Source organism: Balaenoptera acutorostrata, chromosome 7, assembly GCF_949987535.1.
Source record: "Balaenoptera acutorostrata chromosome 7, mBalAcu1.1, whole genome shotgun sequence".
Classification (NCBI taxonomy): domain Eukaryota; kingdom Metazoa; phylum Chordata; class Mammalia; order Artiodactyla; family Balaenopteridae; genus Balaenoptera; species Balaenoptera acutorostrata.
The window spans coordinates 12,489,966-12,631,169 of record NC_080070.1 but is presented as its reverse complement, the minus strand read 5'-3'; the positions used below and the strand labels follow the sequence as shown (position 1 = coordinate 12,631,169).

Here is a 141,204-nt window from a genome sequence, read left to right as displayed (position 1 = left end):
GCTGGAATGTAAGCTCAGTCTTTGTGGAAGGCCATTTGGCAACATTTATTAAAAATGCACATAACATGTTACTCAACAATTCACTTCAAAGAAACAATTCCATAGAAATATATGTACATGTAGGCAGAAAATTCTGTCAGGATTTATGTGATAGCATTGTTTATAAATGGCAAAATATAGGAAATATATAAATACCCATCAGTATAGTAATGGACAAATAAATATCTATAACATACTATGCTATGCAGCAGTATTGTTGAATAAAATAGAGCAATATGTGGTACGGAGGAAATATTCCCAAGATATGCTGTTAAGTAAAAAAAGAAAGCTGCCAAATAATATGTATAAAGCAATATGACTTATAGCAAAACACATTCACAATCCCATGTGCAAAGCAGTTTATTTGTATACACACACACACATACATCTACATGTTCATTCATCCAACCAGCTGTAACTGGGTACCTACTAGACATTCGCGTGTAGCTTATTTTGATAAGGGATTCAAATTGTATAGAGAGAAAAAGGGCTGGAAAAATGCACACTGGATTGATAATAATGGTTATTTGTGGGAAATAAAGCAGGAGAGGGAAGTGTCAAGAAAGCCTTTGATCGTCAGTGTTGTATTTTTGAGGTAGATGTATTTGCGTGATGTGTATTGAGTACAACTGAATGAGCCCAACTCTCACTAAACTTTTGAGCAGGTAACTAAGTGAATTACAGTCATTAGGCTCAAACTCCATCTTTTTTTTTTCTTCAGTTCATAGTAAATAACCCATTGAGAGCAACATCAAAAAAGGTGCCTGAGTTGTTCAGATTGACAGGAAGTCTGGATGCCCAGTGAGGGATAAATATGTGAAAGTCAGAGAAGGAATGGCGTGAGTGAATGATCCAGGAGAGGGAGAGGAATACGTAGAACATTGGAAATGCTGACAGAAAACATGTTGAGAAAGAACTGTCTGGTAAGATGAAAGCACTCAGTGTTTGGCCCAAGTGGTGTGAGAGCTAAGCTCTTGGAGGGGTCACTCAGTAGATAGACTGTGCTCATTAATGAATGCCAGAACATGAATCAGTTACTGAATCATCTTTGGATGTGCAAATGGGTCAGCAGAGGTTGCTAAGCTATAGATTTCAGGAGGGCTCTGGACATAAAAGGGAAAGACTTAAAATAATGAGGAGCAGAGGAAGGGTGGTAGAAACGGCCCAAAGTAAGGTCAGTCCCACCCACCCCCTACCTCTTATAATGCTGGTTTGGGGGAACTCTCAATGGGAGAGAAAAGTACGAGGAACAGTGTTGAAAGAGGAGGACGCGATAGGGCAAAGCTGTGAATCTAGAAAAACGTTAAGGGAAAAAAACAGTATGTGCAACAGAGCAGACATCAACTGCATAATATGAACACGTTGCGGACGAGATTGGGTGCTACCAACGGGATGGCTAATAAGAACAAAGTCAAAGCAGCCAAGGAGAAAGGGTGGTGCCCTGAGCTCTGGGTGTGGTTCACTGGGATGTGGAGACAGTTGGGGAAGGGGGCGAAAAGCAGAGCCGTTCAGGGAAAGTCATAATGAGGACCAGGGTGTCTAGTTGCTGTCACTCCCGGAGCAAGGTGTCTCAAAGCAGGAAAATCAAGTTCAAGAGGGGAGAGGCCAATGACCACACACACACACTTTCTTTCAGACACACACCCTAAGATTCCAAATGCAATACTTGTAATGAGTCATATCAATAGCAACAATTATTTGACCGGTCAGGTATGTTTATTTTTGATGACATTACAAAGAGCAGCGAGGTTGTGAGAAAACTTCATTGAGATCTCCCTTTAAAATCTTGCTGTGTTAAAAGGTATGTACTAGATTATAACTGTGTTATCTTTTACTGAGGGAAGTTGAGACAAGCAGTTTGGAAAAGTTTCAGGAAAGTAAAGAGTCACTTTAAAAAGTGTCTTATAAAAATAACAGTAAAATTCATGTGCCAGTTGAAAATAAATGATAAAGAAGTTCCCCAAACAAGTTTTAAAAATTAGTGGACTAAAGAGATACAAGGAATGGGCAATTTCTTTTTTCTAACAGACAACGTATTTTGAGATTTGCTGTGTCCAGGTGCAATCAAGTTGTTTTCACATCTTATCACCCTTAAGGTAAAGCTCCACCATCCTGACAGGTGGTTGGGATTTGTCCCAGTTAACAAATGAGGGCACTGAGGCTCGGAGAGACTAAGTCACGTGCCCCAGCTCACATCACACCAGCGACACCTGGGATCAACCTAGTGCTGACCGACTGCAAAGCTCCTGTGTTTTGTTGTCGGCACTACATTACTCCTCAGCGTAGAGTGAGGGCAGCAGATTCATGTCGCTGCTGTGCAGAGAGATATGCATTTCTCCCTAATATCTATCAGTGCTTACTCTTCCTTGGGTGCTGTTCATAGTGTTGAAACGTTTAACAGCTTGATCCTGACAAAGACCCTGTGCTGCAGCTATCAGCCGCCTCTCTGCAGATAAGCCCAGGCACAGGTGCGTTAGACGATTCTGCCCACGGTCACAAGATTAGCAAGTAGTTGAGACAAGAGACCCAGCCAGGCAGGCTGTCTCCCGAAGCTCGTCGTGGTGGTGAGGAGCCATGGCAATGTGAGTGATTGATTTTGCTTCCCCCGTGGAGAGAGAAACAAGAAAACGCTAGCATGGGAGGCAAGAGATGAACTTTTTTAGTTTTCCTCTTCACAAGAGTGTTGAGACAAAAGAACCACAGAATTGGGTTTTCTGTGAACATACACATTTCAGATATTTGAAAGACAATGGGGATTTCACAGAAACTGAGAATTTCAGGATTCCCAGGTGATTCTGCGAAACAAGGGCCTCTAAGCAAAGCCAAATATGCTCACCGGAAAAGTTGTGACGGGATCAGGGAATATGAGAAAGAAAAGATTTCCAAGGTAAGTTTAATCAAAGTACAAAAATAATAATAATGATAATTGTTACAAACATTATTGAGTGTATACTATGTGCCAGACGTTGTTGTAGATAACAGGCGCCCCCTAGGCTGGATGGCAAGCAGATACCCTCAGAACTTCCTCCAGAACATGGAATCAACAGCCAGTGGATGAAAGATTAGATTAGATGACCTTATATCTTTGCAAAGGCAGTTCATTAAAAAAATGTTATTAAGTAAATACACGCCTACTCTTTGAATGATTGTAGAGTCTATGATTGTAGAAATAAAACAAGATTCTAAGAACATAGCAAGAGAAACAAATTGCTTGAAGAGCTGGTTATAATAAAACAAGACAAGCAAACACACATATACGCATATATACACACACAGAAAAATCTAGATAGAATATATCCACTATGTGCTTATGTAGAATTTAGGAAAAAACATACAGTGAAGGTTACACCAAGGAGAAAAAACAAAATTTCTAGGAACATTGTCTGAGGACTACCAGCTGATTTAATGAAGCATAAGATGCAGCCAGAAGTCAGTAGCAGATCTACTCAGGGCTCAGAAAGGGCCTAGGGGTATGCACTTTGATAAAGAACCTTCCTCCACTTTTTTTTTTTTCTTCTTAAGCTAGAAGTCTCCTAAAAATGTCATTACTTCATTTGATCACAGTGGTAAAAAACAATGGGCATAGTATCTGAGTATGTCTGTGAAGCCTTACTCATTAAGATATCTGTCTGTATTGGAAGTATATTTAATTGTAATACTTCTCTACCCATAAAGACATAAATATGACATTTGACATGACCCAATGCTTGATGGAAGCAAAGTGAACATTTAGAGTAACCTAGGCATTCCTGCATTGCTAGGGTGTGGTCTTTGGAGAAGTAAAGCTCCATCCTTCCCTAAGGATTTTGAAAAGTAAGAAGTTAAGGTGAGGTGTGGTCCTGCTAATGGATGAATAAAGCAATCAGTAAGATATTAGTGATAGGGTCTCCCTCCTCCAGTTCTCCTCCAAACCATCCCTCAGGTCCTTGGTGAAATAGCTGAGGCAAGCTCTACAGTAGAAGGCTGTGTCACCACATGGAAAACACACACACGCACACCCAAGAGAGAGAGTTGGCTTCTGCATGTTTCGTAAAAGCCCTAGGTGTGGCCACTATCTCTAGATTTAATGAAGCTATAATTATGAAAGAAAAAAAAAAAACAATAATAAGAAGAAGCCCCGATTGTGGTATTGAGGTTTGTCGAGGTCAGGTGAACTCCTGTATTTCTTCCTAACAATGTCCCAAGTCCAAGGAAAGTAAAGGATAAAAAGATAAAGATTAAAGAAATAAGCTGGTACTGTACAACTGGTCTAGACTGCAAATTTTTCAATGTAATGAAAAACCAAAGAAGAAGGAATTAAAAATATTTATAGGGCTTCCCTGGTGGCGCAGTGGTTGAGAATCTGCCTGCCAATGCAGGGGACGCGGGTTCCAGCCCTGGTCTGGGAAGATCCCACATGCCGCGGAGCAACTAGGCCCGTGAACCACAGATACTGAGCCTGCGCGTCTGGAGCCTGTGCTCCGCAACAGGAGAGGCCGTGACAGTGAGAGGCCCGCGCACCGCGATGAAGAGTGGCCCCCACTCGCCGCAATTAGAGAAAGCCCTCGCACAGAAACGAAGACCCAACGCAGCCAAAAATAAATAAATAAATAAGTAAATAAAAAATAAAGGAATTCCAAAAAAAAAAAAAAAAACTTCAGAAAAAAATATTTGTAATGTGCATATGGCGTATTACTTGCATATGGCATATATCTAACATTTATATATGTTACATATTTAACATTATGATAATGTTAGAATCTGTTATAGAGACAAGAAAACAAATAAAGAGGGTAAAGAAACTAAGTGTAGAGGCAAGTATCTTGTGAGACATTGGCAGCATTCGTAAGATATGCTAAATATAGATAAATAAGTCAGTAACCTCTGAGACGCATATGACTAGATAAAATGCAGCCTGAATGTGCCAAACAAAGATAGAAAAGGATGGGGAATAAGCGAAAAGGAGGAGGGGGAGGAAGGAGGAAGGGAGGGAGAGAGAGGGAGGGAAGAAGCGAGGAAGGAAGGGAGGAAGGAAGGGAAGAAAGAAGGATGGAGCTGGCATAAGTGATATTGACCACATCAGCAGAGGGCGGAGACCAAGGCCTTGGGAGCAGTTTCCAACTAAAGGCAGGGCAGCAAACACAGGCAAATAGGTGAAGGAGGTCTGGGAAGGATGAGTGATTATGAGACTCTCATTAAAGGAGTGGCCCTGGTCAACAGGGCTTAGAAGAGGGAGGGCACTTGGCTCTTAACAGAGGAAATTATTACACAGCATTAACTATTGTCTCTAGACTAAATAAATAATTACTATCATTTTCAAACTCGAATTATATTTATGTAAAAATGAAATCATCTCTTTTGTTGATCACACTGGGAACTGTCGGTCTAGGTGAATATTTTCAGTCCACCCATGGGTCCATAGATTCATTAATTCCCACAATGAGAGGCCCTCATAATTCCTTAAAGTCAACCCATTACACTTATGAATGAAAATAATGAGTTCTAAAGTTGCTAAATAATTTTCCTCACTTGACACTCATAGCTTGGTAGTGTTAGAGCCAGGATTTGAACCTACGTGCTCACGGAATAAGAAAATTGGACTTGAGAACCTAATATGAGGGATAGTTGGAACAGGAGCGGGTTAGAGTGAGGAAAAAACAACACTCCTCTTTGGAAAGAAGCATTGGATACAAAGAAGCATGAGGGGAATCACAAAATGTCCAAGAAGCACAGGCAGAGGGACCAGTTGGTCAATGGCAGAAGACAACTTCAACGAAGCCCAGATTTCCGCAATTTTATGAGACTAAGGTTTAACCCCCTTAAAAAAACATTATGTAGATGGAGGAAGGCAAGTAATGAGGTAGGGACATCTTCAGGTAATTTGCTGTGCTGACCACCAAAAGTTTTCTCTGTAGTGCCACACACCTTAGTCAAGCCATCACGGCCCAAGCTGCAGTCCTCAGCTTCCCAGGCTCATACACTTGTACCATCGTAGAAAAGGTGGATCATCTTCTCAGTCTATTTGGTTCGAAGAAAAGGTTGCTCTATAAATTGGAATGCCAATTTATATATTTAAAATTCAGTAATGAAAAATGTAATTGTCACAGATTCTGAGGAGATACTATTAAGCCCGCACATCCTTTTCTTTGGGAGAAGGCATATAAGAAGGCAAATGATGAAAAGACAACCCTCAGAATGGGAGAAAACATTTGCAAATGAAGCAACTGACAAAGGATTAATCTCCAAAAGTTATAAGCAGCTCATGCAGCTCAATATCAAAAAAACAAACAACCCAATCCAAAAATGGGCAGAAGACCTAAATAGACATTTCTCCAAAGAAGATATACAGATTGCCAACAAACACATGAAAGGATGCTCAACGTCACTAATCATTAGAGAAATGCAAATCAAAACTACAATGAGGTATCACCTCACACCGGTCAGAATGGCCATCATCAAAAAATCTACAAACAATAAATGCTGGAGAGGTGGTGGAGAAACTGGAACCCTCTTGCACTGTTGGTGGGAATGTAAATTGATAGAGCCACTATGGAGAACAGTATGGAGGTTCCTTAAAAAGCTAAAAATAGAACTACCATATGACCCAGCAATCCCACTACTGGGCATATACCCTGTGAAAACCATAATTCAAAAAGAGTCATGTACCACAATGTCATTGCAGCTCTATTGACAATAGCCAGGACATGGAAGCAACCTAAGTGTCCATCGACAGATGAATGGATAAAGAAGATGTGGCACCTATATACAATGGAATATTACTCAGCCATAAAAAGGAACGAAATTGAGTTATCTGTAGTGAGGTGGATGGACCTAGAGTCCGTCATACAGAGTGAAGTAAATCAGAAAGAGGAAAACAAATACCGTATGCTAACACATATATATGGAATCTAAAAAAAAGAAAAGAAAAAATGGCTCTGAAGAACCTAGGGGCAGGACAGGAATAAAGACGCAGACGTAGAGAATGGACTTGAGGACGGGGGACGGGGAGGGGTGGGCTGGGACGAAGTGAGAGAGTAGCACTGACATATATACACTACCAAATGTAAAGTAGATAGCTAGTGAGAAGCAGCCACATAGCACAGGGAGATCAGCTCTGTGCTTTGTGTCCACCTAGAGGGGTGGGATAGGGAGGATGGGAGGGAGAGGCAAGAGGGAAGAGATATGGGGATATATGTATATGTATAGCTGATTCACTTTGTTATAAAGCAGAAACTAACACACCACTGTAAAGCAATTATACTCCAATAAAGATGTTAAAAATAAAAATAAAATAAAAGAAGGCAAATGATCATTGGACGGTCACTTGGTGAGTACAGGTGGCTCAAGTTGTTTATTATATCACAGTGGGTTAACCTGATGCATCTACTTGAGCAATAGGAATCCTCCTGCATTAATGACCACAAATTCATTTCTGTGTGCATTCATCTATTCCGCCAGCATGCACCTTGATATTATCTACTCATGTCACAACGACATCCTCCTAGCTATCCCCCAAGTCCACAGAAACTCCCCTAAAACCCTGCAGTCATATTAAACATGGGATACCCTCCACTGGGAAGAGGAAGCTAATCAGTGTGTGGTGGTAGAGTCTTTTTTATCAATTTTTTGTTATTGAAGTATTGTTGATTTACAACGTTGTGTTAATTTCTTCTGTACAGCAAAGTAATTCCGTTATACATATATATGTATATATATATATATATATATTATTTCTTTAATATTCTTTTCCATTATGGTTTATCATAAGATATTGAATATAGTTCTCTGTGATACACAGTAGGACCTTGTTGTTTATCCATTCTATACATAAAAGTTTACGTCTGCTAACCCCAGTCTCCCACTCCATCCCTCCCCAACCCCCTCCCCCTTGGCTATGAGGTAGAGTCTTAATAGATGAGTACTTAGGTCACTTACTCCCTCTCCTAATTAAGCCCAATACTCCTACATAATTATATCACTATTTATATAAAGTCTCTATTAATTACTTTTGTACCTCTAAACAATATTCACACATCCTTTCACCTTTATTCTTTAATCCTTTAAAAATGCATTGCTAACTTTATAATATGATGATATTGGTGTCCTAAATCTTTCCTTTGTTTCTTTTTTTTTTAAATTTTTATTTATTTTTATTTTATTTATTTATTTATTTATGGCTGTGTTGGGTCTTCGTTTCTGTGCAAGGGCTTTCTCTAACTGTGGCAAGTGGGGGCCACTCTTCATCGCGGTGCGCGGGCCTCTCACTATCACGGCCTCTCCTGTTGCGGAGCACAGGCTCCAGACGTGCAGGCTCAGTAATTGTGGCTCACGGGCCTAGTTGCTCCGCGGCATGTGGGATCTTCCCAGACCAGGGCTCGAACCCATGTCCCCTGCATTGGCAGGCAGATTCTCAACCACTGCACCACCAGGGAAGCCCTCCTTTGTTTCTTTGACCTCCTTCCATGCACTAAATTTATCATCTATAATTTTACTTCTACATTGTCGAAGTTGATATCACTTATATTTCACTTTGGAGCATGATCAAGTATGTTGTGCTGTGTCTATAAGTTGACTCTGAAAGTTGAAAATTAAAGTGGTATTTATATTATTATGACTTCATAAATAATTGTTTACTGCAAAGTCATACAGGTATAATTACAATTACTCTCTCATATAATTTTATTGATTTCCCTGGAGTTAAAATTCTGTTTTCCTTAAAGTAGTTGACCTTATTATCTCCTTTATTTTTCCATGTTCTCTACAAAGTAAAATATTCTATTATGGAAAAAAACTGCTAATTGTCCCCTAATATCTGTTCTCTACTTCTTCTACTCTCATAAACCACAATTAAGTTTAGTTGAGTACATAAAAATTTGGAATACAAAATTTTTTTTCCAGATTTGCTCATAGCGAGGTGTAGTCAAGTGACTTAGCTCTGGCCATGTTACGTAAGGTCCAGTGTTGTGTGCAGCTTTCACTAAAAGTCCTGAAAGGAAGTCAATATGTCCATTCTTTCCCCCTTCCTCTATTCTGCTTCTTGGTACCTCAGTGGGATGTCTTTCACTCAATCTTGGGCTATTAGTACTCTAGGAAGTACAAAGCAGAAAGTCATTCTGAGTCCTAGATCACCATACAGCTTCTACAACTGCCCTGAACTACTTACAGTCATGCTTTTATGTGAAAGAGAAAATTCTATCTTGCCCAAAATCACCTCAAAACCTTTTTACCAGCTCTAGACTGCCTCACTCTGGGCTCCTTTTATGCAAATTTTTTAAAACTGGGTTTTTTTAAAGCCATGATTATTTAACATCTCTTACCAGCAGAAGAATGCATAACCTGATTGATATAAACTCAGACAGGACATCCTTGTTTTAGACACTTGCCTCGCTCACTGACTTCATAAGACAACACATGGCCCGTGCTCAGAGTTGATTTCAGGGCACAGATGTAGGACACAAAGCAGGACACAAGGACTGCTTGAGTGGGTCTAGTGACAATTATTCATAATCAAATGTATTATAGAGCTGAACGTTGATGTAAAACAATGGCTGCTTTTAACAGATGAGGGTGTACTCCAGGACAGGAAGAACAGAGGGAGAAGAAAAGAGGAAGAAGAAAACAAGGCTCCTAATATAAAATATTCTGTGTAACCAGCATTTCATCCCAAAGATCCTAAATCTATAGAAAAAGTCAAGGCAGAGGCACCTCTGGACAATCGTTTCACTTGTTCAACCCAGGTTCTCTTTGTCCTATAATTTCTGGACCTAACTTTCTAATAATTGTAATATTCACCTTTCCATATTCACGGTTATCCCTTTAAATACCCACAATGTTTATTAAGCTAGGTCTTTCTTCTTTATTTTTTTCAAAGCTCTGTCCCTTCCTTCCTGCCAAGTTGTTATCAAAACCCCCAGAGCTCTTGAGTGAACCAGAAATGTGTCCTCTCTGTACCTGGGTTGTATTCATATAAAGACTCAGTGGAAATGGGGCTGAGCAGAAAATCACTTAGCCACAGGGGTGGTGTACAGGGAGCAGATGATGACAGTCATGTGGATAAATTGCTCACACACGGATGTTCCAATAAGTCTGTAATTAAAAGGAAATCTGAATGCTTGGGCCAGGGGAAATAAATTCCCCAAGGCCAATCCTCTGTTGGTCTCCTTGATCATCTTCAGTGATGGGTCAATCAGACCACCTGCCCAAAGCTGTCCACGTGATGTGCTTGTTTTCCCTGTGTCCTAGCTAGGGCCTGGGGATTTAGATTACCCTTGCATTCAAGAGGTCTGGATTAGAAGGAGAGAGAACAATAATACTTAACATATAAATACTCCATGTATACTGTGTAGGGGAGGAAATCTTTTCCCTTCTTCTATTCTCGGTTCTTTGGCTGGTCCAGCAATTAAACTGGCATTAGACAGATTAACAGGAGAAAGAAAAATAAATTTCATACATACAGGAACCCCAAAGATAAGAGGCTCTAAGACAGTAAGGCAACTGAGGTTTATATGCCATCCTGAGCAAAGGTGAAGGGGGTAGGGGTTTTGGGACTTCAAAGGGGAGGGATACAATTCACAGGAAGATGGGAAGAGCAGATGTCTGCCATGCCCTGCAGCTAAGTCTTTCTGATATAAAAAGTTATCTCTGGTATTAGCTCTCTTCCTGGTAGAGGCCCTCTATCTAAATTCTTTTAGGCATCAAAGGGGGGTGTCAAACAAACAAACCAAAACACCTCTTCCTGAGTCTGTTAGGCCTTGATTGTCATCAGCTCAAAACAATCCACATGGCAAAGTGGCATATTTGGGGGTCACATTATCCACTCCCCCTCAGTGACTTCTGTGTATTTTTCCATATATTATCTCATTTAATCCTCATAATGATTTTGAGAGGCAGACAGCTGATTCTTTTATTTTCTTAATAATTCATTATTTTTTAAACAAAATTTACTGCATATTTAGATTATGATAGGCATGTATGAAGTATATGTTTAATCTTTACAAGACTCTAATACCTAGACCATATCTTACAGTTGAGGAAATGAAGGTACCCAGTTAGTAAGTGCTAGCGGTAAAAATAAATTGGCAAATTTTTTTTTCAATGATAATACCTACTGCTGATGGGCTTATGAGACAGTATGGTATTTCAGTGGAGCAATTTGGTGTACATACATAAAGCCATCAAAAAGCAAAAGATCTTTGGGTCAGTGAGTCCACGTCAAGGAATTTGATCTAAGAAAATCATCAGACATTTAACATCCCAGGTATAAGAATGTCAATTGCAGGGTCGTTTATAATTGTCAAAAATAATACTGAAATAAGTTAAATATTCAACCAGAGAAAGTTATTTGGGACTTCAAAGGGGAGGGATACAATTCACAGGAAGTATCCCTGTATACTATAACCCTGTACAGAAGTATTCTATAAAATGGAATATTTTTCACATATCATAACTTGTTTTAGGAGACTATTTAATGATACAGAAAATAGTTATATAAGCATGGAAAAATCATTTATTGCTAAGTGAAAAACATAGAGCTTTTAGTTCAAGATGACAGTTTGAAGAAAATCATTTATCTCCCTTCGGTCCAAAAAAAAAAAGGCAACAAACTATTGAAATATAAGTTTTGGTAAAGAGCATAAAAGTGAAGAAATTAATATGATTGCTGAACACTGGAAGGAAAATACTAGCAAAGCAAGATTTTATGAGTTTCTGAAAGATCAAAGATGGCTACGGCCAAACTGATATATAAATGAGAGTGAGGAGAGACACAGCTCAGCACGGGTAAAGGAGAAAGCATCAGCTGAGGCAGGGCCACTGCAGCTGTGGACAGAGTTCCTCAAGTCCACAGGGATGTAGTCAGAGCGTGAGAAAGAACTTAATGCAAGACGATTGGTTTAAGAACTATATGTTCAACGGCTGCTGAGTCAGAGCCTCCTTTCTGACCTCCGCACGTATGAATGTGTTTAAGGAAAATGTCTATAACGTGAAGCTGGAAAAATACCTTTCAGAGGAATTAAACTGTCAACCTAAGAGGGGCAATGGCTTCTAGAAGAGGTTGCCAGCTTGCTTACCTTAAAGCCTGGCAGTCCACACACCACACCTGCACAGAGCGTGTGCAGTCTTCTCATGCAGGGGAGAGGCCACACTATCAGAGGAAATGTAGTCAGTTACAGGTAATTTATGTTTATTTCATGAACATGATTGGACAACTGAGTATCAGTAGACATTTGGTTTTTCAAGAAAAACAGCTGTGGCAAAGACAATGCTACAGATTTATCAAACCAGTTTATTAACCTCTTGGGAGTCCAGGAAAATTACATTTCCCAGACCCCTTGCATCTAGATGCAGCCAGACAACTAGTTCTGAATATTGGAGTGTGAGTAGAAACATATGCCATTTCCAGGCTTGGCCCCAAACACCAAATCTCCCACATGTGATCTTCCACCTCACCTGTTGTGACAGCAGTGAGAAGCTTTGGTTAGCCATGTCCTGGATCTCAGGGTGACCACTCATAGAATAGCTGTACAGGTGAGCCACCTGACCAGAAAGATACACACTGGCCTTTAGGTGAAGAGAAAACTAAACAAAACAAACAAAGAACCCACAACTTCTGCAGGGTTAAAGCACGAAGAATTGGGGGATTGTTATAACAGGTATTATTAATTACTCTTCCTTATGTAGTAACATAAAGGAAAAAACCAAATAAAATGGAATATTGACTCCAGAGGAAACAGAGAGAGTTCAGGCTGTTGACACAAATAATCAATAAACAATCTATAATAAGAATAGAAGAGAGTTTTATTCAGTCTAAACTGAGGACTATAGTCTGGGAAACAGCCTCTCAGTAGCTTTGAGGGGACGGTTCCAAAGAGGTAGGAGAAGAGCCAGTATATACATGAATTCTTTCATCTGGGAAATACCCATAGTCAAGCATACATCTCTGTGAAAGATTACTGATGATCACAAAGATCTCAAGTTAATGATTTTAGTGTTTTTCTTTGTATGGGAAGATGCAAGAATCTGAGGTCACTGAGATTCTTCCTTAGATATGCATCTTAACTTTGTAGGAGCCAGAGCCTGTAAATCCAAAGCATAGAATGCTTCATTCTGTTTTTCCCAGCCTGAATTCCCCTCAAGGCACACTGTTGTGGGTGACTGCAGTGAATTGAAACTTAATGCTTTGTATAACTGGATGAGCGACACTCTTTCTTTTAATGGTTAAAGCAGATGTACAATGTATGTTTGACAGGCCATAAGACAGGCTGTTTTAGTTAACATGATGTTCAAGCCAAATTATGTATAAGCCAGAATGACTTCCGCATACCTTAATATGTGAAAATTTCTTCCATCAAGGGCAAAGACAGGGACCTTAACTGAATTCTAAGTCTCTTTTTTCTTTTCAGAAAAGTTTGAGGATATATTGTATTCACTGATTAACAAAAGGATAAAATGAAAAAATCAACGAGAGAGTCACTGGAAGTAAAAAACTATTACTTAAATGAAAATTTCAGGAGAAAAGGTGCAAAAAAGTAGGCCCCCCCCAAAAAAAACAAACACATAAAAAAGATGAGAAGCATGTGGGGAAAAGTTTAGCAATAATGGGTACATGTTTTTGACATATATTCATAAAGTTGTCCCTATGTTAACTTGAGTGAATGATCCCTATGACCAAAGGGAAGTCTGGGAGCTGTTGCATAACAGTGTGAAGCCGGACGATGTCTAGAACCCAGAGCATCCCCTGGGATGCCGTGTAGTGTTCTTCTGTCCAGTATTCCTAGATAATGAAAACTGCAGCATCCCAGCGAAGCCAGGACCCCACAGGCTCAGATCCTCTGGGAATGAAGGTGTGATTCATCCAACCAAAAGAGAACTCTGTCTTGCTAAGATGCTGGTGGAGGATAAAGGGAAAATGGAATTTGGTGCAGGGTGGGGTGCGTATAAGAAGGGTGCAGTGACTGTTCATTTAGACTTCATGACCAGCTATGGAAGCAAGGACCGAGGCAGCCATGTTTTGGGTTATTCAGTGCTTTCTTTTCCTCCCTTCCCTGCGACATACACAAAATGGGAAGAACTCTGGAACAGTGGCTCACATGTTAGTTTCCAAGTATGTCCCACTCAAACCACTGTTCTATCTGCTAAAAGTCAGATAGCTGCCTTCTCTGATCCTTGGACTGTTGAATCTGCATCAACAATCTCTGATTTCATAAACCACCAGAGGATATCAGCTAGGTAACATTCATAGCTGTAACAAGCAAACTTTAAATTTCATAATGGCGCAACCATGGTAGAAGTTTATTTCTTGCTCATTAAAGTCCTAAATGGGTATTCCTGGGTGATGGCAATCACCTCTCGAAGGAATATTTCAGAGACCATGGAGTTGTTATTTTTCTCATCTGCCTTTAAAAATGTGATTGCCAAGATCCTTCTACTCATTTATATCAAGTCAGTAAAAAGAAAAGAGATCATAGATGAAGTACATCTGCCTATTAAGCTTCTTGACCAGGTGACACAGGTTACATCTAGTTGCAAATGTTGAGGCGGAACTCATCACCCGACTCCTCCTCCCTGAATTCTCTCCCTTCAGCGTTACCGTGTCTTTTTTATTTCCCAAGATCCTCCTCCTTCTATCTCAGAGTGCACATGAAACTCTTCAAGTGGCCCGCCAGGCAAAGCTATATGGTGATTTTTACATTTTAAAAAAAGGAACACAGGTACTAACAGCCTATGACCATGATCTAAAGAACGGTAACGCCAGGGTCTTTGCATCCTTTTCTTAAAGATACATGCCCTTATCCGCCAATAGTTTCTTCAGGGATCTGGTTTGCTTACAATTTTGCTTCATTAGTAGATTAGAAAGAAAGTTATCCTTTAACATTTTAAATAAGATAAAAATAATCGTTGGGACTTCCCTGGCGGTCCAGTGGTTAAGACTCCGTGCTTCCAATGCAGGGGTTGCTGGTTCAATCCCTGGTCAGGGAACTAAGATCCCACGTGCCCATGGTGTGGCCAAAAAAATTTTTTTTTTAAATCCTTAATGGATTTTCCCATAAGACTCCTGGGAAACAAACATAAGGGTCCTGCCCGAGGTAGGGTAACATTTATGACCATGATATACCCTCCTTTTGGTAGAATAGGAGGCTGCGGAGATCCAGCTGTGAGGCTACCACCAACACCTCTGTTGGCATTACCCACCCCATCCTCACTGATGAAGCCAGAGACAGGAAGTAGTGTTGCTGACAGCTGCACCTTTGACCAGTACATTTTATTGAGAAGAAAGCATGATTTCCTTTGACAGCTCTTTTTTTTTCCTTTCGTATCCTGAAATTTCCATCTAATTGCTCTGTAAAAAAATAATTAAATACAAACCCCTAAACACTCACCCCTTTATTATGTAAAGCAATTCAGCCCTGCCCATGTCTCTATACTCAAATTTACATGTGCAGATAATAGCCAAAAAAAAAAAAAAAGGGACAGCAGTGACAGCCCACCTGATTTAAGCCCTGGATATAGGGGGCAGCTTGGGAGCAACCTGCTGTATTTGAGCATGCGTGTTGCAATTGCTCTTGCCCCAAAGAGCTTACCAATACTTTTCCTCCAAACACGGCACAACAAAACAGCTTTCCCCAAGGAGAATTTCCAAACCAGCTGCTAAGAGGAAAAAAACCCCAAACATTCTCTGTCATGTTATACTAACTTCTACTGCTTGAATGTTGTTCTCCGCCAACCAGTTTCTTAGCAGCCTTTTTTGGAAACTATTCAATGGCATTTAACAGATGGAAAAACCCTAGATCACAGAGAAAGACACACATCAGAAGCATACACAAACTTATCAGAGTCCCAACAAAAACAGTCTTAATCATTTATTTACAAAGACATGAACTTGTTTCTATTTGGAAAAATAGACTAAGCGACACAACTGGGGAATACACTTATTAATAACAAAGCAGATTAGGAAGGAATAGGCACATAGTAAAATAACTTGAATATAGATAACGTGAACTAGAGAAATTTCCCATTGTAAGTAGCACTGAATCTACCAGCCTCACCACCATTATCATTACTACTAAAAAAAGAAAACGCATTTGACTAGGAGAATTGGTTTTTAAATATGCTTACAGAATAAATTTTGTCAATATTCTGCCAGGTATTCAGAATCTAAATCATTCACCAAAGAAGCTATTCTAAAATCTTAAACTTTCTAGTCAAATGAGAAAAGAAAAGTAAAAACAGGAGCAAACCTCACTTTTTTGTTGTTCATCCCTTGAACTATTAATAATTGCAAGAAAATTTATTGCCAATTATTAGGCATATAAGTTCATCATATTTCCCACTCTGTTAATTTATTTGAAGCCTGTTACAAGACATGTAGATTCTCAGAGGAAACTTTGTTTACTTACCACGATTATCAGTCTTTAGGTGAATCACCTAAAATCAGAATGTGTTGCCCTGTCCCTTCCGAATCACTTAATCCCTACCAAATTCCGATTAAAGAAAATGATAGCTCTTGGAGACCATTAGGAATAATTATCCCTTCTACAATCTATAATTTGATCATGGATAATTATGTGATGTAACAATAGAATAATTAGACTTCTTTCTCTCTCTGCATTTGTGTGTGGCATAGTCATGCCACATTTGCTAAATTATATTTTTAAATGACCTATTAAAATTAGTCAGCTCTATAAATGTCATGGCTAGGAAAGGTTTAGATAATTGCGATGCATGTGGTACTCAAGACTGTATTTTAGTTTCCTTCCTTAATACTGGAAAAATTAATTCAATAAAAACTCTTATACCAAATTAGTTCAATGGGCTAGACACTGCTGGGAGATAAGTTAGCAAACCTGACATGGAAATCCTTATGCATCACACGGTCCTGGAGAAGAGAAAGACATTCCTTAAAAACTACACAAATAAATACATATTTACAAAGTAGGATAAAAGTGATGAAAGAAAAAGCATAGTCTTCTGTGAGTATAATAGGATTTCAGAAGTTTTCCCTGAAACAGCCATCTGTGAGCTGAGATTCTTTTATTGTTATAAAATATACATAACTTCACATTTATCATTTTAACCACAATTCAGTGGCATTAAATACATTCACCATGCTGTGTAACCATCAGCACTATCTATATCCAAAATTTTTCATCTTCCCCAACAAAACTCTGTACCTATTAAGCAATAATTCTTCCTCCCTCCCTCCCAGTCCCTGCTAGCCTCTATTCTATTTTCTGTCTCTGTGGATTTGCCGCTTCTAGATACCTCATAAAACTGGAATTGTACAATATTTGTCCTTCTATATCTGGCTTATTTCCCTAAGCATAATATTTTCAAGGTCCATCCTGGTAGCATATGTCACAGTGTCATTTCCTTTTCTGGTTGAATAATATTTCATCATATGTATATACTACCTTTTGTTTATCTGTTCATCTGTTCACTTGGATTGTTCCTACCTTTTGGCTATTGTGAATAATGCTGCTATGAACATCTGTTCTAGTTCCTGATTTCAATCCTTTTGCGTATATACATAGGAGTGAAATTGCTGGGTCGTGTGGTAGTTCTACGAGTAACTTTTTAGAAAACCTCCAAACTGTTTTCCATAGCTGCTGCTTCATTTTACATTCCCACCAGCAGTACACAAGAAGTCCAATTTCTCCACATCCTCACCAACACATATTTTCCATTTTTAAAATTATAGCCATCATAGTAAATATTAAGTGGTATCTCATGATTTTGATTTGCATTTCCCTAATGATGAATGATGTTGAGTATCTTTTCATGTGCTTATTGGACATTGGTATATCTTCCTTGGATAAATGTCTATTCAAGTCCTTTGCCCATTTTTGAATTGGGCTGTTGGGTTTTTTTTTGTTGTTGAGTTTTAGGAGTCCTTTATATATTCTGGATATTAAATGCATACCAGATATTTAATTTACAAATATTTTCTTCCATTCTTTACATTATCATTTTGGTTTCTTGATATTATCCCTTGATATACAAAAGTTCTTAATTTTGATGAAGTCCAATTTATCTTTGTGTGTGTGTGCCTGGCTTTTGGTGTCATGTCTATGAAATCGTTGCCAAATCCAAAGTCACAAAGATTTTCCCCAATGTTTTCTTCTAAGAGTTTTATAGTTTTAGCTCTTAAGTTTAGTTCTTTGATTCACTTTAATTTTCATATATAATGTAAGGTAAGGGTCCAACTTCAGTCTTTGGCCAGTTTTCCCAGTGCCATTTGTTGAATAGATTGTCCTTTCCTCTTTCAAGGATCTTAGCACTCCTCAAAAATCAATTGACCATATATGTGAGGGTTTATTCTGGACTTTCAGCTGAGATTTTTAAGAATAAATAGGAGTTACCTAGATGACAAAAGACAGAAAAATCTCTCTAAGTAGAACGATTAGTTTGAGCAACAGTAAGTATTGCCTTTCTTTTCAAGGAATGTAGCATTGATATCTCATTTTTCTATTCCTCTTACACATACTGCATTAAAGTAATCTGGTTTTCTAACATCTCTTCGGGGGGATACTTTGAGTTATTTACTTTACTCTGGGGGAGTCTCCAGCAGGATAGTACAGGGTAGCACTAAATCTACTCTCCTTCTTCATCTTGTAACCAAAGTGATATATAAATATGCCACTTTTTTTTCTTCTAGTATCCAACAGGTAGTGGTGATTCAGAAAAGCACAACTCAGAAGACAAAACATTAATTCTCATAAAAAGTACAGAACAAAATTATAAGGAGAAAGAACCTAATTATCTAATAATTAGTAAAGCCCACCTTGCCCATAATAAAATTAGCAATTACATTATTATCAACAGCAGTGTTAGAAAAGCTCCTTCTAGGCAATTAAAAAATTTGTTGGAGGGAAGAAAGGGGAAGTTGGTGTTGTTGTAGGGATTTAATGAGCATTAACATGGGAAATTTCTGTAATTTCCACTAGTTTTATTTAACATTCTACATTATCTGTCAAATGTCTCTACTTCATTAATCTATTTTGAATGAAATGAATGAATATAATCCAGTTAAGAAATGTACTCTATTTTCCAACATGGAAATAAACAATTTAATGTTTTCATTTAAAGTGATTAAAGTCTTTAAGCCTATATTTTTGTTGAATTTGAATGTGACTATCCCATGATTTTTTTAAATCATCTCCCCCTTTCACACTGCATCCTGTTGGGTTTATAATAAATAAAAAGTGAGCTCAGTTCTAAGCTTTATCCTTTTTCATGATTGCTGCTTTAGCTACACAAATACTCAGATGAAGCTTTTGAAATTATTGCTTGTAAGAGCCTAATCAATTTTGCAAACAAATTAGCATCTTTTCGCATCTCTCCTTGGGTTGTGAAGGTGCAGGGAAAGAGAGGGGTAGAAGAAGAGGAGAGGTGGGCAATGGGAAGGATAGCAATGTTCTCCTTCCCTGTGTGTGTGTGTGTGTGTGTGTGTGTGAGTGAGTGTATTTAAACTCCATTGTTTAAATATTTCAAAATTATATATTTAATTTTAACAGTATTATTTTGTACTGTTACTGATGGTTCCATTTTTATTTGAGAAATTAAAGGGTCAAGTGCCCCCCCAATATCATCTCATTTATGTAAATATTTCCAGAAATGCAAAAGACAGCAATTCATTATTTAAGTATATTACAAAATGTGAAAGAGACTTTTTGTTACTTGCTACCTGAAGAAATTTCACAACATACTTATTCCACTGACTTACCATGGAAGTTGTTCTAGAATATTATGCTTATTAGGACAGTGTACTTGGTTTGACATCTGTCACTTTAATTATGTTTTCCACATTTTAATGCTTCCTTGTTATCTTTTGTATATTTTGCTTTTGCATTAATGAACTATATCCATTTACTTTTATCTTTTATCTATGGTTTGTAAGGTTAACACCCTATTTTAAAGATAATCTTACGTGATTATCTTAAAACATTAAAAGTCTTTTTACCTAATTATGCCAACAGTAAGGATTGACTTCCTTTGATGATGTCAAGGAAGTTAACACTGACGACATCCCCACCTTTGCTATTTCCCTTTCATACTTTGGATTATACTAATCTGGAGTTTAAAATTTCCTTTCAAAAAAACTTTCTTTTATACTTACATTGAATATTTTACTTTTGTTCCCATAATTACTCTCAATTACTTAATGTTCCTCTTTTTATTGCTTAGTGATTTGCAGGTTTGTATTTTGTTTTGTATTTTATTTATCCTACAACTTTAGTTTCAGTGATTATAACCACTTTTTCTCAATCACAGCTTTCATAATGAAGAATGAAATTGCTTATTCATCTCTTAATTGTTCAGAGTACATTTGCAGTGTGTCTTGCTGGAAAACAGACTTGAGTAGTAAATGTTCCAAGAATTTGCAGATCCAAGAATGACCTTTTCTTGCCTCTTGAAAAGAATAGGTCCTGAGCTGGGAATATAATATTTAAGTCTATATTCAATAGAAAAGTATGAAGCTGCAGGTAACAAAAATCACCATTACAGGTTTTTGGTTCTTTTTTCATGTAACAAGCAGTATATGTGGTTGCTGGTTTTGGCTCAGCTGCCAATATGGCTGCTGCAGCTCCGGCCACCATGTCTGTGGTACCAGAATAATGGTCCCCAAAGATATCCACATCCTAATCCTTGAAATCTATTATGTGAGTGCACATGGCAGTGGGGAATTAAGATTACATATAGAATTAAGGTTGCTAATTACCTGACCTGGAGATGGAGAGAATTATCCTGGATTATCTGGGTGGATCCAATATAATCACACAAGCGATTATAAGTAGAAAAGGGAGAGAGAAGAGAGTCAGTGAGAAGAACTCAGCCCAACATTGCTGGCTTTAAAGATAGAGAAATTCATGAGTTAAGGAATGCAGTGGCCTCTGGACATTGCACTAGAGACGTCAAGGAAACAGTGCCTCCAGAGGGAACACAGACCTGCTTACATCTTGATTTTTTTTTTCTTTTTTTTTTAGCCCAGCTACACCTATTTCAGACTTCTGACCTCCAGAACTGTAAAATAATACCTTTGTGTTGTTTTTAGCTTCTAAGTTTTTTGCGGCATTTGGTAGGAAACCAGTACAATGTCCAAGGGATGATTTCAAAGCAAGACAGACGAGAAAGGGCCACGTCAGCCAAATCTGTGCCCTTTTATCAGAAATCCAAAAGCTTTCTCAGTGTTTCCTTCTCATGAAGCAGAATTAGGTTTGGGTATCCACTCCTAACTGTAAGAAAGACTAGGAGGGCAATTATTTAAGCTTCTCAGCCTCAACATTTCAGGTAGCTAACGAGAAGAGTTGGGAATGGCTTTTTAGAAGCTGATCAATAGTGTTTTATCCTTTTCTTCTGAGCACTCTGAAGGTATTATTCTACAGCTATGGACCTTCTCATTAATCAATGCCCCAGAAAAGAAATATGAACACATCTTGACTTTGACTCTTGTTAAAAATGAACTCTGTGTGTGTGTATAAATTTATAAGGTACTCACTGGAAAACTTTTACCAGAATATATCTTGGTATTGATTTTTGCCTATCAGTTTTGCTAAATTGTCAGTTTCATGAGTTTTTTTCAAGTTAATTCAACTATGTAATAAATATTCATTAAGTACTTAGCATGTGGACTTCCCTGGCAGTGCAGTGGTTAAGAATCTGCCTGCCAGTGCAGGGGACACGGGTTCGAGCCCTGGTCTGGGAAGATCCCACATGTTGCGGAGCAGCTAAACCCGTGTGCCACAACTACTGAGCCTGTGCTCTACAGCCTAAGAGCCACAACGAATGAGCCCACGTGCTATAACTACTGAAGCCTGCACACCTAGAGCCCATGCTCCACAACAAGCAAAGCCACCGCAATGAGAAGCCCGCACACCGCAATGAAGAGTAGTCCCCGCTCGCCACAACCAGAGAAAAGCCCGCGCACAGCAACAAAGACCCAATGCAGCCAAAAATAAAATAAATGAATTTATTTTTTAAAAAAAGTACTTAGCCTGTGCCAGATACTGAAATAAATTTCGTTAATTTTTTATTTTTCTTCTCTTGTGTTTTTAATCTGTCTTCTCATTCTGGTATTACTGTCATTTTAAGGTTAGAATCCCCTTTTGTATTTTTCAGATGTTTTATCTTCTCCGTTAGTTAAAAAATAATCTATTTATGTCTCACATGGAATGTCTTCCCAGGTTCATGTTATATTTCACTGGTTTGTTTTTCCTGGAGTCTTAAGTCAATTTTTTTCTTTCTGCATGACTGAGATTTTATTTTGGCTATTGTGCTTTTCTTTTTTTTTTTCACACTCCCTTTTCATCCCAACCTTTAAAAATAGTTTCCGTATCTGCTTTTAACTCACTAAGAATATAAAGTGAAAACCTTTTCTTTAAACTCTTACATCATTACTCCTTTTTCACTTTGCCTCAGATTTTTAAAAGATCTCAAGTTTTGTTGTTGTTCACTAATCATTAATACCGACTTGCTCCTTTTGTTACTGGTGCTTAAAGGTCTGATGGGATAGACTCCAGAATCCCATATGAACGGAGAGAGAGAACTATTGTCTAAGACAAGGGAACATCCAGCAGCCTGAGAACTAGGAAATGCTCCAGCCACCTCTAGAGCTAGTGGCAGATCTTGCAGCAATGCAGGTTACCCTTCCTATTTTGGGGGGTGGGGGTGGGGATGTGGATATTTTCAGAGAACACGGTCTGGGACCAGAGCTAGAGGACAAGACTGCATGTGACTGGAAGAGCAGACCATGGGATCACCTGGTCCGTGTTGTAGATCATCGCACCCTGTCTGGATCCAAAGGGAGAAGACACAGCATAGACAAGGGAAGGGGCAGAGTGGTGTGGCACACTTGTCAACCCTGTCCCGCACATGGGGATTGCCCAAACTCTTACTAAAATCTGGAATGTTTTCAACTCTTCTGGTTTATATGAGTGACTGCAGAGGATTTTTCTTCTGAGATGGTGTCATAGCTATTCTAGTAAAAGGAGGCGCCTAGCATTCCCTTCACTCCATTAACTTCCTAGGAATCATCTTTGAACTTTAAAAATACGTATTAAGGATGCTGGCCTGGAGGGGTGGGCTGCAAGGATGTCTGATGAAAACCCTCCGTCTTCACAGATTGCAGGAAAAGTAGGTAATTGTGATCATCTCAGCTCATTTGCGGTGGAGGCTGCTGGTTGCTTGTCTAACATTCTTTCCCTTCTCCTCTCTCACTAACAGACCTTTAATTTTATTTGGTGCACCTGTATTCCCTGGCCAATAATATACAAGGAGAAGTCACTGGGTAAAGCCCCCAGGAAGGAGCTTTAAAGAGTCTTAACTCAGCTGAAACTATGCCCTTTATTCTGTGCCCATCTTCTATTTCTTGACTGAAACTAATAGACCTTATAATTGGAACTCTGGCTGATGGGCCGACAACCTGAGAACAAGGCCTCACCCTAAAGACGGAGGGGCAGAAACCTAAGTCTTGTTGACCTGGGGCCGCCATAGCAACCCTGAATTCCTCGATTTGTCCCTTACATGCAGCTGACATCAATCTCTAACTGATTAAACATCCTATCAGGAGAGAAGAGCCTTTCTCTTTCTCTCTGTGCACTAATACCTGTGAATGTCTTTATATTATCGTTCGGTTAAAGTAATGCAAAAGTGTAAGACTCCGATGGGTAAACTTTGAAGATCACTCACATCCAATGAGCATTCAGGTTATCTGTCACCACTGGTGTACAAATCAGTTGCAAACTAGGTTTGTCTTTCAAACAAACCAGTCCTGTAGGTTTACTCTAGAAGTTTCTAAACAAACAAACAAACAAAATTGTATAAATTGGGCGTTTGACACTTTTATAGGCCAAAATGTTTGGAGACCAGACTCCAGCTTTTGGGAAGACTGCCCCTAGAGGCCACGGAGCCTGGAGACAGTTCAGGGACATGCCAGGGACCCTGTGAGCTTGTGCATCTGGAGCTATAACTCATGTCTTGGAATAAGAGGTCTGGGGGCTCAGCAAGTTGCTTTATTGCTTTTTACTAGAATTCTTATCACTGATATTACTTATAAAGCTCTTTGTTTATAATAACATCAGCTTGCATTAGCCACTCTAAAGGGAAATAAAAAAGAAGAAAATTGCACATCCTTGGGGAGTGACAGATGTTGGAGAAAAACCCAAGAAGGAGGCAAAAACAGAAAAACAAAACCAGAACCAGTCAAAAAGCCATCTCAAATCACCTGGAGTTTTCTACTCAGGATCTTCTTTTGGCTCCAAATTTACATTGTAGATGGTTGTGTCCAACATAATGACTTCTGTGAGCCACAGACTTTATTAGGTCCTGCCCTTCAGCACAGAGCAAATTTAAATACCATGATTTTTTATTCACTTATTCTAAAACACTTCTAAGCACCTAATGTGTGCCAGGCACTGAACACATTTTAGAAAGGATTTATGTCCAACTTTAAGAAGGTATTTATTACTTTGTTTTTTAATAGCTGCAGATGGCAGCATCACTTAACAATGCATTCTGTGCTATCCACCTGCTTTTAAAATTTAGTTTGATAACACACAGGAGATTATGATACAGGGCAAATTGTCATCACAAATTTAAACCTCTTTGCCTCCAGGGTGCAAGGGAGCTTTCTTTGAAGACCGGATGTCTCTCAAATATTAACAAAAGAAAAAGAACTAATTACATAAGCCTCAAACAACAAAAACTTAATTTCATATTATAGGCACCTAATGGGCGGTATAAAAAATGAGCTATGTCAGACAATAGAAAGGAATAGAGATATTTTTTGCTACAATGTCAATATATGATGAATTGCAAATTACTATTAGAACTTCTGGGTTTTATAAAGTTACTTCTATGTTTTGGTTTGATTGATACTTTTATTTTTAACATAATTTAATCATATGCTTTTTAAAAAAGTTCCCAATATACCCATAGCTTTCTGACAATCAAATTATTACTATATCTAGGATCATGAGTTATATAATATTGCATATAAAGCCAGGTTTCTCCACAAAAGTCTTTCAAGGTCTTGGGGAGAACTGATTTGGAAATGAAGGCAATTCTCTACCACTGAGTTTCAGAGCAAAGAGAAGAAACAGATAAACTCACCAATGTGAGTGGACTTATCATTTGGATGTCCAAATGCAGAATCCCTCAACAGCATTAGGCTTATTAATTGACTCAGGTATTGAGAGTAAACAAGCCCCTTGCCCGGGGTCTAATTCAGTCGCCTTTGTCTTTCTTTATATCACTCATTCAGCCAATTCATTAAAGCCTGTGTTTCTCCCAGGTGCCTAATGAGTTTCATTGTTCTGCTTATTGCGCTTGTGGGCTCATAGACCTCCTTCACAATTTTCCTGGATTTCTGAATGCTCCTTAAGTACCAGTTTTGACCAGCCCATTTGCAGCTAGTGCTTTAATAAAGGTGTCGTGAATAAATGAAGAACGTAGGAGAATGATGTGGGACAGGGTAACATGGGGAGCTGGGGGTGGGGGAATAAGCCAGCAGATATCCCCCTGATACCGTGTTCTTTGAAAGAGCCAGCAGGTGGTAGCAACACTTCGCAGCAAGGCCTCAGCTCAGGGCTGTTAGGACCGGAACAATAGAACCCCAATCCTGTCCCGGGTTTGAGAGGAAGCTACGGGTGGGCAGAAACCTTTTTTCCTCGCGGCGCCCCCTCCGTTCCTCAACCCTTCCAGGCACCCGCTGCGAGTACTTTCCACCGTCTCTCATCCGTGTGGAGACTTTCTCTCTGGGGAGCGGGCGAGGGAAGAGGCACCCAGAGGTGCAGCGACTTGCCCGGCAGTGTAAGCTCCTGGCACCGACCTCGGGACTTCCCCCCTCTGAGACCCAGGCTTCCCTGCCCTTCGGAGAGGATGGAGGGCGGGCGGGTGGAGTCAGAAGCCCCAACGCCGGGCAAGATCCAGGGTCCCCAACGCGGAGAAGAGCTGAAGCCTAGATCAGAGCCCCTTTCGTACCCTGACTGCCTATCCACCCCCAGCCCACCTCCGCACCCTCTAAATTCTCAGTTTGTCTTTCCCTCCACCCCCTTCTCCTTCTTTCTCTTTTTCTCAGCTCACGCCCACCTTAGTTCAAATCTGAGTGGGAACTAAAACAGCGGGTTTAGTTCCTGGAGTTGAAGCAGAAAAGCAGGGGAGGCGACGGGGCGCAGGTGTCCCTGCCCTGCCCTGGGCACCAGTGGCGCAGCTCTGCGAGCGCCGGAGCCCGCCCCCGCCCCGGGGGCTTTAAACAGAGCTCCCGGCCGCCCGCCTCCCCCAGCCCGGCCCGCGCGCCATCCTCCGCGTCCACGTCCCCTGGCCCGGCGCACGGGCAGGCCCCGGGCGAGCCCCGCGCACTCGCCGCCGAGGCCGAGAGGGCGGGCTGGGCTCCCCGGAAGAGGGGAGAGCGAGGGCGGCCGAAGGGGCCGGAGAGGGGGCGGGCCGGGCGGGGAGGGACGCGGAGGGGGCGGGCTGGGCTGCGCTCGCTCCAGCCGCCGCTCGGGAGCAGAGCAGCGGGCGGCGGGACCCGCGACCCAGCGCGGCGCCGGCGAGCGCGACGCGGGCCCCTCAAGATCCCCGGCGCCCCGCCTCCGGAGCAGCCCCGGCCGCCGCCGCGCGGACCCGCGCCGCGGAGAAGGTTGGTCCCTGCACCCGAGCGGAGAGGCGGGCGGCCCCGGTGAGCGCCCGGAGCCCCGGCTCCAGCGCGGGGCCTCGGGGGAGCGCAGACCTGCTGAGCCTGCGGCCGGCGCGAAGGTGAGCCCGGGGGTCGCAGGCGGCGTGGGGGGCCGGGGGCCTGCGTGCCTGGGGACAGGAATTCGGGTTTGCAGAAGTAAAGGGGCCCTCCAGACAGGGCCTCTGCAGATCCGGGGGTCCTCGCGGGGGAGTGCTGAGTCTCCGTCCCCAAAGCGAGAGCGGGGTTCGGGAGGGGTGCGGACCCGGCCAGCCTGGCTCCCACCCCACCCCCGCCTGTGACGAGCCGTCAGTGACACCCCGATGGGCCTGCTGCTGCGACCCCCCACGGTGTTTCCAGAGACACTCGGTTGGCTCTGATATAGGGGTTCCTGATCTAGGGGTCCTGGAAGAGGCCGGGCTCCCAGCCTGCTGAAGAGGATTGACCACCCCTCTGACTCCAGTGGCACGTCTCCAATCCCGGCGGAGCTGGGAGGAGCAAGGAGGCTGATCGCACACCTGCCCCCAGCTCCCCACAGCCTATCCTGCTCCCGCAGCCCCATGACCACCCATAAGCCCTGGAGTGGAGGGAACGCTTGGTTCCTGCTCCCCAGCCCTGACCTCCAAATCACAACCAAAGTCTACTGCTTGCTGCTGCCCCGGCTCCACCCCCTCGCTTTACATCTGGGTGCGTGGCCCTGCCTGCCCGACACCCCGACCCACCAGTCTTGGCTGTCTGGCACCCTCTCTCCTCCCATCCCTGGGGGAGCTGGCAGGGGCCCAGCGTAGCCGATGTTGTAATGTCCCTGGCAGTACCCAGGGAGAGAAGTGGCTGGGCCTGTTCCCAGTCAGTTAACCCCGGGCCCTGTGCCCGCCCCGGGAACTTGACTCAGGCTCTAGAAGGAGAGATGCTCGTTTAGTGGGAAAGGAGCTGTGGGAAGCTGGCAGTCCAGGGAAACTGCCCAAGTGACTGGGGCTCTGAGACTTGCCAGGTGCTGCTGTTCAGAGGGGCCGCTTGGCTCTTTGAGGGCAATGCACATTTTTTATCGCAGGAAGATTAGGGTGCAGGCTCCTATGTATGTACCTGCCTAGTGACCTGGGGAAGAGGACTCCTTTAGAGTCTGTCGGTTCCTTCAGGGGGCAAGAAGATGGCAGGCAAGGGCCGCTCTGTCATCAGAATGCCAGGGAGCAACAGGCAGTGATGGGCTGAGCGGTGGAAGGACAGGACCATCCCTCCTCCGGGCAGGGCCAGATGCTCTCCCAGCGGATCACCATCTCCAGAGCTGGGCCCTTGGCCTTGTGTCCCCACCAGGTGGAATGGGGATGCTGGGGTTTGGAGGGCTTTGAGCCTGAGGTTTCCCTTTCTCTACTTCCCTGTGTACCTTCCTCTCCCAGCCCAGGTGTTTCCACAGGAACAACTCCCAGGGCAGAGAGAGGTTGACAGCCCAACTAGGGGTGGAGTAGGGAGAGACCCAGGGTGAGGGGGAAGGGCTCATGGGCATATGCCAGCAACGTGAGGACCACTTGGGATCTGCAGGGATGGGCCTGCTGCCACACACACACACACAGACGCACACACCCAGCGCATACTCTCCTGCTCCACACCCATCTCACCTTATAGAAACTCTCCCTTACACACTCTCACACTTGCTCTCACGGGCACCGGTCCTGGCACTCATGGGCTTTCTTCCACAATCTTCCACTTACTCATCTCTCCTGTATATGCACCAACTGCCCCAACACCCTCCCTTATGCCCTTTACCAGGGCCCCGCATGTCCCCCCATCATGCACAGCCAGAGTGGCTCATTCTAAGTGGCTGTCTGGCTAGACCCAGACACTGCCTGCATCTTAAAAGCCTCCCCCAGCTCCACAGCCAGCCGGGGAGTGGGAGGCACATTTGTCTGCCTCTGTGTGCTCTGGGGGACATTCTCCGGGGCTGGAGGCCCCCGGGGACATAGCACTGTCCTCTGCTAGGACAGTGTGCTAGCCAGTGTGTCCTAGCCAATCCACACATTGGCTTCTCCAGCCAGGGCAGCAGGGGCTAGAAGCACCGGAGGAAAGCTACCTCCTCACTGTCTGCTCTGGATGCCTCCTTAAAGGCCGCTGGGATCCTTTTCAGGGCGGGTGGCCAGATCTCAAGGAGACCTACTGAGACCAAGGTAGAGATTAAGGGGTAGAGGCTGCAGCATTCAGCTGAGCAAGGATTATACTGGAATTTCCTGGGCGTTTAACAGCTGCAGAACAGGACAGACGACAGGGCCTGTGGTGCTGACCCCTCCCACGCTGACCCTGCGGCTAACAGGTGTGAGGACCAGCTCAGCAACCAGAGCAGACGCACCAGCCACTTAAAGCCATTGGCCTCTTTGCCCTTGGGACCTTCCCTCGCCCTGCTGGCCCCTGCAGGCTGCTCTGCTTCCCTGTCGGGGCTCACTTTGCGGTGATGCCCCGTGTGCATTCCGAGTGTATAGCCCTCTCTGTCCCCCTCTTTCTCTTTGAAGTTGCAGGCCTTTGCTTACAGGATGCTTGACATCCTGTAAGAAAAGCATGGCATAATCAGTGGGGCAATTTGAACTTCTTGGGAGATAAGCTTAAAGACTATCCAGGGATAGAAGTTATTTTGCTTTTATTGTTGACATTATTTCGCTCATTCATTCCCAGGTCCTACTGCCTCTCCCTCTCTGCTTTCTTCTTATAGATGAAAATTTCTAGATGTTTGGAAACTTAGAGGGCACAGGGCAGGGAGGATAAATTGTAAACATGTTATACTAGTCTAAGTTTTATAAATATTTTTCTTTTCTGTTTAGATTCTATGAGATTTTGTTTTAATTATAAAAATAAGATATGCTCATTGTAACAAGAAAAACAATTCAAGTATCTATAAGAGACCGTTAATAACTGCTTCCCCATGCTCCTACAGTAACCAATTTTACTGGCCCAATATATCTTTTGCCATACCTTTCCTCCAAGCTCACTGGGCTTAGATTATTTAATTTTTAAAAATTTGCTTTGTGGATCGAGGTGCATAAATTATATTTAACTCAGCTTGGTTTGTTCATAAATTATCATATTTAGCATTTTAATTTGAGCACAGTAAACTTCTTAAATTCTTACAGATTTACTCATTTATTTTTAAATCTTTCATTTTTATACATAACAGAGCTCATAAGCTATGATTTAGAAGCTAAGATTCTACACATCTTTAATCTTTGCCATTTTGTGAAAACAAAATACAATCCTGATGCCTATGAAACTGTTATGTTTTTGTAAACTAAAGAAATGTAGCAAGCTTGTGGCTCTCCTGTCCCTACTGTATCAAAAAGATATAAAATGGTATAACCAGAAGAGGAGCTGAGAAAAAAAAAAATCTGGTCATAGAATGCAATTTTTATCACAAGAAACTTTGTCTAATCAGTCTCATTTTCTGAGCTATCATTTTACAACCCCATTTCTGCTGCTCCTGGTGTTTTATATTTTTAAAACCAATATACATCTGAAATGTGAATGTTTTCCTGATGGAGATCAGTTTTCTGCTTTTTCAGGGGTTAGAGGATTTCTAAACCGTGACCGATTCATGAGCTGGAGGAGATAGAGGAATCTCAAGCAGGCCACAGGGAAGAGGGTGAGGGGCCTGGCCTTACAGAGGCCTGTCTCCCTCTGTGTGGCAGCAGGGATGTGATTGGCTGCTCCCAGGGCGCACTCCTGGACCAAATGCGGAAAGATGTCCTCATCCTCGGCCAGTGAAGGCACCTTTGAAAATCAAGTTCTAAGTCCTGCTTGTTTTGTATTCTAGGCATGTGATGGAGCTGCGTGTTCTTGTCACTTATATTTCCGCCTTTGAATCTTGTTTCAAAAGAATCTGCAGTGGCAGGAATTAGTTGACAGCAATTTCTTCCGTGTCTTAATAAAGTTCCCTCTATCCTTATTTTTATCCTTACCATAGAGGTACACTCCGTTTCTTTTTATACATTAAAAAATAAAAGACTTGGATTTATCTGCTTTGTTTGATACGTAAGAACTGACCTAACTTCCTAGTCTCACTCAGCAACAATTTTTTTCTGAGGAAACTTATTTATAACCTTCAGTCTTCTGGATCCGAATCTAAAAGAGGTCCTCATCAAACAGCAAAAGTACACTTCTGGGTACTTGAAGGTCCTCAATCATTTCTTTTTAATGAATGTCTTTGTTCTTCGTAAAATTTCAGAAAATTCCTTGTGGCAGTCTACATGTGATGTCTCCACTTTATTCTTTTCTTCCTGATTCCTCTTGACAACAGAAACTGAATGGATTTAGCGTGTTTTATAATTGCTTCTGCTTTTTTCTGGATCTTCTGGAGAGAGGCCAGCTTCATGTTGTCATCAAGATGCACACTAAGGCTATGCGCACACGCCCTATTATAGCCACAAGCCACCGTGTTACTTGTATTGTGGGTCATCAAAGCAAATGCTTGGCCATTCATCTTCTAGACTGTTCCATACTGCACAGCGGATATGATCTGCAGGGCATCCTTTTCTCTCATGTTTTGCTGTCTCTCAAAAAAAATTCACTGGGATATTCCAAAGTGTTCATTATTCCTTCTCCATGATTATTTGTCTAGTTATAAGTTTAAGAAGACATGGTACTTATAGTTTCTTCTTTGTACAGATTCCAGAATCCATCCATGTTCTAACTGAAAGAGGCTATTTTAAAGGCTATCTGCTGGGCAAATGGTGTAATAGCCTTCATTGTTTAAAGACGTTTTGCTGGCATTTTCAGTTCTTGATAACAGCCTTCCTAAAGACTCTGTGACCATTTCTCAGAGAAATGGTTTAGGACCTTCAAGTACCCAGAAGTGTACTTTTGCTGTTTGATGAGGACCTTTTTTCGATTCGGATCCAGAAGACTGAAGGTTATAAATAAGTTTCTTCAGACAGTGGTCTGCTCTGGTGTGTCAAGCATGCCTTCAAATTAAGTCATTGAGAGTTGGGGTGGGGTGTATATCTACAGCATGAATTACTTTAGGATAGTTTCTAAACAGCCGTTGATGATGGGACAGTGCTTTTTACTTTACCATCTCTCGGTTCTTCTTGAAACATTTATTTCATATGTGAACGATTCTAGTAGCATTTGGGACAGTATTTGCAAAGAACCTCTGTTTCTTAGGAATAATTTGCCCTATGGAAATGCTTCTTTTTCCCCCCAGCTTTACTGAGATACAATTGACATATAATATTGTGTAAGTTTAAGATATACAGCGTGAAGATTTGGAAATGCTCCTTACTTGCCTCCATAGGCTATAAATTGAACTCTCTGTTTCTCATATAGGGGTCTAGAGGCATGAAAGGTACATTTCAGTGGCTACGTGGCAGACATCCACTACATGGCAGCCCATGCAGATGCAGAAATGGTGTCTTTTCATGAAAACCACCTGGAGATAACACTGACGGCTTCAGCTTACAGCATAGCCAGCATTAACTGAAAAAATCAGATTAACAGAAATCAAATCATGATTCTCATATTTATCAAAATTAAATATAGTTTAATAGCTTAGTTTCAGCTTCATCGTGAAATGTGTAATTTTTAGGTTCCAACTTCCAATTGACTTTTTTTTTTTTTTACTCTCAAACTCGTGTCTTTTGAGAAACATGCCTCTTGTTTTCTTCTCAACAGAAATAAATGACCTCTAGTGTCCATGCAACTCACAGACTTTTGAGACTCAGTCACAAGGAGAGATGTAGCTCGCCACTAACCTTAGACCAACCAGCAAAGAAAGGTCTGAGCCTCCCGGTCTTCACCGTGACCCTGGAGGCAGCCAGGGCTCCTGGGCACGTGCTTGTGAGCTGCAGCGCTGTGCTTCTTAAGGCTCGGGAATGTTTTACATAAAAGCGTGAAATCATTTTGAGGGCATGAACGCGATTTTGATTCGTTTTATTAAACAGTTATTATTTATGGATTTGAATGAAATTTTAATGATTTCATTGAAAAATAATATGTATGCAAGATTTTTAAAATATAAAAATTTAAGGGGATATAGTGAGAGTAAGTGTCTCTTGCACTAGCCCCCATCCTCTCCCTCTCCCCTTCTTCCCAGGTTTTGTCTACCTTTCTTAAAGATCCTTACGTGCATATGTATATGTAGGTCCTTCTTAAGTTACCGATCAGTCGGGAGCATATTGTATATGGCTCTGCAATGGACTATGTACTTTCACTTGGAAATTATTTTCATATCAGTACATAAACACTAGCCCTTATTCCTTCTGAAGTTCGTGCCATAATTTTTTAACCATCTTCCTATTGATGAACAGTAACTTTACAGTCTTTTCCCTTACAAGCAATGCTGCAAGAAATATTCTTGTTCGAACATCTGTGCAAAAGGATCCAAGTATACGATACCTGAAGGACAGATTCTTAGAAGTGAAGCTGCTAGATAGACATCGCCAACTGTCCTTCTAAGAGGATACACCAACTTGAGCCCGTATGCACAATGAATGCAAGAGAGCCTATTTCTCATACCTTCCCCACCCAGGCATTGTTAATCTCGTAGAACAAAATGGCATTTCACTGTTGTTCCAACATGCCTCCCTTTCATTGTGAGCAAACTAGGGAGCATCTTTTCATATACACTTGTGGAGAGAGGACCTTGGTTCATAAAATGTAGGTATGCCACACCTACATAGCTCTGTCCCTTCTCTGTCCTGGCTCCTTTATCAGATGGAATCTTCCCGCCTATGTTCTTTTCTGTGTCTGCTCTCACACCCTCCCTCCCGTGATACCCCCCAAGCTCTCCTTCTTCGGTCCCTTTTGCTTCACTGCCTCTCAGAAATGTCTAGAGTATCCGAGTCTGATGGGGGTTGGGAGGTGTTGGGCAGGGGGAACCGTGTGCCCCCAGGGAAGGAGTAGCTTCTAACTCGCCTGCTTTTAATGAGAAGAATCTTCTGATTTTCTATGCAGGGTGGCCGTAGGAGGAAGGGAGGAGAGTAAATGAAGAGAAAGAACTTGAATAGCTCCTTCCAGAAGCAAAGGGGTAAGACTGGCCCAGAACTACCCGGTGCTCTAAAGGGGAGGGCCATGAGAAACAGATGCTCAGAGATGGGTCACCTGTGGAGTGTAGTGGGTGACCGGGCACATGGTCCTCCAAGATGGTGGACCTGACACAGGTCAGGAGAGAGTCAGCCTCCTGCTGGCCCTCACCCATGGTTGGTGCTGGGGCACTTTGCGAGCTACAGGGGGAGACCCAGGGCCAACTCTGAAGCAATGCTGTTCCCTCCCACCGGCCTCCTCTGGTCCTTTGTGTCTCCCTAGGAAGCCAGCTTGGCTGCAGACCCCAGTCTTAGGAAGCAGCAGCCCCACCTGGGAGCAGGGTGGTGGCCAGAGCAATGGTGGGAGCCCTGAAGATGCCTCATGGCCGCTGAACGGGCTGCCCCGGCAGGGAGCAGGGTGGCGGGCATGGTGTGTGGCCTGTGGGTCCTGGTGCTGGTGTCCTCAGTCCTGGCTCTGGAAGGTAAGAGGGGGGGGAGACGGGAGAACCCCCCACCTGCCAGGGGAGAGCCAGCACTGATGGGAAGTGGGAAAGATTCAGAAAAGGCAGGAAAGGGTGAAGACATCTAAAGGGGGAAAGGAAGGGGGAAGGTTTCAGAGAAAGGCTCCCGACAGGCAGCTGTGCTCTTGTTAGTCAATTCAAGGAACCGGGGAGGGAAATTCTCTTTTTCCTAATGGGAATGGGGTGGGGTGAAACCTGCTGGCTGAAGGCCTGCTAACTGCGTGCCCCTTCTTATCGCTGGGCAGAGGTATTGCTGGACACCACTGGAGAGACATCTGAGATTGGCTGGCTCACCTACCCACCAGGTGGGGTGAGTGCCACGCTTTCATTCTGAACCCAACGCCACCCCCCCCCCCACCACCCCCCACCCCCACACCCCCGCTAGCGTGTTGAGTTTGTGGAGGAAACCCTGAGCAGAGATGGATGGGACAAGATGCCTGACCTCCAGAGGAGCAGGACTTCTGGGTATCCTCAGCTGCTTTGCATGTCATTAATGCTAAGTTTCACCGGGAGGGATATGCCCCCGCCTCCCTGCACCTTTCCAGCCCCGAGCAGCTAATGCCCTCTGTGGTCCTCCCTGCAGTGGGACGAAGTGAGTGTTCTGGATGACCAGCGACGCCTGACTCGGACCTTCGAGGCATGCCACGTGGCCGGGGCCCTTCCCGGCCCCGGGCAGGACAACTGGCTGCAGACACACTTTGTGGAGCGGCGAGGGGCGCAGAGGGCGCACATCCGGCTGCACTTCTCCGTGCGGGCCTGCTCCAGCCTGGGCGTGGTGGGGGGCACCTGCCGAGAGACCTTCACGCTTTACTACCGCCAGGCCGAGGAGCCTGACAGCTCCGACAGCACCTCCTCCTGGCACCTCAAACGCTGGACCAAGGTGGACACGATCGCGGCGGATGAGAGTTTCCCCGCCTCCTCAGCGTGGGCGGTGGGCCCGCGCGGGGCGGGGCAGCGGGCGGGGCTGCAGCTGAACGTCAAGGAGCGGAGCTTCGGGCCCTTGACCCAGCGCGGCTTCTACGTGGCCTTCCAGGACACCGGGGCCTGCCTGGCCCTCGTGGCGGTCAAGCTCTTCTTCTACGCCTGCCCCTCCGTGCTCCGCGCCTTCGCCACCTTTCCTGAGACGCAGGCCAGTGGGGCCGGGGGGGCCTCCCTGGTGGCGGCCGTGGGCACCTGTGTGGAGCACGCAGAGCCCGAGGAGGATGGAGGAGGGGGCCAGGCAGGAGGCAGCCCTCCCAGGCTGCACTGTAACGGGGAGGGCAAATGGATGGTAGCCGTTGGGAGCTGCCGCTGCCAGCCCGGGCACGAGCCTGCTCGCGGAGACAAGGCCTGCCAAGGTGAGACCCCGCTCCCTTGCACTCGCCCCCCACCTTTGGGATCCTCTCCTGAACGAGCCCACACTTTATTTTGTCCCCAGAAGGTCAGGAATAAGTTATTTTAGTGAAAGGACCCCTGTTTTCTCCAGATTTATTTCTTAAAGCGCACAACCTTGCTCTCAGCCACTCATCTGAAACTTTTAGAACTTTCTGGAGACTTCCACAGCGATTGCTGGGGATCCTAGGGCTGCAGGCCTGAGAATGGATGGAAATGAAAGGAGTTAAACTCCTAGGCTGGCTTGGGATGGGGTCCTTTGTCCGCATTTGCCATGTAGCTGGGGATGGTTCACCCCAGGGCCAGGTGACCAGGAGGCAGGTAGAAGGCCGTGCATGCAGCTGTAAAGAATGATTCTGCGGCACAGGCAGGCTAGGCAGTCGAGCCCGGCAGCTACATGTGGTGCTTGCTCTGCTGTAGCCCCTACCACACTTCACTTTTTCCATCAATGGAAATGTAATTCTGCCCCGGCAAAATGGCAGAAGTAATCTCTGGCTGAGGGAGGGAAAGAGGGGAGAGAGGGGTGAGGAGGAGATGGATCTCGGAAGGCTGGCTGTGTGCAGGTGTGGGGGGCTCAGGAGGGGATGGACGGGGTGGGCCTGAGGCCTCTACCCTCCTCTGCCCCTCAGCCTGCCCCAGGGGGTCCTACAAGGCCTCGGCTGGGAATGCCCCCTGCTCACCGTGCCCTGCCCGCAGCCTCGCCCCTGACCCTGCGGCCCCCGTGTGTGCCTGCCTGGAGGGCTTCTACCGGGCCAGCTCCGACCCCCCAGAGGCCCCCTGCACTGGTGAGTCGCCCCCCCCCCCCCGCCCCCGCTCCCGCCCCGGCCCCAGGGATGGGCGTGGGATGGGAGTGGGACCAGGGGAGGGAGAGCCTGGAGGGCAACACGGTGCAGCTGGTTTGCATTTGCACTGACTTCTTTCTCCTGTGTCCTTGCTTTCCTTCCCCGCCTCTTTCCCCGACCCCATCTCCACCTGGCCCACCTCCTTCCTCTCTCGCCCCACCTATCTTCTCCGCTTTCCCCTGCTTTCTGTCTCCTCCCTCTGGGCCGTCCTCCCTCCCCTGCCTCCTTCCCTCCCCAATCACCCCCGCCCCACGACTCCCGCCTTCGCGGTGCTTCCCTGCCCTGCACACGCCCTCCCCAGCTCCCCCATCGGCCCCTCAGGAGCTGTGGTTTGAGGTGCAGGGCTCTGTGCTCATGCTGCACTGGCGCCTGCCCCAGGAGCTGGGGGGACGCGGGGACCTGCTCTTCAACGTCGTGTGCAAGGAGTGTGGAGCGGGAGGCAAGGGCCCTTGTCGCCGCTGCAGGGATGAGGTGCATTTCGACCCCCGCCAGAGGGGCCTGACTGAGAGCCGCGTGCTCGTTGGGGGGCTCCGGGCACACGTGCCCTACATCTTGGAGGTGCAGGCCGTCAATGGGGTGTCGGAGCTCAGCCCCGACCCTCCCCAGGCTGCAGCCGTCAATGTCAGCACCAGCCACACAGGTGAGCCTTGCCCTCCCCTAAGCTGCCAGTCACCGCCTTAGAGCCCACTCCCGCTCTCCCGCCCCTGGGCACCGCCGCTAACCCCGCACTCCAGTTCCCTCCGCAGTCCCTGCTGTGCACCAGGTGAGCCGGGCCTCCAGCAGCATCACTGTGTCCTGGCCACAGCCCGACCAGGCCAACGGGGACATCCTGGATTATCAGCTCCGCTACTATGACCAGGTGGGGAGCAGAGGGGCGCCCGGCAGGGACGCTGGGAGCTGCAAGTGCTCCGCAGTGGGGCTAGGGGTGGGGAGACAGGAGACGTGCCTCGGGGCCCTGCCCCAGCGGGGTGTGAGGAGCGGGGGCGGGAGCAGGGGGGCGAGGGGCCCTCGCAGCTGGCAGGGAGTGAGCAGCTGTCACCCCCAGGCAGAAGATGAATCCCACTCCTTCACCCTGACCAGCGAGACCAACACGGCCACCGTGACCCAGCTGAGCCCCGGCCACATCTATGGCTTCCAGGTGCGGGCACGGACAGCCGCAGGCCACGGCCCGTACGGGGGCAAGGTCTACTTCCAGACGCTGCCTCAAGGTGAGAGGAGGCCTGGACAGGGCGGGGGCGGCCCAAGGGATCGTGAGGAGGGGTCCAGAAACCATTCAGGCCTCGAACCTTCACCCCAAACCCTCCAGGCTGGGAGATTGGCTGTCCACCGACCTTCGGGTCTGTGGGGGGAGGGGGTGTGGGTAGGTGGGTGCTTGCGGGGCGGTGTGTGAGGTCTGCACTGGCGTGTGAGATCTCCCACACCTGTGACTGTGGGTGGCTGGTTCTCCAGGTGAGCTGTCTGCCCAGCTTCCCGAGAGACTCTCCTTGGTGGTTGGGTCCATCCTGGGGGCGCTGGCCTTCCTTCTGCTGGCGGCCATCACCGTGCTGGCTCTCGTCTTCCAGAGGTGAGTCTCTCCCCGCCGTGGCCCAGCACCATACTCTCCAAAGCACGATCCCAAACCCTGATGGCCCCTAGGTTCCCTGCAGAAGCACCCACGAGTGTCCACCACCACCACCACCCAGCCCCTGCCCTTGGGGCGCGGCTCCTTCCAGCCACTGATCCCTGGCAGGACCTTGGCTTTCGCGGGCAGACTGGGGGGGAAATGGGAGAGGGAGTGTGACCGCAGGACTCTGGTTTGTCCCCCAGGAAGCGGCGTGGAACTGGCTACGTGGAGCAGCTGCAGCAGTACAGCAGCCCAGGTGTGGGTGTGGCCGGGATGGGAGGGGCCGGGGGCCGGGAGGGCACCAGGCAAGGCTGGGCCCCCCAGGGTCGAGGGCAGCTCCTTGGCACCGAGAGAGCGTGCCTGGGGTGCGTGGGCCGCCCGCCTGCACACCTCCTCATAATGGACCCCGTGTGCCTGCAGGGCTAGGGGTGAAGTACTACATCGATCCCTCCACCTACGAGGACCCCTGCCAGGCCATCCGAGAATTCGCCCGGGAGGTCGATCCCACGTACATGAAGATCGAGGAGGTCATTGGAGCAGGTATGGCAGAGGCAGAGGGAGGGTACGGAAGGGGTCCCAGCAGGGTCCCTCCTAAACAGGGCAGGACACTGAGTCCTTCCTGGAGACCCCCCCAGCGTACGCCTGCTCTCCCAGGCTCCTTCGGGGAGGTGCGCCGGGGCCGCCTGCAGCCCCGGGGACGGCGGGAGCAGGCCGTGGCCATCCAGGCCCTGTGGAGCGGAGGCGCCGAGAGCCTGCAGACGGCCTTTCTAGGCCAGGCCGCAGTGCTGGGCCAGTTTCAGCACCCCAACATCCTGCGGCTGGAGGGCGTGGTCACCAAGAGCCGGCCCCTCATGGTGGTGACGGAGCTCATGGAGCTGGGCCCCCTGGACAGCTTCCTGCGGGTCAGTCAGGCTGGTGGCAAGGTGTGGGGGTCGGCTCGGGCCGGGAAGGTGGGCACTTCTCAACTGTCCCGGAGACAGAGCCCTGTCTGTGCCTTCGCTCCCTGCTGCCCCACCTCCAGGGTCTCTGTCCTTCACTCCCAGGCCGTTGGCTGATCCCCAGGTCCCTTTGCCTTTTGGCACCAGTGTCTCTGCGTGATGTGCCGAGGTCCCCCGCCCCTTGGCTGACCTCTGCCCCCATCCCTCAGCAGCGGGAGGGCCAGTTCAGCAGCCTGCAGCTGGTGGCCATGCAGCGGGGCGTGGCCGCCGCCATGCACCACCTGTCCAGCTTCGCCTTCGTCCACCGCGCACTCGCTGCCCACAGTGTGCTGGTGAACAGCCACCTAGTGTGCAAAGTGGCTCGTCTTGGCCACAGTCCTCAGGTGAGAGCACAGCCTTGGGGCCCCGCATCCCTCAGCGGGTGCCGGAGGCTGAGCTGGAACCTGGGGCAGTGGATGCCTCAGGTGGTGTATCTTAGTGTCTGAAGGGGCAGAGCTCACCTGTGTGATGGAGGGGTTTCAGGGACTGAGGACACTGGGGAAGAAAGGGGACTGGGAGGGTGGGAGTCCTAGAACCACCTCCTGCCCTTCCCTAATGCTGACTCGTGTCAGAGCCGCTGGGTACAAATCGTGAACACGCCACCCTCAAGCTCTGTGACTTTGCACAGGTTTGTACTTCTCGATGCCTCAGCCTTTGCCTCTGCAAAATGGAGATAATGGCATCTACGCTACAGGGTCGTTATGGATTAAACGAGAGGCTTGATGTAAAACCCTTGAGGTACATCTGAGCACATAGTAGTCGATCAATAACTAGGACCACTGCTCTGATTATTGCTGTTGTTACTTTCAACCCCACCCCTCAGGGCCCAAGTTGTATGCTTCGCTGGGCAGCCCCAGAGGTCATTGCACACGGGAAACATACAACATCCAGTGACGTCTGGAGCTTTGGGATAGTGATGTGGGAAGTGATGAGTTACGGAGAACGGCCCTACTGGGACATGCGTGACCAGGAGGTGAGCTCTTGACCTAGATACTGCCAATTCCCCACCGCTGTCCCTCGAGCCTTCACAGACACACATTCTAAGCCCTCCATTCATGGGTCTCATTTTCCATATCTTTTAAGTTCCTGTCCAACCTCATGGTTACCTGACAATACATTCCTTTCCACTAGCAATAGCCTCCAAGCACCACGTGCTTCTTCTAACCCCCAGGTACTAAATGCAATAGAGCAGGAGTTCCGGCTGCCCCCACCTCCAGGCTGTCCGCCTGGATTACACCTGCTTATGCTGGACACTTGGCAGAAGGATCGTACCCAGCGACCTCACTTTGACCAGCTGGTGGCTGCGTTTGACAAGATGATCCGCAAGCCAGACACTCTGCAGGGAGCAGAGCACTCCGGCGGGAGCCCCAGGGACAGGTCTGGAGCTTGGGGCTAAAGCCTGGGAAAGCCAGGGAGGGATAAGGCAAACCAAAAAGAAAACTGAGGCGAAGGGGACTAGGATGAAGAGGGGACCGTGACCTGCCTGCCCCTCCCACTCAGACCCTCCCAGGCCCTTCTGAACCCCGCGGCCCTGGACTTTCCCTCTCTGCACTCCCCTCAGGCCTGGCTCTCGGCCATCGGCCTGGAGTGCTACCAGGACAGCTTCTCCCAGTCCGGCCTCCACACCTTCAGTGACGTGGCTCAGCTCAGCCTGGAGTAAGCAGGGCGAGGTGGGAGAGGGGAGCCCAGGCCCCAGGGCAGGGGTCGCGCCTGGGATCTTGGAGATACTGGCCCCGATTTAATCCACTCCTTCCCCAACAGAGACCTGCCAACCCTGGGCATCACCCTGGCCGGCCACCAGAAGAAGCTGCTGCACCACATCCAGCTCCTGAAGCAGCACCTGAGGCCGCTGGGCTCCGTGGAGGTCTGAGCCCCCGGCAGAAAGCTATGAACTGACAGTGCCCGTGACCCAGTCCTGGACGCAGGTCCAAGGAGGACATGGGAGATGTGAGCCCGTCTCCACCCTGGCCTCCATGAGAGGCACCTGCCCGCCATACTAAACCCGACCCTGGGGACGCCTCACTCCCTGGTCCTCTGCCCCTCCACCGCCCTCCCCCACATTAAAGGGAAAGAAGGGATTTTGCAAGTTGGAGGTGTGGTGAGGCCTCGGTCTGCAAGGAAGGGGTGGGAAGGCCTTGGAGCAGAGAGGCAGGGCCGGGAAGACCACACTGCAGAGAAGGATGCGCAAGGAGAGCAGGAAGGACTTTATTGGAAGGTAGGAGGTGTCTTCCCCCCGAGGCGGTACCCATCCCCTCATTACACCTTTCCCCAGCCTCCTCCGCTGTCTGCAGCTGTGACACCGGGGTGGAGACCGGTGCCCGAGGCAGCAAGCCTTTCTTAAAGTGCTTTGCTCAGACACTGCAGCCGCCAGGGTGGGTGAAGCTGGGTCCTTCTTCGCGCTGGGCCCTGTGCTTACCGTGAGGCGTGGGCCTGCTCCTTGGTTTCCCTTTACTGTGTTCTACCCTCTGGACCTGGCCGATGAGAGGTCTAGGCTTTGTTTCTTGATGCTGCCGGGCACCAGGGTGGGCGGAGGCACTCAGATCTGGTACTCCCAACCCTCCCCGTCCTCCAGAGCCCTGTTCACCGTCCCCCTCCGCTCTCTCCTCCGGGTCGCTTCCCACAGCCTCCCCCAATTCATGCTGCTGCGGGAAGTACTTCGAGACACCGAGGGGTCAGGAAGGGACAGGTGGGGGCCGAAGGGGCCGCCCAGCCACCGTCCTTCCATGTCATCTTCGGAGCCTGGGTTGCAGAAGGCCTGCGCGTAGCGCCGGACGCGCTGCCGGTTGAGATCCCGTCTGTCTTCCACCCTGGGGGGAAGGAGGAATTGATGGAAAGGCTGACCCTGGACCAGCCCTTGTCTCCTGGCCCCGCCCAACCCTACTGCTGGTGCCCTTTTCCCTTGTCCGCAGCCCGAGTGGGCACAGGGAGTGCCAGGCCTCGGGAAGCAGCACAGAGCCGAGTCCAGCAGCTCTGGGGATACTTTCAGGGCCCAGGAACCTAGCAGGCCCCCTTCTCCCAGCGAGGCCTGAAGCCCAGGGAGCACACAGGCCTGCACAGGGCCCCTGGGGGCAGGAGGTTGAGCAGAGGGGCGCCAGCCCCCGCTGTCACTCACCGCAGGAACCAACGGTCCCCCAGCCCGAACTTGCGCCCGCAGATCCCGGAGCGAGGCCACAGGCAGCGAGGCAGCTTCTTTTCCAGCATCACTGTGGTGGCCACGACCTGCGTGTGGGGACAGAAGAGGATGAAATCAGAGGCTGGGTGCGGACCAGGAGAGGAGAGGACGCCAGGCAGAGGGACAACAGTTGAGCAACATCTGGGAAACTCATGGTTTCCCAGAGGTGACAACACCCCTGAGCAGCTGGGGAGGGCAGCGTCAGCTTTGTCAGCCCTCTTCTGCGGGAGACAGTGGATGGGCCTTGAGCCCTACAGCACTTCACGCGTGACCTGACATCCAGGCCAGGCTGGTCCTGCAGCGGGTGGGGAGACCTTGCCCCAAGGAGACAGGAAGGAGGGCAGAGCAAAGAGAAAGGGTCCGCAGGGCTACAGAATATTTTGACCCTACAGATGTAAAGGCCACTTAGAAACACAGACGTCCTGCAGAGAAATCTCATATCAATACATTCGCAGGGAAGAAAATATTTTCATCAGCAAACCCTGTTTAGCCAGATTAGGGTTTTTTTTTTTTAACTCCATTTTCTACACAACACAGATGCCATCCAATTTGAGGGATTTCCATTTATTTTGCTGAAATTATTTTTGTTGAGATGATAAATTATTTTGTATTTTTAAATGATGATTTGATCCAATTCGTTCTTTTGTCCCCATCACAATTATCTGACTGAAGATAGTTTCTACTATATAGGGAGTTTGTGTTGCATTATTTTTAACAGGTCCAATTTTTCTGGGTCAAATTTTGAAGACAAATATTGCCAGAAAGATGTGATACTCCAGCTTTTTTATTCAGTAACAAAATTTACTGAATGCTGTGGTAGCCACTACTAAGCGTCATTTCTTGTTGATTATTCTAGAAAAGACAGATTTGACTTTTTGAGAAAACAGGAATTCTTTTCAGCTATTCCAGTACTGCTCAGTTGTATTGCTAATCCAGTTCTGTACACTTTGCATAACCTTTTGTACTGTGCGCTAACCGTCCAAACCTATGGTAGGGACAAAAATATCCGGCCTCTTGAGTTTGGCCCCGCCCTTGGCAGGAAGGGAATGACTTGCACGAACCCTCCCCGCCACCAGGGGGCTAACCTGGGCCCTCCAGAGCTCATCCCGCTCGTGGGCTACGCGCCAGTGCGTGTCACCCATCATAGCGATGAGGAGGTTGAGCATGAGCAGAGCGGCGATGACGGCAAAGGCAGCATAGGTGACGCTGTACATGAAGGGCAGGTCCACGCTGTAGTTGGCAGGGCCATCGATGATGGTGAGGAACAGCTCCAAGGTGCTGAACAGCGCCATGGGGTAATTGTAGAAATGGCCCAGCTCGTTAGGGTCCTCTGTCTGGAAGATGATAAAGAAGGCTGCTCCGCCCCAGGGGGTGAGAGTTAGTTACATGTGAATAAACCATAGCCAGCTCCTTGCTGCCCATTTCAGTGCTGTTTTCCTTCCTCTCCAATGTCACCAGTCCAGCCCTGCCTCACTCTGCGCTTTGGGTTCTTTCATTCCCTTAGTTTCCATATGGCTCACCCTCCTGATCCCAAGAGCCACCGCCCCCTAACACTCCCGAGGGACAGCCCGTCCTTAGATCCTACGGCCTCCTCTTACCTCTGCCTACCTTCCCACCTTCCCCCCCCCCCACCCCCGCCAAGTTTATCCAGAGGTACTCTGTGCTGTCTAGTTTCCTCCAGCCCAGGGCCCCCATCTCAGACGATGTACCTGAGGCAAAGCCCAGGATGACCACAGCCATCAGCCAGCAGAATCTCATCAGATCGCCAAAAATCATCTAGACGGAGGGGAGGGAAGGGAGGACAGCTCCACATCAATCGCCTGAGCAAATGCCCCTTCCAGCCTCTAAGAGGTCTAACCCTGAGAAGTCTAACAGCTCCACCCACCCCTCTCGCATAGGGTTGGCAAGCTGGCCTGCTGGCCACATCTACTTGGTCAGTTTCGGTTGGCCCTTGAACAAGAATTTTACATGTTTAAAGGATTGAAAAAAAATTTAAAAGGAGGAAGAGAAAAAAAGGAGAAGAAAATCAAACAGACTATATGTGGCTCTCCAAGCCTGAGACCTCTGTTATCTGGCCCTTTACAGAAATGTTTGCAGCCCCTGCTCTAGGACCTTTCTCTAGAAAGCTTGGGAGGTGGCACGGACCTTCTGGATCATGACGGTGAAGGGACCCAGCATCTGGAATCCTTGCACAAAGTACATGACGTTGCACCAGCCCAGCACCAGGGCGAAGGACATGGGCACCACCTCCCCGTTGGTGTTGGTGAGCCTCATCACCATGGTCACCAGCACCATGCAGGCATAGGTCATGCTGGTGGGAGAGCAGGGAGGGGGTGATGAGAGGGAGACTGGGATGATCCTGGGGATCCAAGAGCAAGGGGGTGATGGCAATGGTGCCCACACACTCAGGTTCAACCTCCGTAAGCTCGACACACAGGGTCACACACACATCAGAGAGGGGCCTCTGGATCTGGGGTTCTCCAGAGGTCAGGGATCCGGGGAGTAAAACTGGAGCCTTGGTGAGGAAAGGGACGGGGGTGAGAGGAAGGAGGCTTACAAGAGGACGTGGAACGGTCCTCCAAGGATGGTCTGTCCAAAGAAGCGAGTGACCCCCACGCGGAAGATGTCTGGAATCTGGAGAGAGGCCAGGAAGACACAAAGGCCCTGTAGACTGAGGCTCGGGCTGGGTCCCCGCGGCAGACAGCCTCACCCCCAGATCCCGACCACGCCACACCTCTATGAGCAGAATGATCACAGCTCCAAAGACGGACACCAGCTCCCCCACCAGTCGGAGGTGATCCTCGGGGGTCACATAGGCCTCCTGAGGGGAGAGACATGGTCAGAGGACTCGGGGCTTCCCTGCCTGCCCCTGGGTACAAGTCAGCGTCCCTTGTCTAGGGTCACAAACCAGTCAGATTCTTTTTAACCTGTTAAGTTTGGCGCTCTCAAACTCTGCTCTTAGAGCATCGGTGTGTTTCTGTGTGCATGTATTTTGAATTTGTGCCTGTGTATTTGAGACTTAAGTGAGGGAGAAATGCGGGTGGTAAGACGGGAACGTGATACACGTCTAAGAAAGGGCAGCGAGCTGGATCCCGCCTGAAGCTCTGCTGCTCCTAGGGTGTCACCTGAAGTAGCTTCTGCTGTAGGAGGGTGTTGTCCCGGGGGCCAGTTTGGTTGTCGGTCCTGGGATTGAGGGGGCGGTAGACACAGCACGTGGTAAAGCAGACCATGTACAGCAGGTATATGGCAGCCAGCACACAGAAGTATGGCCACCCATATCTCTTCCACTTGAGGTTCACCAGCTCCTTCACTGGCGTCTGGTCCAGGATCTGGCGAGCCTGCAACAGAACAAGAAGAGAGCAAGCAGCTCAGAGACCCTGACTCCCCTCCCCCGTTGCTCCCTCCCCTGAAGACCACACCCCCTCCTGCCCCCTCCCTGTACCGCGTACCTCTCGCTTCTTGGAGGTGACGATAAGCTCCAGCAGGGATTGCTGCTCCCCCGAGTCGTCGATCTCCGTGAGGTCGTAGAGAGTGGAGGTCAGCGGCCCATATGTCCACTGGATGTGCTTCCGTTTTTGCATCAGGTTTTGGAACATCTAAGGTTGGGGGTGGAGGGCAGGTGAGTGAGGCGGAGCAAGCAGAGGGGACCGTCACAGGGTGTGGCTGGGAAGCTTGCCCAGAGCACAGCACCCCCGAAAGGGTGCTCGCTGTTCACTCAGGGACCACAGCCTTGCAAGCAAAAGAACCCATCTTCATGCCATCCTCTTCCCCTGTAACTCCCTCTAGAGCTTGGAAACGGGAGGTGAGAGGATGCAGGGCTGCTGCTTGTGGGCTGAAAGGACAGGAGGACGTGGGCATTTCAAACCACTCCAGGGTGGGATCTAGACCCTGTAAGTCCCCAACAACTCAAGGGAGAGAAAGTGGGCAAGAAAGAGAGACAGGGGCTGCAAGAGAAATTCCAATTGAAGCTGAAAACGGGACCTCAGCATCGGGGATAGCTGGTGACATCTATTTCCTCAAAGGGCCAGAAACGTAAGATAAAGGTCAGGAGAAGGACACGGTGGGATTGGGGGAGGGTACCTCACCGTGGTGTTGCCCTCCACTCCAGCCAGCTTGAAGGGGGTGAGGCCCAGGTGATTGGGCACGAGGTCCAGGGACTGCAGGTGGTCCCCACGCCCGTCGTAGGACAGCAGCAGGTTGTACATCTGGCAGGCAAAGGTTTTGTTGGGCTGCAGGACGAGGATGTGCAGCACGGTGTTTCCTGGGGGAGGACGCGGGCTGTCACGCGGCCACGGGGACTAGAGTCCCTGATGCTCCCCATGACCCCCACCCCCCAACCCCGGGTGGACCTGAGGGCTGTCCCGGCCCCTCCTAAGCAACCCAGCTGCCCCTCCAGCCCGGCTCTCACCCAGGGAGTCCTGGGCCCGGATGTCAGCGCCGTGCTCAATGAGCAGCCTCACGATCTCCTCGCTGCCCACGCACGCCGCAAAGGACAAAGGGTGCTCCCCTGGGGATGCAGAGGGCCCCGCGGCTTGAGAGTGCAGGCTGGGATGGGCAGTCTCTCCAGGGGACTGCCTCTCCCTCCCCACCTCTCAGCTCTGGGCCTGGGGACACTTGTCAGCAGAACCAGAGGCGGGGACGGTGCAGAGGGCGGACCCCTCCCAGCTTCCCCAGGCATGGAGTCTCCTTCGCCTGCCCTCCCTTTGCTCTTGGCCCCCTCCCCCTCCTCCCAGCCCTGGCCCTGGCTCTCACCAAAGGAGATGAGATTGTGAGGACCGGGGCAGAAATTGGAGCCTGTAACTCTTGCAGACACGTTGGCCCCATGGGCGAGCAGGGCTTTCACCAAGTTCACGTTCTGGTTCATGACGGCCATGTGCAGTGCCGTCTGACCTGGACAAGAGAGCTCTTGTCATGGGGTCTGTCACCAGGATCCTGCAGGGGGTCCCTCCCATATCTCCACAGGGTCCTCTTCACCAGGGCAGCCTTTTGCGGGGAGGATGGGGCGGGGGTTTGCTGGGCCTGGCAGGGTTCCCAGGGGATCCAGCTGCTGCCTGCCTCTTCCCACTCTAGGCCTTTCCATTTCAGGGGTTGGTGCTCGAATGAGCTGCACTGAGGAGGCTGAGGAAGAAGGGACATGAAGAGGGGGATAAAGGGGAGGGGGGCTCGCATTCCCTCTTGGTTTCCCCAAATTATCCGCCACCAAGACTGACCTGAAACATTGAGCTGGTCGCTCCTCCCTCCATCCCGAGGCCCTTGGCCTCTCACCTTCATACAGCTCAGAGGTAATGGGCTCGTTGACCAGCTCCGGGACAGCCTCCATCAGCGCGATGGCGGCCTCCAGGTTGTCATAGAGGGCCGCCACGTGCAGTGCCGTCTCCCCCAGGGCTCCTGACATGGACAGAAAGAGTCACATGGCTTTGCTGGAGCAGGGGAATGGGGACCGGAGAGGTTTGGGGGCCCACAGCAGAAGGTCCTGGGGCTATACTGGCAGGAGGCTGGGGGAGGCGGAGCCGTGTGCACAGGGCTGACGCGGGAGCAGATGCTCCTTACCTTTCTGGTGGACATCGCAGGCTTCATACTTGAGCAGCTTGCTGAGAGCCTGGACATCGTTCTCTTTGGCAGCTGTGAGGAGAGGAGACTCCCAGATCCTACAAGGGAGGGGAGCACGTCCGCTTGTGGAGCAAGGTCTACCATACCCCTCAGTGGCAACGAATTCCAAGGGTCTTCATCCAGAGAGGTGGGGCCGTTGTGGGGGGAAAAGCGCTGCCTGATCTCTCTTTCTCTGACCCGTTAGTTAACCCAAAGCAACTTTTTCCCCTTTTAGCTTGTGTGGGAGAATGTCAGGAACTGCTTTCCTTTCCCCTGGGTGCTGTGACCAGGGTGTGTGTGTGTGTGATCTGTGCACCTGGGGTATAGAGGGAGGAGTTTCAGTTAAAATGCTCATTCACCTCCTGACCTACTGACCTCTGGAGGAACCCTGTTTTAGCTTCACTCAAAGTCTTGAGATTACTCTCCAAGGTAAGCTTTGTTTTCATGGACTAAGGGTACAAGAATTCCTTCCTCATATTTGTGGAGGAGGCCGACATGTGGAGGCTGGCAGCTTTTCCTCCTGTTGTGTCATGCTCCCCTTTTCAGACCTCGGCAAAGCCCTTTCATTCTGCCACTTTCCCTCCTACAACAGCATATTTGGGGGTCAATCAAAAAGCAACCGTGGGTCCTTTTTTTCCTTCTGAGCCCTACATCAGATTACAGTCTTTCCCTACTTCCTATCTGCTTCTCACTTGTTTTAGGCAAAGAATCATCTTCTTTGGCTTTCCAGTTTTACACCTACAACGAACTAAAAAACCTTTTGTAATATCAAAACTTACCCCAACTAAAACACATGGGGTTCCTTTTATTTAATTTTCTCTCCTGGCCCAGAACCACTTGGTCTTTCTACGGGAGTGAATGAAATCACACTATTTATCCATAGATGGCCAGTTATGTGAACAGGAGCTCATACACCGAAGAACCCATAGTAGCAGGAAATCGACTCCAGGAGCTGGGGGTGAGTGGGTGCTCAGGACAGGAGGAAAGAGCACGACACGTGCATCTCCCTGAATGCTGGCCCCAGCTCCCCGCATCAGGCCACGGAGGCGGCCACCTGTCTGTTCAACATCTCTCTCCGTTCAGCCCCTGCCCCCTCATTCCTGCTGGTGCTCATTAATCCACGTCCTCATTCTCTAGGCCAGGATTAGCAAAATATTCTCTTTCCCTACACCCTATTTACCCCAATCCATTCTTCTGGAGGCTGCCAAGATACTCTCTCTAAACGGCAAATGCAACCACAGTTCACAAAAGTCTGATGGGTCCTTAAACACCCAGGAGAAGAAACTCAAAAATCCTCTACAGCCTTTGTGCAACTCCTTTTCCATACTCTCTTCCTCTCGTTGGCCCTACACCCAGCATTTCAGCCTCACCACCCCAGGGCACACCATCCTCCCCATTCCTGGGCTATAAATCAACTCTCCTTCCACCTGGACTCTATTCCCCCACCCTGCCCTATTCACTCTCTATTCTGTGCTCGCGAGGCCTGGGAATATGCCCAGCGTACGGCAGACACTCACTGCCACCATCTGTAGAAGGAGTGAATTGTAGCAATGCCAGAAGGTGGTTTGGCTTTACTGCCCTTCCTTATTATCTCCATCAGGCCACCCCCTAAGCCAATCTTAGGCAAACGTATAATCTAAGTAAAAAATAGTATGTTTGGTATGCGCACATAGCTGCAAAACAAGTTTGTTACACCTTCTACCACACCCCACCCCCTCCACCATCACCACCTTTCCCAGTAATTTACCGAAAGCCCCCCTTTATAGATGTTGTAAAGCAAGCAGTATTCCCCAACACACACACACACACACACACACACACACACACACACACACACAGGAGGAAGTTTTCCACCCTCTCCTCTGGCCTTACTTTCATTTTAGCATTTTCACTGTGTTCTGTGATTAGCATCTGTCTCTTCCTCTACACTAGGGGCCCTTGAGGTCAGAGATCAGCCACTTTCTCATCTTTGTAAACTTTCTCTGCCCCCCTCCAATCAGCTTCTAGTTTTGTGCCCCATTTTGACTAAAGTTTAATGGCAAAGCTAGAAATAAGTCCAAGGGGGCTTCTGACCCAAGTGCAGAGTCTCCTCCCTGCTTCCTAAGACATGAGGGGGGAGGCTAGTCAGTGGCAGCCCCAAAGATGTCCCTCTTGGTTCTGACACATCTCTGATGCCCATTAATGTCTCTCACAAACCTCCAGTTCATATGTGTTCTGTTTCTGGCCTCTGCTGACTGCCCTTCTGGCCTGGGAAGGGCAGGGAGCTACTGTTTGAATGGGGCTTGCCAGATTTACCAAATAAAAACATGAGGATGCTCAGTTAGAGGTGAATTTTAGATACACCGAAAATAAGTTTTTAATATAAGTATGTCTCATGCAATATGTGGGACACACTTATACTAACGACATTATTTGTTATCTGAAATTCAAATTCAACTCTGTCTTGTATTTTATCTGGAAACCCCAATCAGGTTTATGGAGACCTGGCCTTCTTTGGGTGGCAAACTCCAGAATCCAGCAAAAACGGAGGGCAGTGTCTGAACGGGTCCCCTGGAAGCAGGCAGAAGCATGATTTGCAATAGCATCACAGGGCCACAAGGGGGCAGCCGAGAAAGCCCTTGCTCGCATTCTTGGCAATAAGGCAGATCCCGCCCGCCTCCAACCACCTGCCTACCCTTGTGCCCCATAAAAAAGGCACAAGATCAGACCCATCCAAAGGTTCTTGTGCCTGGGAAATTAGTTTCTTCCAAAGCAACCCAGCACAGACGTTTAGATCTGGAGCAAAATCTACACATCTTCACCAGACACCTCCCTATGGCAGGAAGAAGAGACGATATTGCCAAAATGTCTTCTGATTTTAATGGTTAAATTATACCCACTCCCTCCCAGGGGAGAGTTTCACTTTATTTAGTAGAATACTTAACATTACTACCAGAATCTCTTACTTACAAACAGCGATTTAGAGCAGTGGTCCTTAACCAGCGGTGATCCCCTGCCGCCTCCCAAGGAATTTGGCAAGGTCTGGAGACATTTTTGGTTGTCATGACTGCAGGAAGGGGTGCTACTGGTATCTAGCGGGCAGAGGGCAGGGATGGTGCTAAGCCTCTTACACAAGGCAGCCTCCCGTAACAAGAGAATTGTCTGCCCAACATGTCAAAAGTGCCAAGGTAGAGAAACCCTGACCTTGAGGTATAATTATTCATAATCTTTTTAGGAAAGTTATTTTTCACATTAAATAGAGTAAGAAATTCCCTCTGTGTGTTTTCTTACAAATCATTAAATACTCAACTAAGAAAAAAAAGGTGAAGCCTTTCAAGCACCCACTGATTAAGTATTTAATAAAAGACTTAATAAAAGAAATTAGAGACCAGATCTGAAATTATAACGATATGAAAGGTGTTTCTGGAATTTAGAATGTCTTATTTTGCTTGACAATTATAAAATTGAACGGTATGGTTCAATAATGGACTGGTAGAAATGCTACTATAGCACACTTTCTATAGTGTAAATAAATCATTGATCTTCCCTCAGGGCTCCCTCTGGGCCCCAAGGATCTGTCACTCGCCTTCTCTCCCTGTCCCCTCAGCCCGTCCTCTCTGCCTCCATTCTTGTGGATACGTACACGTCTGTGTGTGCACTCACGTGTGGACCTGCACACGTGGGTGCCGTATGCACGAATGAAGTTTTATATTTGGTTGCTGGGAAACAAGGCAGGATCAAGAGTGTCTAGAGAAGAATTCAAATCTGAATTTTAGAGCTAGAAAGTCCCTAGAAACCTAGTCTAATCTGTTCATGTAATAGATGGAGAAAGAAGCCTGAAGTCCCGAGGTGATTTGTCCAAACAAGTCAGAGGCAGCGCTGGGACTCCCAGTGGCCATTTCTCTGTCCCTATTCTCTGTGTTAATCAGGATCTGCAGAGGGGTCAGAGGAGGTACAGGGGACTGGATCCACACGTGTTGGTCCCACTGGTTTCTCCAGGAGCCCCTCCTGGAGGAGCGTGCCAACTGGGCAGGGGAGGGCCACACCATCTAGAAGCCCTGAGTCTGGTTCCCTGGGTGGATCCAGCTCTGATAGGAGGAAGCTCACAGCCCCTCGTCACTGGGACTTGCCTTTTGACTTTCCTTACGTCCTTTTTAATCACAACAGTCCCATGGGTTAAACGTGCTTTTTAGCTTCCAAAGCAGCATCTCACGTATTACCACGTTTGCCCTTTACAGCCCCGTGACACAGGCTGAATCATTCTCTCATTTTCCCGCAAAGGAAACCGAGGCAGCCAAGCCAAAGCCTTGCCAGAAGATCAGACAGAGTTTAAGGCAGAATGCTTGGCCAAGAACCTAGCCTCAGGCTCTCACCGCTCAATTATGTGGTTCTTCTAGTTTTATGGCTCTTCCCAATTTTTCTGGCGGTGGGGGGGAGGTTGGGGAGAGCAGCTGGTGCAGTGACCACAGGTGACGCCAGGAGCAGCCCTGAGTGGGGAGGAGGCGTGCCCTGGCCACTTGGGGCGACCTCCCTCCAGCTCAGGTTCTGGGCGATGGGATGAAGAAGCCAAAGCTCGGAAAAGTGGCTAATTCCAGATTCGGCCGCCTCTCTAGTTGCCAAAACGGCATCCTGCACGTGGTAGATGCACGCTCCTGCAGGGAGCGTAGCTGAGGCAGAGAGTCCTAATGTGCTGCAGGGGCCCAGCACTTACTTTTGACAGACACGCCAGTTCACAGATATTAATACAGGGATCTATCTAAACAGAAAAGAACCCCCAATGTTCCCTGCCTTTTGCCAACTAGTGGGAGGGCGACCATGCCAGCGAGGGGGTCGGGGGAGGGTCAGGTTAGGCAGACAGACCCTGCAAGCTGCTCAGCACACCCCACACCAACCAAAATCAGAGCCTGCACTGCCCTCCTCAAGGGCCCCATGATGCTCGTTCACAGCCTTCTTAGAACACTCGCTAAGCTCACTTTTAACCCAAGTCGATACCTACTGGTGCGTTTTGCCCGTGAGAACGTGAGCTTCTTGAGGGCAGAGAATGTGTCATGTTCATTTCTGCAAACCTAGCTGAGAGTTTTACACTCCATGTCTAGTACATTGCGTCTCAGGGAATAAGACGATGCAAAGCTGAGAGAGATGATGCAGAGGAAATGAGAGAAAGTGACGGTTCAACTTGGATCCCAACAATATCCATTTAAGCAGAGGGAGCGGCGACGAAGACCCAAGAAGAGTCTACCAGAGGAAGAGGAATGCTGGGTTCCCCGTATTCCTGGAGAGACCTGAATGGCTCCCTTCTCGCTGGACCGTGCTGCACCCCCAACCCCACGCAGGGCCCCCCTCTGCTCACTCTGGGTCTGCCTCATTCCCAGGGGGTGGGGGGATGGTAACGGGCCCTTCTCACCTGGCCATGCTGTCCTCACTCACATGGTCAGCTCATGTGTGTCTAGCTGCCCACAAATCTTTCCTTAAGCTGGGTGATGGCATAGCCTTGGACACTCCCCTTCCCGGCACTTTCAGGTCCTTCTGGGGAGTATCCACCCAGAGGGGAATCAATATCCCAGGATCCTGGTGTCCGGGAAGAGGGGGGTCAAAAAACTGTGGAATCAGACCGGGGAGATCAGGAAGGGGGGAGAATCCCTCCAAGTGGTGACATCAGGCCTTCCTAGCCCAGGCCTGCCAGAGGAAAGCCCACCAGAAGTTCCTAAGGAACAGGGGCAGAAAAGACAAGGGAAAGCAGCCACGGGCTCCAGCCCGGGTCCTTCACTCTGTCTTTGCCACACATAGGCACACAGGGAGCCTCTGCCACCACTTCCAAGCCCCCAGGCCTTTCTGGGCTCCCGCCTGGCTCCCCCAGGCCCCGGGGTCCCGAGAGTGGGAAAGAGATGAATGGAACCAGTGATGGCCCGCTCTCCGACAACAATACCATACTGTTGCCTCAAGATGTCATCGGCCAAACATGTGCTCAGCCCCCACTCTCCCAGGCCTGGGGGGAGAGAGGTGGGCAGCTGGTGTGAGAGCTGGGAAGCCAAAACTCAAAAAAGGAGCACGTCTCCAACCCTGAATCCTTGAGCAAAAGAAGGAAAACCGCAGGGCCTCCAGACAGCCCCCAGCCTCCCCGTCAGCTCAGGCAGACCCCTGCGCTTGGAGATGGAGAAGGACCCTCAGACACAAAACACTTTGGACCTTCCCCTTTGAATAGACAAAATATCTGCCTTCTTAGGGGCCCAGGAAAGTCCCAAGAGGAGGACTTCCTTCTAGCCTGCCAGCCCCTGGGTGGGGAGATCACAGAGACTCTGCAGAAGAAACCACACGCTGGCATGGCCTCAAGCTTTCTCCCTGCCCCTCCTCTCCGGTTCCCAACTCTAAGCTGCCATGGAGGTGGGAGGAGTATCAGACGAGTTTAAGGCAGTGTCCAGGGGCTGGAAGCAACAAGTGAGTTTGACTTCGGGCTCAAACTCTAGAGCCTCTCAAATTCCTCAACCTGCATTTGACAGTGAGTTCTAAGCACATCTGGAATTTGGGCCCGTTACCCATGCCCCTCTCCCTCCAGCAGAGGGTAATACATTTTAGGGCTGGGTCCCAGCTTTGTTGTCTCCATACCAACCCCCCTCTACCTGCCCCAAGAGTCTGACCCAGAGAAGGGCCTGGGTCAATGGCTGATGCAATAAATGCACAGGAATGATGATTAGCAAATTCTGTCTGCTTTTGTGGTCACTAGTGCCTGCAGTTCCCTCTCTGCTCCATTCGTTCACTCATTCATTCCCACATGTGTACATAGATGTGCTATGTGTTTCTGTCCAAGAGACTGTTCTAGGGCCAGGGCGTAGAGATATAAAGCACCTCCAGGCTGCAGGTCTATGATGCCATAAGCCTTCCCAGGCCCAGCAAGGTGCCTGGCCTTCCGGGAAGTACTCACAAGAGGCTTCCCTCATTGATTGGATCTCAAAGATAGCAAACACCTGTGTCACCCATGCCAGCCCCCTCCCCTTCCACCTGGCGTCCTGGGGAGCTAGCCCCACAGGCCAAGACCCCTGAGACAAAATGCTCCCAAGGAGTCAGGCCTGGAGGAAGTCTGCCCAGACAGAGGTGCCGAAAAAGGCTTGGGGCCGGGGCGGGGGGGGGAGCAGAGGGAGGAGGAGGGGAGGGGGTGGGGGGCAAGCCTGGGGTGCAGGGGGAGCAGCTTGAGGCTTACCTCTTCTGCTGCAGCAGGTACTCATCATCTCGCCTCCGAGCCCATGACTCCTGTCTCTGGAACCACCTACGGAACTTTCTCCACAGGCAGAGAATGTGCCCCTTCTCCCTGGGCAGCGGCAACCCCATGGAGTGTAGGGCCGGCCGCTTGGGGGGCCTGGGGCCAAGGCCAGACCCCGCCTGGACTCAGCCCTGGGGCCGCATCAGCAGCCCCTAGGGCCGGCCCGCCCTCTCCCCGAGAGGTCCCGCCTAGGGCCTCCCAGGTGCACCAGCGGGACACAGAGGCCTCCGAGTTTGTTACACTTGGCAGAGCTGGGACTCCTGCCACTGGGGCTTCCCCGGCAGGAGCTCCTCCTGGGAGTAGCAGACACTCCCTCACTCCTCCCAAATTACCTGAGATTTAAAGAGACAGGCCAGCAGGTCTGCCTGCTGTCAGGGGCCTGGGTAAACTCCCTCTCCACCTGGGTCACTCCCCCTGCCTCCAGCCAGTGCAGGGAGGGGAGGCCTTCTGAGAGAATGGAGAGGCCTCCTTGGACTTTGGGACACCCGGTGACCTTTTATAGATAGGCCTGGACGGGTCAGTCTAGCCTGAGAGACTCGAGTCAGTGAGGGAGGAGAGGGAGGAATCAGGCAGGGCAGTGGGTTTGAGGGGCCCACGGTCCCCAGTGAACACACCTTCCTCACAGGGTCTCTTGGGCCTCCCGTCCTGGAGATGTAGCTTTGCTTAATCTCTCGCCTGGCCCAGAATAGGGACATAAATACTGAAAACTCTCACTCCCCTCACCAACTTGTCCTGTAAAGGGCCAGACAGTAAATATTCTAGGCCTTGCAAGCTGCATACAGGCATACGGAATCTGACACACATTCCTCTTTGTTTGTATAGCCCTTAAAAGACGTAAAATCCATTCTGAGCTCACGAACTAGGGCAAAAAATGACGCTGTGGGCAGGATGTGGCCTCCTGGACAGAGTTCGCGGACCGCTAGTCCGGAATTCTAGACACGGTCCCCAACACGACACATAAGGGGTGGCGGACCGCTAGTCCGGAATTCTAGACACGGTCCCCAACACGACACATAAGGGGTGGCGGACCGCTAGTCCGGAATTCTAGACACGGTCCCCAACACGACACATAAGGGGTGGCGGACCGCTAGTCCGGAATTCTAGACACGGTCCCCAACACGACACATAAGGGGTGGCGGACCGCTAGTCCGGAATTCTAGACACGGTCCCCAACACGACACATAAGGGGTGGCGGACCGCTACTCCGGAATTCTAGACACGGTCCCCAACACGACACATAAGGGGTGGCGGACCGCTAGTCCGGAATTCTAGACACGGTCCCCAACACGACACATAAGGGGTGGCGGACCGCTACTCCGGAATTCTAGACACGGTCCCCAACACGACACATAAGGGGTGGCGGACCGCTAGTCCGGAATTCTAGACACGGTCCCCAACACGACACATAAGGGGTGGCGGACCGCTACTCCGGAATTCTAGACACGGTCCCCAACACGACACATAAGGGGTGGCGGACCGCTAGTCCGGAATTCTAGACACGGTCCCCAACACGACACATAAGGGGTGGCGGACCGCTACTCCGGAATTCTAGACACGGTCCCCAACACGACACATAAGGGGTGGCGGACCGCTAGTCCGGAATTCTAGACACGGTCCCCAACACGACACATAAGGGGTGGCGGACCGCTAGTCCGGAATTCTAGACACGGTCCCCAACACGACACATAAGGGGTGGCGGACCGCTAGTCCGGAATTCTAGACACGGTCCCCAACACGACACATAAGGGGTGGCGGACCGCTACTCCGGAATTCTAGACACGGTCCCCAACACGACACATAAGGGGTGGCGGACCGCTACTCCGGAATTCTAGACACGGTCCCCAACACGACACATAAGGGGTGGGCTGCCAAGTAACATACAGGACACTCCATTCAATTTGAATTTCAGATAAACAACAAAGAACTTTTTAGTATAAATATGCCCCAAATACTGCAAATGTTTTCTCTGGCAACCTCCAGTGGAGGCAGCATTTATTCGCCCACTACTGCCTGCCAGACCCTTAACTAAGTCTTCCCATGTCAACTCACATCGAACCTGTGAGGCAGGTATTATTATCAGCGTTTTACCAATGGAAGAAAAAACAACGAAGCTCAAAGTGGTAAAGGAAATCACCCAAGGTCATAGAGCCCATTGTAGCAAAGGCCAGATTCAGCCCACTCCCCTGATGCCAAAACCCCCGTCTTTCTGCCCTAACACATTCCCTCATTGCAACTGGCAAAGAGCGTTTCAGAAAGAAGGGACCTGCACAGTCACACTGAAGAGTGATGACAGGAAGCACGGCCCATCCCGGTCCCACAGCACAGGACTCTGATGAGAGCAAGCTGGGAGCCCTAAGAAGATCCCCCTTCCCCCTGGAAAGGAACAGAGGCCCTGGCTTCTGCCCAGCCCACGCGCGAGCCAGGAACCCGATGGCCTGGGCCTGCAGGGTGACAGGTATGTGTGGGTCACTCGCAGCCTTCAGAGCCTGTTTTTTCCTACCCGTCTCTGATTCAGAGAGCTGGAGGGTACAGCAAGCAGTGTGCGTGCGTGTGTGTGTGTGTGTGTGTGTGTGTGTGTGGTCTGTGCCTGTGTGTGCACCCGTGCATTGTGTGGAGGGGGGAAGGGAAGCTTAGGTGCAGGGGTGGGGTGTCTCCGTGGGCGGGCGGAGGAGGGCCACCCTCAAATCTAAAGAGACAGCAGCACTTTTCTGTTCCTGCTGTTGGGCCCAAGCCCAGGCCACAGAGCCTGAGCAAACAGTGCCGACAATTAGCTGCTTTCCCCACCCACCCAGGGGTCAGTGGGTTCGGGCTGGGTGGGAGGAAGATGCTGGAACCCAAACCTTGAACCCAGGACCTTTGTGCCCATTAAGCCAGCGTGTGTCTGCCTGCCGACCCACCCACCTTCTCTGTCCTGCTGGGCTCCAGGCAAAGACCCCCATTCAGGATAAGGCGCTGAGGTATTAGTCATGGCGGGGAGGGGACCTCCGGGAGGACCCGGCAGCCACTGCCAACTTTCCTTTCCTTTCTCACCTCTCTCCACCTGGTGCTACCTTTGCAGGGTCACCAGGGCAGATGGGAAATCGAAAACAGACTCAAAATAGGTGTGGAGGGCTCCGGCCCAGCCCCGACTGGGAGCCCCGGAGCTGCCGGAGGCTGAGTTCTCTCTTGGGGACATGGTTCCTCCACCTGGCACAGCTGATATTGCTTGTTTGTTTTTAATATCTATTTATTTGTTCGTTTGTTTATCTGGCTGTGCCAGGTCTCACTTGTGGCACATGGGATCTTCGTCGCGGCACGCGGGATCTAGTTCCCCGACCAGGGATCGAACCCGGGCCCCCTGCATTGGGAACGCGGAGTCTTACCCACTGGATTGCCAGGGAAGTCCCCAGACTGATATTTTGGAACAAGTAATTCTGTAGCAGGGGGCAGTCCTGCACATTTGGAGGATGTTTATCCGCCACTCACGGGTGACAGCAGCACCCCTGCCCCACCGCTCAGCTGTGACCATCAAAAGTGGCTTTAGGCATTGCCTGAGGTCCCCCGGGGAGCAAAGTACTCTCCGGTGAGAATAACTGATTTAGAGCCCAAAAGTGTTTGCATATAATTTTTTTCTGGTTTTGTCCCTCTGTGTTTGCTCCACGTCTTTCTGTGTTTCCCTCTGGTTTTCCTCTCTCACTGCTTCTGTCTCTCTGCAACTGTATCTGTTCCCTTGGTCTCTGTGATGGAGAGTGTGGGGTGTGTGTGCGTGTGTGTGCATGTGGTGTATGCTCTGGGGTGTGTGTGTGTCTGTGGCCATGACTCTGAGTGGTCTCTCTGTGGAACCCTGGGTTTCTTTCTCTTGCCCTCCGCCCCTGTGTTTGCTTCCCTGTCCGGCTTACTGTGTCACCCCATCCCTGCTCCCTGCGTCCTCTTGCGGGGTCTCTCCTTAGCTGGGCTGTCAAGTGCAGGGCTGGCTGCGCAGGCCAAGAGGCTGCGAGGATGGAGCCGGGCCGGGGCAATGAGGTCAAAGCCGCCTCTCACTCAGCTTGGAGTTTGTTCCAGTCACTGGGTTCGCAAGCCCTTGTGTGCTAGCTCATAAAGCCTGCACGGCAGCAGATGATAGGTCAGCGGGTGCACACACGCACACACACACACACGCACACACACACACACACACACGTCACAAGCTCCGCCCAGGGGCTCAGCCAGGATGGTGTTCTGCTTCGGTGTCTAAATTCCCGGGAGCCAGGTAAGCCGGGCTCTAGAGCTGGATTTCTGGCCGCCTGGATGGTAGTTTGTGCCAAAAACCCTCCAAGGTCCTTTTCAACTCAAACATCCTGTGATTCTGAAGAAACATGAGTCACGTGGGGTTCCACGTGTACACACGGTCACCTCGGCCTGCACAGGTCCGGAGGTCTGAATTGTGGCAGAGGCCTCGTGAACTTTTCCCCGCTACGTGACCTTAGTCCCTGATCCCCTCTTTTCATTCCAATTGCTAATTGTAGCTCCATCCCTTTGCCCCCCTTTCTTACAACCTCTCCATCCTCATCCTTGAGCCACTCACACCATGGGGGACGTTGTGTAGGAGCTGTTGACTATCTGCTTCCTTGGAGAGACCTGGGGAAGGCCTTGCAGCTAGTCCTGCCTCCCCAGATATGTATGTGCACATTATTTGACACATGTTTCCGTGGGGCATGTTTTATGTCAACTGAATCAGTATGTCTTAGCAATGTTTTAGAAGGGTCGTTTGTGTTTGCATATGTGTCTGTTTCCTAGCATCCTCATAATTGTCTGTAAATTTTAAAGTTCCTAGGCATTGGCCCTCCTAGACCCTTACCCCGTTGCACAAGGTGCCAGAAGGGCACAGATGGCCATATGGATGTGAGCACCCTCCTCTCCCCCTGTCTATTTCTCTCCACCGCCGGTCAGTTCTCCCCCTCCCACCCCACCTCTGCAGGAAGATTGATCAGCCTTGAGAGCTCTCACTTGGTTTCCAACCTCCTCCCACTGCTCAGTGATTCTGAACATCTTGTTTCCTAAATCACCCATCCAGGAGGTGACAGGGAAGGGGGTGGGTGCTGGTTTGGGGAGAAGCAGGTACTGGCTCTCCTGGTTTGTGAGAGGCTTGACGCTTTACAGGGAGCCCCGCGGAGCTCTGACCCGACCCTAACTCTCTCTCGAGGTCTCTGCAGGCTGGGGTCAGGACTCGTAGCCCCAGCGTAGCCCCTCTGCAGACACGGCAGGGTGCAGAAGGGTGTCCAGAGCCTTCCCAGGGCAGAGCCTCTGGTCCTGCTGGCCAGGCTTCCTAGAGCCTCTTTTTTCCTCCCTCGCTTCCTGCTCAGACCCCAAGCCCTCTCCCTTCCACAGCCAGACCCCTCTGCTCTGCCGTCTCCCTCCATCTGCTTTTACCCACCTTACCTGATCAGAGGCACTCTGCTTGCAGACCCAGAAGTCAACCAGGAACGCAGCTGCTGAAGCGTGCACAGCTCCCAAAGGACTTTCCAAATATGCCCAAGGGAGCCTGGTTTCTGGAAGAGGCACAGAGGGAGCAACTGATACATAATCAGAACAGCTGCGTTCCAGCTCCATTTTCGCCAGAAATCACGGTGGGACCTCGGCCCCATCACCTTTTAGCGTCCTGATCTGCAAAAATAAGGACTCTTAAGTTCTTAAGATTTCCTGTTCCTTTCAACACTCTCTGCTCCCCCAGGCGGCCCCCCTCAGCTTCCACATGCAGAGAGGATGGAGGTCCAAAGTGACCTTTTATCAGAAAGGGCTCTTATCTCTCAGGTGAGATCTGTCTGACTCTGAATCACAGGGGCAGATGCTCCACCGAGCAGAGAGGAGAGAGGGAAGGGAGGGAGAACACGGGCACACATGGCCTCTGATCATCCTCTAGCCTTATACGTTTCAGGATCCTGTGGTCCTGAGTGGGGAGAGGGCGAAGCTCCCCCACCATGGGGATTCCTAGGGCTCCGGACAGCCAGCCAGAGCTGGGGCTGGGGACCAGGTGTGCGGTCCTTCTGACCAGGCAAGTGTGGCTGGCTCTCCCCTCGACTCCACTCCGCTCTGGGCAGTGTCCCCGGACGCTGGGCTCGGGGCGTGTGGGAAGGGAGTCTTGAGGCCACTAAGCCTCAGGGAAACAGCAATGGTTTCGTGTTCAAGAGACAGGATCTAGCCATTATCTCGAATCGGATCATTGCTATTAAAACTCCGAGCCCATGGGAGATTGGCATTGACGTATACACAGTACTATACATGAAATAGATAACTAATAAGAACCTACTGTATAGCACAGGGAACTCCACTCAATACTCTGTAATGACCTATATGGGAAAAGAATCTAAAAAAGAGTGGATATATGTATATGTATAACTGATTCACTTTGCTGTACAGCAGAAACTAACACAACAGTGTAAATCAGCTCTACTCCAAAAAAAATTCAAAACCAAGACAAAACAACAACAACAACAACAACAACAAAAAACCCCAAGCCCAAAGCAAAACCCTTTTCCAAAAGCAGGTGTGCAAACCATAGCCTTTCCAGCAGCCCTGAAGTGGCAGCATTTTATTGGCAATCTCCCCCCCAGTTTGTCCCCACCTGCACTTTTTAGTCTCTTTCTCTCCCCCCACAAACAACCTCAGTGAAACAGCAAACGGGGTAATGATAAGAATGCTCAGATTCTACTTACTTAGCCCAAGCACTCGCCTGAACACGCCACCACCTCGGTCATAAAAACCAAGCGAAAATGCCAGACCTGTTATACAAGCAGCGACAGTAGCTGCAGGTCGGGGAGGAACGGTGGGAGCAGGCAGGCACGCTGGGTCTGAGGGTCGGGGAGCAGGGGTGAAGGAGCAGGGTCAGAGCAGCACAGGGGTGAAGGGGCAGGGTCAGAGCAGCGCAGGGGTGAAGGGGCAGGGTCAGAGCAGCGCAGGGGTGAAGGAGCAGGGTCAGAGCAGCACAGGGGTGAAGGGGCAGGGTCAGAGCAGCGCAGGGGTGAAGGGGCAGGGTCAGAGCAGCGCAGGGGTGAAGGGGCAGGGTCAGAGCAGCGCAGGGGTGAAGGGGCAGGGTCAGAGCAGCGCAGGGGTGAAGGGGCAGGGTCAGAGCAGAACAGGGGTGGAGGGAGCGCGCTGGGGGCCGCTGCCTAAAGACCCCACCCAAGAGGCAGACCTGACCTGAGGGGGGCTCTTTGCCTCCTCTTCGCCCCCCTCGATGGAGAGGCGGCTGGCAGAGGGGGTGGGTCTCCCCTTGGACTGTGGGGCAGCGCCAGGCTGGGGCTCGAGGGGCCGGGCAGATACCTGAGGGGGGCGGGGTTGGTGGGAGGCTGAGAGGAGGGGGGAGAGGCCAGACCAGGGGGCCAGGAGGTGGCGTCCCGGCTGGGAACAACCGAGGGACAGAAGCCAAACGCTATGTTCTCCAGATAGATGGCTCCTGAGCAATTCTGGCCCTACGTAGGCAGGTCCCTGGTCAGCCACGGCAATGACAAGCACAAGGAAATAGAGAAAGCGACCTTAGCCCTTCTGCACCTTCCCTCACTCCCCTGCCCCACTGCCTAGGCTTCCGGGACCCGGTGCCCTCCCGGGTGTAAGACCCCTGTGCACGTGGGGTGTGGCCGCGGGCTCTGCTTCAGCACAGGTGCGCTGGGACCTGTTGGGGGGCTCTGGCGGGGTATACAGTGAGCTCCTGATAAGATCGGCTCACAGGCCAGGAGGGGTCAGTCCAGCATCCACAGGCTCTGCCCTAGCGGCAGTTCTCAGGCCACTGGCTCCCCTCCCTGACCCCTCTCCCTTCTCCAGGACATGCTGACTCCCAACTCCAAGAGCTGACTTTGACGTGTCCCCAAGCTACAGGGAAGTCCAGAAACCCGTATGCAGTTGGGGCTAGGCCTAAAATCTTTGTGCACGGGCCAGAGTGCAGGAAACCTCAGAATCCTGGGCTGTCCACTGGAGTGTACGCTGGAGGTGCCAGTGTGTGATTCTGCGGCCAAGGTTGTGCCCACCATCGAAGGTGGCAGATGGATGTACTAAAATGTTTACTGTCAGAGGTACACGAGTGCCTGTAATATCAAGCTAAGATGTCCCTGCAGTTCTTCTTGCTGCAGACTTGGTGCAGAGGGTAGCCCTCTACCCACTGGGTCTAGATTTGTCCATCTGTCCATACAGATGGGCAAGGGAACCATCGTGGGGCTAGGTCTCTCCAGGAGCCCAGAAGCCATGGCTTGTTGTCCTGCTCTGCCCTGGTGAGCTCTGTGACCTCAATCACAGAACCTCTCTGAGAATCAGCCTGCTTGCCTGTAAAATGCAGATAACAATCCTGCTGCAGGATTTCTTCTGTAGGGCTGTTGTTAGGATTAAAGAAGATAATGAACATTAAAAATTCTATATACCGAACAGTGTCGTGTGAATGACTGAGAGTCATTTGCTTCATCATCTTTGCTTGGGAGGGAGTGTTTGAAATTGAACACATCCAGGAAATAACTTCCAGATGTCAGAGCTGTCTTGTCTCCGGGCCCTGAATCTCGTGATGGAAGGAGCACAGGCCTTGGAGCCGGATACCTCTGGATTCAAACTCTGCTAATTACTAGTTGAGTGATCTTGTACAGTTAAGGTCCCCCCCCCCTCTCTGAGCCTCAGTTTCCCATCTATGAAATGAGCAGTCATACACACTTGACCTTTGGCAAGGAACTCACCCTCTCTGGGCTTTAGTAACTGTCTGTAAAAGAATAACACCAGCTAACGTGCAGGCCTATTACGGGACTCAGATGAGGCAGGTGTGGCAGGTGCCTGGCCCGTGGCAAATGCACAGTAATAGCCTCTGTTCCTATTCCCTCATTCTTCTCTTCTGCTGCTGTTTTTGTCCCTTGGAGCCCTTTAGGTGACCAGCTTACCCTCCTGTGGCCAAATCCCAGAGCCCAGCCAAACTCTGGCTGGTCCTGTTACCCCACACAGGGGGGTTTCTGTATCATTCATCCCATGGACCTCACCCCCTCTCCCTCCCAAGAGACTGTTTAAATTGGGACTTCCCTGGTGGTCCAGTGGTTAAGACTCCACACTTCCACCACAGGGGGCATGGGCATTGGTCGGGGAACTAAGATCCCACATGCCACGTGGTGTGGCCAAATAAATAAATTAATTAAAATACTAAAAACAAAGAGAGAAAGAGAGACTGTTTAAATCAAACTCCCTTGTTCCCTGATGAACTAAGTAGGCAGAAATTAGGGTCTATGGCGTTTCCCTGACGCCAGCTCTGTAACCATGTCAGTCTTGCCCCAGTTCAGGAAAATGCCACACGTTAATAATCTGGTTTGTAAACTCGAGCTCATTCCTTGAAGCTCAACTCCAAGGTCATGTTCTCCCTTTTCTTCCCTCTGCACCCATCGTCATGCTACCACGTGAGTCCCAGCCCACCTTCCATTCTGCATGCCCTTCCTGCAAAAAACTGCACCGAATTAACCCTGTCCCTTGACCTGGCTGTCTGCCGCTTCTTACTTGCAGAGCCTCAGAGGAAGAGACTAAATCACACCGTGTTCTTCTCTCTCCCCGTCCGAGAACCTGGCACAGAGTATGCGTTGAACTGTGTTTTATGCAGAATGATCTGTACCAAGGAAATTGCAAGCTATTGGCTTGGCCAAAAAGTTCGTTCGGGTTCTTCCGTAACATCTTACAGGAAACCCAAACGAACTTTTTGGCCAACCCAATATCTGGTGGGTCCCTGTCCTTTCCGAGGCCCCAAAGGCTAAGGTAGGGCTCAGTGTGCAAGGGAGGGGCCCAGAGGTGACAGAGGAACAAGGGAAGGTGGCAGGGGACCACGTGTATGTGGGTGGTGTACATCAATCCCCAGCCACACACAGAGAGAATGGCTTCTGCCCCTGAAAGGGTAACGGGCCTGCGGAAGGGGGGCAGGGAGCAGCGGCTGGGATGAGGGGAGGGTGCCGCCTGCACGCAGCAGAGACCCCTGTGCCTGCAGCCACTCTCTCCGTCCCACCTGCTGGTCCTGAGCCCCCACTCCTGGCTGGCCTGGGACTCTGGGGTGGGGTGGGGAGTGATCACTGACGGAAGCCTGAAGCCATGGGGCCTGGGAGCCGTCCCCTTCTTGCCTACCAGGTAACCCGCAGAGGGAGAGAGGAGATGAAAAGCGGAGGCTTCCGGAAAAAACAGGAACGATTGGCAGCTCTTTCCTCTAGACCTGTGAGGCTGGGGCGAGCTGGGGCCTGAGAATCCCTGGTAGAAGAGACTAGCCAGACATGTGGGGTAACATGCTCTGACCCAGGGGCAGGAGACAGTCTCCAAGGCCTGGGTCAGAGGTCAGTGACCTCCATGGAGCCAGACGCTGATATATCTGTCTGTCTCCCTTACCTTCTTATCTCTGAATCTGAAGGCCTGGCCCGGAGAGAGTTGAGTGGCGAAGGCCTGAAAGAGGGCAAGTAGGAGAAGGCAAAGGTACTGCAATCACAACTCCTTCCGTCACTGAAATGCTAGCAGCTCACGTGCTTTCCTGTGGGTGCTGCTGTCTGATGATCACAATCACAGCAGGTAGACAGGTCAGAAGTCATCAGCTAATCCCATCGCAGAGCAGGAACCAGACACTGGGTTTTGACCTGTACCCATCACCCCCGAAGGGCCCTGGCTGTCCAGCGGGGCTGCTCCTGGGGATGAGGAAGTTGGCAGAGGGCAGCGGAGTGGCCCTCAGTTTAGCCCAGCACCCAAGGCAGCCCCTGGCCAATGAATTCGGAGGTGGTGGCAGCGGGGAGGGTGGCAGCGATGGCGTCTGCTGGAAACTTGTGCCAGCCCCCCTCAGTCGACTCCACAGCTTGATCGGGAAGGAGTCCGGCAAGCAACCAGCGGAAGGAAGCAAAGCAAACCACTGGCACCTGTGCTCACACAGCAGACCCCTCCCACAGATGCCTGCCACCGCACAGGTGAGTGGGGACCCCCTGTTTGCAGCCTGCCCTGGCAGAGTCCCCGTTCCGGCCCCGTGGCCATAACTGCCACCTCCTCAATGCCACGGACGACAAAGAAGCAATGCAGGTGATGGGAAACAGGCGTGTCCAGTCCCACCCAAGGGGCTCCTGCCTGGCCGCCCTCCCAGGGCAGAGAGAGGGGCCCTTTGATCCAAACTCCCTGTCGGTGTGACACCACTCTGTGTGTCAAAGTAGTTTCTTTCCTGGCATATTTCTTATTTTTTTCTCATTAGCCTTAAGAAACAGGTGGGCCCAACCCACAGAAGTCAATGATCCTGGCTCCTACATCAAAGTCAAGGCACTTTCTCCATTTTCATCGAGCGATCTCGGCTGCTGGAGGGGCCTTGCCAGCCCCCATGTGCCGCCCCGTCTGTGCTCACGGGGCCCACAGAGGCTCCCGGCCTCCACTCAGCCTCTCTCCCTCCCTCAGCTGCAGCGCCCCAGACCTCAGCTGGCCTTTCTCCAGCCAGCACCAGGGGGGACACTGGCCCTGCCCTCCCTTCCCTTGGCTGCAGGCAGAGCTTTTCTCCAGGGGCTGTACCACCACTGTCACCAGAACTCAGAACCTTGTCAATCAAACACTTTGCAAATAGCGGGGAGGCGACACATTTTTAAAGTCCAGAGATACCTGTAAGGACACAACCTCTCATCAGCTCCTTGCCCCTGGCTGGTGAGGTGCACGGGAACCAGAATGTTCTGCTTCTCTATTCTGAAGAAACCAGGGAAGGGGGAGACAGGGGAGAATGGTAAGCGCTGGGGGTACCTGAAGACTTCCAGGCGCAGGAACCCCAGTATTTCTGTTACTCCATTTGCGTGTCCCAGTCTCGGCAGCCCCATCGATGAGCCTGGCAGCTGCCCTGTAGTCACTGGGACAAAAACATCTATCAGCTTCTTTAACACTTCAGCACCCAGTTCACTTACTGCATCTGTCGTGCTGCACAGCGATACCTGAGTGTCTTTTTTGCACTTCTCGCTTGGGCTCCTGCGGGCAGATGTAGAATCTTGTAGGCTGCCTGGAGTGCTTCTTTCAGCAGGTACCACATGCCGGCCGGTTTCGTGAGCTTTGCCTCAGAGCTTTGCTGCTGGGATCCTTCCCTCTTTTTCTCCATCTTCATAATATTCCACAAGCTCTCCTTTCCCCCTACTCACTTTCTCTTTTTCTCTCTCTGTCTCTTGCACACACAGAAGTATATATAAGCTGAGAAAATTTCCCCACGATTACTGATGTTTGCATTGTTTTTGATCCTTTGCAATGTGTTTCCACCCCTATTATGTCTGTAATTATTACAACCCTACACAAAGGCTGGTAATTTTTTTTTAACCACCTTTGACAAGTGGAAAAAAAATCTGAAATATGTCCAGTAGGAGAATAGAATAAAAACAGGTCAATCATTCATAGATTCAGTTAATGAATATTTATTACCCACTACATTGTACCAGGAATCATGCCAAGCACTGGGAACACAAAGATGAATAAGATGGGTATCACATTCTCCTTTGTGGAGCTTACAGTCTGTTAAGGAAAACAGACATTTAAACAAGTAAGTACAATAAAGTGCAGGGTGTATAATAAGAAGAAATTATAGGTGGCCTGGAAACAGAAGAGGCAGACTCCAACCTAGCCTATGGGTCAGGGCCCCCCACCCCCCAAAACACACACAAACACAATATACGATTGTTAAGCTGAGACTAATAGGATGAATAGAAGTTACAAAGATGGAAGGGAGAATGGTGCAGAGAGGTAGAAAGGTCCAGAAACTGTGAAGGCCAAAAGGAAGGAAAATAGAGGAGGAATGAATAAGTCATCTTGGTGAAACAGAAGGCCAGGAGAGGTTGCCAGGTGTCAGCTCATGGAAGGGCTTCTAGAAGATCACAGGTTGAGGCAGGAGTTGCATCTTACAAAGATCATTGTGGCTCTAGTGTGATTGATAGATTGGAGAAAACCAAGACTGCATGCAGACAGCACAGGGAGGAACCCACTCCTGGAATTAAGGTGGGACATGATGGGGGCCCATTTTGGAAGAATAGCAATAGGGTCTGGAGAGGTAGAGACAAATGAAACAGTCTTCAAAGCATATTAAGTGAAAAAAGCGAGAAGTGTTTTTCTAATACGTTGCACTATATTATATGTGTTTTTAGAGGAATATATACATAGGTATGCTCAGATATGCATAGAGTATTTTTGGAAGGATAGATAACAAACTTTTGTTTGTGAGAGTCCCTGGGGAGAATACATGAGGGGCTGGAACAGAGGTAGGAATGCTTTCTTCTCTGTATATCTTGTGTGCTCTTTGAATTTTGTACCATGTGGTGTATCATCTACTCAAAAGTTATTCTTTTTCAAGGGAGATGTTTTATAGAATCTACGAGACTTGAGATTAACTGCATATGAGAGTTGAGACAGGTGTGTAGAGGACGACACCTAAGATTTGAGCTTGGGCAATTCTGCCTACTTATTTGGTTGGAAACACTGGTGGAGGAGTGGGTTTGGTGAGGAAGAAAAGCTGTTCAGTTTGGGACGTGCTGAGTTCCAGATGTCTGTAAAATATCCAGGTAGAGCTGTCTAAATGATAGGCATCCAAGCTCTTCATGCCTGGAGCTCAGGAGACAGATCTAAAGTGAAGGTAAGGAGTCGGGAATCATGAATGTGTGTGTGTCAATACCATCTACGGAGGCAGCTGGAACTTCCCAGGTTCCAGGTGAGGAAAACAGAGAGCCTCGTGGACCAAAATTATTTAAGGGATGGATAGAAGAGAAGCAGGCAAAGTAGGAGGCGTATGTGGCACTAGGCACGTGCTGAGAAGAGGTGAGTGGTCCACTAGCATCTGAACGCTACGGAGTTTGCACAAGACTCGATTGCTCAGTGGGGTTAGCTACAGGTAGATTACCTTGATGCGAGTGCTATCACTAGCATCAAGGAGAGGCAAGGTCAGTTCACAATGGGGTGAGGACTCAGTGAGAGGTCAGCAGACAATAGAGTCTTCTCTTAAGAAGTTTGGCCCTGAAGAGGGAGTAAAAAGATAGGGCAGGAGCTGAAAAGAGAAATGGGAGTTGAGGGAGGGCGATTACAATGTCTTTGCAGGTGGGAAAGAGCAGAGCATGGTTATTTGCTGACTAGCATCGCTAGGGGAGAGAGAGAGAGGCTGAAGACACAAGAATGAGAGGAGTTACAGGACACAGTGATAGACAGAGCTGCCTGAAGAGACAGAAAGAAAACTGCGTCTGGAACACAGATGGGAGTTTAGCTTTACACAGGAGAAGGAGAGTTTCCACTGTGAAAGAAGATCAGAGGAATCATGCTGAGCATGCTTAGAAACCATACCACCTGTGTGTGTGTGTGTGTGTGTATGTGTGTGTGTGTGGATGCGTGTGTGTGTGTGTGATCCCCCACCGTTCTGCACTCATTTGTGCCTTGCATGAGTATCTGGATGAACCTGTCTGTGGTGCTGCAAATCCCACTTACCTTTTTGCTGTTCCAGACCACAGTCCTCTTAAGAGTTGTCACGGCATTGTGGTCAGGGTGATGTCAGGGCTGGGATGAGAAGGGCTGGAGGCCAAAGCGAGGCTGTAATGGGTACCCTGGACACCTAGTTTCCAATTTCCTTCCTGGAAAGGGATGGCCCGGGCTCTATTATTGCTGTCTACCCCACAGCTCAGCACAGGGACAAAGGGAGATGGGGGTGGAGGATGGCTGTTGCAGGAAACATGGTTGGGAGCCTGTTACCTCCAGAGGCAAGGATGAACAGCTGCTAACAGACAACCAGAGGCGCAGGCTAGGGATGGTCTCATAAAGCAAATGATGGGGCTATCCAAGCATAGAAAGGAATAATTTACCTCACATATTTAAAAACACACCAGGATGCAAATGAGATACAAACACTTCAGACTCCAAGTCTCAAAAAACAAGGACAAGACAACCCAAAAATAACAACCAAAAAAACCCCGAAACAATTCAAAAATGGGTAAAGGACTTGAATAGACATTTCTCCAAGAAAGAAGATATGCAAATGGCCAATAGGCACATGAAAAGATGTTCAATGTTGTTAGTCGTCAGGGAAATGCAAATTAAAGCCACAATGAGATACCACTTCCTAACCAAAAGGATGGCTATTATCAAAGAATCAGAAAGTAACGTGTTGGTGAAGATGTGGAGAAAACGGAACCCTGTGCCTTGCCTGAGGAAACATACAACAGTACAACTGCTGTGGTAAACAGTATGGCAGTTCCTCAAAAAAATTAAACGTAGACTTGCCATAAGATCTAGCCATCTGCTTCTAGTCATACACCCAAAGAAATTGAAAGCAGGAACTTGAACAGATAATTGTATACCAATGTTCATAGCAGCATTACAATAGCCAAAGGTGGAAGCAACCCAATCGTCCATCAGTGGATGAATGGATAAACACAATGTGGAATATACATACAATGAAATGTTATTTGACCTTTAAAAGGAATGAAATTCTGACTCATGCTACAGCATGGATGAATCTTGAAAACATTATGCTACATCAAATAAGCCAGGCACAGTAGGACTAATATTGGATGATTCCACTTATATGAGGTAACTAGAGTAGTTAAATTCATAGACAGAAAGTAGAATATTGGTTATCAGGGACCATGGGGAGGGGATAATGGGGTGTTAATGTTTAATGGGTACAAGAGTTTCAGTTTAAAAAATTCCCTAGATGAACAGTGGTGATGGTTGCCCAACAATGTGAATGTACTTAATGCCACTGAATGGTACACCTAAAAATGGTTAAAATAGTAAATTTTATGTTATGTATATCACAGTGCATTTTTTTTAAATAAAGGAAGGATAAAGAACCTTTTTTCTTGCAGTTTTCTAGTTGGGGTTTGGTTGGTAGGTGGGGAGGGAGTCCTACGGGGTACAAGAAGAGGCGAGAGGCTACAACCTCAATGCCATGCCTGGCTCTTCCCACATGAAGCCCTGTGGAACCAGGGAGGATTCACAGCTTACAATCTAGTGCCTCATGGGGTAGAAAGGGAGATGATCCAGTTACTGGCCTAGCACCCCTACCTCGTGTCTTTAGTTGCCAAGTCTAACTTTGCTTGAAAAGATACCCTCTTTTCCCAAGATGTGGGACTTCCAAGAAGACAGAAGATATGTGGGGCCCTTTGTTCATCCCTAGATGCTGATGTGAAGGGCAAGGCATGGATGGTCTTTAAGAATTATTCTGTCCACCCTCCCAGGATTAATGGGCATGAAGGTCAGATGCTTGCATAGGCAGTGTCTCTCTCTCTGCCCCCCGCAGGCCTACCTGGAGTCGGGAGGAGAGTAACAGGGGTCCTAATCATATGTGATAGACACTTTCCTCTCCATCCCCCTCCCCAAGGTCCAGTCCAAGATTCAAGTGTCCCAGGGTGTTGCGACGAATGATCTCCCAGCCTCGGTGACTGCTGCTGCTTTGAGATGTGGTCCGGGACAGGGAGGGAGTCGGGAGGGCCAGGGAGGCTCTGGCTAGAATCCCACTTTCAACCACAGAGGGCTGTTTCTCAGAAAGATGCTCATGTTCTTCCTCCTTGTCTGAGCCCTTGAAAGCTTCCACATAGCGACGTACTCGCAAAGCATTCTGATCTTGGTTGGTCTCAACTCTGAGGAGGGGAAAGGGGAGAGGACTCAGCTGAACTGGGGAGAGATGGGCCATGGGGAGAAGCAGAAGTGAGCGGGGCACAGGTGGGAAACAGGAGTGAGAGGAAAGGGGGAGGAAGTTAGCAGTGTTGAAGCCAGAAGACCCTCTAGGATCAAATGAAGGGAAGTAGAGGGAGATGGAGGACAACTAGGAGAGAGACCCAAAAGGCTGTGCATTCAGGATTTGGAGGGTAGTAGGGCTTGTGTGGGCGTGTGATGGTGGGGGGAATGTGGGTGAGTATGAAAGAGAAAACAGAGCCAATTAAAAGATAAGCATGTCGTCAGGATGAGAAGATGCAATTCAGGAAATAAATGAGAGAGGAGAGCCAGGTCAGGAGATGAAGGTAGAGTACGAAGGAGCAGGTTAGCTTCAAGGCTAGACTAGAAGCTTCAAGAATGTACTAGAAGTGGGGGTCAGGTGGAAACAAGACTAGACCAAGTTGGGTAACCCATGCCCACATTCGAGCACGGACTCATATTCTTAGCCGTTCACATTACTGCCCTTATGTACTCACAGCCTGACATCAGCTCTCAGCATTCTTTGCACCCCATCACTTCAGCTCCACCCGCCTCCCCCATACAGGCTAACGCAGTCTCGCTTTACGGAGTGATGACATCTCCTTTGGGTCCAATTTGGGATCTCAAGAGTGGAGAGGAGGGTCATAAATGTGGATCCAGTCACCCTTGTTCCCATGGCCTCACACTGGTTGACAGTTCACATGTCTACATTGTCACTCACCGCAGGAACCAGCGGTCCCCCAGCCCGTACTTGTACCCACAGATGCCGGAGCGAGGCCACAGGGTGCGAGGCATCTTCCTCTCCAGCATCACCGTGGTGGCCACGACCTAGGAGGAGCCAAGAGATAGAGGAAGAACTCAGAAAGAGCCATGAGGTTCAGAGAACCCTGAGGCTACTGACGGAACAAAAAGGAACCTGTGGGATGAGGACGCCAGAGATCAGTGGAGGTGACAGCCACCTACCCGTCCCCTAGCCTGTGGGAGGTGCCATGCTACCTGCCTTTCTCATCACCTGCCATAAAAGGAGAGGATATTTTATGAGTGCTTTGAATAAAACAGTGACCCCTGCATTACTATTCAGATTCTTGGAAAATTAGTCACTCCAAACTAATCTCATTTCCTTTTTCATATGAAAGCCATAAACCAATTATCTTGATTTAAATAATATGATTAAATAGGCTCTCTATGATCTTGGGGATGAAATGCTGCTGCTGATATTCAGGGAATTTGCAGCAAATTAAATAAATACCCATATGCTAAGAAGGAAAAGGGTGCGTGAATGACTCCAAACTTGGGAGGGGAAGTTCTAGTGGCATGTCACATGTTCTGTCCTTTGCCCAGCCCTCATTAATTACCTAGAGGAAACATAGAAGACAAGCTTATCAAATATGTCTGAGACACAAAACTGGGAGGGATATGTAATATACAAGATGACAAAGCAATATAAAAATGATCTCACCAGACTGGAATGCTGGTCAAAAACCACTAACATGAAATTTAAGTAAACCAAATGTAAGGTCCTACATTTATGTATAAGACTAAAGTATCTTTCAAAAAGACACATGCACCCCAATGTTCATTGCAGCACTATTTACAAAAGCCAGGACATGGAAGCAACCTAAATGTCCATCAACAGAGGAATGGATAAAGAAGATGTGGTACATATATACAATGGAATATTACTCAGTCATAAAAAAGAACAAAATAATGCCATTTGCAGCAACATGGATGGACATAGAGATTGTCATACTGAGTGAAGTAAGTCAGACACAGAAAGACAAAGATCATATGATATCGCTTGTATGTGGAATCTAAAAAAAAGGGTACAAATGAACTTATTTACATAACAGAAGTAGAATCACAGATGTAGAAAACAAACTTGTGGGGATAAGGGGATAAGGCGGGGAGGGAGATTGGGATTGACATATACACACTACTATGTATAAAAATAGATAACTAATAAGAACCTGCCGTATAGCACAGGGAACTCTACTCAATGCTCTGTAATGGCCTATATGGGAAAAGAGTCTAAAAAGAAAAAGGACGGAGGTATGTATATGTATAGCTGGTTCACTTTGCTATACATCTGAAGCTGACAACATTGTAAATCAACTATACTCCAATAAAAATTTAAAAAAAGAAAGACTAAAGTGTCTGTGTTAAGTACAGGAAAAACGGTAAAGGAGCTTAGCTAAGTCAGTCATGTAACAAAGATGCGGGGGTTCTAGTTGATCATAAGCCTAGTAAGAACCCATTGCATATTTTCTAAAAGACCTGATGCCATTTTAGGTGCTATTTATAGTATAGTGTCCAAAGCAAGGAAAGGCATGACCCCTCTTCATGCTGCATTCCTCCAATCATATCAGGACCATTCTAGTTTTGAAAGGCCCAGGATATAGTAGGTCTGAACAGAGGGTCAGTCAGGATGGATTGGCCTCAGGAAGCTTGATTAATTGAAGGAACTAGGAATCCTTAAAGTAGCTCAATTCTCCACTTTGTCTTCTTCCACCCCGTCTTTCTCGGTACTCCACGCTTCTCTTGGCCTTCTCTCTGTTTCTTAGCTGCGCCGAGCTCCCTCCAACCTCAGGATTTTCTTTTCTTTTTTTTTTTTAAAGATATGACTTCTTTTTTTTTAATATAGAAATTTATTTTATTTATTTTTGGCCACGTTGGGTCTTCGTTGCTGCACGTGGGCTTTCTCTAGTTGCGGCGAGTGGGGGCTACTCTTTGTTGCGGTGCGCGGGCTTCTCACTGCAGTGGCTTCTCTTGTTGCAGAGCATGGGCTCTGGGCGCACGGGCTCAGTAGTTGTGGCTCACGGGCTCTAGAGCGCAGGCTCAGTAGTTGCGGCGCACGGGCTTAGTTGCTCCGCGGCATGTGGGATCTTCCCGGACCAGGGCCCGAACCCGTGTCCCCTGCATTGGCAGGAGGATTCCTAACCACTGTGCCACCAGGGAAGTCCCCAACCTCAGGGTTTTCAATCATCCTATTCCCTGTCCCTGGACAGCGCTTTTTCTTTATCTTGAAAAGGACATTTATTGTTCTCCTTATGCCATTGTTCAGCACCCCCGCCACCTTCTTCTGGTAAGAGAACCCAGCTTTCATTTAGAGAATCACTCTTTCTCTACTCTGAGTCCATCAGTTAGAGTAGACTGGACTTCACACAGCCCTGGTTAATTAGTCTATTCTCCCCCAAACTCCACCACCACCACCACCTGCGCCTATGATCAAACTTGTTGCAATGAGATGGGTTCAGGGGGCAGGGGGAGATGCTCTTTTAAAAGCTACAGATCCGATCCACAGCATTGGGAGGCACACAGAATACAATAAGAATGAGCCCTTGGAATTTGGAACACAGTGCACCTGCTCATTCCTTTGTAAGTTTAGAGCTTCTCTAAGCTGTCTCACCAACATGATGTGAGAGACTGACTTAAGAGAGGACAAAAGAGAGAAGAACAGAAACCGAAGTATAAAATGGAGATCCAGACTCTGGCCAGCCATGTCTGAAGCTGATTTAATTCCTTAAACTTTCCAGTTATGAGGCTCAACATACCCTCTTCCCACTGCCCATTTTTTTTTAAGTCTATTTGGTTTTCTGTCCCTGTAGCCAAGAGTCCCAATGGATGCAAATCCTAACCTCCATCCCTTCCCCTCATTCTTCTTAATTGACCAACTATTACCCATGTTTAGGCGCTCATCTTAAATGTCACTCCATCAGGAAAGCATTTCCTAACTTTCCAGTCAAACTCCTCTGTTGCCTCCTGTTTTTAGCATCTTCACCTCTCTATGACACGATTGCTATTCTAATTGTACAGCTTTCTGTGAAGTCATTCATTTAATGTTTGTCTTCCCAGCCAGACTGTAAGCTCCATGAGGGCACAGACTACATCATCATGCCTGTGTCCCCAGGTCCTAGACATTTTCCAACACAAACCAGGCTCTAAATAATTATTGCTAAGAATGAAAAGTCTGAGGGGATAAATGATGACTGTCTTCAAATATCTGAATGGTGCTCCTATGGGAGAGTGTGTTCTGCATTATACAAGAAGAAAAACTTGGGCCAAAGAGTGGAATTACAGAAAGATAAGGTTTCAGCTCAATGCAATATGGACTTTTCTAATAACAAAAACTTTTGAAATGTAAAAAAGCTCTCTCCTTCCAACCTCTACCCAAATCCACATGATAATAAGATCCTAATCAGCATTAAAGAAGATACTGAATGATCCTCTGTCCAATAAATGAGTGTATGTTGGGTAGGAGCTCAACTAGAAGACCACTAAAGGCACTTCCAACTCTAAGATTTTATTAGCCTATGATGATATAAGGAAAAGATTATGGAGAAACAGTTATAGAAGCAAATAGAAGATAAGATCCAAATTAAAAACTAGAACATATAAGAACAAAACAGTTCCTAGTTCCCACTGGATTCAAGGTTGACTCCTGAATCTACCCTTCCTCTGCGCTTTTGGGAGTTGATCCTAACCCTATCCTACCATCTTACACTCTTTTAGATAAAAAAAGACTTTAGGCTAAAAGTCCCCTCCATCTATCCAAAAGTACCTCTGTTGAAGTGACAGCCCCACAGGGTTGTTTCATGACTCTCCTAAGAGTCATCTACCGTGGCATATTCCACTTTGATTTTTCTCTCCATCCCCTGCCCCTTAGTAAGACTAACACTAATAACAATAGCCAGGACATGGAAGCAACCTAAATGTCCATCAACAGAGGAATGGATAAAGAAGATGTGGTACATATATACAATGGAATATTACTCAGGCATAAAAAAGAACAAAATAATGCCATTTGCAGCAACATGGATGGACCTAGAGATTGTCATACTGAGTGAAGGAAGTCAGACACAGAAAGACAAATATCATATGATATCACTTATATGTGGAATCTAAAAAAAGGGTACAAATGAACTTATCTACAAAACAGAAATAGAGTTACAGATGTAGAAAACAAACTTATGGTTACCAGGGGGTAAGGGGGGGAGGGATAAATTGGAAGATTGGGATTGACATAAATACACTACTATATATAAAATAGATAACTAATAAGGACCTACTGTATAGCACAGGGAACGCTACTTGATACTCTGTAATGGCCTATATGGGAAAAGAATCTAAAAAAGAGTGGATATATGTATATGTATAACTGATTCAATTTGCTGTACACCTGAAGCTGATACAACATTATAAATCAACTATACTCCAATAAAAAATTTTTTTAAATAATAATAAAAAAAATTAAAAAAAAAAAAAAAGACTAACACTAATGAACTCACCTGGGCCCTCCAGAGCTCGTCCTGTTCATGGGCCACCCGCCAGTGTGTGTCGCCCATCATGGCGATGAACAGGTTGAGCATAAGCAGTGTGGCGATGATGGCGAAGGCAAAGTAGACGATGCTGAACATGTAGGGCAAGTTCACATCGTAGTTGGCAGGCCCATCGATGATGGTGAGGAAAAGCTCAAAGGTGCTGAACAGCGCCATGGGATAGTCATAGAATTGCCCCAGGTTGGATGGGTCCTCTGTCTGGAAAATGATAAAGAACGCTGCTCCGCCCACGAAGAGGGCATGGAGATCAGGAAACGGGGAGTTATCACAATAAGCATGGGCCTGGTCAGCATTCATTCTACCTCCAGTATATATCTCCATACCTTTACACACAAGCACATATAGGCACACAGGCACATAAATGTAGAATTACACATATAAGTCACATTTTCCCTGTGGACCTGGCTAACCCTCAGATGTCCTATGACCAAGTTTATCATACCAGTAATACTCAGAATTTAGCAAATATCTATCGATCGATCGATCTATCAATATAGTATATGTCACCTAACTGGGTTTTACATTTTAGAACCAAATATTTAAAAGGCAAGTTGTTACAAGAACGCATGGAATCTCCAACAATTTTAAAGAACTGAGCACATGAAAGGGCTAATAGAAAAGCACCTTTAAAAAAAATCTCAGTATCCTCTAGATAACCATCCATCACTCTGAGATTTCCTGGGTGAGCTTGGACCATCATAAAAAAGTTTTCCCTGCTCAGTGTGTAGCCTACTTGATGGTAGTGGGCATCCTAGAAACTTACTACAGCGTTAGAACCTCTAAAAGACCCATCTCTGTGAGGGGAATGGAAATATAAATAAGGTGACCCCAAGAGCAGAACTTGGGTCTATGACAAAGTATGGCTTTGCAACAACAAAGAAGAGATGCTTTAGGAGATCTACAGAAAAAGACTCTGTTATAGTTCCTCATTTTGCATAAGTGTAGCTGCAGGTGGAGTAGAGAGTGGGGAGGAAGGGTACATGAGGAATCCTCCAAACAGGCAGCCTATCAAAGTTTGACCCTCTCAGAGTTCAGATCTTGGTGTAGTTTTTCAGTCTACTGTTTCGTGGGAACCCCCATTAAGCAGGGGAATGCCTAGGACAGGAATGGCGTCCTTTGTACTAAAAGTCATTGTCTTTAGGGTTGTGGGTCTTCACATGTCATCAGGTGCATCCACCTGCCTTATGGAGGTTCAGCTGCCGACATGGAGGACTGGGTGAGACTTGCTGCCTTTTGTTCTTCCTTCCTCTTTCTGCCTTTCCCTAAGAACTGTCTTCCACTTGTTCGTTTGTGCTCTCCCTCCCTCTGCTCTGTCTGTTCTGTTCTGGATGTTTCCTCTCCTCCCCTCTCTGACACCCTTCCCCTGTGCCTTGGGCCGTGACTGGGTCCCCACTGGGCATTCTTCTTCCAGCCTCTCTTCACAGCTCTTCTGCTTTCCTTTCTCATTCTTCACAATCTCCAAACCCTTTTTCTGTACCTCCTTTTTCAAATTCTTTTCTTTCAACTTTGACCACACATAGGGGAAAAAGGGCACCTTATGTGTTATTGAATGCTTTTCAGCATTCAGCATTCAATTCTTCTTCTGAAGTGTAAACATAGTAGATTAAATACTGGACTTTTTGCCTATGGCACCTTTCACGACTGGCCAGTCTTTCCTGTTTAATATTCTTCTCTCTCCAAAGCCCTTTTTCTATCTCTCCTTTAAAGATCTTGCAGGGCAGTTAGTCAACATGAATGTTATTGGCCCAGAAATTCAGAGCACATGAGTCTACTCTCTAGGCCACCCTGCGTGACCCAGATCCTAAGAATGCAAGTGTGTTTTTTGATTCACTTTCCACCAGGGGGAAAAAAAGCAAAGGGGATTGCAAAGGAGAAATAACTGAGAGCAAGAGTGAGAGAGAACTTTCTGGAGAACCGAATCCGATGATCTGATGGAGGAGACAGTGGTGCGCTTACCTGAGGCAAATCCCACAATAACCACAGCCATCAGCCAGCAGAAACGCAGCAGGTCTCCGAAAATCATCTACAGAAAACAGAGAGAGGAGGGAGGGTGGAGGGAACCTTTCTCCACCTGCCTCTCTGCAGCTACTGCTGATAGATTGGAAGTCACCAGAGTTCCACCAGATCCACTCCGAGCAGCATTTTCCTTTCTGCTTCCACTCCCTCCCTCTGTCTGGGAAAGGTCCAATGTCTGAAGCCAGAGGAAACTCTGGGGAAAGCACTGACCTTCTGGATCATGATGGTGAAGGGACCCAGCATCTGGAATCCTCGAGCAAAGTACATAACACTGCACCAGCCCAGCACCAGGGCGAAGGACATAGGCACCACCTCCCCGTTGGTGTTGGAAAGCCGCATCACCATGGTCACCAGCACCAGCGAGGCATAGGTGATGCTGGGGGTAGAGCAGAGATGGGGGAAGTGAGAGGAGGGCTGGGAATATTCTAGGTCCCCTTCAGCATGGCACTGACTTACATGGGCCCCAAACACTCAGGCTCAGTCTTCATACCTAAACACATACACCGTCACACAGACAAGCCCACTAGAGAAAAATCCCTGGAAGTGAGAGTCCCAGAGAGGGATTGGGAGACCTGGGACATTTCTGGCAAGGGAAGGCAGGGGGCTGGAAGGAAGGACGCTCACGTGATGACATGGAACGGCCCCCCGAGGATAGTCTGTCCAAAATAGCGAGAGAAACCAACCCTGAAGATATCCGGGATCTGGGAAAAGGCCAGGAAAACAAAACAAAACAGAACAATGATCGATGTGGACTTCAGTTCAATCTGAGGCCTCAGGTGGGTGGCCTCCGCCTGAACGCAGCTGCACCTCACCTCTAGGAATAGGATGATCACAGCCCCGAAGATGGTCATCAGCTCCCCCACCAGCCGGATTTTATCCTGCTGAGTCACATAGGCCTCCTGTGGTGAGAAATTCAGGATAAGAAATGCTTTCTGATGGTCTGAGAGTCAAATCCTTTTGAGTAAGTGGTCTAAAGCAGCTCAACTCTATCCAAGATGAAGAAAAGCTCCCCTGACCAACACCATCAACACCCCCCCTGCCACTGTGGCTCAGTCTGTGACCAGGGCATTAAATAACCAAGGCGTTAGTCTAAGTAACCAAGGCTTAATATACATATGTTACATATACTAACAACTTGAGTAACCACCTAGCAAGTCACCTCTTATATATATGTTGTGAGCAGTTATTTATGATAATGTGTGTACTGAGGGGCTGAGGTCACATTTCAGAGCATCAAGTTAAGAAGGCTAAACCAACAGGAAGAGGTATTAGTGGTTTGGACTGATTTCAGCTATGCTGAAAGGCCAGCTTTTCCAATCTCATTGCGGTTCCCAGCAAGTAGAATATAAACACATCACAGAATTCAGGTTCCCGTATGGACCCAGAACCTGTTAGCTCCAGTGAAACCTTGAATCAGTCACTAAAACTCCCTGAGCTTGGGGTTTCTCATCTGTAAAATGGAAACTATAATGCTTACCTCCCAGGGTTATCGTGAAGACCAAATTAGATGTATTTGGATGTGTATAAACCACAGAGCACTGTACATATATTCACTGTGGTTTTATCATGATTTGGCAACATAGAAAAGGGCTAAAGACACTATACGGATTTCAGTTCTGAGGAAAGGCCCCGCCTTATCCTGGATAGTAGGTGTAGAAGTTGCAGTCCTAAGGTCAAGATGCAATAAAAACCATCCTGCTTCTGCACATGTTACTTCACAGGAAAAGGCTTGCAATATCACCCAGATACAGCAATAGAATTCTACAATAATTCTCCTTAACTTTTTTGAAGTTATGAGCCCATCTGAGAATATCATAAAGACCACAGATCCTCTTTCCAGAAAACTGTGTTCATATATACGTAATTCCCACGTGAAATTATACAAACAATTTCAACACATTCGAGTACCCCTTAGACTTTTGGGAACTCTATCCTCCACGGTCACATCTCTGAATTGTGCACCGAAGACAGGAGTTGAGAGTCCCTGAGGGTGAGCTAAGCTGGGGAGGATGTGATCCCTCATTAAGCATGAGAAATGCTAATCATCTCTGTCCTGCCGATAAACTGGAACTTCGCAGAATCCCTCTGCAGGCTACTTCAGCAGTGTACACCCTGGTCCAGTGAGAGGCATAGCTTTTGAAATAGGAAGAGATGTTATGTAGTGGGAGGTGATCTATGGTATAAAGAAGGCACCCACCAAGCGTCCTGTGGCCGCTCAGAGGGTGTGTGTCAGCTCAGAAGAAGCCAAGGATATAGTCTTTAGGGAAGAATAGGACCAGACTTACCAACAGGTGGTGGAAATGTTTCAGGTAAATCATATGGGACCAGGGAAGACCAGAAAAGGAGTTGGTGACTACGTATCTAGTAAACAATATGATCTAACAACCTGTAACTAGATATCAGTTCCTTTGTTGTTGTTGTTTAAAGAACTGATGTGCTGTAAACTTCTCTGACGTTTATCTCTCTTGAGAAACTGGCAAATTTTATTTTATCATATAGTGGGACATTTCCCTTTTGCCTTGCTTCCAAGGAAGCTCAGAGTTCTCTTTTTTTTTTTTTTTTTTTTTTAATCCCTAGCTCAAACAACTATCTTTGCATCCCCTCTCCTCCATCCTAAAATTCAGGTCATGGGTCTGGTGATCTTAATGTTCCTATAGCATCTGTCTTTCATTGTAAAACAGGTCAACTCCTTTTGAGAATCAGGTAGTAGGATAAATAATAAGTTCATTAACTATAGGAACAAAATAACATTAAATATAGAAATAAAATAATGGCATCTGTGCCATATATGTGTCTGTACAAAATTTTTAAACCTTTAAAAAAACTTTGGACCTTGGTTGCATACGTCTGGAAAACTGCCACCAACCTTTTTCTTTGGCTCAACTAAGAAGAAAAGGACTGCTCTAGTTGGCCAGGAGAGTTGTGGGAACCAGAGTGCCCCTAGAGGACAGCGAGAGAGTGGCATCAGCTTTCTCCCTCAGGAGATGAAAAGGCAAAACCCTAACTAATGGAGAACACTGGGGACAGTTTTGGTTACCGTAATCTCCTTCTGGGGCTGCCGCTCACCAGCACCGCTTTGCTTGTTCAACAGGTTCCTTTACGAGTAGGAGTTCCCCTGCTCAAGCTCACCAGTGAGTAACAGAGGTGTCCAGAGACCCCAAGCTTTTGCCTCCGCTCCACCTGGGATCTGATTGCCCTAAAGTAGCTGCCTCTGCCACTCTGTCCCCAAAGGTCCTCTATTTAAAAGCAGAACGCCTAGGGCCACAGCCTCCTGCGAGCCCCCTTCCTTGCTGCTCTCCAAGACAGCTACACAGACCCTTTAGTAGGGTTTTAATTTTTTTTAAATTGCTCTCTGGAAAACAAAAGGTAATATACATGTGCAAAAGTTGCAATGAAAATAATGGTAGTTCATACAATTCAGTAGCAAAAAACCCCAAACAATCCGATTAAAAAATGGGCAGAGGGCTTCCCTGGTGGCGCAGTGGTTGAGAATCTGCCTGCTAATGCAGGAGACACGGGTTCGAGCCCTGGTCTGGGAAGATCCCACATGCCACGGAGCAGCTGGGCCCGTGAGCCACAGCTGCTGAGCCTGCGCGTCTGGAGCCTGTGCCCCGCAACGGGAGGGGCCGCGATAGTGAAAGGCCCGCGCACCGCGATGAAGAGCGGTCCCCGCACCGCGATGAAGAGTGGCCCCCACTTGCCGCAACTAGAGAAAGCCCTCGCACGAACCGAAGACCCAGCACAGCCAAAAAAAATAATAAATAAATAAATAAATAAATAAATGGGCAGAGGACCTGAATAGACATTTTTCCAAAGAAGACGTACAAATGGCTGACAGGTACGGAAAAGGTACTTAATGTCACTAATCATCAGGGAAACGCAAATCAAAACCACAGTGAGATATCATCTCAGACCTATGAGGATGGCTATAATCAAAAAGACAAGAAATAACAAGTGTTGGCAAGGATGTAGAGAAAAAGGAATCATTGTACACAATTGGTGGGAATGTAAATTGGTGCACCCACTACAGAAAACAGAATAGGGGTTCCTCAAAAAACTAAAAATGGGACTACCACATGATCCAGCAATTCCACTTCTGGGTATATATCCAAAGGAAATGAAAACAGAATCTGGAAGAGACGTCTGCATTCCCATGTAAATTGTAACATTAGTCACAGTAGCAAAGATATGGGAACAACCTAAGTGTCCATCAATGGATAATGGATAAAGAAGATGTGATATACATATATATACACACACATATATATATACAACAGAATATTATTCAGCCATCAGAAAAGAGGAAATCCTGTCATTTGTAACAATATGGATGGAGCTTGAGGGCATTATGCTAAGTGAAATAAGCCCATCAGATTAAGGCAAATACCTCATGGTATCACTTACATGTGGAATCAAAACAAAACAAAACAAAACAAAAAGGCAAACTCCTAGAAAAAGAGAGTAGAAAAGTGGTTGCCAGGGCATGGGGGTATGGACAAAATAAGGAGAGATTGGTAAAAGGGTACAAAATTTCACCTATAAGATGACTAAGGTCTGAGGAGCTAATGGTAAAACAAGGTGACTATAGTTAATTACATGGTATTATACAACTGCAGTTTGCTAAGAGAGCAGAACTTATTCTCACCGAAAACAGAAAAGGTAAATATGTGAGGTGATGGATGTGTTAATTAACTAGACGATAGGAATCCCTCCACAATTTATACGTGTATCAAATCACTGTGATGAACGCTTTAAACATCTTATAATTTCATTTGTCAATTATACCTCAATAAAGCTGAAAAAATGATGATAGTAGTGGGCTTTTAAAACATTTTTCTGGGGTTTCACTGGTGGTGCAGTGGTTGAGAATCTGCCTGCTAATGCAGGGGACACGGGTTCGTGCCCTGGTCTGGGAAGATCCCACATGCCGCGGAGCAACTAGGCCCGTGAGCCACAACTACTGAGCCTGCGCGTCTGGAGCCTGTGCTCCGCAATAAGAGAGGCCACGATAGTGAGAGGCCCGCGCACCGCGATGAAGAGTGGCCCCCGCTTGCCGCAACTACAGAAAGCCCTAGCACAGAAACGAAGACCCAACATAGCAATCAATCAATCAATCAATCTTTAAAAAAAAAAAAATTTTTTTCTTTTCTTTGATTTCAAGGGGAATTCTACCGTTTCACACTCATGTGTAATGTTGGCTCTCATTTGGAATAGATACTCTTTTCAAAGTTGAGAAAGATTTTAGTGTTTTAAAAATGGACAGCGGCGGGCTTCCCTGATGGTGCAGTGGTTAAGAATCCGCTTGCCAATGCAGGGGACACGGGTTCGAGCCCTGGTCTGGGAAGATCCCACATGCCGCAGAGCAACTAAGCCCGTGCGCCACAACTACTGAGCCTGCGAGCCACAACTACTGAGGCCACGCGCTACAACTACTGAAGCCCACATGTCTAGAACCCGTGCTCTGCAACAAGAGAAGCCACCGCGACGAGAAGCCCACACACCGCAACGAAGAGTAGCCCCCGCTCGCTGCAACTAGAGAAATCCCGCACGCAGAAACAAAGACCCAATGTAGCCAAATAAATAAATAAAATAATAAAAAGATAAAATAAACAAAATAAAAATGGACAGGGGCATTGAATTTTAACAAATGACTTTCTAATGTCTGTTGAACTGGTAATAAGAACGCCCTCTTCATCAACCACCCTTGCTCTTCTAGAATTAAACCCTAAACTCAAAGTGGTAATGAGTTTTTCTTTGAATTTTTTAGAAGTTTATTCTTTGGGGATTGTATTAAAGATTTCCTGTCTATAGGCAGAGACTGATCTGCAGCTTTCTAGATTTGTGGTTCTTATGAAAAGGTTTAGGGATCAAGGGTATATTTAGCAAAGTGAATTAACAGAGACACTCATTTTCAAGGTCCCGTTCATTTAGCCTCCCAATTCTTTCAAATGCTGCCCTGGCCCTCAATCCACAGCACCACTGCCTTAATGCAAACCCATGGCACCCTGCACCCAATCCCCCCTCACCTCGCTTTTGGACTGACCTTTCTCAAATGCAAATATAACCCCATGGCTTCTCTGTTTAATGCCTTTCCTAGTTCCACCATGTCTTTGGAATAAAAATGAGGGGGAGATGGGAGTGATGGGTATTCTCTAAATCCTTATCATAGTAGAAATTCAATAGCTAATGTCTAAATTTAATTAATGAATAGAGATAGAAGTGCATCATTCAGCAGTGCAGAGGTGACAACAGGGGTGAAGAACTTAAAGAGGTAAACACTGGTTGCCTCCAGGAAGTAAGGCATGGGTGAGGCGGGGCAAGCCAGTGCACTCTTGGTCTTCATTATACCTGCCGTTTGATTTTTAAATCATGGGCATGTATTCTTTTACTTAGAAGTGCTCATAGGGAGATAGGAATAAAAGATAAGACTCAGACTACCAAGCGTGATGTACAGAACCCTTGCTGGTCGCACACGTGTTCTTTTACTTAGAAGTGTGCATTGTGAGATAGGAATAAAAAATAAGACTGAGACTACTGAGCATGAGGTACAGAACCCTTGCTGGTCTGGCTCCTGCCCTAGGTCCCCATACTCTGTGTGAGTTCTGGCCACGTTGAATTATTGGGGTCCTCAGTTGTTAAGTCAGGACTTCATGTGGACTGTGCCCTTTTCTTAGAATGCCTTCCTCCACCCCATTTTTCTGGTTCACCCTCAACCTCAAGACCCAAGTCACAGCATTCCTCCTGGGTCTCCTTTCCTGCCCCTCCTTGGCCAGGTCAGGTGTCTCCCCTGCAGGATCCTGGTGCCGGTCTCTGGTTACAGCCCTTCCCAGCACACTGCAGTCGTCTGGACATTCCATGTCTCACCAGGAATCTTAGAGCTTCCTGAGAGCAGGGACCTCTAACTTCTTCTTTTTATCCACAGTGCACACATAGCAGATGCTGCATTCATAAGGAAGGAAAGAAGGAAGGAGACAAGGGAGCAGGTAGACAGACAGGTGCATGCTGAGCAGGATCTAAGAGTTGCAGAAGGGAGGTAAAGGGGAACCAGGAAGTGGGAACCAGGAGGCAAATGGCAGAAAGGATGACAATGAAGTGGGCTTGTCTGGAATTTCCAGATTCCTAGCTCAAGGTCGCCTAAGCAGGCTCAGCTAATAATGCACTGAGAAAATACTCCCCCTCAGCCCCTTTAAAAAATAAATGTCATTCAACAATGACTGGAATCCTTTACTTCTTTACATGGCTTAGGATTTTAGGAGTTGTCCACAGCCAGATCCCCTGCGGAGGCTGACAGGTCCTACTTTGCTGAGAATTGGCCAAAAGAGAGTGCTTTCACTTCCCAGCTGACTGAGCTCATTGTCTTGAAGGAAATGCCCAGAGAGGGGTGGGCCTAGCTGAGGCTGGGTAACACTGTGGGGAAGGGTGGGGAGCAAGTGTAACCATGAGGAAGGGGGAACGCACCGGAAACAATCGTCAAACCCCATCCTAGACCCTCTTTTTTCCCCAAGATTCTTACAGAGGAATTAAGCTCCCAGAAGGAGACCTGCTGGTTCCTAATGAAGAGTTACTCTCATCCTCTAAACTTGGGAGCAGGGGCTCCTAAGCAGGCTGCCCATCAGAATCAGCTGGGAAGCTTTGTTACAACGCACGTGTCCAGGCCAACCCTGAGGACTCTAATTCAATTCGTTTGGAGCAGGGACCCAGCACCTTCTTTTTTAGATGTAAATGTTTCTGCTACGTACCCCCACTTGAGAACCACTGGGCCAAAAAGAGAGGAAGATCTCCTGATTTCCATCTAAGTCTACTTTCCAAGGGCTTATTCCATGTCCTAGCCCCTGTGTTTTCTCAGGAAGATGAACTTGGGAAAGGTCTGCTCGTTCCAGAGGAGTCTTTACCCATTCCCACAGAAGCAGGACATGCCCTATCCACCAAAAGGTTAATCACATCGAAACTGGCCGAGTATCAGAACTAGAGCCCAGACAGTAGCTCAGTAGCTAGAGGTTGGAGACAATCCCAGATCTGGCTCCCCACCCCTGCTCTCCAGCATTCCTTATCTTGGCAGGGAACTATCAGGTGTGCCCAGGAACAGGTGAGTGTGCCAGGCCCTGGCTAGCTCTCAAAGCCTGGAGACATGAGCTCCTCACGCAGTGGATCCTCCAAGGAAGAAGCCTGGAACTGAGCACATCACTCTGGAGGGAGAAATGGCCTGGCTTCGTATTAAAGGTTCTGAAGTGAAGCAGACCGGGACCCTTACCCCAACGCTGCCCTTACTAGCTGAGTGTCTTTACCGAAGTACTAAACCTCTCTTGACCTCAGAGTCACCATCTTTAAAATGGTTATAATAATTTTATTTACTTACTAAGGTATCTATGAGGATCAAATGGTGCAATGCTTTGTCATCTGAAATGTGGTCCATAGAATCACAACATCAGCATCACCCAGCCATGAGTCAGAAATGCAGAATCTCAGGGCCCACGCCAGCCTTATTCTTAGAATCTGCATTTTAATAAGATCTCAGAAGCACTGGTAAATGCACATCAAGTGCACAAAACAAACACCCAGTAGATGTTATTTTTATCTACCAGGCTCCCTGCTTCTCCTCACCTCTGTCTTGTCTTTAATTTGCTGCGCTTGTTCCAAAGTGAGTTGGTTAGGACCCCTGAGTAAAGCAGCACAGAGTTGGAGATCAACTGGGTTTTCAAATAGCTGTAGTGCTTTGGATTGTCGAGAGCTTATGAGGAATTGTGATGTGTAGAAAAAGCAACCCCACTGACCGTTACAGGTAGAGGATGATTTAAAATAAATGGAACCTATGAGTCATTCCTGCCACGTCCTCTCCCTGACTATCTACATCCCATCCACTGTGCAGTAGTGATGATTTTACCTTTGATAAGTCCCCTGACGCCAACCCCTTCTCTCCATCCCCCCATCACATCCTGAGGCCAATCCACCATTATCTTTGCTCGCTGAACTGTAATAGTCTCTTAACTGGTCTCCCCACATCTTCCCTGGCCCCCTCAAACCTGTCCTCCACCCTACAAACAGAGACATTCTTCTGAAACAAAAGTGTTATCAAGCATCTCCCCTGTTTAAAATCCTTCTGAGCCTTTCACTACCTTTAGGATAAAGAGTAAAATCCTCCGTATGGCCTGCAAGGTCCTGTATAATTTGGGAAAGTTTTGGGAAAGATCTGCCAGGACAACCTCATCTGGAGGCCCCTGCCCAGCTCCCTCTACTCTAGCCAGTCTTCCTTCAGTTCCTAGACACTGGCAAGGGTCTTCCTGCCTCAGGGCCTTTATATATGCATCCTCTCTGCCTAGAACTCACTTTCCACCTTTAATTCATACCCACATCTTAGGTCACTTACCTTCCTCAGGGAAGCCTTCTCTGACCTCCCAGAGTGCCCAGGCCCCTGTTATAAGCTCTCTCAGCACCCTGTCTGTTTTCTCATCATAGGAAAAAATCATGTGAATTGTAACCATCACAGGTTGCAATATCTATTCATTTAATTAATGTCAACCAGTCTGTAAGCTCCAAAAGGGCAGAGGCTACTTGCGTTTTGCTCAGACCAGGTTGAATTTCCAACACCTACAGCAATGTTCAGGCCCCACTAGGCTCTTGGTGATTACTTGTGTAGTGAATGAATTAGCAAAGTGATTTTGGGAAAAGGGCAGCGGAGAGATCAAGGAAATCTTCAAGACACCAAAAGGAAATCTGATGATGGCAGATCAATGCCCTCTTGCTGAACAGCAAATCAGGGCTCTAAATGATCAGAGTGATCGACTTCACACTGGAAAGCTGAGTAGATCTCAAAGATGAAGCCAGAAGCTCTCAGTCCGAGCTGAGAATGAGAATCACTCAAAGAATTTCTTAAAAATACCATTGCCTGGACCTCAGCTTCAGTCTTTCTAATGTATCAGGTGTGGGGCAGCTTAGGAACCAGTATTTTTACCAGCCTCCCATGTTTCTAATGTGTAGTCTTGGTTAAAAACTACTGATCTAGCAAGAGATAGGATCTGCCCAAGGTCAAACAGCTATTTGGTTTCAGAGTTAGGACTCAAACCTAAGCTTCCTAATCCCAGACTTTGAACTTTCTGCTCACCTGGAAACCTAAGAGAACTAGGACCATAGTGCACGGTGTCCTGCCTACACCAAGTAGACACTGAATGGAGACAGAAAATGAACTCTAATTAATTATAGAGTTCTTGGGAAACCCTGGAAAAGCCTAACTTTTATGGCTGAGCAATGAGGCCTCTTAGAGTGAAGACACTGACATATCTCCAAAACTGCACAGAGATAAACTGACTCTACCCTCATATATGTCTGCTTTTGTGTAGCTTGTGCCACCTCATATAAATAAAGGAGTATTTTCTTTCACTTCAACTGTCTTGAGATGGTGTTCTGGGCTACTCTCATGGAGCCCAGCGACTTTTCTAGATCCCATGAGACCCAAAGAGGAAATCCTACAGTGACCGAGAGCTCCATATGCCCAGATTTATTAATATGATTGGATACAAAAGTATTCATTTAACTAAGAAAAAGCTCCATGGGCTAATTAACGTGGCGACAATTGCGTTAATCAAGTCAAGACCCTGTATTGGTACATTTTCATTTTTCTAAGACTTTCAAGTAATACAAATGTAGAAAACAAGAATTTCCTATTATTTAACAAATGTGGCACATCGTGAAAGCAGAATCTTTCAAGTCGTGGTGATGTGTTTGGGAGCCCCCGATCTCATCCCAACTCATCCGACTGAGTTAAGAGGAGCATAGGGGTTCCATCAGCTCAGGACTAAGGCTCAAGGGGTAATGTCAAAAGACACAGACCTTCACTGATGTTCTTTGCTATTCAAACCTCTTAGGGCAGCAGTCTTAAGTCCACTCCCCCACCAAGAAAAGAATATTTGAAAGTCAGAAGTCTTCTATTTGGGCCAAAGTGGCTTTAATCGAAGTGGAAGGCAAAAGGGTAAAAATGCCAAAGGGGACAAGGAAGGAAAAGGAGAGCAAACAGAAGGAAAGTTCGTGCACTCAGCTATAATTATGCTTCTTCACCTAGTCCTGAGGCAAGGGGAGGGATCTCCTAATAATAATTTAGACTATCTGGGCCAAAGGAACAGGTCTGTACATAATTAGTCCTGCCCCAAAGAGAAAGAGACACATAGGAAGAAGACTCAGTGGTAATCAGTTGCTCAGCACCACCCAACTCTTAGGCTAGAAGGCTATCTACATTCTAGATCCAGAAAATCCCCCAAGTAAGTTTGAAACAAAGGAAGGTTGGAAAAGAATGCATCTGAGGAAATAGAGCCAAGAACGCTGGAAAAGTCCAGCCACCCCCACGTTTACCCATTCCCTCCGTCGCTAGCCACTCGCCTGTCTCAGCTGGCCATCTCCTAAATGTCCTTATTTCCTGTTGTGTGGTCTCCACACCAGGGACAACCTTCATGTCTAGTTTGAGATGCATGGAACACAACCTACCCTGAGCACGCCTCTGCCCGCCTCTAACAAGGCAGCCCCACCCGACTCAGGCTTGTCTTCTCCAGGCAGCAAACCCTGCTTTGTGAGACACAGAGGCTCTGGATACAACAGCACCCTGTATACATACGGAGAGGAAATTACAGAAGCATGGAGTGTCTTGACCTACTGCAGGATTCCGTGAGGCTCTTTGCCCTGTTCTTTCTCTGCGCTATCTTTGGTAGCACTCTCTTTGGTCTAACTTGACTCAGGTTCTTTGCTCCTTAACTATCCCAAACTACCCCTCTTCCAAGTCCAGGCTGAGCTATACCTGTGGCTGGCCCATCCTGCATTGGGCATACACCTCCAGTCATCAAGCTCTTACTCGCCTGGCAAAAGTCTTCCTCCTCTGTCTTTTGCTTTCTGCCCACATGCCTTCACTCCTTTTCAGCTATTTTCAGGTCACTAGGACAAGAATTTTGGTTACCTGTTAAACGAACCCAGTGTTGAATGTATATGCCCAGAAGTACGCACGAGAGTCTGCTCATTCTGTCATGCCAAGGGGTTTGCTCTCTTCAACAACAGACTCTGACATCTACTCCACACCTCTACTCAGTCATCCTCACCCCAGGTCTCTGAAGGTGACCCACAGAATGGCAAGCCCACAAGAGTAGAGGGGACCTTAGAGACTATTTACTTCCACCTGCTACCCAGTCCAGGCGTCCTTCTGCAGCACACCTGACAGGTGGCCAGACAGCTGATACATCGTTGCCAGTGTGCTCGCATTGACAGTGTGCAGAAGAGAATGCAGGTCAGAAAGATGCCTGTGTTGCCCTAACAGACCAGAAACAGACTCAGAAGTGGACCTGGAGCACAGTTTTCTTCCCTTTACAACAGCACGGTTTCTGCTGAAGGTCACATTTACAAACGTCTGGTCCTCTTTGTAAATGACAAGGAATTTTACAAAAGTGTGACGTTTTTAATACCAAGCATTCTTTCAAAGTTCACAAGAAAGCCACTGTTCCCTGGACAAGTCCACTCTTACTCATTAAGCCCCCACTCTGGTCCCCTTCTCTCCCTCCTAATTTCTGTCTGGGTGGTCAGAAGCCTGCCCCTGCCAGAGCCAAGCGAGTGGTATCTTTCCCAGGTAGCGTGCTTCTGGTTTCCAGCGCCATCACCCCACACTATCAGCTCCCTCCATCCCCTTTTGAGAAGAGTCACCTGGAGCAACTTCTGCTGGAGGATGGTGATGTCTCGGGAGGTGGTGCGGTTGCCGCTACGGGACTTGAGAGGGCGATGGATGCAGCACATGGTGAAGCAGATCATATAGAGCACGTACAAGGCCCCCAGGATGCAGAAGTACGGCCGCCCATACTTCCTCCACTTGAAGCTCACCAGCTGCTTCACTGGGGTCTGTTCCAGGATCTGGCGAGCCTGCCATGGAAGAAGAGTGCAGCTGGGGGTGACCACCGTAGCGAGAAGCAGCGCTGGGTTTCCCACTGGGTCCCAGATGGGCAGGGTCATGATCACCATGAGCATCATGCATTCAGTTCGTCCGTCATTTCTTTTACAGACAACCAGTCAGCTTCTACCGTATGCTGCGCCTCATGGTAGCGCTGTAGATAAACCATGACAGAAGTAAACACCAGGACCTATAGCACCACAGAGGCTCTGAAGGATGAGTCGTAAATGGTTGAGTGAAGGGACAGTTAGGCAAGGTCATTCCATAAAGTAGCAGCAGTTGCCAAGGCAAGAAGGTGCGAGAAGACATTGGCAGATGAGGTGTGGCTGGGGATATGGCAGAACCTGTTGGAGGGGTGGGCAGGGGTTATCATGGGTGAAGCAGCTAAGGGCCAGATCATGGTACCTCGTGAATGTCAAGGTAAGGAGTTGGACTTTGTTTTCTGAATGCAATGGAAAGCAATTGGAAGGTTCAAGCAAGGAGGCAGTCAGATTTGCTCTACAAGTATTGTGGACCTGAGAGGAGCAAGAGAGGACACAAAGAGTGGGGCGCGGCCATAATCTCAGCCAGGTGGGCTAGTGCTCGGATGTAAGTAGGCAGTGAGATGTTAAAGATGCTCTGAGAGAGGATGATGGACAGCACAACACATCTGAGAAAGTAGGAAAAGGCAAAGTCAGAGCGTAGCTGGCGGGAGTATTCACTGGCAGAAAGAATACATTTTCCATTGAGCCTAGAGGGAAGAGGAGAGAGACAGTGGGCAGTTTCCAGATCTGTTGGGCAGGACAAAGCAGGAAGTTGAAGAAACTCCAGCCAGACAGCCTCTATTTTCATCATAATGAACGAATCTGGGTCTCCTGATAGAACTGAAGGTGAAGGCAGTGAGGGATATAGAAGGGGCTAGAAAGGAATTTTGAGGGAATAGAATAGTTGACCAAGACAAGAATAAAACCTGTAGCGGAACATTGAGAAGCAGCTGAAATCAGAGACCAAGGATTTGTGGTGGCACAATCCACCAGACGGACTGGGGTTCCAATTCCTAAGAAATCCTGCCCCGAGGAAGTTCATACCAACCAGCCACTCACCTTTTCCTCTGTTCACTAGTACCAGTGATCACCCGAGTTGGGCTCTAGAAGGGTTCCTAGGAAATTGTCAGGTGGCAGATACACAATGGGAACTACATTTTGCCACCATCTTGGAGGTTCCAGAAAACACAAACTATTTTATTCCCCCTATAAGTCTTCAACAAACTTTCCTTTCCCTCATATCACTCAATCCAGTACTGTCTGAATGACCCACGTGTTTTTCCGTCTCTGGAAAGCTCTTTTTCTTCATCTTCCTGGTGATTCCCAACTCCTCCATGAAGCCCCAGCTCAAGCACATCCTCTGTGACATCTTCTCTGGTCTATCCAAGCCAAGATAAACCAACCTCCATTCTGCTGCCACTGTGCATAGTACAGACCCTTTTGATGGTTTATGTTGTACCCTATTACAATTATTGAGGACAGGGATGGGCAATTGACAAAGTTGATTGAAAGGAACTGTGTTTTATTTATTTCTGTATTCTTAATTCCTGGCACAGTGGCTGGGACACAGCAAGAAGCTCAGTATGCTGAAAGGATGAATGAATGAATGAATGAGAGGAAGCAATTTCCATTTGGAGAGTTCCTCATATGCAATGTTAGTATGAGAAAGGTAAGTGGAAGGGACCAGAGCTAAGCAGAGGGAGAGTGGAGTTAGGAAAGGGGTGTTGATTGGCATTTTCTCCCAAAGGTCCCAGGAGTCTGTCCTCATCCCCATCTATTACAGGGCAGGGAAGTGTCTGTAGCCCAGGACCTTAGCAAACGGACAGGCTCTGCACGGACACCTGACAGCTCCTGATCCTCCATGGTATCCATACCTCTCGCTTCTTGGAGGAGACCACAAGCTCTAGAAATGACACGTCCTCTCCCCAGGAGTCGATCTCCGTGAGGTCGTAGAGAGTGGAGGTCACCGGCCCGCACATCCACTGGATGTGCTTCCGCTTCTGCATCAGGTGCTGGAACATCTGTGTGGACACAGGGGTGAGGTGGGGGGGTGGTCAGTGTATAAGGAGCAGGTCAAGGGCAACAGCATATGCTCGCTTACTCCTTGGGACTGACAGACAGTTGAGAACTGACAAGGCTCTGCTGACATGAACCTTTTAATTTTTTGGCTACCTTTCCTTCCCACAAACCCTATAAAGATCTGAAAGAAGAGAACAAGCGAGGGGAGCAGAACTCTGGGTTACCACAGCAGATATTCTCAAGTAAGATTCTCTAATCCTCCTGAGTCAGGAATTTCTGAGGCTGAGGATTTCAGTGATGGTGTTGGGAGGTGAGGGACCACCACCCTTCTGGGGAGTTTTGGAAAAAGGGTCATGAGAAGGACACGGTGGGATTGGGGGAGGGTCCCTCACCGTGGTGTTGCCCTCCACTCCAGCCAGCTTGAAGGGGGTGAGGCCCTGGTGATTGGGCACGAGGTCCAGGGACTGCAGGTGGTCCCCACGCCCGTCGTAGGACAGCAGCAGGTTGTACATCTGGCAGGCAAAGGTTTTGTTGGGCTGGAGAACGAGGATGTGCAGCACGGTGTTTCCTGGGGGAGGACGCGGGCTGTCACGCGGCCACGGGGACTAGAGTCCCTGATGCTCCCCATGACCCCCACCCCCCAACCCCGGGTGGACCTGAGGGCTGTCCCGGCCCCTCCTAAGCAACCCAGCTGCCCCTCCAGCCCGGCTCTCACCCAGGGAGTCCTGGGCCCGGATGTCAGCGCCGTGCTCAATGAGCAGCCTCACGATCTCCTCGCTGCCCACGCACGCCGCAAAGGACAAAGGGTGCTCCCCTGGGGATGCAGAGGGCCCCGCGGCTTGAGAGTGCAGGCTGGGATGGGCAGTCTCTCCAGGGGACTGCCTCTCCCTCCCCACCTCTCAGCTCTGGGCCTGGGGACACTTGTCAGCAGAACCAGAGGCGGGGACGGTGCAGAGGGCGGACCCCTCCCAGCTTCCCCAGGCAGGGAGCCTCCTCCGCCTGCCCTCCCTTTGCTCTTGGCCCCTCCCCATCCTCCCAGCCCTGGCCCTGGCTCTCACCAAAGTAGAGGAGGTTGTGGGGACTGAGGCAGAAGGCTGAGCCTACCGCCCTTGCAGAGACACTGGCCCCGTGGGCGAGCAGGGCTTTCACCAAGTTCACGTTCTGGTTCATGACGGCTATGTGCAGAGCCGTCTGACCTGGACAAGAGAGCCCTCAGTCATGGGGTCTGTTCCCGGTTCTCTCGGAGACACAGCATCCGCCTGGCTTACAGGAGATCCCGGATAGATCCTTGCATGGATTTCTGCCCTCGACTCAGCAGAGTGGTGTGAGACTGAGAACAAGTCATCCCTCCAGCAGTTCACTTAGCTGTCCCCACCTCGACTACTGGGGGTGGCATATAAAGGTAATCACTCTGTGCTACTATGAAAGAAAGAGAGTTCTGTCCTTCAGGGAACATGAAAGGAGTTGAAGGGAAATAATAAATGGCTCAAGAAGGTCACGGATACCCAAAGCCAAGACCAGGACCTTTGCCTTCCTTCCAACTCAAGGGAGACCTTCCTGAACCTCCATCACTCCTTCCCCGACCTACCCTCTGAGGCTCATTTTAAGAGATGACTTCAGACCTTCTCCTACCTGTGTCCACCTTGAAAAACCGTTCAGGCTCCTCACCTACAAACGGCTCACAGATGGCGGGCTCCTTGACCAGCTCCGGGGCGGCCTCCGTCAGCACCATGGCGGCCTCGAGATTGTCATAGAGGGCCGCTATGTGCAGCGCTGTCTCCCCCAGAGCTCCTGGAGTGGAGGGAGACACAAGCATCAAACACTTCCCAGAGACACGCTCCAAGGCCCCTTTGCAGGAACCCTCAGAGCCCTGGGTAGGGGAGGGGCGGGGGCTTCTGCCCCATCTCCATCACATCAAACTCTCATCCCACCTCGTTGCCGAAAGTCACAGGTTCGGTCCTGCAGAAGTTTCTTCAGGACACACAGGTCATTGTCCTTGGCTGCCCGAAGCAGAGGAGACTCTCGAATCCTGGGAGAGGAAGAACAAGAGTCAGGAAGAGACAGAATGGCAGAGAGGTCAAGGGCAGAGAGACACAGAGACAGTGTGTGCCTAGTACAGACACGGGTCACACAACATGTGCAGTGACCCATTGCAGCGTTGCTTCCTGGACTCTAGCTGAGGGTCAGCCTGGGGCAAGAGCCTGTCTCAGGGTCCCCGTGTGGTCACATCGTGCCACTTCTTCCCATGTGGGGGGCCTCGTGGCTCAGCTGAATGAGGGGTGGCGTGCCTGAGGGAGGAGGGCTCGGGCCACGGAAGGAGTGGTCCTGGTGGGCCTGGCCGAGTCAGTCGAAGCTGAGTAAATGTTTTGGGAACTTGGGGATCTGGAGCAGGTGGAGGAAAGGGAATTTCTGCCCGATTTCATCCCTGCTCCCAGGTCTGCTGAACCAGCTCTCTTTAGCCAAGGGGAGTTTGAGAGACCAGAAGGGGGCTGAGAGACAGGCCAGCTCTTAGAGCTAGGAGACTTGGGAGCTGCCGAAGTTCTGACTCTGCTGGGGGCTGTTTGGATACACATTCCTGCTGCGGGGAGGCAGAGTTTTGAAGTGGACCATGAAGGATCTATCCCTCCTATGGTGACCCTTAGACTCAAGCATCTAAACACACTGTCTGTAGCTGAGGAAGAGCATAGCTGTGAGCTTCTCTGAGCATGTGCGTCTCGGAGTGGGTGGGAGGAGCTTGTGGAGATATCCATCCTGTAGTACCTCTGCGGTTAAATCTTTGTTTCTCCCCCGCCTGGATGAGCCAAACAAGAGAGAAAGCTGAAGCCGATTCCTGCTGGGCAAGTATGTGTTGGCTCTGAAGGTGAACACAGGGATGGTAGGTAGAGGGTCGGGAGGGGAGAGGTGAAAGGCAGGAAAACAGACTGACCGGTGGTTCCTGTGATGTCCCCCAGCCCCCAGTTCCTCTCTTCCAATGGTCCCAGGAGCCAGGGGAAAGAAGCTTTTTATTGGAAGGAGAAGTGCTGATTTCAAGGTAGGGCTCGGGTCTGCCCCTCAGGGAAGTGCTCTCCAGGGCAGAGAGTGAGGGCCAGCTCCCTCCACTATCTCACCTAGACCCTCTGTGTGAGCGCATCCAGCTCAGAGCAACCAGGGCCAGGATTGCAGGGTCCACCCCCCGTGCTAAGGGCTCTGCTCACAGCCTTGGTGCTCAGGCCTCTGGCCTGGAGAAGCCACTGCCCGTGCGTCCAGCCCCGGCTGCCCCCAGATCTGCTAACGACAGCTCTCCGATGAGAGACAGGTCCCCCGAACACCCCGAGGCAGAGGCCTGCCTTCAGGACAGGTCCCTGCCCCGGCTAGTCTTCCAGGGTCTGGACCTCAGGGCTGGCCATGAAATGCTCTGGCCCCCGGGGGCACCAGTCCTGCCTGATCTGCCCTAGGAACAGGCCCAGGCCTTATTCGATCTCTGTCTCCTCGGGACCTAGCACAGCCCTGCACCCAGGAGACTCAGTAGAAGATAGATGGACTCTATGAGTCCCCCCCTGGGCCTCCCCAGTGTCACCTGGGTTTCCCCGCTCAGCTGGTCAGCTCCAGGTGTTACACAGACCAGAGCTCTCCTCCCCCGTTCGCACGTCATCACCTCTCCTTCCCGTTAACAGTAATTCCGCACTCTCTCTTCAACCAACAAGTGTCCTAAAACCCACAGGATCTCGGTGCTTCCCCGGCACCCTGCTCTCCACCAGTCCGCACCCACCTGCCCCGCTCCTCCCCTGCCATACACCCTGGCTTCTCCTGCCTGGCCCCTCTGGGTCCCCCGCTGCCCTCCTCCACCAGGTAAGAGCCCTGGCATCATTCTGCCCCCCCTTCCTGCGGCCGGCCCAATGCCACACCCCCGTCGGCACTGACAGAGCAGCCGGGCTTTGGCGACAGGTGCGCTGGGCCCATCCCGGTGCCTGGCACTGAACTCTGGACTGCTCTGGCAGGGAGACAGACCCAAGTGGGCAGCGGGTCTGAGGCTCAGGGAGAGGAAGGGCAGCCTACCTCTTCTGCTGCAGCATGTACGCCTCGTCCAGATGCTGAGTCCAGTCTTGCTGTCCCCCCAGCCAGGAGGTCAGAAGTTTCTGGAGTTGGATCCAGAGTCCCCTGGCCTTGGGTGGAGGAGGCCCCATGTCTTCTCCTTTCGGGCACTGGCAAGTTACGGGGATGTGGTTCAGGGGAGCTGGTCTAGGACTCTCTAGACTAGCAGCAGCTGAAGCGGAGGCGAGCAGGTGGGGGCTGGGATGGAGACCGAGTGTACCTCCTGGGTGCCCTGTGTGCACCGTGGGCTGTGGGGTGTGGGGACGTGTGCACGTGCACTGAGGAGACTGGGGGCCCTGCCGGGAGAGAGAGGCTTTACCTGGAGGGGGAGGAGCTCTTTCTAGGGAGAGCCCCTGGGGCACAGAGCCTGCCCCAGAGCTGGGAGGGGAGGGGGAAGGAATTTGTTCCTATCAGTGGGCTAGGGCGGCTGAGACCGGGAAGGGAGAGGGGCGTGGCCCAGGAATCTGGACTGGGAGCCTGGAGAGAGCCTAAAGGTGGGTCCCACAAGCCAGGTGAGCGATTACCTTGGGTGCAAGAGAGTACAGAAGCGAAGCCCTCCAGCTCCGCAATCAGGCAGGTCCAGGTTTGAATCCTGGCTCTGAGCCCTTGCAAATCAGTTAGGTGAGCTTTCTGTGCCTCAGTCTTCTAATCTTCTAATCTGTAAAATCGGGGTAATACTTACATGCTCTCACGGAAGTGTCTGTAAAGCACAATCATAACAGCTCAAGGACAGTTGATTCTTCTTCCATAGATGAGCTCAAAAGCCCCCAGACCTGCTTGTCTGAGCTGTGGTCACCTCTGCCCTCCACCCTGCAGCCCTGCAGCCCTGCAGCCCTGCCTCAAAGGAGGTTTCCTGGCTGAGCCTCCTCCTGACACAGCCCAGTGACTCCTCTTCCCTTCCAGCTCCTCCCTTCCAGTCAGAGGAGACCCCAGAGAGCCCTGCACTCCCACAGAGGCTGAACAGCAGGAACCTGGAGGAAATCATGGGACTCTCTCCAGGAGTAAGTCAACAGGAGGGGTATGCATATAAAGATAAGACAGTGTTCAATTATTTTATGATATGACAGTTTCCACTTTTCTTCCTGTTGTTTTCCAAGAGGTATATCCACGTTATTGAATTGCAGTCATTCAACAGATTTACGAGGTACCTGGGAACGGGCTGAAGGTTCTCTGTTTCCTAAATGAGAAGACAGAGCAGGGAGACGTGCGTGTGATTACCCACGGCTGGTGGCAAAGCTGGCTTGCAAGGTGGAACCTTAGGTCCAAATCACCCGTCAGACCTCGTGGCTTCTTGGGAACCTTCTGCCTATAAAGATGAGAGGCTTGGGTGGAGACAGGCTGGGGACCCTCCCTCTTGGAGGTCTTCAGGAGCAGGGACCTCTCCTTTCTTTTGCTGTAAGAAAGAGAGCGCGTCTCTAGAGACTGAAGGATGGACAAAATTACCTTTACAGAGGGATGAAAATTGAAAGGAAAATAAGAAAAGAAGAGGAGGTGCCTGAGACGAGGAAGCACGCTCTCCCTTAGGAAGGGGGGAGATGCCGGCTGGGAAGGGGGAGGGGTCACCTTGTGGGACATTTTTCTGCTTTGCTGGGGGTTGGAGCAGTGTGGGGTTGTAATGACCTCTGAAGCCTTGGGACTTCCAGTCTAAGGAGATGGAGGGAGCGATAAAGGTGAGCTGGGGGTGTAGATGTGCTGATAAGCAGGGCCGGCAGAGGAAAGGAGCACCTGCCCGGGAAACACTCAACCCATAATGCTAGTCCGGGAGGGAGTGGAGGCGGGAGGGCCCGGTCAGAGCCGCACAGAGCAGGTGTGCAGGGCTGGCCACCAAGGGCATGGTCCTTGGGTCCCGGAGGAGGAAAGGGGGGGCCTCCTCCATGCGTGGGCCTCCACCTCTGGGTCTTCCCCTCCCGCTTGCGCTCTTTTGCCTGCACTGTCCTCTCCAATGAGAGGGGCGGGAACAAGCTGCCTGAAGGGGACCAGGCTGTCCCTCCTGTCCTACCTGGTAGGCTGGAGATTCAGAAATGGCCTCCTAATCTTTAAGGAGTTCTCTCCTCTTCTGTCCTCTGGCTTCCCTCCCCATCCCCCCATACCCTTGGTCACGTCCTGCATCGCCACCCTCTTCTCCCTTCTCTCCTCTCATCCGTCCTCATCCTCTGGCAGCTTCCTGCAGGCAAGGAGTCCTACAAGCTCTCTCCCTCAGGTAGCAGCTTCCCTGCAAGATGGTGCCTCAGGGTCTAGCGCGAGTATGTAAGAGCTGGTCCAGGGCCCCGACGCCCCTGTCTTATCCCAGAGACCCTTGGCACCAAGGGAGCCAGATCTCCTATTCTGATGTGAGGAGGAGGAGGGAAACATATAAACCCAGATTTCAATGTTTTTGTCATACCCTCCCACCCCACCTCCCCACAGCCATGTAGGGAAAGAATTTGAACACTATCCTTTAAAACATGAGGAGGAATTGTCATTGGATGGTGGAATTATTTGCCTTTTTTGTTTTTCATAATTTTTTAATATACTTTTGTAATAAGAAAAAACTGAAGGGGTTCCTGGTTTCCTACAAGGATTTATCTCCTCAGCACAGGGCATCAGGCAGGCGGGTGGTGAGGGAACGGGGGCAGTGGTAGCAGTGCCATCGGGTTCTTTCCTCTCCAGCCGCCCCTGTAAGACACCCTGACGCCCAACTACCCTCCCCAGGCAAACTCACAGAGCCGGAGATGGCTTCTCATTTAGCCTTGAACCAACAGGCTCCTCCCCCAAATAGCCAGGAGGAGGTTAGTGATTTTTTTTTCCATTCAAGCATCATTTCCTGAACCTGCAGGTCAATGAGTGCAAGGGACAGGTGAACAGGGCCGCCTGCTTACTTGAATCTTGCCTCTCCCATCATCAAGTGACCTCCTGTACCGCTCCCCAGTCACCCCGTCACCTGGCTTGGATCAACAGGAAGTACACAGGAGGCCGTGTCGGCTGTCTGGGAGAGTCTCCCAATAAGCCTGTCTGCCGGCATGGGCGGCACCCGTGGGAGGGAAGCTCCACGGGCCCTTCCATTTCTGCGATCCCCTCTTTCAGGAAGGGTACGTGTTTCTGCACACATCCTCACCCCTGCATTTGGTGGTTCCTTCAGGTGTGGGGTGCGTGGACGCCAGGAGTGGTGTGAGCTGGTGGTGATAGTTCCAACGTGTCTAAGACCCCCCTCCCACCTGTCCTGGCACCCGCCCCTGTCGCTCATGGCCAGTATCTGCCTCTGGTTATTCAGGGTGGGGCTTCATACTGTCTCCCCATCTCTCTGCTCCAGGAAGCAGATGCTAATTAGCCACAGCCCATTACCACCAACAGGTCTGTGCTCACCAGGGTCATGGGCAGGGCAGGCATTGGGACGTGAAGGTAGGTCTCTTGAGATCCGTTACTTGGGATCCTTGCCTCTGCCTGCCACACTGATTTTTCTCTGAAGACTGTAACTCCTCCCACCCTTTAGAGATTGAGTTTAGACACTGGGTTTCTTAACAACTTTTCCTCTGTGTCTGAGTACAGGAGGATGTGGAATGAGGGAAGATGGTGTTCAGTCTATCAGTACAAGAGGGCAATGGCTAGGATAGAGGGAAGTCCGGGAGAGGACGAGGAGTGAGAGAAAGGTTTCCACTTGGGTCCAAGGCACTCTGCTCTCTGTCTCTCTCTCATACCCAGAGCAGGTACCTATCCCCTCCTCCACCTACGCCCTCCCCCTCCTTCATTTCTGACGGACCTGAGTCTCATGCACAGCCCAGGACTTGAAGATCCCCATTTCGACATCCGGTCTGGGTCTCAGTTTATGCAAGTCGCTTTCCTTTGAGAAAGGTTGCACAGAGGAGCGGGAAGGTGTGATATTTAGAATCTAAAGAATCGGCCAAGAGCCCTGCTCTGCGCCTTATTATCTGTGTGATCTTCAGTGGGCGAATCATTTCTTTTGTGAACCTCAGTTTCCTCATCTATAAAATGGGTATGGCAATACCGTGACTTTGAGTCCTGGTTACTATGTGGATCTAATGATATAATGGACGTGAAAGGACTCCACAAACTCTTAAGTCATTGCTGTGGCTCTGCACAGAATGGCCCACTGTGCTCATCCTAGAAGCCTCAGTTGCCCCCTGCTAGACACTCTCCACGCTCTTGCCTGCCAGCGGAACTCTCCGAGAGGACGGGATGAGGGTCAGGCCCACGGCTGTGATGTCACAGAGCTCATGACATCAGAGGTCCTATGGAAGGGAAGGGGAGAAAACGGTGCTGGGAAGGGGTAAGGGCCGGGACAACAGACAGGGGAGGGAGGAGGGGGTCCTGCCGGGCACTGGGGACTAGGGAAGGCCCATGACTCCCCTGGGCTCCCAGCTCTGCAGGGCAGCATTCCTGGCATCCATCCTGCTGCTGCTGCGGGTCAAGGGGGTGAAGCCTCAGAAAGGGAGCCCAGGCCTGGACGAGAGCAGTCAGAAAGAGAAAACACCCTCTACAGGTAGGTGAAGAAGGGGGACGATGCCTGAAGCCGGGGACCAGATCTCTTTGGAGTCAGATCACTGGTCAGGCCAGAGGGAAAGCTGAGATAGGTTTGGGTTACGGGCCATCACCCCAGGCCCTACTACTGCAGTGTGAGTGTCGTGTAAAGGGTCTAGAGCCGCGGTTCCTCGCCAGGGCCACACTCAGGGTGTGCCGGGGCCAGCTGTTGTGCATGGGGCCCTGTGAATACGGGAAGAGGGTCTTTGAAGTTCACCCTTCTCTACGTTGGTCCCTCACTCCCCAAATGAGGTAACACCTTGGAGGAGGCAGTTTGAATTGGCAGAGGGGAGTGCGTGCCCTTGAGTTGGGGCCATGGCTGCACACAGACCAGAAGAGACCCCCCAGATGGATCATCGCCTCTGTGGTCAAGAACAAGGGTGTGGGCCGTTGGGCTCCCAGGTTCCCCAACGCCTTCCTCTTTCCAAGGCGGCCGGGGCGGGGGGCGGGGGCAGTCAGAAACAGTCCTTTCACGCTGTCCCCCGTCCCCTGCTTCAGACCAAGATCGAGAACAGTTTGAAGAGCACTTTGTGGCCTCCTCGGTGGGCGAGCTGTGGCAGGCAGTGGACATGACCCAGAAAGAGGACGACCAGACGTCAGAGGCGGTGGCAATCTGTGACCACCTGTTTGACCTTGCCTTCTGCTTTAACCTGGCCAGCATCGTGGTTTTTTTATGAGGGACATGGAGGCAGAGGTGGTGGCCTGGTTCCTGGATGAGGACCTGGACATCTACCTCCGCTTCATGATAGCTTACTGACCATCTCCCCGTGGGGCTCCGGAGCGCTTCTCCCCAGGGTAACGTAAATGCGGCTCACTGGCTCTTGCCCACGACCCTCCCCCTCAGGATGCAGCATCAGAGAGACCCCGTGCTGGCCTTTCAGCGGTCCATGGCCCCTGCCCACCTTCCTCCCCACGCTCTGAGGGCCATCTCCAAGAGCCGAGACACTCTTCCCCAGCCTCTCCTGGCTTTGTTCAGGACAACAGATTAGGGGTAGGGAGGCAGCAACAATAAAAGTAATAACAATCAAATCCTGGAACAATTGGGGGCAGCTTAATTTTGTCTCTAACCAGTTTCCACCGACCTTTAGCTCATTCACTGGTTCTTTCCTTGTCTCACGTCCTTGGAACTCTGCTTGGCAGTTTCTCCGCTGATTTTTTCTGACTTCTAGGCATCGGACATAGCAGGAAAGTGTTCTTAAGAGACAGGCAGAAGCCAAGGGCCAGCTTTTATTTTTGGAACAGAAGGGGAGAGGAGGTATTGCCCTGATTCCAGGGATGGGGCAGGGAGATGGTGATACACCTGTACTGAGGTCTCTTTGGGAGCCAGCTGGGTTACCAGAGTTGGCAGCGGCTGGAGGGGTTCATGAGGGTGCCATGGGGACAGCGGAAGTGTCTGGCGAAGGCTGGGCTGTTGCTTAGGGGCCCGTGGATTCGAAGGGTAGGAGGGCTGTGAGTGTCCTGAGGATCCTGGGTGCTGGGGCCCCTACACATCACCTGGGGAGAAAGAGAGGTCCATACAGGGTAAGGAGAACAGCAGGGTATCAGGGTCAGCAGGACATGGCAGACCTGGTGACCAGGTGGTAACTAGGGACAGCAAAGATAAAAGCAGGGATAGCAATGCTCCGAGGGCCACACGGAGAAAGGAAAATATTTGCCATTTGCAGGTCATTTAATCTGGCAGTGGGTATCTGGGGAGGGCTGGTCTGTGCAATCATACCATTTGTAAGTGCCCTAGAGGTGGGTCTGTTGTAAGAACACTGTGCGGGTCTTTAAGTATCCTGAGGAATTGGGGACACTATCTGCTGAGGGAGAAGACGGCACTTAGTGGGGGTTATGTCAGGTGGGGACCCCACTGCGTGGCGAGGTCTCCAAGGAGGAATGTAGTCTACAGATTGTCTGTTAAGGCTCTTTTTGAAGGGATCTGTGTTTCTAGAAGAAATGAGAGAAGGTAAAAGTTGGGCTTATCTCAAGGAGGGATTTGGGAATAGAGTTGTTTTCCTTTTTTTGAAGGCAGTGCTGAATTTGGTAGAAGAATTTATAGTAGGATGAAGGGATGGTCCCAAGGGGACATGTGTGAAAGGATGACAGTGGGGATTTGTGCAGCAGAGGGTTGGTGGCATTGGGGGAAGATGTTTAACAATATCTGAGTGTTAACAATAGGGTATTTATCTGACATGGACTAAGCCCTGGTGGGAGATGTTGGCTGCCTACCTGGGCATAGCTTCGGAAGAAGAGTTGCCAGGGGCTGAAGTTCAGGTTGGGCAGGGTGGTCTCCCCACGGTACCATAATAGCCTCTTGTTGTATGCCTGGATATGGGAGCGGGATGGAGAGTCGCCCTTAGGCTCTAGACCCGTGGCCATCTGGAAATCTGATGCCCTACGCGCAATATCCAAAACCAGTTCGTGGTCCTTCTTCCCAAGTTCTGCACTGACACACTGCTCTGAGCCAGGAGAAAATGTACTTGCCGTGAGATCTATGGATCTAGAAAAGAGGGCTCTATGGAGTCGGAGGGGGTCCTCAAGTTGCTGCCTGTTCAGTGGGGATGTGAAGAGCAGAAAGTTTTGCTATGTTTGCCTGAGGGATGGTGGAAGGAAAAACTGGGGACAGGCTGTCTATTCTGCTGGTAAAACTAGATCGCAGCCCTTGGGATGTGAGTTACCTGCAGTGCAATGGCCAGTCCCCCCGTGTCTGCAGCATCCTCCAGGAATGTGCGGGAGCCATTGAAGAAGGTTCCGTTGGGTAATGGAAAGGCAGCATAGTGGTGCTCCAGGCACACTAGCGCCCCCTGTAGGGCATGGGTGTCACAGGCTGGGCAGCCCCCAGGGAATACTGTTGAAAATGGGGCAAGGGAATGAAATGGTGAGGCGTGATGCAGGGGTGAAGACATGGGGGTACCACAAACTGGGCTGCCTCCCAGGAGCACTGCAAAGGCTTCAGAACTGCCCCCCCTGGAGCCCTCGCACAGCCTCCCTCCTCCCCCTCTAGGCTGCCTTTGGGGACTTCACCTGGGTTCCCGATGGCCCCATCTCCCAACAGCCCACTGTTACTCACAGAGCTGGTAGAAGATGTGCAACAGCTCATGGGCCATAATGCTGCCGGCGGCGCCAAAGTTCACAGCTCTAGGGAGCAAGGGCTTGTCTTACCCTCAGAATCCTTCCAAGTTTTTGGCCCCAATTCTCCAACCATAAGTTGCATCCATCATTCATCATAACATTGGTCCATTGCTCTTGGGAAACTTAGAATGGCCCATACCTGGGGTAGCCAGGGTGGAAAAACGGGGGTTGGAGGAGTCCAGCTGGGAAGACCACCACATGGTCAGGTATTGAATAGTAAGCATTTACGCCCCAGGGGAGCACCTGCCACCTGTGGAAAGAGCACATATGAATACCAGCTCTATCACTTACATGCCGTCCTTCTCAAATACTGTCACTGTTCCTGTTCCCCTGAGCCTCTGGCTTTCTTTCCTGCTAATTTTGGACGGCTATCTTTGGGATGCGGTCTCTGTGTCTCCCTCGCTCTCATACCTGTGGTTGGGGAAAGGCTGCAGGAAACTCCTGATGATTCTAGCTCGGCGGGATCGGACACAGCTCAGGAAGGACTGCAGGAAGCTGGGTCCAAGTTGTATCTGGGAGGAGGCAGGAGGCAGGCAACTCGAATACACGGAGACAAATGTAGATGCACACTGATATACCCTGATGCGGACATCTGAACCCAGACAGATAAGCCCTGATGCGCGGACATCCCCGGGATGGTGGAAAACCAGCGCCAGGAAACCAGCGCCTGTGTGGTACAAACGGGCTTCACACGTACCAGCACACAAACACTCAGGCAAGTCACACGAATGCATGGGTGCGAGTGCACACACACGCTCAATGTGACCTGCAAAGATTCTACTCTTCTGTTGGCAAGATCCATAGTGTGGCTATTCGCCCATCAGGCCCCAGCAGCACCAGGGCAGGGAAGGGGTTTTTTAGGATCAGCTAGGGAAAATGATGGTCTGCCACTCTGGTGGATCAGGGTGGGTGAAGAATTTGAGGATTAAAGAGTAACTGGCAAGGGCAGGAACCCACATCGTTGTATTCTTGTCTGGCTGGGTCTGGCTTCAAGGCCCATTCCGGGGCCCCCATCTTCACCTGCAGCTGGGCGACCTGGGAAGAGACACAAAGGTGGAAGGAACCTAGCCGTCCCAAGTCTTATCAGAAGGAACCTCTCCTGCTCACTGCCCTGTCCCTTCCTTTGGTAGTGTCACCAGGATGTGTGTGCGGCATATTGGTGTTTATACTTGCCTTGTGCCCTTGTGCCTTGAGCACGCTCTTCCAGGCCCTGTGATCTCTTGATCCAACACTCAATTCACACCTACTACACGTTCCCACACTGTCTGCTTCTCCTGGCCTTACCTTGTCCTGGGCCTTTGCCCGGGTCTCTTCATCCATCCAAGGAAGCGTTTGGAAGCGAGCGATGAGGGCGTCCTTGATTGCAGTGAATAATTCCATGGCCTGTGGGCAGAACGGGGCAGGGAGAAAGAAACAGGATGAAGATCAGCCTCAGTCCTGGGCCCTGCCCACTGGGCCTCTAGGAAGGGGCCTTGGCCCTGAGGAGCTGCCAGAAGGAGGAAGATCTCAGAAAGAGAAAGTGTAAAGTGATATCTACTAGGTGACCAAAAACTCAGGGTACAGAGAGATGTGGGGATGCGAAGGAGGTACCAAGCACAGGAGGGGAAGGTGGCGACTGGTCACTCCTGACAGCTGACGGGGTAGACAGCTCCTTTCCGTGTCACTGTCCTTTCTCTCGGCCAGGCAATCCTCTCAGAAAGTGGGGGGAGGAGGTGGACCACCATCCGCTTCTCTGCTCTCGCGGGCCCTCGTCCTCACACCCTGTTTCTTACAGCCTGCATTTCCTCTCTGCATCTTCCGGGGTTCCTCAGCTTCGCAACAAGCTGAAGCCTGCCCAGTTTCACACCCTGACTGTGTACTTACTGCTTTCTCAGCCATCTACCATCGTGTGTATTTCCTTTCTTGATGGAGGAAAATGGATGACAACATTGGGAGCCTGAGTTCAAATCCTAACTCTGCTATTTGGTAGCTGTGTGATCTTGGGCAAGTTACTTTAACCTCTCTGTGCTTCAGTTCTCTCTGCTTTAAAATTATAATAATAGTAGGAATTAAAGTAGTTGGTGCAAAGTGCTTATAAGAGTATCAGGCACATGGTAGGCACTGAAAAGTATTCAGTAGTTATTTATTGGCACTTCTGAAGATGATAGCATTCCATTCTGATGTCATTTCACGTGTTGTTAAAAAAAAATCATAGGTAAACAAGGGGTAGGCTTAGAGGTCATGCAGTTCAATTTTCTCGTTTTATGGTTGAAGAAACACATGAGCAGGAAAGCTGGGTGACTTGTCCAGGTTAGTGTGTGTCGTGCGGACTTTGTGTCTCAGAGCTAAACCGTGCAGACCCTAGGGATGCAGCGTGTCCCTCTCTGGGTTCTCTCTCTAACTGCCTGATTCTCTGACCACAGAGACCATCGAGAAGAACAAAGTCACTAGAACTAGGAGAGGATGGGTTGGCGGGGAAGGGGCGGAAGGACGTGGGCTGGGGAAGAGCCCTCACGTACAGCACTTCGGGTGCTGGGGCCGAAGGCCTCACGGACAAACAAGGCTGCCAGCGTAGGCTTGAAGAAGGCTTCTGTCTTCTCCACACACGTCATCCAGCGAGGGTGGGCGGGCTACAGAGACAAAGCTGGAATGAATGGCTCCCGCCAAGGCCTCTTCCTCATCCACTTTCCCAGGCCAGTCTTACCTAGACCTTCACCCCCAGAGCACGCTCTCTTTCCTGGACTTTCCGGGTTTGTCTCCCTTTACTCTATAACCCCTTTTGGTGACACACATGGGGTCATGCTGCTTAGCAAAAAGGGGCTCACATCTCCTCCAGGATTAGTCTCATGAGCCTGGGTTGGGCAAACTATCCTTGTTTATTGCCTATTGAATTTGAAAGCAAGGCCGCTGGGAGCCATCATTCTGGATGACTGAAAGGCTCCTGGGAAGGACAGGACTAGAGCCAACCCTCTCACTTCAGCAGCTCTGCCTGCCACCCTGTCCCTGCCCACCACGCAGAGGGCTTGCGGAGCCCAGCGGAGACTCCCACCCTCCCGAGCTTCTTTCCTTAAAAGAGAAATTGAAGAAGGAAAAGTCTCCCTGCCTCCTGCCTTCCTCCCCCACTCTCCAAATGGTTATTGAGGATCATATGGTGAGACCTTGTCTTATAAAGAAGAAAGTTATGAGAGTGAAATTGGGTTTTAGATGCCATATTATTTGGTGGGAGAAGAGGAAAAAAGAGAAGACTAAATATACGAATTCAGAGCGCTAAGACACTTTCTGCCAAATCAGGGAAAAGGATATAGGATGAGAGGATGGACATCTTCAACTTCAAAGGCAGAGAAACGGTTAGACAAAAACTCAAAAGAGGGGACTCCCTGGTGGTGCAGTGGTTAAGAATCTGCCTGCCAATGCAGGGGACACAGGTTCGAACCCTGGTCCGGGAAGATCCCACATGCCATGGAGCAACTAAGTCCGTGAGCCACAACTACTGAGCCTGTGCTCTAGAGCCCGTGAGCCGCAACTACCAAGCCCATGTGCTACAACTACTGAGCCTGCGCACCTAGAGCCCGTGCTCCACAACAAGAGAAGCCACCACAATGAGAAGCCCACGCACTGCAATGAAGAGTAGCCCCCGCTCGCCACAACTAGAGAAACCCACGCGCCACAACTAGAGAAACCCGCGTGCAGCAACGAAGACCCCACGTGGCCAAAAATAAATAAATAAATTTATTAAAAAATAAAAAAATAAAAACTCAAAGAGGGCCTTGGCAACTGGGGTGGTTTTTAACACATGTTTGACCAGATACATATTACTGTCACAGGCATTAGTTTCTGCAAAAATCCCCGGTCAAATAATGTGTTAACAGCAGGATGGAAAGAATAAGAAACATAAAAGAGAGATGTTGGGGTGGATGGCTTTGAAGAGACGACCAAGCGTAGGCCCAGAGATGACGCAGGGCAGATGAGAAACAAATTCAGGAAGCTGGCCTAAGGGAAAGCTGAGCTGGGACTTAGGAAAAACCAGCTAACATGCTAATTTGGGCTGAGTGGGATGAAGTCACAAGACTTCATTCCTGTAACTTATTTATTCCCCCAGACCGCCTGGCAGGTAAGGTAGTTAGGCTTCCACCACGCATTCCGGTCCTAAGGTTGGAGAGAGTTTATGGGGCTTCCGACGAAAGAGGAAATAGAAAGGAAGGCCACTGCTGCTGTCATTGAAGACACTCCCGGGCCTGCCTATTAGAATGTTTATCATTTTGGAGGTTGCTCCAGAGCCGGCTGCCCACATCTGTGCGTTCTTGTCTGTCCCCTCACCGTGAGACCTATTAAGGACCTTCTCCTGGTGAGGAGAAGGGACTCAGACACTTTCCATAGTGTATTACTTGGAGCTCTGAAACTCAAAAATGTGAAAAACAAATACAAATAGAAAGGCAACCTAGGTCTGATAGCAATGCCTGGGTCAAGTGCAGGTGCTGCTGGCCACCTTCGATGTCCATCCCCTGCAGGCCCCCGATGACAAGCTCGGCTCTGAGACTGCCTTTCATCAGACTGCTGCTGGGGGTGGAGGGCTGCACCCAGGACAGTAGCAAACACATCAGCCTTGAGCTTGGTAATGTGGACCTGCCTGCCCTTTCTACACCTCCTGGTTCTTGAGTTGTTTCCTGATCCCTTTTGCCAGTGCCTGCCCTTCTCTCCAACAACCTTTGCCTGTTCCATGCTGTTGCCCATAGCCCAGGCCACGGCAGGCCCTGACCTGGTTCCTGGAGAGTATGGACACCACCTCGGACCACCCACTGCTCCCCCTGTGCCACTCTGGGATTCTTTTGGTCACAGCTGTGCTGAGTCATATGTTCTATGTGCAGGAAAATAACTTCCAGAATCTATAAATGAACATAAGTCTCAGGGGTGGAGGTTGGCAGGTTGTATATTCATCTGCTGGGGGTTATGAGTATCTGAGCTGTCTCTCAAGACATGGAGTGATAGAGTATACCACATTGACTGAAAATAGAGAAAAAGAAAAAAAATCATTGCTAAAATATAAAGGATGGAAGAAATACTTCAAACCCAGGATAATGAGGCTCAAAAGATTAATTTTAAGGAACAGAAAAAAGTTGCGGGAGTGGGAATGTGGGAGGGATGGATGAGAGTTTGGGATTAGCAGATGCAAACTATTATATACAGGATGGATACACAACAAGGTCCTACTGTAGAGCGCAGGGAACTATATTCAAAACCCTGTGATAAACCATAATGGAAAAGGATATGAAAAAGAATGGATATATATGTATAACTGAATCGCTTTGCTGTACAGCAGAAGTTAACACAACACTCTAAATCTACTATACTTGAAAAAAAAATCTTTTAAAAAAGAAAGAAAAAAAGTTGCAGATATAAGCTTAGAACCATGAGTAATGACAGACATGATAAAAATCAGGAAAAATTCCAAGAGTCTGGAGAGAAGCAAATTTTTGCACAATTTTCAGTAAGGGGAAGGTAGATTTTAGAGATTACAGGTGAGTCAGGAATCCTTAATGTTAATTTCTAAACAAAATTCTAGAATGAATCATTAAACCGACTATTTCTGAACACGTGGAAAATAATGTGTAACTACTGAGGGCCAGCATAGCATCACTGAGGACGAATAATATCAAAATCCTTTTTAAATGTCATCACTTTTAAAGGATCATTAAATTAGGATAAACAGTAGATCAGGAGTCACAAACTCAAACAGGGGCCATGAGGTAACCTAGGTGAGAGAAGCAGTCCAACATCAGAACCCCAGGACAAGAAGGGGTACGGCAAACCGGAGAGAGGGACGCAGCCCTACTGGCTGCATCACTCAGCTCCAGTCATGTGTTGCCCCTGGAGACGGCTAGCTCAGTGCTGCCAGAGCTTCACATTGACAACAACAAAAAAGGCTGGAACTCTGACTGTTGCTGTACCATCACCTAATATTTGAAAGCCGGCCGTTCATTAACAGTTTGTAAAAAGCTTTAAAGGCCAACAACACACATCTATGGGCCAGATTCAGCCTCAAGGACCACCGCAGTGCTCCCTCTGAGCAGAGAATTCAGTATTTACCAACTGTGGATTATTAACTTAAACCCTCATACTTCAGTTACGCCAGCTATAAAAATGAGCCTAATGCCTGTTCTGCCTTCCTCACAAAGCTGCTTGGGAGAGCAGGGGAAATACTACGTGGAACGTGCTCTGTAAATTCTAAAGTTCTACCCCACTCTGTTGGCACTATTTTGATTTCAAGATAGCAGTTGGTGAAACCAAAAATTACATCTTTGTGAAATCGATGGAGAAATCCACGTTAAATGACAGTGTGATCTGAGTGGATTCTGGCTGGTTGATCCATGAGGGAACGTCAGTGATTAATGACTCCAAGTTAGTACAAGCTGCCCCTACCACCCCACTGGACACTGTAGCACGTCCTCACCTAGTGTGCCTCTCTCTCTTTCCTGTTTTATTTTTTCATAACACTTAACACCATCCAATATGTTTTATTCAGCTTACTGTCATTCTGCCTCCATTAGAATATAAGTGTTTGAGGGCAAGGATTTTTGTCTATTTTGTTCATGAAGATTCCCAAGAGCCTAGAGAAGTGTCTGGCATATAATAGGGGCTCAGTTAACATTTGTTGCATAAATGAACTGACGACTCTACGCTAGGTCTTCAATAACCTGACCCAACACTCTTCCCTCTGCAGAATTTTACCAGTAATCTAGATGAAGATGCACTAAATAAAACCACGAATGACCTGAGGCAGAAATAACAGATCATTGAAACAAAGGCTAAAATTACCTGAATAAATTGGGATGTTGGGCTGAACGTAAACAGTTCACATTTAATGGGAAAAAATGTGAAGTTCTGCTTTTAATTCCCCAAACTCAGCTTCTCAAGTTTAATAAGAGGAAGACCTGGCTTAACAGCCAGTTTCATTGACGATATATTCAAAAGTCAAACAAAATACGGTCAGATAATGAGACCTAACTGTCCTTCTGAATAAGGGCATTATCCATTAGAATTCGTTCAGAAGAATACGGTGAGACATCTGTAATTAATAACCATTGGATAGAAATACAAATTTTGGTCAAATCAAGGCCAAAACCTTGGTGGTATCTTTGACTCCGCTTTTGCTCTCACATCCATCAGGAAACACTGCTGCTTACCTTCAAAATATGATCTTTAAAAACATACAACAGATAAATCCCTCTATAGGCCCCTGTTACATGCAGAGAAAAACCCAGGTCCTCACAGTGACCTACCAGGCCCAGTATAATCCCCTCCTCCCCTCTCTGATTTCCTCCCTACTCTTATCCTATTTGCTTTCTCTGTTCCAGTTGTGCTGGCTTCCAGGCTGATTCTCAAACCCCCAGGCCAGGCTCCAGCAGCAGTAGGACAACCTTGCCTGCAAGCCCAGTCACCTCTACTCAGCCAGAGCCACCAGGAGGGTCCCTCACGCTGCACCAAGCCTTAGCCAGCCTGCCCCATGCCTTGTTGCAATGAAATGATATCCCTTTCTCTGCCGGAAAACCCGTTCTTCTCCCTAGACACTGCTTCCGTCCTACCTCCCGTTCAGATATCCCACTGATCATTTAAACCCACCCTCATCTCTCCCTCTTAGGAATTCCAAGAGTATCTAAACCAGAGTTTTCTCAGAACCCAGTGACGCCCATTCAGCATTTACTTAGCGTATGACTGCTTTTGTGTTACAAGGACAGAGTTGAGTGGTTGCAACACAGATCACATAGACCACAAAGCCAAAAATATTTACTATCTTGACCTTTATAGAAAGAATTTGCCAAAGCATTTTTTGTTACCACCCACTATTTCTCAATCCTGCACAGTTTGTGGTTAAAAATATGGCCTCACGGGTCAGACAGACCTGTTTTGGAGTGGGTTCCTTCACTTAGGAGCTGTGTGGTCTTGGGAACATTACATGTCCTTTCTGAGGACCTTTCAGAGTGGTTCTGGGAGTAGTAAATAAAATAAGCAATGCCTGACACAGAGTAACTACTCAATGTATTTCAGCTTTTATTATTATTATGTGTCATACCTGGTGCTGTTCCAGACAGGTGAAAGGGCTTCACCAAGTCACAGAACTATTTGTTGGTAGGGTATGATTCAGCTTTTAAGCCCAAGGACAATTATATATCCTATTAGATATATAAGGATGTTTATAATATGTATATAAAGGGTATATATGTGTATAAAGGGTGGTGACTTTAGCAATTCATAAGCCTTCTAAGTTTTTTAAGTGTGAATTTCAATGTTGGCATTCTTAACACCTTTCAAGAAGTGCCACCAGGCCATGGTTCTGGGATTTCCAGCAAGTTGTTTGGTGCCAGGGATTTTGTTGCAACCCTAACTAAGAGGGGCTGGGGCTCTGTCTCTTCTGAGTCAAGGGAAAGGCTGAGCCAAAGGTTCTTGGGGACTAGCCTACTTGAGTGAAAATTCTAGGAAGTTTTTGGTTTTTCTTTTTTTTTTTTTTTTTTAACAATGATTAAGCACACAGACTCTGGAGCCAGACTTCCAGAGTTCAAATCCTAGCTCCAACAACTTACTAGGTATATTACCCCGAGCAAGATCCTTAACCTTTGGATCTCAATTTACCCATCAATAAAACAGGGACAGAACCGTCTGCCCACCTCATGGAATTGTTGTGAGGATCAAATCAGCTCATATATCTAAAGGGCTTAGAAAAATGTCTAGCACATTTGAAAGTCTCAACAGGCAATAACTACATTCCAGTCCCTGTGTTCACAATTCCCTTCTCTGAATTCCACAGATATTTTCAGGTTGCCAAAGCCATGAGTTTCTTCAAGGCAGAGAAATGGTCCACAAATTACTAAGAAAAGAAACCCCGTGATTTTCAAGACTACCCTGAGGCCTTGCCTGAGGTTGGAGGGCATCTTATGTTCTAGACGCCTCCTCTTGGGATTGGATGTGTCGATCTAGGATTTCAAAGTTCTCAGTAACTGAGTGTGGACACAGTAGACTTTGGTTAGTGGAGCGCGTTTGGTACAGCTCCCTCCTCTGATACGTTGGGATCTGCACCACGAAGCCCACGGTGTGGCTGACAGAACCCCCGGGATGTCAGAGATGAGCTCTTTGTGAAGCACATTTGGACATGGAACACTGGAATCACCTAGACAAGGGGAAGGCCCCTGCTCGCTACACCCGCCTCTTACTCCAGTGAACCCTAGGCTGTATGTCCGGCTCCTCAAATCACAGCGCTCAGGATAACCAGGCAAATAGTCTAGGGGTCATGACAAAGGAAAAGCAGATCTTGATCACTTTAGAGCTTTATATCTAGACTTTAACACTCAGCAAAAGGCCCTTGAGGTAGCCAGACGTGTGCCTAAGGCTCTGGTCCCTGGTGCCTCAGCTCTCAGTGTAAGCCCTGAGTGCCTCCACGAGAGCCCAGACACTGGGGCATCTATCCTCATGCCCCTCCCTGAGGGGGCTATGACCACGTTTATCCCCCCAAATGACAGATGCTCCTTTAGCCCCCGATCCGGGAGAATTCCTCCCCTCCTCTCCTCACCGTGGGTGGTCGTCCTGTCAGCTCCCCCAGTTTCTGGCTCAGCAATCTACGTGCCTCTTGGAATTTACTGTCCAGGGCTGGAGAAAGGGTCCCCACCAGACCCAAGATCATGTGGCTCTGCAGAAAGTCCCTGTGGAGAGAAAAGAGACCCACAATATACCCCCGGGCTCTGGGGAAACCACCAGAAAAGCTTCCCCTTGTATAGGTCACCTTGATACTCCCGGGGAAGCCCTTCTCTGTATTTATAGAGAATAACTACTTCACATGTGAACACGTCAAGAAGGGCTTTTCTTTATCTTTTTTTTTTTTTTTTACCCTAGTTTAAAAATACTTTATTGCTAAAAAATTCCAAAACGATTAAAGTATCATCAAAGTTCACTGATCACAGATCACTTTAACAATTAAAATAATACTGAAAAAGGGTGAAATGTTCCAAGAATCACCCAAATGTGACCCAGAGACATGAAGTGAACAAATGCTATTGGAAAAATGGTGCCCACAGACTTGCTTGACACAGGGTTGCCACAAACCTTTCCTTTGTAAAAAACCACAACCTCTACAAAGTAAAATACAACGAAGCAGAATTAAATGTTATCAACTATAGTCACCATGTTGTACATTAGATCCTGAGACTTTGTTCATCTTACAACTGAAGGTTGGTACCCTTTCACCAACCTCTTCCTATTTCCCCACCCTTCAGCCCCTGGCAACCACTGTTCAAAACTTTTGTCTGTTTTAAGGAGAGCTTTTCTTGATGTGGGTTGGGCTGGGGTGGAGAATGATAGAAGAAAGAACCAGATGAAGAGGCAGACATCTCAAGTCACAGCGGGGGAAGGATCTGGGCTAGTTGAAGGCTGGACTTAGATTCAACCAAACAGATTCAGCTACTTCCACAACCAAGAAACCTCAGTTCATCTTAAGATGCATCTTCTAAGAGCAACAAAGCTGGGATCCAGGACCCTTCTCTGTCCTGCTGGCAACTCTCTCACCGGGTTTGATCTGTATCCTTACATAGACCTGCTCCCACCTGCGTGAATGGTTGTTTGCTTCTCCCTGAAAGAATTTCTAGACGTTGCTGCCACTGAGTTACTACGAAGATGGGCTTTGAGCCCAAGGCCCTGGAAGGAAGTCACTGCCTCCAAGTGGTGGCCACACAGTATCAGGGACAGCAGTGAGCCCAACACGGAACCTCACTCTCCCTCCTCCCACCTTCCTCGACGTCCTGACCTTTCCCACAGGGCCCCAGAATCCTCTCACTACAGATGAGAAACAGCCTCTCCCCCAGGTTCTTCCCAGCCTTCACCTCCTCCATCTACTCATCCCATGTACCACCTCCTCCCACCCACACCCCTCAGCTGCTGACAAGACATAAACGCCCAGCTGTCCCCAGCAACTGGGCTTCGAGCATCTCCCACAGCCCAGAGGTTCTTCACAGGCTGGGTGCTACTCCCAGCAAACCCCATGTCTTGTCAGATACCTGGATCCCTCATTTCGTGCGTGTTTCCCTACCCCATGCCCCCAAGCCCCTCTTCCTGTTTCCACCATGTCCTCCTGGGCCGTCCATCCCACCCCCTCTCTGCCCCCATATGGCCCCAGATCCCTCCCATCTTTCTACAGGGCCCTTACTAGCCTGCATTCTCCAGTCTTCTTTGTCCCTGAGACCTCCGGTCCTCGGACCCTCTTTCCATCACCCTCCCACGTGGGGCAAACCTGTGCTTCGACAGCTGCTTTTCAACCAGTTGCGACATGTTTTTCAAATACTCCAGGTCATGGACTGCGACGGGATGAGAGGGGCTCAGGGACATTGGTGCGAATGTCGCTTGCAAGCAGGACAACCAATCGATGGCAGGGGCCATTTCCTTAAAGGAGGGATACGGAGGCTTGGGGGGACAGGAAAGGAGGAGAGGGGGCATGCCCTCCCTCAGGTTGGAAAGGGAGTGGGGAGGGGGGTGGTTGAGGGAAAGGATGGAGCAGGGAAAGTTAGGGATGGAATGGAATTAAGGAAATAAGGAGAAAGAAGACAAGAGGGTCAAGAAAGTTTGGGAGCGAGACCCTCATGCCCATCTGCCTCCAGTCCCTGGTTCAAGGTACCTGCAGTTGGTCAATCGTGACCATCTGGAAGAGCTTTCCCTGTGCCTGCTGCTGCTCCGGGGTCCTCAGAAACTGGTACAGCTGTGAGTTAATGGAGATGGAAAAGGAGGCGTGTTCTCCCACCTTGTTTGGGTCTCCTCCCAGCAAGGTTCCCAGGCGATTCAGGTAAGTCAGGTATTCCCGCAGGATCTGGGGGAGAGGCAACCTCAGTCACAGCCACCATCGGCCCCTGCCTTTCTCTAGCACAAGAGGTCAGGACCTTGGTCCCCAGTGCCATCTTACCTGGGCATAGTTCATTTCCTGCTTTTGCTTGAGGGGAACGTCAAACTCTGGCTGGTCTATCTGGACACAAGAGAGACTGAGAGAAGTGGGGAATGTGGAGGAAGGAGAGGACAGGTGTGGGGAGATGGGGATTCCTCAGGAAGATGGCCCCAGGAGATGGACTAAAGGGGGCACAGAGGAGGAGCCAGAGAGCAAAGAAAGGTAGGGATTGGGGGCGAGGGACATGGAGGAAGAGTACAGACATGCAAATGTGCAAAGAAGGTATTTCAACCAGTGTGGGGCTGCTCAGCAAGAGAGAAGCATGATAACCCATGTCCTGTAGGGAATCATTGTCTGTGCCAGGGCCAGGTCTAGGGTAAAGGGAGTGAGATACCGTCTCAGGTGCAAAATTTGAGAGGCACTGAAAACTCAGTAATCAAGATCGATAATATCTTAATTGAAATTTTAAAAATCTAAATTAATGCTAAAAATCCCCACAAAATAAAATAGCAAAACTTTGCTCATCATGTATTTTTCCCAAAAATCCACAATGTATTTTTGATCATTTTTTTTTAAATTGTAGATGTTTCCCCAAAAGTCCGCAACAGAGTTTTGATCCATTGTTTTTTCCAAAAAAAAAATCCACGATGAACAAAAATTTGATATTTTGTTCATCATGGATTTTTGCATTGATTTTGACATTTTAAAAAATATTTATTGAAATACTATTTATCTTGATTAGTGAGTTTTGGTACCCTCTTAAATTCTGCACCCCAGGCAAGTAGCCCACTACCCTCACGTGCTTCACCCTACTTCTGACATCGGTGTGCCCTTGTTTCTATCCCGAAGATCTTTGCTCTCACGTTTTTTGTTTTACTTCTCCAACTTCAATATCCTACTCCCACCTGGAGCTATATACTTTTCTGCTATCTTGAATAAAGCTTTCACTTGACTCCTTTGTCACATTTTCTGTCCAAACTTTAAAGAACTAAAAGTCATCTATGCCTTTGCTTCAGCTTCCTTACCTTCCTCCTAACTCCATAAAATCTGAGTCCATTTCCATGACTATTTTGATGCTATGTCTAGAAGGTTTCCAATAGTGTCTTCTCATTCCTTATTTTCTAAGCTCAGAAGTCTCTGGAATCAAAGATAACCCCTCCCTCCTGAGCTGGTCTCTCCCCTGTCCTTGTGGCTCAGCTGAGCTGGTCTGACCCCCACCTCCTGACCGTTCTTACTCTTCTCCGGCACCACGTCATCGGGGTGCTCCCTCTGTAGTTCACTCTCTCTACCTGTATTTCCCCTCAGAGACCATTCAGTCTCAAGGTGATGGGAACCACCCTCCTCCCATTCACACCAAACCAACACTGTGGGGTCACTGTCTAGTTTCTCCATTTCTCTTATTTTTTTTTTAAATTAATTAATTTATTTATTTTTGACTGTGTTGGGTCTTCGTTTCTGTGCGAGGGCTTTGTCTAGTTGTGGCAAGTGGGGGCCACTCTTCATCGCGGTGCGTGTGCCTCTCACTATCGCGGCCTCTCCTGTTGCGGAGCACAGGCTCCAGACGCGCAGGCTCAGTAATTGTGGCTCACGGGCCCAGTTGCTCTGCGGCATGTGGGATCTTCCCAGACCAGGGCTCGAACCCGTGTCCCCTGCATTGGCAGGCAGACATTTCTCTTATTGATATTCAGTCAGTCACCAGGTCCTGTCGAATCATCATGGACCATCCATCACCACTAGGACGAGGATGTAGTAGTTGCCTACATCCTCATGCCTGGCCTCACTTTCCATTTCTGCCACAATCAGCTTAGTTCAGAATCAAGGTGGCTCATCTAGCTGCCTCAGCACCTCTAGGTTGACCTCAAAAACCGCTGACTGTACTTGGGCTCTATGTACAACCATCATATTTGAAAGGCCTCTGTAGCTCTTTTTTTTCTATTATGTCAAAAGTTATCACCTCAGTCCAGTGTCGTAGGCCGGGAATAATCAGTCTCAACTTGATGTCTTCAGCCTTACTTTTACCTTCCACTGCACCCCACCCCTACCCGCAAATCCTCTGTTCAACAGACCAGCCTCCTTGCTGACCCCACAGAGGGGTCACACCATTCCAGGCTCTTCCCTTAGCTCAGGACTTCCCCGCAGCCCTTATAAGGAGGCCCTTTAGCTTCACTGTCAGCTGTACGAATCAACCAGGCTTCAGGGCTCAGCCCACACTCTCCCTCCTTTGAGCTTCTCCTTAACCATTTCAGGTCTTAACCAATTTCCAAACGCCACACCAGTTAAACTCCTCAGCACACCCTTTAGAACTGAATTTGAGAATGCCTCGTGTGCATTATCAGTTCTTGTATATTCATCCTCATCTAATTTCGTGGCATTTTTCAGAGTAGGGGCCAAATATATAGGGTCACATTGCCTACCACAATACCGATGCCTCCAAGGTTTTAATTTTTTTTACCCGCTCAACAAACACCTGGTGTGGGCCTCTAGATGCCTGGCCCTGTGCTAGGTCCCGAGGACCTGAGCTGAATAAGCTGTGGGCCTGTTCTTAAGAGGCTCAGTCTTCAACACAGTGCTAAATGCTGAGATGACAGGAAATGGGAGAACAGAGGGGTTCGCCTACATCTCAGCCGGGGTTTCAGTGAAGATTTCCTGGAAGGGATAGTAATCAAGGCCAAAATTTGAAAAATATGTATGAGTTTTTACGTAGCGTTGCAGGCAAAGGGAGCCATGTATGCAAAGAACTGAAGAATATCCTTGGAGCTGTAAGTGAGCGAGCATGGCTTGGGGTATAAGGAGGAGATAAGGCTGGAGGAGTCTGTAAGGGTCAGACTTGCAAGGCTTTGCTAAGGATTAAGGACCAGATCCTGATGACCTAGTGAGCCATTTAAGGCATTTAAACAGAGACAACAGCATAATTAGCTCTTGGTTTAGAAAGGTCCCTCTGGGGAAAATGAAAACTAAATGATAGGAGGGCAATACTGGAGACAGGGGAACTAGCTGAGAGACCCTGGGGGTGATTCAGAGAAGCAACAAGGAAGACCAAGACTCCTTCTGTCTTCCCAGAACTGGCCCTGCTGCTCCTTTCCCTAATCTCACCTAAAGTCCCTGGTTCTCACATCAATAATTTCCCTAAAGATAAGTCTCTTCCCTGGATTGCACATTTTTCCTCTCAGAGGAAATCTGAGTCAGGCCCAGGTTTTACTGCATTTTTTTGCCAGTGCCTCCCTCACCTGGATGACTGGCGTGTACGGAGGGGTGGGAAGAGGTCGCAAATAGGCTCTGAAGAATGGGAAGTGACCATATTGACTCATCAGAAGGCTCAGAGTTCGGTTAAAGTCTAAGGGAGTCCAATTACCGGAGATTGGCCAGCCTCCAAGCTGGGAAGAAGAGAGAGAGGGCTCAGCACAGGGACAGTCTCTGAGACCAACCCCGCCACCACCACTACTTCCTGACCTCTACTCTGAGTCCCTTAACCCCTTTAGGGCTCCACCTCTATCCCTCTTTCCCTACCCTCACCCAAGGTCCTAATACATCCACAGGCCATTGCCATTTCCGTCTCCCTCCCAAATCCCTAGGAAAGAGACCCATCCTCTAGGGGGAAAAAATGGCAGCCTTGAACATACGTTGGTCCTGAGTGTTATGCATCCAGAAAAGTTGATGCCCCAGGTCTCACCTCCTCAATAACTTGTCTGAGGGGACCAGCCCCTGCAGCCTCAATGGCACCTGTGTCCATGCAGGAGTTGTAGAATTGGAAGGCTTTCTCCTCCCCAGAGAAGTCCAGGCGCCAGGAACCTGGGGCTTCTAGAAAGGAAATGTGGGAGAATTAAAGGAGTGGGGCAGCAAGGAAACCAGCCGGGAAGGTGGGAGACAGAAAGGTTATAGGAAAGGGAAGACTTCCAGGGATAAGGAGGGAAGGGGAGAAAGAGAGGGATGAGGAAAACTGGGAAGATGGGATGAGCTGGATCAACTTGATGGAAGAAAAAGAGCTGGGAATGGGAGCACGGAGAAGACAGTGAGGAAGGTAAAGGAAAGGTGAGGGAATTCCCTGGCGGTCCAGTGGTTAGGATTCCACACTCTCACTGCCGAGGGCCCGGGTTCGATCCTTGGTTGGGGAACTAAGATCCCACATCCCACAAGCCGAGCAGCGCGGCCAAAAAAAAAAAAAAAACAAAAACAAAAACAAAAGGAGGAAAGGTGAGAAAGGAAATAAAGACGAAAAGACAGGGGAGGAAATAAAAGAGATGGAATAAGTAGAGTATGGAAAAAGGAGAAAGTAGAAATGAGAGGCAGGAGGGAGATGAATGAAGGAATTAGAAATATTGGGGAAATCAGAGGACTTCTGAGGGATCGGAGAGAGGAAAGCTCATGAGGAAATGTTTAGCAAAGAGAAAAAATCGGGGCAGGCTACCCTAGTCTGGACTCTCCCCTCTCTTTGATCCCAGGAAACAAACAAACAAACAAACAAACACAGGACAATAAGCCAAACACAAACCCATTTGAATCCTCCACCTTCTAATATCTAACACCTCTCCCTCAGTCTCCCTGACATCCTTTCATTCTATCATGGGCAGCAGAATTTGTCCGAAGCGTATTTTTTCTTTTCATCTCCATACCTTAAGTGAAAGCGTGCCCCTCTACCATGCAGGGAATACCCACCTCCACTTTTTTCCCATCAAAAGAAGGAGGGCAAAGGGATACATTTATTTCTTCCAGATTCCAATTGATACCGTCAACAGGTTCTCTGGGTTCCCATATGCAGGAAATGCATTCCTTTTGTTACATGCTTACTCCCAAATCCTCGCCACCATCCACCAACTTCCTGGGACCAACTTCCTACTTCCTATGTGGCCTTGGTTCCTCCCTCACAGTTTTCCTCTCAGTTCTTTTCAACACAGTCACCATCTACAGGAATCTTCTTACCTCCAGGTTTTTTAACTTGGTCCTCCTCTCCCTCCAGCATCTCTTTTGTGCCCATCTATATTCATTCATTTACACACAACCCAATAAAGACCCCTCCATCACTTTTCACTCACTACGCCACTTCTTTCCTCCCACCATCATCTCCAATCGCTCATCTCCATCATCCCAATTCAGTTTCTTCCAGTTCAACTTGCACACCATGGTCCAAGGTTTCAGGGAGAACAGGATATAATGGTGAGAAGAGGGGGGTCTGGGAAGCGATGGGAGGGAGAGGATAACACTGACAAGGGCGCATTAGGAGACAAGAAGGGTTTGAAGGCTGGACAATGAGAGTGATGGAGAGAAAGATTAAAGTGCAACAGGTGTTGAGGAGATGCCAGCGTGGGAAGACACCTGGCATAGGGTAGAAATTGAAAATTTAAGGGAGATAACACAGAAGATGGAACTTGGTGAAAGGGAGAACTTGGAGAGAATGGAGCAATCGTGGATAAATGGGAAAGGAGAGAGGATAGGGATTAGGTAAAGAAAAGATGAAGGGAGGGACAAGAAGAGACGGAAGAGAGGTGGTACCTGCGGTGAAATGTACGGTGATGGAGAAGCAAGCCTAGCAGTTCCCTGAGAGCCAATGGAGGATGGCGCAAGCCAGGTGTTCCACAGGCACACAGGCTTGGAACAGCTGTGATCATTCTAGGCTCAGCGGCACCCACGGCAAGAGAATCTTCCACCCTGATTTCCTTACCCAGTATTCTCTGAAGTCGGTGCTTGTTCTCCTTTGCAAGAGCCTGAAAAGAACTAGTGGTCCTGTTGGTGTTTCCACAGGCAAAGCTAAAGAAATCAGTGCAGGGGGCCACACTGGTGTTTCCAGAGGCCAGGTAAAGACTCAGGAGGTCCCGACACACAGGCGTCTCACAGTGGGCTGTGGGGAAAAGCTCAGAGCTGGGAAAGAGAAAGTGATGAGGGCTCCCCCAAGGGGCTAAGCAAAGGAATGTCTGGTGAGGGAAAGGGACAGAGATCCTGGTGAGGAGAAATGGTCTGACTGGCGGCCAGGAGCGTGATTCAAGGGGGAAGAGGTCGGGAACCCGGGGCCCCGGAGGGTCAGGATGAGTGGCAGTTAAGTCAGTGGACACAGAGCCTCAGGATGATGGATGGACGGACGGGGTCCAAGAATGAGGGAGGGCTGAGTGGGTTGTGGGAGATCTAGGATCTTGCTTACCAGGACCACAGCCCTGGAAAACGTAGCCCCAAAGCAGCAGAGAACCACCAAGGATTAGACTGAAAAGCAGGACTGTCATTAGCGCTCGCCTGGCCATCGCCCACTGTCCGCCCTGTACGGTGGGCAGCCCCTCTTCTGGAGATCTCTGCGCAGAGAACCAGGAGGTGAAAACAACGAGATGGAGAGGATTGGAAGAGGCGTGGGGAAAGGGAGGGGGAGAGGAGAAAGAAGCAACAGTTAGTGCTAGGGCCCCTTTGTATGGAGATAACACCCCTCATTATCCCGAACCCAGCCCTCTTTGGACCCCTGGGAGCTGGCAGGGTTGTCATAAATCTGCCCCGCACAGGTCACAGAGGTCACTTACCTCCCGTCTCCTGCGAGGCCCCGCTCCACTTGCTGGCTCAGACCCCATGGCTCTCCCCCACTCGTCTCCACCCTCCTGAACTGAATGAGGAGGAGGGAGGACAGAGAAGCTGGTTCAGGAAGGGGGGACATTAAAGAGAGTTATATCAGGCCATTGTGACACCTCCTCCCCCATACACACACACACACACACACACACACACACACACACACACACACACTTGTGTATCTGCACGCCAGGGCAGTGTTCTCAGAAGTGATTCAGAAGGAACCTGTCCCCTAAAGGTATCCCTAACCTCCCTCCCTCGCCCGTCACCTCCCCCTCCTTCACCGTTCCTATTCTCCAAGCCTCACATCCCTCCTCTCCAGGGGCAGGCAGGGCGCTCACACACACCATCCAGCCCCACCTCCCGCCCTAGGCATCTGACTCCAAAAGGGAACGGCTTTCTCCAGGGGACTTGCCGTCTGTCTGGCCTTTTCTCTGGCTCCCAGAATCCTTCCTGGTCCTGCTCTAGGTGCTGAGCCTGAGGACGGGGATTCAGGAAACGGCCTCCCTCCTACCCCACCCCAGTTCCTTTCTCCTGGAGAAAGGGCGCTTCTGCCACCTGGCGCCCCTGTGCCGCTCACAAGCCATTGGCCTCTGGGTGGAGCCTCTTTATCAGTCAGGAGACACCCCAGCCTCTCCTCCCCCTTTATCTCAGCCTCTCAGAGGAGACGAGGGAGGGAGACTTCACTCCCCAAGCAGTCTTGCCCTGGGTGGCTCCTCTTGCCCTGCTCTGTGCCTCTGCTCACAGAGTTTCTTTATTTCTGAAATATTCTTTCTTCTCTCCTTTCTTCTATGATTGAAACCTCTTGAGTCCTTCAATTCTCAGGTCAAATGCCACCTTCCCTGGGAGGTCTCCCTGCTCCACGCCCATTCCCCCTGCTCCCAAGCATGCCTGATGTCTTCCCTGGTGTGTCAGAGCCCTGCTGGCTGCAGGCAAAGCAGTCCATGAAAAAGCCCAACAAACTAGGACATCTGCTAATTACTAGCCCTGTGACAATGAACAAGCCACTTAAACTCTCAGGCAGGTAAGTTTTGTCTTTTGGAAAATGAGGATGATATTTGCCTTTGAATATCTCACACGGTCTCATACCTTCTACAAAGAGTAAAGTGTGGACAAAGAATGTCGCCTGTCATCTTAGTAAACAAAGGTTGTTACAGCCATAAAGCCATTAGCTACTGCAGCCGGCCCAATGGTGCATGCAGAGAGGACTCAGGATGGGGAAAAACAGGATCCTGGCCCTAGATAGTAAAGTGCGTATGAAAGGAATAATTTCTATAAGTCCAGACTCTTGCATCTTCCCATACATAGAAAGGCACTAAATTCATTAACTTGAGATGTCTGGTTTTTCTTTAATTAGCAGTAAAACTCCTATATATCCTGGCTCCTCCCTTACCTCTTTGGAACAGTCCCTGAGAGCTGAGAGGCTGTACCCTGGGCTTAAGTCCTCAGTAAGTCCATTAAGTAAAACATAATTCTCAACTTGTAGGTTGTGCATATTTTTTTTCAGTCGACAGAGGCATGACTGACCCTCTAGTTCTATTACCCAGGTGGCTTGTATCTTCATCTCCCTGTTGACTGCAAACTCTTTGGTAGCAGGGACAATGTCCCATTTTCCTTCACACCCACCTAAGATGTTTCATAAATACTTGTAGGAATGAATTGCATTCTAAGCCAGAAATTCTCTTTCCCACATCATACTGAGTCCTCACCTGGGGTCTTAGCACATTCCTGAAAGAAAGTATTTCACCTCTGTCCCTTGTTTCCCCATCTCAGGCAAAATGGAACTTACTAGGATAGTCACACTAATGATACCTTGACAGTATTTCCCCATCAGCACTGTGCTATGGTGCACTTGCTAGGATGGGGTAAGGACGGCTCTGTGGCTGGAGAAGAGGAATAAAGCTCCTATGCTGATGGGCGGCATATTGTAAAGCATCATGAGAGTCGGTGAAGAAAAGGCACAACTTCACACGTTAGAATAAAAAGGGACTGAAGGATTTGAGGAAGAGTGTGACATAATGAATATCTGCAAAAGGCTGGTGTGGTCCTGGGGATCTGGATTGATTAGATAAAAAACAAGAGAAACAGTGCTGGTTCGGTGGTACAGGAGTGATGAAGTGCTGCCTGGCCCAGGGTGAAGGCAGAGGGAGGGGAATATATGGAAAGAAAACACTTATAGAGGAAAATAAAGTCACGGAAACCGATTGAAGAGGGGTGGTGTATAACAGCCGCAAATGAGCTTCCGAGTTTATTTCTGGATGTCTAGGAGAAGAGTGACGCCAGTTGGTTAAGCACTGAGAGCAAAATGATGATTCAGGATTTTAGAGGTTTCTGCTCTGTTTGGATACAAATCCATCGTACCTTCTCTATTCCCTTCTCCAAAAGTCCAGTACTCTACCCATGGGCTTCTAGCTTCCTTCACACCTACTCCCCTCCCCACTCCTTTTCCACCAACCAAGTCCTCGGGGCTGAAGTTTCTCTAGGAAACTGATAACAGGGACAATTCAGATTGGATAAGAGCAAGTTGAGGCACAAGTGCGCTGTGAGACATCAGCCCTGTAAACAGCCCCCCTGGCCTGGGCTTAGGCTCTGAGCCAACCGTGGAGATACAGCCGTCAGGCCACCCCTCCCTACCCTGCTGCCACCTAAAGGCAGAGTAACCCCTGTTCTGGTTGCTGCCTCTGGAGCAGGAGGCCCCTTATCTCCCACGTCCTGCTCTGCAGCGTCATCTCCGCCACCGCAGCCATTCCCGGTCCCACCAAGCGCCTCCACGCAGCCCTGAGGCAGCTCCAGCTCGCAACCAACCCCGGGCTCAGGGAGCAGACACACACTTATCTTCGCAGACACTGCCTCCTGCTTGCTCTCACTGTTTTGTCCAGTCCATTCTAAGCCCAGAATCTTTTGTTTGATACCATAATGATGAACAAATAATAAGAGCAATATTTATAACAAAATATTTACTGACTACTTCCTATGGTGCAGGGACTACCATAAATGCTTTGTTTACCTATATTTTTCCATTCTGTCTTCACAGTAATTCTATGAAGGAGATAAGATCTATTTTCCCCAGTTTACAGATGAGAAAACAGAGCTACATGGAAGTACAGTAAACCTACCCAAAGTTATAAAGTCAGTAACCATCAGAGCTGGGAATGGAATCACAGCCTTAACAATTGAACCTCTTGGTCATTAAGATTCCGTTTTTGGAAGTCTCTTCCTAGTCCGTCTTCCTTTGTCTAAACTCTTTAAACTATCCTTCATGGCTTGACCTTGTTCTGTGACTGCCTTGGGGGCTGTTATTCTGCAAACCCTCAAACATCTAATTTCCCCTTTTGAAGACTGTGGCCTTTGTTGTCTGTCCACGATCAGCTACCATCTACAGTGGTTAAGGTATCAAAATCAAGAATGGGCCGTTTATCTACATATGGTGTCACTCTCAGGTGTACACATCTAAGATCACTTGATTTTGGTGATAACAACTAAGAAGCTACCTCCTAAGGGCAATAAACCTGGTTCTGAATGAGCCACAGGAGGCCTTGATGTCACAGGCAATGCTGGGGATTGACAAGATGAGGAAGAAAGAGATTCCTGGGTCAGTCTGGGGGCATTCTAACTGCTCTTTCAAAAGAAGCCATATTGAGAGGTGGGGATCACGTTTGGGAAAGAAGAATTTATGACTTTTGAAACAGTTCCAGCGGCAAGTGATGGAATGCTCTTAATATTTTAATTTGCATATATACTTTTTCTTTTATAGATATAAGACTAAAATACATAATCCCTGTTCAATTAAATTAGTAAATCAACCAAAAATATATTTAACAGCAATAGTTCGGTTGGTACTGAATATGGAAAAAACTTGAAAGTAATGCCCCAAAGACTGAAGTTTCAAATGTGTACATCAACACGTCTCAAAAGGAGGATACTTGTCCTTTACTTTTCTTAGTATTTTTTTTCCAAGCCAGCACTCTCTTTTTTCCCAATCCAACAGGTGTCCAGGGCAATACTCTGGAAGCAAGAGACTCTAATTGACACAGGTATCAATTCAATGTATGTGTCCTCAAAAAGAATTTGCATAAGATCTTGCTAAATCTACTGTCTTAGTCAAATAATGCCATAATAATGCCTTGTAACATATCACTCAAAACTCAGTGGTTGCAAAAACAAGCATTTCTTCTCATGATCAAAGATCTGTGTGTCGCCAGCTGTTCCACTGATGTAAGCTGTGTTCGTTTGTGCTTTGGGCTGCATTTGGGTGGGCCTGGATCTAGGTATTAGGTTCCTGCAGGTCTGTTGCATGTGTGTTTCTTCCAGGGCCCAGGCTGAAGGGGCAGAAGCTAAGCAAGTCTTTATGTTTTCCCATAAAGAATCACCAGAGTGCAAGACTGAAGCCAAACCATGCAAGTAATTAAGACTCAGTTTTTATCATGTTCACCAGTGTTCCATTGGTCAAAGTTAATCACATGGCTGAAGCCAACGTCAATGGACCAGGAGAAGAATACTTTCCTCATAGGAGGGGAAAAGTAGTGATTATTTGCTAAATAATAAACCCAAACCATTGCACCTACTTCATTGAAAACCTTACATACTCTCCAGCTAGTGTGAGGGGTTTGGTTCACCTGTGTGGTAGCAGAAATATTAGCACCCTAGGTGAGACCAGCAAAAATCTACACAGAAAAGAAATGGCAGGAACCCAAATGGTTCAGCCTTCTACGTGAGGAAAGCCCACAGATCTTTAGGTCACACAAATGGTGGTCTTTGTTTCATCTGCCCTCAGGCACTGCAGGGCATCTAAGGACATGTGGCAATGTGGCATCCCCTCATCTATGAACCTTTACACTAGCCTGTCCACTCATGCAAATGTCATAATGCCACCCTACTTCTGCAGAAAAAAAATTTTTCCAAAACTCTTACCAATTTAATATTGAACTTGACCACTTAATTTCTTCCTGGTTCTCCTGCTGACTCTCGGCTCTGTCCCCTCTTTTAGGCCTAGCACACATCCTTCACAGTTGATGCCTGAGCTTGTTTACGCAGATTTAAGTTTGTACACACTGTGAGGATTCTGGCTTACACTCATGCCTTGGATCTTCAATTCCCGGCAGAATCAGGAAAGGTCCTATAATCCAGCTCCATCCCACAGAGTTTATTCTCAATCTCCAACACTGGCTGGATAGTACCCCAGGTGGACCATAAATGGGGATTACAGGTGGTGGAAATCCTTTGGAAACCATGAATAGAAACACTCCAGAATCAAGGCTAAGTCATTGGTAAGATGTGTTGAGTTCAAGAATTAGAGATAGAATGAAGCTGCCAGGGGCTGGCAAGGAAACTAGGCTCCAGAAAACAGTATCTGTATGGTAAGCCCTGAAAGGTGGTTCTTGGTTTTTTTTCTTTTTTTGTAATGCAGGTGCCTGACTTAAGCTTAGATTCCCTAGGCGTCCATTTCAAAGAGGCGTCCACCTCAAAGCCAAATATCACCAGCCATAGATAAAGGGCTGGGTTGCCTCCCCCACTGAGGCTGCTTTGTATTAGAGATCCTGGTTGATTTCAGTAACCGACCATTTGCGCTACTTGATTTTTTCCTCTTCCCGTGCTTTAAGTTCCTGCTCTTATGTTTTAAATTCACCAACAAAGAGCGAGCCACAAAACCCTAGGCCCTCACCCTCAACCCCAATAAAAGCAGAACCCCAGGGCCTTGCGTTCTCTCTCCCTAGCCTCGACCTCCCTGTGTGGCCCTGGGTGTGCTGTATAATTTCCAGGTCTTGTAAGTAATAAAACGTTATGTTTTTCAGAGCTTTCTGATGGTTATTGCTAAAGGCCATCTTGCAATCATAATAAGAACCACCAGAGCTGGTCCAACCACAACATTACTTATTGATAGGCTGGGACAACACAAAAGAGTATCTAACTTCAGAGCCTGGGGAAATTTGCGTAGATAGCAATCAGCTGTGTGTGTTCTCTTTAGTGTCCAAAGAATCACCTTTGCCTGGCCTGATGCCCTGATTCAGTTTTGCTTTGTTTTATTTTTCTTCCAGTTTTATTGAGATATAACTGACATACAACACTATATAAGTTTAGGGTGTACAACGTAATGATTTGACTGACATACATCATGAAACGATTATCACAGTAAGTTTAGTATCTCAGTTCTTTAATTTTGTATCTCATATAGATACAAAATTAAAGAAACAGGAAACAAAATTTTTCCTTGTGATGAAAACTGTTAGGATTTATTCTCCTAACAACTTTCAAATATTGCATTTTATGTAACATACAACAGTGTTAATTATACTTATCGTGTTGTACATCACATTCCTAGTTATCTTATAACTGGAAGTTTGCACCTTTTGACTGCCTTCCTCCAATTTTCCCTCCCCCACACCCCCACCCCAGCCTCTGGTAACGACAAACCCAATCTCTCTTTTTTCTTTTCTTTACATTTTTATTGGAGTATAATTGCTTTACAATGGTGTGTTAGTTTCTGCTGTATAACAAAGTGAATCAGTTATACATATACATATATCCCCATATCTCTTCCCTCTTGCGTCTCCCTCTCTCCCACCCTCCCTATCCCACCCCTCTAGCTGGTCACAAAGCGCCAAGCTCATCTCCCTGTGCTATGCGACTGCCTCCCACTAGCTATCTATTTTACATGTGGTAGTGTATATATGTCCATATATACACTACCACTCTCTCACTTTGTCCCAGCTTACGCTTCCCCCTCTCTGTGTCCTCAAGTCCATTCTCTAGTAGGTCTGCGTCTTTATTCCCATCTTACCCCTAGGTTCTTCAGAACCTTTTTTTTTTTTTTTTTTAGATTCCATATATATGTGTTAGCATACGGTATTTGTTTTTCTCTTTCTGACTTACTTCACTCTGTATGACAGACTCTAGGTCCATTCACCTCACTACAAACAACTCAATTTCGTTTCTTTTTATGGCTGAGTAATATTCCATTGTTTATATGTGCCACATCTTCTTTATCCATTCATCTGTCGATGGACAATTAGCTTACTTCCATGTCCTGGCTATTGTAAATAGAGCTGCAATGAACATTGTGGTACATGACTCTTTTTGAATTATGGTTTTCTCAGGGTATATGCCCAGTAGTGGGATTGCTGGGTCATATGGTAGTTCTATTTTTAGTTTTTTAAGAAACCTCCATACTGTTCTCCATAGTGGCTGTATCAATTTACATTCTCACCAACAGTGTAGGAGGGTTCCCTTTTCTCCACACCCTCTCCAGCATTTACTGTTTGTAGATTTTTTGATGATGGCCATTCTGACTGATGTGAGATGATATCGCATTGTAGTTTTCATTTGCATTTCTCTCATGATTAATGATGTTGAGCATTCCTTCATGTGTTTGTTAGCAATCTGTATATCTTCTTTGGAGAAATGTCTATTTAGGTCTTCTGCCCATTTTTGGACTGGGTTGTTTGTTTTTTTGATATTGAGCTGCATGAGCTGCTTGTACATTTTGGAGATTACTCCTTTGTCAGTTGCTTCATTTGCAAATATTTTCTCCCATTCTGAGGGTTGTCTTTTCATCTTGTTTATGGTTTCCTTTGCTGTGCAAAAGCTTTTAAGTTTCATTAGGTCCCATTTGTTTATTTTTGTTTTTATTTCCATTTCTCTAGGAGCTGGGTCAAAAAGGATCTTGCTGTGATTTATGTCATAGAGTATTCTGCCTATGTTTTCCTCTAAGAGTTTAACAGTGTCTGGCCTTACATTAGGTCTTTAATCCATTTTGAGTTTATTTTTGTGTATGGTGTTAGGGAGTGTTCTAATTTCATTCTTTTACATGTAGCTGTTCAGTTTTCCCACCACCACTTATTGAAGAGGCTGTGTTTTCTCCATTGTATATTCTTGCCTCCTTTATCAAAGATAAGGTGACCATATGTGTGTGGGTTTATCTCTGGGCTTTCTATCCTGTTCCATTGATCTATATTTCTGTTTTTGTGCCAGTACCATACTGTCTTGATTACTGTAGCTTTGTAGTATAGTCTGAAGTCAGGGAGCCTGATTCCTCCAGCTCTGTTTTTCTTTCTCAAGATTGCTCTGGCAATTCGGGGTCTTTTGTGTTTCCATACAAATTGTGAAATTTTTTGTTGTAGTTCTGTGAAAAATGCCAGTGGTAGTTTGATAGGGATTGCATTAAATCTGTAGATTGCTTTGGGTAGTAGAGTCATTTTCACAATGTTGATTCTTCCAATCCAAGAACATGGTATATCTCTTCATCTATTTGTATCATCTTCAATTTTTTTCATAAGTGTCTTATAATTTTCTGCATACAGGTCTTTTGTCTCCTTAAGTAGGTTTATTCCTAGGTATTTTATTCTTTTTGTTGCAATGGTAAATAGTAGGGTTTTCTTAATTTCACTTTCAGATTTTTCATTATTAGTGTATAGGAATGCAAGAGATTTCTGTGCATTAATTTTGTATCCTGATACTTTACCAAATTCATTGATTAGCTCTAGTAGTTTTCTGGTAGCCTCTAGGATTCTCTATGTATAGTATCATGTCATCTGCAATCAGTGACAGCTTTACTTCTTCTTTTCCAATTTGGATTCCTTTTATTTCTTTTTCTTCTCTGATTGCTGTGGCTAACACTTCCAAAACTATGTTGAATAACAGTGGTGAGAGTGGGCAACCTTGTCTTGTTCCTGATCTTAGTGGAAATGGTTTCAGTTTTTCACCATTGAGGATGATGTTGGCTGTGGATTTGTCATATATGGCCTTTATTATGTTGAGCTAAGTTCCCTCTATGCCTACTTTCTGCAGGGTTTTTATCATAAATGTTGAATTTTGTCAAAAGCTTTCTCCGCATCTATTGAGATGATCATATGGTTTTTCTCCTTCAATCTGTTAATATGGTGTATCACATTGATTTGCATATACTGAAGAAACCTTGCATTCCTGGGATAAACCCCACTTGATCATGGTGTATGATCCTTCTAATGTGCTGTTGGATTCTGTTTGCTAGTATTTTGTTGAGGAGTTTTGCATCTATGTTCATCAGTGATATTGGTCTGTAGTTTTCTTTTTTTGTGACATCTTTGTCTGGTTTTGGTATGAGGGTGATGGTGGCCTTGTAGAATGAGTTTGGGAGTGTTCCTCCCTCTGCTATATTTTGGAAGAGTTTGAGAAGGATAGGTGTTAGCTCTTCTCTAAATGTTTGACAAAATTTGCCTGTGAAGCCATCTGGTCCTGGGTTTTTGTTTGTTGGAAGATTTTTAATCACAGTTTCAAGTTCAGTGCTTGTGATTGGTCTAGTCATATTTTCTATTTCTTCCTGGTTCAGTCTTGGAAGGTTGTGCATTTATAAGAATTTGTCCATTTCTTCCAGGTTGTCCATTTCATTGGCATATAGTTGCTGCAGTAATCTCTCATGATCCTTTGTATGTCTGCAGTGTCAGTTGCTACTTCTCCTTTTTCATTTCTAATTCTATTGATTTGAGTCTTCTCCCTTTTTTTCTTGATGAGTCTGGCTATGGGTTTATCAATTTTGTTTATCTTCTCAAAGAACCAGCTTTTAGTTTTATTGATCTTTGCTATCATTTCCTTCATTTCTTTTTCATATACTTCTGACCTGATCTTTATGATTTCTTTCCTTCTGTTAATTTTGGGGTTTTTTTTGTTCTTCCTTCTCTAATTGCTTTAGGTATAAGGTTAGGTTGTTTATTTGAGATGTTTTTTGTTTCTTAAGGTAGGATTGTATTGCTCTAAACTTCCAACTTAGAACTGCTGTTGCTGCATCCCATAGGTTTTGGGTTGTTGTGTTTTCATTGTCATTTGTTTCTAGGTATTTTTTGATTTCCGCTTTGATTTCTTCAGTGATCTCGTGGTTATTAAGTAATGTATTGTTTAGCTTCCATGTATTTGTATTTTTTTACAGATTTTTTTTCCTGTAATTGATATCTAGTCTCATAGTGTTGTGGTCAGAAAAGATACTTGATATGATTTATATTTTCTTAAATTTACCAAGGCTTGATTTGTAACCCAGGATATTATCTATCCTGGAGAATGTTCCATGAGCACTTGAGAAGAAAGTTTATTCTGTTGTTTTGGGATGGAATGTCCTATAAATATCACTTAAGCCCATCTTGTTTAATGCATCATTTAAAGCTTGTGTTTCCTTATTTATTTTCATTTTGGATGATCTGTCCATTGGTGAAAGTGGGGTGTTTAAGTCCCCTACTATGATTGTGTTACTGTCGATTTCACCTTCTATGGCTGTTAGTATTTGCCTTATGTATTGAGGTGCTCCTATGTTGGGTGCGTAAATATTTACAATTGTTATATCTTCTTCTTGGATTGATCCCTTGATCATTAGGTAGTGTCCTTCTTTGTCTCTTGTAATAGTCTTTGTTTTAAAGTCTATTTTGTCTGATATGAGAATTGCTAGTCCAGCTTTCTTTTGATTTCCATTTGCATGGAATATCTTTTTCCGTCCCCTCACTTTCAGTCTCTATGTGTCCCTAGGTCTGAAGTGTGTCTCTTGTAGACAGCATATATATGGGTCTTGTTTTTGTATCCATTCAGCCAGTCTATGTCTTTTGGTTGGAGCATTTAATCCATTTACATTTAAGGTAATTATTGATATGTATGTTCCTATTACCATTTTCTTAATTGTTTTGGGGTTGTTATAGTAGGTCTTTTCCTTCTCTTGTGTTTCTTGCCTAGAGAAGTTCCTTTAGCATTTGTTGTAAAGTTGGTTTGGTGGTGCTGAATTCTCTTAGCTTTTGCTTGTCTGTAAAGGTTTTAATTTCTCTGTCAAATCGGAATGAGATCCTTGCTGGGTAGAGTAATCTTGGCTGTAGCTTTTTCCCTTTCATCACTTTAAATATGTCCTGCCACTCCCTTCTGGCTTGCAGAGTTTCTGCTGAAAGATCAGCTGTTAACCTTATGGGGATTCCCTTGTATGTTATTTGTTGTTTTTCCCTTGCTGCTTTTAATATTTGTTCTTTGTTTTTAATTTTTGATAGTTTGATTAATATGTGTCTTGGTGTGTTTCTCCTTGGATTTATCTTGTATGGGACTCTCTGTGCTTCCTGGACTTGATTAACTATTTCCTTTCCCAAATTAGGGAAGTTTTCAACTATAATCTCTTCAAATATTTTCTCAATCCCTTTCTTTTTCTCTTCTTCTTCTTGGACCCCTATAATTCAAATGTTGGTGCGTTTAATGTTGTCCCAGAGGTCTCTGAGACTGTCCTCAATTCTTTTCAGTCTTTTTTCTTTATTCTGCTCTGCAGTAGTTATTTCCACTATTTTATCTTCCAGGTCCCTTATCTGTTCTTCTGCCTCAGTTATTCTACTATTGATCCCTTCTAGAGAATTTTTAATTTCATTTATTGTGTTGTTCATCATTGTTTGTTTGCTCTTTAGTTCTTCTAGGTCCTTGTTAAACATTTCTTGTATTTTCTGCATTCTATTTCCAAGATTTTGGATCATCTTTACTATCATTATTCTGAATTCTTTTTCAGGTAGACTGCCTATTTCCTCTTCATTTGTTAGGTCTGGTGGGTTTTTACCTTGCTCCTTCATCTGCTGTGTGTTTTTGTCTTCTCATTTTGCTTAACTTACTGTGTTTGGGGTCTCCATTTTGCAGGCTGCAGGTTCGTAGTTCCTGTTGTTTTTGGTGTCTGCCCCCAGTGGCTGAGGTTGGTTCAGTGGGTTGTGTAGGCTTCCTGGTGGAGGGGACTAGTGCCTGTGTTCTGGTGGATGAGGCTGTATCTTGTCTTTCTGGTGGGCAGGTCCACGTCTGTTCGTGTGTTTTGGGGTGTCTGTGACCTTATTATGATTTTAGGCAGCCTCTCTGCTAATGGGTGGGGTTGTGTTCCTGTCTTGCTAGTTGTTTGGCATAGGGTGTCCAGCACTGTAGCTTCCTGGTCGTTGAGTGAAGCTGGGTCTTGGCGTTGAGATGGAGATCTCTGGGAGAGTTTCGCCATTTGATATTACGTGGAGCTGGGAGGTCTCTGGTGGACCAGTGTCCTGAAGTTGGCTCTCCCACCTCAGAGGCACAGCCCTGACGCCTGGCTGGAGCACCAAGAGCCTGTCCTCCACACGGCTCAGAATAAAAGGGAGAAAAAAAGAAGGAAAGAAAGAAAAAGATAAAATAAAATAAAATTAAAAAGTAAAATAAAATTTAAAAGTTATTAAAATAAAAAACAAAAAATAATTATTAAAAAAGTTTTTTAAGTAATTAAAAAAAAAGAAAGAAAGAACAACCAAACCAGAAAACAAATCCACCAATGATAACAAGCGCTGAAAACTATACTAAAAAAAAAAAAACAACAAAAACTGACAGACAGAACCCTAGGATAAATGGTAAAAGCAAAGCTTTACAGACAAAATCACACACAGAAGCATACGCATACACACAAAAAAAGAAAAAGGGAAAAAAAAAATATATATCTTATTGCTCCCAAAGTCCACCTCCTCATTTTGGGATGGTTCATAGTCTATTCAGGTATTCCACAGATGCAGGTACATCAAGTTGATTGTGGAGATTTAATCTGCTGCTCCTGAGGCTGCTGGGAGAGATTTCCCTTTCTCTTCTTTGTTCGCACAGCTCCTGGGTTTCACCTTTGGGTTTGGCCCCCGTCTCTGTGTGTAGGTCGCCTGAGGGCGTCTGTTCTTCACTCAGAACGGGGTTAAAGGAGCAGCTGATTCAGGGGCTCTGGCTCACTCGGGCCGGGGGGAGGGAGGGGTATGGATGCGGGGCGAGCCTGTGGCGGCAGAGGCTGGTGTGACGTTGCACCAGCCTGAGATGCGCCGTGCATTCTCCCGGGGAAGTTGTCCCCGGATCACAGGACCCTGGCCGTGGCGGGCTGCACAGGCTCCCGGGAGGGGCGGTGTGGGTAGTGACCTGTGCTCGCACACAGGCTCCTTGGTGGCAGCAGCAGCAGCCTTAGCGTCTCATGCCCATCTCTGGGGTCCACGCGGATCGCCGCGGCTCGCGCCCATCTCTGGAGCTTGTTTAGGCGGCGCTCTGAATCCCCTCTCCTCGCGCACCAGGAAACAAAGAGGAAAGAAAAAGTCTCTTGCCTCTTCGGCAGCTCCAGACTTTTTCCGGACTCCCTCCCGGCTAGCCGTGGCGCACTAGCCCCTTCAGGCTGTGTTCACGCCGCCAACCCCAGTCCTCTCCCTGCGATCCAACCGAAGCCCAAGCCTCAGCTCCCAGCCCCCGCCCGCCCCGGCGGGTGAGCAGACAAGCCTCTCGGGCTGGTGAGTGCTGGTCGGCGCCGAGCCTCTGTGCGGGAATCTCTCTGCTTTGCCCTCCGCACCCCTGTGGCTGCGCTCTCCTCCGTGGCTCCGAAGCTTCCCCCCTCCGCCACCCGCAGTCTCCGCCCACGAAGGGGCTCCTAGTGTGTGGAAACCTTTCCTCCTTCACAGCTCCCTCCCACAGATGCAGGTCCTGTCCCTATTCTTTTGTCTCTGTTTTTCCTTTTTTTTTTTTGCCCTGCCCAGGTACGTGGGGAGTTGCTTGCCTTTTGGGAAATCTGAGGTCTTCTGCTAGCGTTCAGTAGGTGTTCTGTAGGAGTTGTTCCTCATGTAGACGTATTTCTGATGTATTTGTGGGGAAGAAGGTGATCTCCACGTCTTACTCTTCTGCCATCTTGAAGCTCCTCCTGCAATCTCTTTTTAAATGAGTTTGTTTTTGAAGTATAATTGACCTACAACACTATGTTAGTTGCTGTTCTACAACACAGTGATTCAATATTTCTATACATTTCAAAATGATCACCACGGTAAGTCTAGTTACCATCTGTCACTATGCAAAGACATTACATAGTTATTGACTATATCCCCATAATGTACATTTCATACGCATGACTCATTTATTTTGCAACTGGAAGTTTGTACGTTTTAATCTCCCTCACCTATCTTTTTCCTCCTCCCATCCGCCTCCCCTCAGGCAACCACCTGTTTATTCTCTGTATCTATAACTCTGTTTCTGTTTCATAATGTTTGTTCATTTGTTTTGTTTTTTAGATCCCACATATAGGTGACATCATACAGTATTTGTCTTTCTCTGATTTATTTCACTCAGCATAATACGCTCTAGGTCCATCCATATTGTCACAAATGGCAAGATTTCATTCTTTTCTTATGGCTGAGCAATACCCAATTGTGTATATATATATACCACATCTTTTTTACTGATGCCCTGATTCTTAAGTTAGAGCATCTGCTACCCATATCATTCATTAGCTGTTGATTAACTGTATTGTCACCCAACAGGGGAAGTTTACTCTGAATTGGAATTGAGAATCACAGTCATATCTCCACCTGGGATGCTATTCCCTTTACTCTTTCTTTTCCTTTTTTCCCCCCTAAAATTCAGTTCATTCACTTACTTCTATTTAAACACATGCACATACACACACATAGAGCATCATCTAGGAAATATTATTTCCTGGATTGTAATTTTCTGTATTCTTTATTTTCAAAGGTCTACCTTTTCCTGGAACTGTTAAGACAGAGTGTTTTGGTCTTCTCTCCCTTTTTCCTTCCCAGCAGCAGGGCAATCAGTGGGATTGACATCTCAATGGGCCACACCTTTCCTGTGGTCTAACCTCCTCCGCCCCCCTTTTTCAGTCTTGGTTCTACCATTCTTCATCTGATAGCCTCAGTAAATATATTCAGTATATTTTCCAATAGAAATGATGTGATCTAGCATAAAGCAGAAATTTTAGCTCTAGACAGGCTGGAGTTAATTTGAATCTGGGTTCTACCAAATACAGTCATGTGATGTTGGGGAAAATCTCTTAATGAACCCGTACCCCTAATTTCTATAAAACAAAATCATCATACCTTCTATGACAGATTAGCATAAGGACTAAGTAAAGGAAGCTGTGTTTTGTACACTGCCTTGCAAATTGTAGGCCAAGAACAAATGATAGCTATCATCACTTGCATGTGTTTGTTTATGTTGTTTCAGAGTTTCCAAGAGCAATACAATAGTATCATTTCATCTGTGCAGTAAAGAATAAATGATTCTGAACCTGGTTTTTCTACTTTTAGTTTGTCTCAGATCTCGATGGAATATCAGACAAGGCTAAGAATTTGCTGAGAGGTTGAGGACATTGGATAATGTCTTCTTTAAAAAGAGTTTGGGGAGAGTGTGGGTTTTCCTTTCCCTCACCTCACCATGAATCGTGTTTACCACTCACTTTGAGTCTAATAAGGAGGTTCAAGAGAATGATTTGGAGAACTTGAGATATCAGGAAGTAGCAAATGACTTATGCCTGAAAATCTTAAAGACAAGAGAGTGTGGCTGGGTACCTGCACAGCAAAGCACACTGCCGTGGACACAAGATGCACCGCTACAGATGCGCGTATTCAGTACACCGTCTGTGCTCTGTGGATCCCGCGGAAAGGAGCTGGCCGGGAGCTGACATGAAATGTACATGCTGCAGGGCTTCCTACCAGAAGACAGGCCACCCAGAAGGAAGAGGCTGGACACATGCCTTTGGAAGAAAAAAGTAAGGCAAATTTATGAAGGGCAAGCCAGGAGAAGCGTAATTCCATTTGGAGGTCTTGAGGCAGATGTTTCTAGTGAGAATAACTCTGAAGAGCCCACTAAAGAATCCATAAGAGAGACAACTTTGGATATCAGCCTCATCTAGAGGGCTCCGAATCAGATTAAAAGTGAATCCTTTTCCATCTCTTACTTCTCCTCTGTTCCCAAGCATCAACCTGGAAGGAACCAAAACTGCAGTTGCAAGTTAGAAAGGAGATCGGTGGAGAAGGAGAGATGCTGACCATGACCTGCATTTCCTATTGCAGCCGTCAAGCCTGAGACAAGTGCGAACTGGGGAAGGGGAAAAATTTTGAAAGCAACAAAAATCCAGAGTTTTGGTGGTAGATCAGACCGCCCTCGTTATTACCTAGAAATGATTGGAGAATCTGTTATTAGCTAAAGTAACTGGAAAGCTACTGGACTTCCCCAAGATTTCACCCAGAGGTGAAAGATTCCACCCAGTGGTGATGAATAAGCTGCTGGAGCAGGTTTTGTGGGAATAGTTGTAAGAAAGAATAAAGACAGTTCTGCTTGTGCCTTGCTGAGTCTAGGTCCATTATTAAACCAGCTGCATTAACTGCATGACCAAGGATAAGGAACTTGACTTTTCTCATCATATGAAAATTGAAAGAATTATACTTTGCATTATTTCAAGTAAGTCTATCTTAATAATACTAATGTTATAAAACATTTAGCATGGATTGGTCCTGTTTAATGTTCAGTAAGTATTCTGTTTTGCATAAAGGATTGGTGAACAATAATTTCCCCATTTGGAAGAACAGAAAACAAGAGAATGGAACACATTGTGTGGTCTCCCTTTGTGAAACCCTTAAAAAACACAAGAAATATGATTGACCTGTTAGGAAGTGTACCAGTATTGCTCTATAATAAACAACCCCCAAATCTGGTGCCTTAAAAAACAATGGATTGGCTCTCCATTCTATGGCTTGGCAAATTAGGTACAGTTGGAGTGTCAGCTGCACTCGTTTATGTTTGGTTTCAAACGGCAGCTCAGGGCTGCCTAGTCCAGGATGGCCTCCCTCCCTGTTTGGTGGTTGGCTGGGATTGTTAGCCAGGGCATCTCCTTCATGGGGCCCCTCCAGAGGCTAGCTCAGGCTCATTCCAATGGCAACTGGATTCCAAGAAAGCAAGAGTGGAAGCTGCAAATCTCTGGAGACCTAGGCTTGAAATTCATACAACATCACTTCTGCCATATTCTCTTGATCAATGCAAGTCTCAAAGCCAGACCAGACTCAAGGAATAGAAAAATAAACTCCACCACCTGAGGAGAGGAACTGCCAAGAATTTGCAGCTATGTAATATGCCCCAGGGAAAAGAAAGAACAGTCTTCCCCATGAGATGACATATCATGAAAAGATCACTGAACTAGGAAACAGAAGACCTGGCTTTCAGTCCTACATTTCTCATTAACTAGTTAGGTGATTTTTACCTAATTTCCCATATCTGTAAAATCTAGTACTCAAAGCCTGTGAGTCTAGGTTTCTGATTTAGTCTCTATTTCTTCCTTCTCTGGGGGCCTTAGAAGTCGCTATAGATTTAAGGCCAGAGCATCAGCATCAACTTATGGGAACTGTTTCTCCGTTCCCCCTTAAAGATAAGCAGAGACCAGAGAAGGAAAAACCT

General features: G+C 47.9%; 5 protein-coding genes across 9 annotated transcripts; 2 read left to right on the top strand and 3 right to left on the bottom strand.

Annotated features, from left to right (window-relative positions):
* Positions 1–26,537: 26,537 nt before the first annotated feature.
* Positions 26,538–43,189, top strand: EPHB6 (EPH receptor B6). 4 transcript variants are annotated; one of them, XM_057550565.1, is made up of 18 exons: positions 26,538–26,766; positions 33,611–33,683; positions 33,962–34,160; positions 34,445–34,509; positions 34,783–35,536; positions 36,200–36,355; positions 36,714–37,052; positions 37,147–37,271; positions 37,458–37,620; positions 37,862–37,976; positions 38,219–38,271; positions 38,436–38,555; positions 38,670–38,917; positions 39,163–39,336; positions 39,816–39,965; positions 40,164–40,369; positions 40,554–40,648; positions 40,754–43,189. In XM_057550565.1, the coding sequence occupies exons 3-18, from the start codon at positions 34,061–34,063 to the stop codon at positions 40,822–40,824; spliced, it is 2,934 nt and encodes a 977-aa protein (XP_057406548.1). In that variant the 5' UTR covers positions 26,538–26,766; positions 33,611–33,683; positions 33,962–34,060; the 3' UTR covers positions 40,825–43,189. The 4 variants fall into 4 exon arrangements, with proteins under 4 accessions (XP_057406548.1, XP_057406546.1, XP_057406549.1 ...); XM_057550563.1 differs by having other exon boundaries at positions 40,493–40,648; XM_057550564.1 differs by lacking the exon at positions 26,538–26,766 and adding an exon at positions 27,326–27,370 and having other exon boundaries at positions 40,493–40,648.
* TRPV6 (transient receptor potential cation channel subfamily V member 6) lies at positions 41,529–55,182 on the bottom strand. 2 transcript variants are annotated; one of them, XM_007184692.2, is made up of 15 exons: positions 54,928–55,182; positions 47,715–47,812; positions 47,430–47,552; positions 46,917–47,054; positions 46,573–46,671; positions 46,250–46,425; positions 45,614–45,760; positions 45,290–45,502; positions 44,899–44,985; positions 44,722–44,798; positions 44,310–44,475; positions 43,874–43,940; positions 43,250–43,518; positions 42,105–42,211; positions 41,529–41,799 (listed from the first exon to the last, which is right to left on the bottom strand). In XM_007184692.2, exons 1-15 carry the CDS (start codon positions 55,053–55,055, stop codon positions 41,529–41,531), a joined length of 2,166 nt encoding a protein of 721 aa, XP_007184754.2. In that variant the 5' UTR covers positions 55,056–55,182. The 2 variants fall into 2 exon arrangements, with proteins under 2 accessions (XP_007184754.2, XP_007184752.2); XM_007184690.3 differs by lacking the exon at positions 46,573–46,671 and having other exon boundaries at positions 54,928–55,167.
* A 15,489-nt stretch (positions 55,183–70,671) lies between these two features.
* On the bottom strand, positions 70,672–98,548 carry TRPV5 (transient receptor potential cation channel subfamily V member 5). The gene is made up of 16 exons (XM_007184688.2): positions 98,495–98,548; positions 97,935–98,080; positions 95,831–95,928; positions 95,568–95,690; positions 94,958–95,095; positions 94,615–94,713; positions 94,292–94,467; positions 93,755–93,901; positions 91,617–91,829; positions 79,760–79,846; positions 79,572–79,648; positions 79,158–79,323; positions 78,888–78,954; positions 76,881–77,149; positions 72,317–72,423; positions 70,672–71,540 (listed from the first exon to the last, which is right to left on the bottom strand). Exons 2-16 carry the CDS (start codon positions 98,060–98,062, stop codon positions 71,240–71,242), a joined length of 2,196 nt encoding a protein of 731 aa, XP_007184750.2. The 5' UTR covers positions 98,063–98,080; positions 98,495–98,548; the 3' UTR covers positions 70,672–71,239.
* A 3,754-nt stretch (positions 98,549–102,302) lies between these two features.
* Positions 102,303–103,162, top strand: LLCFC1 (LLLL and CFNLAS motif containing 1). The gene is made up of 2 exons (XM_007184881.1): positions 102,303–102,447; positions 102,984–103,162. Exons 1-2 carry the CDS (start codon positions 102,306–102,308, stop codon positions 103,160–103,162), a joined length of 321 nt encoding a protein of 106 aa, XP_007184943.1. The 5' UTR covers positions 102,303–102,305.
* Positions 103,163–103,753: 591 nt separating this feature from the next.
* On the bottom strand, positions 103,754–124,031 carry KEL (Kell metallo-endopeptidase (Kell blood group)). The gene is made up of 18 exons (XM_007184880.2): positions 123,984–124,031; positions 123,620–123,764; positions 123,146–123,322; positions 121,160–121,287; positions 120,717–120,863; positions 117,511–117,570; positions 117,229–117,417; positions 116,848–116,996; positions 115,138–115,267; positions 108,098–108,208; positions 106,884–106,982; positions 106,557–106,634; positions 106,011–106,111; positions 105,739–105,849; positions 105,538–105,605; positions 105,146–105,315; positions 104,697–104,792; positions 103,754–103,979 (listed from the first exon to the last, which is right to left on the bottom strand). The coding sequence occupies exons 1-18, from the start codon at positions 124,029–124,031 to the stop codon at positions 103,818–103,820; spliced, it is 2,169 nt and encodes a 722-aa protein (XP_007184942.1). The 3' UTR covers positions 103,754–103,817.
* Positions 124,032–141,204: the final 17,173 nt, after the last annotated feature.

Bases quoted from the DNA above. Each gene is read 5' to 3' on its own strand.
- TRPV5 (XM_007184688.2), bottom strand. From the start codon at position 98,062: ATGGGGCCTCCTCCACCCAAGGCCAGGGGACTCTGGATCCAACTCCAG. The intron at 93,902-94,291 runs GTGAGGGACCCT...GTGTCCACACAG, and splicing joins GAGTGGAGGGCAACACCACG to ATGTTCCAGCACCTGATGCA. The intron at 71,541-72,316 runs GTGAGTGACAAT...TCCCCTCCTCAG, and splicing joins GGGGACCGCTGGTTCCTGCG to AGTTGAGACCAACCAAGATC.
- TRPV6 (XM_007184692.2), bottom strand. From the start codon at position 55,055: ATGGGGTTGCCGCTGCCCAGGGAGAAGGGGCACATTCTCTGCCTGTGG. The intron at 46,672-46,916 runs GTGAGAGCCAGG...CTGCATCCCCAG, and splicing joins TCACAATCTCATCTCCTTTG to GGGAGCACCCTTTGTCCTTT. The intron at 43,519-43,873 runs GTACATCGTCTG...GGGGCGGAGCAG, and splicing joins CATCCTGGGCTTTGCCTCAG to CCTTCTTTATCATCTTCCAG.
- LLCFC1 (XM_007184881.1), top strand. From the start codon at position 102,306: ATGACTCCCCTGGGCTCCCAGCTCTGCAGGGCAGCATTCCTGGCATCC. The intron at 102,448-102,983 runs GTAGGTGAAGAA...CCCCTGCTTCAG, and splicing joins AGAGAAAACACCCTCTACAG to ACCAAGATCGAGAACAGTTT.
- KEL (XM_007184880.2), bottom strand. From the start codon at position 124,031: ATGGGGTCTGAGCCAGCAAGTGGAGCGGGGCCTCGCAGGAGACGGGAG. The intron at 123,765-123,983 runs GTAAGTGACCTC...TTCTCTGCGCAG, and splicing joins GGCCTCGCAGGAGACGGGAG to AGATCTCCAGAAGAGGGGCT. The intron at 115,268-116,847 runs GTTTGCCCCACG...TTCTCTCCACAG, and splicing joins AAGCAGCTGTCGAAGCACAG to GGACTTTCTGCAGAGCCACA.
- EPHB6 (XM_057550563.1), top strand. From the start codon at position 34,061: ATGGCCGCTGAACGGGCTGCCCCGGCAGGGAGCAGGGTGGCGGGCATG. The intron at 35,537-36,199 runs GTGAGACCCCGC...TCTGCCCCTCAG, and splicing joins CGGAGACAAGGCCTGCCAAG to CCTGCCCCAGGGGGTCCTAC. The intron at 40,370-40,492 runs GTCTGGAGCTTG...CCTCCCACTCAG, and splicing joins GGCGGGAGCCCCAGGGACAG to ACCCTCCCAGGCCCTTCTGA.